Genomic DNA, 144179 nt, shown 5'->3' on the forward strand with positions numbered 1-144179 from the left:
TAAGGTAGGTGATGGTTCCTCCTCCCTTCCCTTTTTAGGCTCTTCCGTGTAGAGTGCAGCCAAAGAAGCCCTGACAAAGGCCCATAACATTAAAGATGTTACTGAGACCCATTGCCCTTTTGCATGATGTTGTTTAAGATCTCTCCCCACTTGTTCCCAGAGTTCTATGTCTAGTGTACCTTCTAACAACAGGTCCCTTAATTGAGCTGGCAAAACCAAGGCTCCACTAGCTTCAAGCAGCTGTCTCAATACTTTTTATGTACTATCTGTTGTGCTGATAACTATTGTCCTATGATGAAACCCTAGCTTTAACAATACCCTTAAACTTGGAAATCCCAAGTGGGCACCAATGACTTACTTACTGACTTACTGACTGCACACTCTCTTGACCTTCATTTTTGAGGGCTCCATTGTGATCTGTTGCAGCATTCTTCATGTGGGGGCACCAGCTGTTGAATCTGTCCCACAGACTCTGGCTGAGTGACAGATGAAACGAGTATGCAGACACAAGTATTTTGCCTGTGAGCATGGCTATGGGACTGCACAGCTTAGCACCACTGATGAGAAAGTGCAGCAACAATAAGCCAGAGATGCTCATATTTATTTTAGTACAGATTTTATGACAAAGGCCTGGAACAAACACAATTTGTGGGTGACTAACATTGCCAATCCCCTGAGTAGGGGGCAGTCCTATGGGCAGATGATCAAAGGTCGGTTTTAGGACAACATGAGTAAACAGGCTATTTAGATAAACTCCCCTACATTCCCTTGTACCTACTCCTCACCCTTTGACTCAGGGTAAGAAGAGCCACCTTCAGCTCATTCTTCCCCAAAGCTTTGCAAAACCTCCCGGCCTTCCAAGAAGGTTTACATCTTTCCTATCATTTCTCCCACCACCCTGGCTGATCTCCCACAGCCCCAAAACCCTCTGAGAGGCCCCAGTGTGTGATGTTCCCCTCCCTGTGTCCATGTGCTCTCATTGTTCAACTCCCACTTATGAGTGAGAACATGGAGTGTTTGGTTTTCTGTTCCTGTATTAGTTTGCTGAGAATGATGGTTTCCAGCTTCATCCATGTCCCTGCAACAAACACATGAGGATGAACATCTTTTTTAGAGGCTTCCTGATTATACATATTTCCTCTTCTGTGAAGTACTTTTTTTTCAGGTCATTTACCTATTTTTCCTTTAAGTTGTTTGTTTTTTAAGTATTGCTTCTTAGGGGTTCTTCACATATTCTGTATCTAATTATTGGTCAGCAATGTATTTTGAAAAAAAGTTTCTTTGAGTCTGTTGCTGGTCTCCTTTTTTAAAATTATACTTTATGTTCTAGAGTACATGTGCAGATCTTGCAGGATTGTTGCTTAGGTACACACATGCCATGGTGGTTTGCTGCTTCCATCCCCCCATCACCTACATTAGGCATTTCTCCCAATGTTATAACTCCCCAACTTCCCCACCCCCTGCTATCCCTCCCCTAACCCCCAACCCCAACACACCCCAGTGTATGATGTTCCACTCCCTGTGTCCATGTGTTCTCATTCTTCAATACCCACCTATGAGTCAGAACACATGGTGTTTGGTTTCCTGTTCTTGTGTTAGTTTGCTGAGAATGGTGGTTTCCAGATTCATCCATCTCCCTGCAAAGGACAAGAACTCATCCCTTTTTATCATTGCATAGTATTCCATGGTGTATATGTGCCACATTTTCTTTATCCAGTCTATCATTTATGGGCATTTGGGTTGGTTCCAAGTCTTTGCTATTGTAAACAGTGGCACAATGAACATACATGTATGTGTGTCTTTATAATAGAATGATTTATAATCCTTTGGGTATATACCCAGTAATAGAATTGCTGGGTCAAATGGTATTTCTATTTCTAGATCCTTGAGGAATCACCACACTGTCTTCCACAATGGTTGAACTAATTTATACTCCCACCAATAATGTAAAAGTGTTCATGTTTCTCTACATCCTCTCCAGCATCTGTTGTCTCCAGATTTTTTAATGATCACGATTCTAACTGGTGTGAGATGGTATCTCAATATGGTTTTGATTTGCATTTCTCTAATGACCAGTGATGATGAGCATTTTTTCATATGTTTGTTGCATGCATAAATGTCTTCTTTTTAGAAGTGTCTGTTCATATCCTTTGCCTACTTTTTGATGAGATTTTTTTCTTTTCTTGTAAATCTGCTTTAGTTCTTTATAGATTCTGGATATTAGCCCTTTGTCAGACGGGTAGCTTGCAAAAATTTTTTCCTATTCTATTGGTAGCTGGTTCATTCTAATGATTGTTCATTTTGCTGTGCAGAAGCTCTCAAGTTTAATTACATCCCATTTGTCTATTTTGGCTTTTGTTGCAATTGCTTTTGGTGTTTTAGTCATGAAGTCCTTGTCTATGCCTATGTCCTGAATGGTTTTGCCTAGGTTTTCTTCTAGGGTTTTTATGGTGTTAGGTCTTATGTTTAAGTCTTTAATCCATCTGGAGTTAATGTTAGTGTAAGGTGTAAGGAAGGGGTCCAGTTTCAGCTTTCTGCACATGGCTAGCCAGTTTTCCCAACATCATTTATTAAACAGCGAATTCTTTCCCCATTACTTGTTTTGGTCAGGTTTGTGAAAGATCAGATGGTTGTAGATGTGTAGTGTTACTTCCAAGGCCTCTGTTCTGTTCCATCAGTCTAAATCTCTGTTTTGGTACCAGTACCATGCTGTTTTGATTACTGTAGCCTTACAGTATAGTTTGAAGTCAGGTAGCATGATGCCTCCAGCTTTGTTCTTTTTCCTTAGGGTTGTCTTGGCTATGCAGGCTCTTTTATGGTTTCATGTGAAGTTTATGGTGTTTTTTCCAGTTCTGTGAAGAAGGTCAATGGTAGCTTGATGGGGATAGTGTTGAATCTATAAATTACTTTGGGAAGCATGGCCATTTTCACAGTATTGATTCTTCCTAACCATGAGCATGGAATGTTTTTCCATCTGTTTGTGTCCTGTCTTATTTCCTTGAGCAGTGGTTTGTAGTTTTCCTTGAAGAGGTCCTTCACTTCCTTTGTTAGTATTGCTAGGTATTTTATTCTCTTTGTAACAGTCGTGAATGGGAGTTTGCTACAAAGTGAATAAAATACCTTTATTGCTAGGTATTTTATTCTCTTTGTAGCAATTGTGAATGGGAGTTCACTCATGATTTGGCTCTTCGTCTGTTATTGGTGTATAGGAATACTTATGATTTTTGCACATTGATTTTGTATTCTGAGACTTTGCTGAAGTTGCTTATCATCTTAAGGAGATTTGGGGATGAAACAATGGGGTCTTCTAAATATACATTCATGTCGTCTGCAAATAATGGCAATTTGACTTCTTCTTTTCCTAATTGAACACCCTTTATTTCTTTTTCTTGCCTGATTGCTCTGGCTAGAACTTCCAATACAATGTTCAATAGGAATGGTGAACTGATCTCCTTTTTTGCATCCATATTATGTTCATTTACAATGAATGTAACTGGAATAAACCTGTTTGTGGAAAAACATGACTTTCAGTATGCATGCAGCTCTACTGGTGAGAAAGTATCCTGTTAGGCAGATTTTCAAAATGTATCCTGTTAGGCAGATAAGAAAGTATCCTGTTAGACAGATTTTCAAAATGTTTTACTTAAGTACAATATACATACATACATATCTTAGGTGTATATCATGATAAATGTTCACAAAGTAAAGACACCCATATAATCAGCTTTCAGTTCAAGACACAGTATGTTACCAGCCCCCTGCCCCCAAACTTCTTTTGTGCCCCTATCCAGTCCCTATGCTCAGGGATGATAACCACTCTCCTGACAATTAGTTTTGCCTCTTTTCTGCTTTAAATAAATGGGATCTTTCAGTATGTACTCCTCTGTTTGGCTTCTTTTGCTCAACATTAGGTTTGTGAGATTCATCCACGTTGTTGTGAATTTGTAGTTAGTTTATTATCCTTTATGTGCTACATTTTAATGTATGAATATACTGCAATTTATTTATTTATTCTCCTGTTGGTGGACACTTGTTTTTTTTTCAGTTTGGGGCTATTTCAAATAATGCTGTTATGAGCATATTTATAATGTCTTTAGTGAATAAACATATGCATTTTTCTTGGGTATATACCAAGAAGTGGAGTTGCTGGTCATGGGAAATGCATAGGTTCAGCTTCAGTGGATAGAGCCAACTAGTTTTCCCAAAAACTTGTACCAATCATTGCTCGTCTTTTAATACTAATGTTAATTCTCATGTCTTTTAATATACAATGTTTGTGGAATCAAATATATCAATCTTTTCCTTTAAAACTTGTGTTTTCTGATGTTGTTTAGGAAGTTCTCTACTCTGAGGACATGATTTTTTATTGGTTTTAAGATTCTGGTTGTGTACTTTGGTCTTTTATACATCTAGACTTTATTTTGTATAAGGCATGGATCTAGATTTTTCTTCAAGAAGGAAACAAGTGTCCCAATCATATTTATTAAATTATTCATTCTTTATTCACTCCTTTGCAATGTCACTTCTTTCATATACCAATTTACTATAGGTGCCTTTTCCAGTTTTGTAATTAAAGTGTCAAATTCCACAAAAAATTGGCCTGTTAATATTTTGATTGAAACAATATTGGATTTATGTATTAATTTGAGAAGAATTACCAATTTTCTGACTTATAGTCTCCCCACATACAAATGAAGTATTGATGGGAAAGACAACCCATCATGGTCCCTAAGCATTCATACATGTTCTTGCTGAGGATGCCAAAACTATAAGGCACTGATGACTCTTTACCTTGGCCATTCTCAGGACCATGTTTGCAGTGAAAAACCCTGAAGGATGAGAAAACATCACAAAGAGCAGGCTTATTTGCATTTTCTATAAAAGCAGTGGATCCTCCAAATGTATTTTTTCTTTCCTGTAATGCAACCCACTGTGCAGCCATCCATCATTGGTCCTTTGCATTGCCCATATGGGATTTGGGGGGTATTGGGAAAAAAACGCAAGCTGACAAAAAGTTCTAGCTACTGCTTTTTCTGAGTAATAAAGTCCTTTGCCTCTCACCTAAGATTCTCATGTTTTCTGACAGAATACATGAAACTGTGTGTATCAGGCTGATTTGAAAATTTGTAAATAGGGTCCAATTCTAGACCTTTGGTAGTTCTTAACAAGTATATTCCTCCACTTTCCAATTTTTATTAAATTTCTTTTAGTTCAATCTTATACCTTTCTATATAATGGTTTATACATCTTTGTTAGCTATCCTCCTAGCTGCCTTAAGATTTTGGGAATATCATGAATGGGCTGTTTTTCCTATTGTGTTTTCTAATTGATTGCTGAATTCCACATGCTTTATACATGTCACTAGTATAGCTCCTCATATAGAATAATGTACTGTTTCCCTTGATAGAATGTTGGCTTCTCTTGAGAGCAAAAAACCATGCCTTATTCATGTCTATATTCTCCCAATGAAACATTTAATTCAACTAACATTTATTGAGCATTGTTATAATTTGAATATGGTTTGTGCCCACCAAAGCTCATATTGAGACTTAGTCCCCAATGTAACAGTGTTGAGAGATGGTGGAACCTTTAAGAGGCTTCTGGGTCACTAAAGATTCACTTTCGTGAAGGAATTAAAGCAGTTTGGTAGGAGTGAGTCAATTCTTACTCTTTGTGGGACTGGATTGGTTATGCAAGTGCAAGTTGTTATAAAGTGAGGTTGCCTCTTGTGTTTTGCGTTTTACTGTCTTTGCAGGGAACTGCTTTCCCTCCATTTCTCTGTCACGTTTTGACGTGGTTCAAGGCACTCATCAGAAGCTACCAGATACAGCTGCCAAATCTTAAACTTCCCAGCCTGTAGAACCATGAGCTAAATAAACCTCTTTTCTTTGTAAATTGTCTAGTTTCAGGTATTCACTTATAGCAACACAAAATGGAGTAAGACAAGCATCTACTATGTATCAGTTGCTAAATAAAAAGAGGTATACAATCATAAATAAAATGCCTACTCTCAAGGAGTTTTCAAAATGTGAAGAAGACAGACATAGCCACAAAATATTTCTGTTAAGAAAGTCATATTGGCCAGGTGCAGCAGCTCACACCTATAGTCCCAGCACTTTGAGAGGCCAAGGTGGGCAGATTGATTGAGCCCAGAAGTTTGAGACCAGGCTGGGCAACATGGTGAAACCCCATCTCTACAAAAAATACAAAAACTAGCCAGGCATGGTGGTGCACCCCTGTAGTCCCAGCTACTTGGAGGTTGAGGCCAGAGAGTTGCTTGAACCCTGGGGGAGGCGAGATCATGCCACTGCACTCCAGCCTAGGTAACAGAGTGAGGCTCTGTCGAAGGAAAGGAAAGGAAAGGAAAGGGGAAAGGGGAAAGGGAAGGGGAAAGGAAAAATGGGGAGGGCGGGAAAGATATATAAAGAAAGAGGAAGGAAGGAAGGATAGATTATGTATTATAACAAAGGTATGAACAAAGTGCTGTGGGAGCAGGGGCAATTAATCATAACTTGGAAGATCCTGGAAGTCTTCAAATAATGAGTGTTTGAGTTGGGCCTTAGATGGTGATCTAGACTGGTGCAGATGGAGAGCTACGGAAAGGAGGTAACTTCTTATACCATGCCTGATATTCAGAGCCTTCCACAATATAGTCCCTAACCTAGCGGCTATGTCCTTCAGTAAATAAAAGTTAGCCTTTCATGCCAAATTCATCCATCAATCATATTCTAAACTCAAAATATTTGAGTTCCCACCTTGTTGTTTTGTACTATAGCTCAATGACTAAGAGGAAAGAATCTGGAGCCAGAGGAATTTGGATTCTGGTCCATATTTGACAACTTACTGGCTATGAATTCTTGGGTAAATAAGGCAAAAAATGGTGCTTATCTCACAGGACTGTGTGATCAGATAATTCTTGTAAAACTTTGGCATGGTACTTTGCACAAAGTATAATACTATCAATGCTACCTCTACTTAAACCATCCCTCTCATCTCAAGTCAATTAAAACATACTTATTGTATTATCCACTATGTGCAATAGATTGTATTAAGTATCATGAAGAACATAAAGAGGAATAAGTCCCTATTTCTTCCCAGCCACATGACAGGTAGAGAATAAAAAATATGTACACAAATAGGCCAGGTGCAGTGGCTCATGCCTGTAATCCCAGCACTTTGGGAGGCTGAGGTGGGCAAATCACTTGAGGTCAAGAGTTCAAGACAAGCCTGGCCAACATGGCAAAACCTCATCTCTACTAAAAAAAAAAAAAAAAAAATTAGCCAGGCATGGTGGCACGCACCAGTAATCCCAGCTACTTGTGAGGCTGAGGCAAGAGAATCACTTGAACCTGGGAGGCGGAGGTTGCAGTGAGCTGAGATGGTTCCACTGTACTCCAGCCTAGGCAACAGAGTGAGACTCTGTCTCAAAAAAATATATATATGTGTGTGTGTGTGTGTGTGTGTGTGTGTGTGTGTGTGTGTGTGTATATTTACAGAAATAATCATGAGGCAAGGCAAATTTAAAGACTTGGATTCTGGGCCGGGCACGGTGGCTCAAGCCTGTAATCCCAGCACTTTGGGAGGCCGAGGCGGGTGGATCACGAGGTTAAGAGATCAAGACCATCTTGGTCAACATGGTGAAACCCCGTCTCTACTAAAAATACAAAAAATTAGCTGGGCATTGTGGCGTGTGCCTGTAATCCCAGCTACTCAGGAGGCTGAGGCAGGAGAATTGCCTGAACCCAGGAGGCGGAGGTTGCAGTGAACCGAGATCGCGCCATTGCACTCCAGCCTGGGTAACAAGAGCGAAACTCCGTCTCAAAAAAAAAAAAAAAAAAAAGACTTGGATTCTTCTAGCTCTGGCCCTCCATAGCATGAAGAAGTCAGACCACATGATGATCAAGACTACTTCTAAGTCTAATATTATAATTCTATGACATCTATGATTTTAAATATTACATCAAGGTTAATAAGTACCAGGGGAAAGTGGAAAAGAGGGAAACCTAATTCTACCTGAGAGAGTCCAAGAAGCCTGAAAAAAAGGAAATGACATTTGAATTGGGCCTTTAAAAATGAATAGCATTTGTTGAAGGAAGATATGGGTGCGATGGAATTCCAGGAAGAGGGGAAAAGAAGAACAAAGAGAAATGTAGGGCACACTTGGGAAACATCCAGTAGTCTTGGGTGGTTGGGACATCAAGATTCATAATATTTAAGTAGAGGAAAGTGAGGTGAAAAAAGTAGGCTGGTGTCAGATTATGGAGGACCTTGAATGTCATGCTGAGTGGTTTGGATTTTATCCTGTAAGCTATTCACATTGGAAGGTGACAAGAAGATCCACTAAAAAGAGTTATAGCGGTTGTTCAGATATAAAATAAGAGATTGAACTAACGCTGTGGTCTAATAACTGAAAAGAAAAGACAAGTTTTTTGGCATTTTTTCATATACTACTCTGTGTATATTGTTGAATGATTTTTAATCAAACATGTTTGGAGGGCAGGGACCATTCTTTCATTCATTCATTCTACAAATATCTATTGAGCACTCACTATGTGCATGACAGTCTGGGCACTGGAAATAGAGTGATGAGTGAGAGTCAAGTTCCCTATATGTTAGTACCCTTTGTGTTGAAAGTACCAGAAAACGATGATACCATTGGAAGTGGGAAGACTAGGAACAGATTGGTAGGGAGAATAAAGAGTTTAATCTTTGGCATATTAAGTTTGGAATGCCTATATGTCAGTGAAAATGTCAACTAGGAAGTTGGATACAGATATCTTGAGTTTTTATGTACTTTATCTCAGAGTTGACCTTTTTTGTACTCCATCTCCATTATCATAATAAAATTGTTAAGGTTTGCTGTTTACCTTTTGAAAACCTAATGAATTACTGGCATCTTTATAGATAATAACATAGTACATTATATTGATCAATATACGTTATATTGAATATGTCAACATGAGGCATCAACACATATAAACTAATTTTTAACAGATGTATATTTTTTCTGTTAAAACAAAATAGAAGGATATTATCTATAAGAAACTCATTATAATCCCATTATGATAACCTGCTTTACTGTTAGTAATTATTTAAAAATTAAGCAACAAATAAAAATACCACAAAAGATATGTTGAACACTATGAAGAATATTATGAAACTTGGAGAAACATTAAAATTAGAATTTCAACCATTATTTTTGTTTACGTTAAAACTCAACAGCTAAGTTTTGCTCAAATTAAAATCTCAACAGTAATTTTGTGAAAAGAAAATCTCAGCATCTATTTCTGTACATATTGATAAGAATAAGAAACTCTTGAAAAATAAAAATGATGTGGGAAGACTTTCCCTATCAGATACCAAGACATTTATTATTATTACAATACAGGCAATGCTGTATTGGCACAGGACTAGATAATAAACTAATGGAATAGAACAGACAGGTCAGAAATAGTCCCAATAATATATGAACACTTGGTATTTGACATAGTTGCCATTCTAACTGAATGGGAGAAGGAAAAACTTTTCAACAAATGATATTGGGACAATTGGATATTCATAAGAAAAAAATGGACCTCTATTCTCATACTCTACACAAAAGTTACTTCCAAGTGTATTACAAACCTATATGTGAAAGTCAAAACCATAAAAATTTTAAATGTTATCATATAAAGGAATATCTTTATGATATTGGGGTATAGAAAGATTTTATTGAAAAGACACAAAAAGCACTTACCACAAGAAAGGATTGATAACTTTGATGTCTATCTTACAATTAGAACTTATGTTAGTCCAAAGAAATCATTACAATGGAAAAATAAGTGACAACGTGGGGAGAGTTGTATGGAACACATATAAAAAAGAAAGAACTAAAATTAAATAACTTCAACAAATTAATTTGAAAAAGTCATACAGCCCAACATAAAAAAACGGTAAATATCTAGAATAAATGCTTCACAGAAGAGGAAATCCAAATGTTCAACCGGCAGTGAAAATATGCTCAACATTATTAGTAATCAGGAAAATCAAATTATGAGATGCCATTTACACCCACTAGAAGGGCAAAAATTAAGAAGTCTGACAATACCATGTGTTGGCCAGCAGGTGGAGCAATGAGAACTATTAAACCTGCCTATTACGGGTGTGAATTGGTACATGCCATGAGGAAGTTAGGCATCATCCAATTAAATTGAAGGTGCTCATATTCCATAAACCAGTAATTCCATTCTTACATAAATGCCTTAGAAATACCTGTGTTTAAAGGACAAGATCAATCATGGTAGCACTGTTTTGTAACAGTCAAAAATTGGATTTCATCTCATCCCAGTTAAAATGACCATTATCAAAAAGACACACACACACAAAACTAACAGATGCTGGCAAAGATGTGGAGAAAGGGGAATTCTCATACACTGTTAGTGGGAATGTAAGTTGGTACAGCCATTATGGAAAATATTATGGGTGTTCCTCAAAAAACTAGAACTAGCACTACCATTATGATTCAGCAATCTCGCAGCTGGGCATATATCAGAAAAAAAATTTTTTAAACAGTATCTGGAAGAGATATCAGCACTCCTATGTTTATTGTGGCACTATTCAGAAGATCCAAGCTATGGAATCAATCTAAGTGTCCATCAATAAATAAATGGATAAATAAAATGTGGTATATGTACACAATTTAGTAGTATTCAGCTATAAAAAAAAAAAAGAATGCAATCCTGCCATTTGTGGCAACATACATGAGCTCCGAGGACATTATGTGAAGTGAAATAAGCTAAGCACAGAAAGAAAATATCTCATGTCTTCACTCATATGTGGGAGCTAAAAAAGTTGATCTCAAGGAGATGGAAAGTAGAACTGTGTTTACCAGAGGCTGGGAAGGGTACTGCAGAGGGGTGAATGAAGAGAGATTGGTTAATGCTTGCAAAAATACAGTTAGAGAGAAGGAATAAGTTCTAGTGTTCAGTAGCACAACAGAGTGATCACAGTATCCAATTTATTGTGTATTTCAAAATAGCTAGAAGATTTGGAATGTTCCGAACGTAAAAAAAAGATAAATGTTTGAGCTGATGGATATCCCAATACCCTGATTTGATCATTACACATAGTACACATGTATCAAAATATCACATGTACCCCATGAACATATACAATTACTATATACCAATAAAACTAATAAACTGTAAAAATAAAACCTGCAAACAATCAGAATGTCCCTCAAAGTTATAATGAATAAATTATGGTATATTTATAAAATGGTAAACTGTGCAACAATACAAATAGATCAACTACAGCTATCTGCAATATCGATGAGTCTCACAAGCAATGAGGAGTGAAACAAGATCATCACAATTCCAAGTTTTACAAAGCATTTAATGTTCAAACATCTGTAAAACAAAACTGTTCTTTAGGGATGCTTATAAGGAAGAAAGCCTATAAACAAAAGCAAAGAAATGATTATCACAAAAGTCAGCATGAAGGCTAGCCCTAAGATGGAGGGAGGGATGTCATCAGTGGTGGGAGGAGAGGATTAGTTTATTAAAGGGTTCTATTTCTTGCCCTGGCTGGTTACTACATGGGTGATGTCTTTGTAATTGTTCTTTAAACTGGCAATTCTCTTCTGAATGTATCTCTTTTCTTAATGAAATATTAAAGGGTTCTATTTCTTGCCCTGGCTGGTTACTACATGGGTGATGTCTTTGTAATTGTTCTTTAAACTGGCAATTCTCTTCTGAATGTATCTCTTTTCTTAATGAAATAGAAAGCAAGGTCACCAGTTGGAAATGATGAGGGAGAGGGTAGTAAAAGATTTGAGGAAAGGAAGACGATATGAAAGAATCAGAGACATTGGCGAGTGAACAAACTAGAGAAATATGGTGTTTTTATCTTATTTTTTATAAAAGCTTTTTATATTGTTTCTGATTTATTATGCTTTTTCTCTCATGCAACGTTATTTTATTAACTTCAATATACCACACATATGTAGTTATCCCAGTAAAATTATAATGCCATTTAATGTTTAAAAATAAATTCTAAAAGTGAAATTAAGTCTAAATAAACCATATAATGATTTGTCATAAAACGTTGGTTACTTACTTATTATTTCACCTTGAGCTTTAGAAAAGTTGCTATAGTTTATATTTAGATAAAAATATGTATCATGAATATATTGTGCTGTATGGTGACTTTTTATTCTTCTTCCTTTAACTTTTTATACCAAGTAGTTTTAGTGTTAAGTTGTATCTTTTATGTCTTTAAACAGATATAGGTATTTATTAACTCCTTATTTTATTGATCTAAATTCCCAAGAGTTATTTTTAATATCAGAAAATATAGCCACATTAACATCACCAAACTAAATATTAATATTGACATTTAAAATTACCAGAAAATGACTACATCCTTAAATTTTGCTCAGAAGATTTAAGTGTAAAAAGTTGACAGGTCTGTATAATTTTACAATATTGCCTATGATTTTATATAAACCAATTTGAAAAACTCAATTATTTAAATTATAACATGCTTTACTTGTAAATCCATGTTTATAATTGTATAGCTTCAAGTTTAAACATACATAAAATAAATTTAATGTTTTTATAAAGGCAAATATAGTAAATTTAAGCAATTATTACCAATTTAGCTTTAAAATACGCTCTGAAGGGAAAACACACAAACATTTTCCTTTGCTCTCACATCACAGCAATCAACACAGAAGATTTCGATGTCCAAATGTGTGGGGTCTTCCTACACACTAAGTGAGCAATCAATTCTGTAGTGAACACCAGCTGAGTGTTCTCCAATTCCATTCTGACACAATCTACCTGGAGATAGCATTATATCCCACAAGCTGAGGACTAGGTCTCACAAGACTGTTCCTCCCAGGCCCTTCAGAACCAGTTGCAAATCCAGGCCTCCAGAACTTCTGACAGACGGGCTTCAAATTTGAGTTCACATGACCTCCCTCTTTGGGTTTAATTTGCCAGAAAGGCTCACAGATGTCAGGAAAATACTTAATGTTTACCAGTTTATTATAAAGGACATATAAAAGGACACAGATGAAGAGATGCATAGGGTGAGGTACTGGGGAAGGGGCTCAGAGCTTCCATGCCCTCCCTGAGGCACCACCCTCCAGGAACCTCCACATGTTCAGCTATCTGGAAGCTCTCCAAACCCAGTTCTTTGGGATTTTTATGGAAGCTTCATTACATAGACGTGATTGATTAAATCATTGGCCACTAGTGATCAACTTAATTTTCCACCCCTCTCTTCTCCCTGGAGATCAGGAATGAGGCTGTTAAGTCCCAACCCCCTAATGGTGCCTTGGTCTTTCTGGTGATCAATTCCCATCCTGAAGCAACCATGGGCTGCCAGCCATCAGTCAATCATCAGCATACAAAAAGAATATCACTTGGGAAACTCTAAGGATTTTAGAAGTTGTATGCCAGGAAACAGGATTGAAGATCAAGTATATATTTCACAGTATCACATATACCATGTAAGTTTTCATTTTAAAATACTGTATAATAATGGTGCCATTGTCATAGAGATAAAACACAGTCTTTTAAAAAAGAATTTGGATCTACAAACATTGAATCTAGTAATATTGAAAATTGATGTATGCATCTCTCAGATAGCTCAGGGAAAAAGTATCCTGTGTATGTATAGACAGAGGGCACAAGTAATAAAGCAAATGGGGAGAAACGTTAATTATAGGTGAATTTGGGTAAAGGGTACATGGGTGTTCTTTAAGCTTTATTTATGCTTGCAACATTTTTATATGTTTGAAATTATTTCTAAATAAGATGTTAAAATGAAGAAAGGGAAATGGATGGACACAGTGACATAAGTAGAAATCAACAGTGTACTTGGGAGATAAATGTATCTTTTCCCCTTCATTATGTAGACTCTGTGTTCATACTTCCTTGAATCCACAAGTCGAGTACTGTCCCAACACATCCAGATCTACAGATGTGGAAATTCATCTTCACCTTTCTTGGACCAGCCATTTTCTGCCAACCTTGGCGGCAAATGCTCTCTGACATCATACCTCCAACAACTGTGTCTTTAATTTCTGTGGCGTTCAGTGAGAAGTTCTCACTGCTAAATCTACAACCAGCTAAGACAAATAAAAGACAAATTTGGTTCAGTAAGGAGATGCAAGTAGAGGGCATTATCAAGATATCTGTAAGGGAAATCTATAACACATGTCATCTTGGAAATCTTCAAAATCCCAGAGTTGAAACAAATGGGACAGTTATACAGTGTGATTCTGTTTACGAAATTTCAGTTTCTGAAATGGTGCTGATAGCAAACATGACATCAGTAACACAAACTCATCAAATATTCCAGTTGAAATTAATTTTTTATTGTTATTATCATCAGCAGCAGCATCATTATCATTAGCACAAAACTAAATCCGCTATTAAAAGAAAACAAAAACACAGCCCAAAGGCATGTGTCTTGCTGACAGTGAGTCAATAACATTATCTTCATGTACAAGGGACAGCACCCTGAGGATATACCATATCACAGCTTGATAATCAATTCAATAATTCAACCAACATTATTGAGCACCCAGGCACAATGGAAGATTTTAAAATGCTTACAAGAATCCCTGCTTTCAATAAGTTTTACAGTCTAGTAGGAGGTATTGAAGAATACAAGAACACAGGTTCGCATGAGATTAGTGACATAATGGAATCAGTACCATGTATGAAGTGCTGTTAGAAAGGGGCATCACAGAGACTAATGTCACATTCATTTGGGGGAAATCAAGAGGCTCCTTAGAGAAGGTGACCTCTGAGCTGAGCTTTGAGGAACTGGAAGGATTTTGGTAGACTGACATGTGAAGAAGGAGCACTGCAGGAGGAAAGAATAGTGTGGGCCAAAGTATGGCCATGGGAAAGTTCATGGAATGTTTGGGGAGAGAAGAATAGTTCACGTTGGCTAGTATTTGGGGTTTATGTAAGTCAAGTGACAATATGTTGTAAGTTATATGAGGACCATATATTGAATGCCTCTGAATGACAGGCTAAGATTTCTCATCTTGATGTCATAGCAACTACATTTACCACATCAATGAAATACGCGATTATTTGTGAAGAGATATGGTCACTTCACTTCCATGTTTCTTAGAGAAATTCAAATAGTTTCTAGGCAATGTTATCACCTTGCTCTCAGAAATATCCTGGCAGATAACACCAAGCAGACAATATTAAATGTTTCTATTTTGCATGTAATTAAATCTCTTCTTTCAAAGTTTTTATTCTTTCCATCCATGGGCCACACCTCTTCTCACTCCCATCTCCAGCCCCACTAGTTCTTGTGGGACATGATGAGTTTAAGCAAGTCTAATTTAGGATTTCCAGCCACAGCTGCTACCCTGAAAGTAGGATCCACAGTCTTGAGAAGTGAGGGGTGGTGATAGAGGAAGTGAACAATATCATAAAAATGTAGCCATCTGAGAAGTTTTATGAAATTCCCATCCTAAGAGTCAAGCATAGTTCTTTGAAGCTGGAGTTCCACTCATTTTGGTCTGGAGGACACCTAGAAGGGTCCCAGAGCTCACAGTGCTAAGTAAGCTCATCTTTTTAAGTTTCCTTTTATTGTCAAGGACTTCCTTAAAGGAATGACACTTAATCTGGGTTACATGGTTATTTAAAGGCCTCCTGGCTCTGAGGCTACTGAAGCTGTGGAGAGACTGAGGCAAACGTTTCTTTTTGACTAAGGAATCCTGTTGGGCTTTGTCCATGCTCAACAGGTTGGTAGTCGGGAACTTCTCCCATGCATTGAGCTTACAGATGCTAAAGAATGGCTGTATTAGGCAACTGAGCCAAAGAAGTAAGCGGTATAGAACCCACCAGGGAAGATTTAGAATACCAAAGCTACCATGGCCACACTTTCTGCAGCTAGTCAGTCTTCACCTCTTTCCTGGAGCGAGACTTCCTCTGCAGGAAGTCATGGATTGCCGTAGTGAGGCCCCATGTCACACTTGACCTTAAGATGACCAGGGAGCCTCCACGGTAGATCAGGAGCAGCTTTCGGCCCCGAGTGTTCCACACATCCTGGGCAGAGGCCCACAGGCTTGGCATGTTCTGCCATCCAATATGGGACTGCATATTAGCAACCAGCACAATCAGAGGATACAGAACTAGGCAGGTGATTGTTCCATTGACACTACCAGACACCAAGGCAGGAACCCAATAGGGAAGGCCTTGTTCTGCCAGGCCATCCTGGATTGGGTCCTTGAAAGAAAAATACAGAGCACTCCCCAAGCTGTTCCTGGCCAGGACAGGCCAGAAACCACGATAGTAGCCCAGTGACAGGCGCCCCCAAAGACCGTAAGAGTTGAATTCCTTGAGAATGCTGAAGGTGCTGGGGAAGCGAGCTTGCTTGCGACCATCCTGGAGCACATTTTGCACCCTTTCAAAGGGACTGAGTGCCACAGCCTCCACCACACCAGACATGAGCCCTGCAGCCCAGCGATGTCCCAGAGTGTGTGGCCCAACAGGAGAGAGAGAGCACAGCAGGCTATCATAAGTCCCAAACAGAAGAGTCCCTTGCAACGTCTTGGAGAGAAGAGGAGGGTAGATTCCCCGGTAGAAATATTGAGGACCTTCGTGCCAAAGCTGTCTCACAGCCTCTGACACTGCCATGGCATGGATCTGTTGCCGGAACACAATCTTATAGATAGGAAAGGTCAGAAAAGTAGACATAAAGTTGGAAACAGCCCCAAGGGCATAGGCCTGGGAGTGCCAGCTTTTCTTTCCGGGAACCTCTGCTCTCGTCCTGTGCTGAAGCTCATTCCCGGGAGAGTGGTTCTGTTCCCCCATGCTGAAGACAAATGGGAGCAGATGGAAGAAACTGGCAAAGGTGGAAAAAAAAGAGATTAGACTGACCATTTAAATTTGTTGGCAAGAATCTTCTTTGCTTAGTTAGAAAAAAAAATCCTAAAAAACTCAGGTCAAAGGAAACAAGCAACTCTTTGAGCCAGTTTCTGATAAATAAGCACACCCTTAAGAAATTAAGAATTCATTAATCTTACATTAAAAGAAAGGCAATCAGTTTTTTTTTTTTTTGGACAGAGCCACCACTACAGTGCTTTGCTGACACAGCAAATATTCCAATATTCAAAGAAGGATTACAACTGAAGAACATGAAACAGAGGAGGGGAAGACTCCAAAACTTAATGCATCAACTTTCACAACATGAAACTGTGCATTTTATAAACTGTGAGAATAATAAGTTACTATTCTGTTTCAAAAAAAAAAACTGGCACTATCTTGTAGAGGTAGAAAGGCATTTAACAGTTGAAGTGCAATGCTTTCTCTAAAAGTTGGTATTAAATTTGGGGAGGAGGAATCTTGCCCTGCCTTTCTCTCCATAGATTCCTGCCCAAGTTGTAGCTGTTTCATGGCAACGCCCAGCCCCCATCTGGCAAGTGAGGAAAGGAAAGAGCAGCTGCTCCTGAAAGTTCAGTGCCTAAAGGCTCAGCACCTGGCAGTTTCCAAGCCTAACCTTGCAGATCTGTAGCTATATAATAGAGCGGGGTTTTTTAACCTCAGTGCTATTGACATTTTGGGCAGGATAATTTTCATCCTTGGCGTCTGTCCTGTGCATTGGAGGATGGTCAGAGGCTCCCTGGCTTCAGCTAAGTGTGTGCCAGTAGCACCAGTGGTGACTAACCCACTGTGATGACCAAAACTATCTCCAGACCTTGACAAAGGTCTCCTGGGAGGCAAAACTGCTCCCAGCTCAGAACCACTGTACTAGATACAATTGGCAGTGCGAGGACTCCAAACTATTGCTCCTTACCCCAGAAAGACCAGGAAGCAGATGACTAGCATGAGAAGCAACTTGGAAGCCAGGACATATGAAGAAACTTTGGGATCAAAAAAAAAAAAAAAAGAATGCTCATGCAGATCTGAGGTAATTTTCTGGGGAGGGAAGAGGGGGTCCCTGGGCTGACAAGACGGGGTGTGCAGCAGCCAGAGCTGTTACTCAGGGAAAGGAGCACAGAGCAGTGTGGGTGTGGGGCAGGACAGGGAAGAGGGGAAGGGGCACGATGATGGCCAGACTGGAGGGCTCCCACCTACAGTGACAGGGACAGGAAGCCTGGCAGGAACTGCAGACCCACAGGTTTCACACAGAACCCTGGACTATGTGGTAGGGGGCATGAAGATTGGGACTTTAATTAAGCTAGCAGGGTGATGGGGGACCAGAGAGTACAGGCCGAAGTCCCCAGGGAAGAGTAGACACCACACACTGCAAGAAGCCCAGTGCAGCCTTCCTGGGGCTGCCAGGCCCAGAAGCTGCCTTGGCATTCTGTCCTTCCAGAATCACTCCCATCAGCTCTGCTCTTCTCTAGCCCCTTCCCCCTGCTCCATCCACATCTCCACAATCCCATTTCTATCCCCGCTCCTCCATCAATCTCCCCACAAACCCATTCCTATCCCCCACCTGCTCCGTCTGTATCCTCAGTTTCATTCCTGTCCCCGCTGCTGCATCTGCATCCCCACAACCCCATTCCTATCACTCCTCCTCCATCCACAATCCCATTCCTATCCCCGCTGCTCCATCCATCTCCCGACAACCCTACCCCATCCCCCCTGCTCCATCTCCCCACAATCCCATCCCTACCCCCCACTCCATCTCCCCACAATCCCATCCCTATACCCCCTGCTCCATCTCCCCACACCTCCATCCCTGTCCCCCCAGCTCCATCCATCTCCCCACAATCCAATCACTTTCCCCCTGCTCCATCCACATCCCCCCAATCTCACTCCTATCCCCTTCTCCATCCACATCCCCACAATTCCATTCCTATCCCCCCTGCTCCATCCATCTCCCACAATCCCATTCCTATCCCCCCTGCTTCATCCATATCCCCACAATCCCATTCCTATCCCCCTCCTCCATCCAACTCCCCACAATCCCATTCCTATCCCCTGCTCCATCCACATCCCCACAATCCCATTCCTATCCCTCCTGCTCCATCCATCTCCCACAATCCCATTCCTATCCCCCCTGCTTCATCCATATCCCCACAATCCCATTCCTATTTCCCCTCTTCCATCCAACTCCCCACAATCCCATTCCTATCCCCTGCTCCATCCACATCCCCACAATCCCATTCCTATCCCCCTCTTCCATCCAACTCCCCACAATCCCATTCCTATCCCCTGCTCCATCCACATCCCCACAATCCCATTCCTATCCCCCTCTTCCATCCAACTCCCCACAATCCCATTCCTATCCCCTGCTCCATCCACATCCCCACAATCCCATTCCTATCCCCCCTGCTTCATCCATATCCCCACAATCCCATTCCTATTTCCCTTCCTCCATCCAACTCCCCACAACCCCATTCCTATCCCCTGCTCCATCCACATCCCCACAATCCCATTCCTATCCCCTGATCCATCCACATCCCCACAATCCCATTCCTATCCCCCCTGCTCCATCCATCTCCCACAATCCCATTCCTATCCCCCCTGCTTCATCCATATCCCCACAATCCCATTCCTATTTCCCCTCTTCCATCCAACTCCCCACAATCCCATTCCTATCCCCTGCTCCATCCACATCCCCACAATCCCATTCCTATCCCCCTCTTCCATCCAACTCCCCACAATCCCATTCCTATCCCCCTCCTCCATCCGACTCCCCACAATCCCATTCCTATCCCCCTCCTCCATCCAACTCCCCACAATCCCATTACTATCGCCTGCCCCGCTCCATCCACATCCCCACAATCTCATTCTATACCCCCTGCTCCATTCCTATCCTCACAGTCACATTCATACCTCACTCCACTCCATACATATCCCCACAGTCTCATTCCTATCCCCCTTGCCCCATCCATATCCCCACAATCTCATTCCTATTCCCCCTTGCTCTATACATTTTCCCACAATCTCACTTTACCGCCACTCCCCTCCCCATGAGCCAACTCACCTCTTGGTGGAGGGAGATGGAGGCTCAGCCTCCTGTGCTCTGCCCATCACCACCTTCCCCTTCCCCCACATTCCATGACGGCCTTAAGCCTCAGCCTTCTTAACGCTCATGGCCAGTATACTGGGAGGGCCCCTCTGCCTTTGAATCTTTAGCTGTGAACTAAGCAGGAATAAAAGCTCAAGAGTCCAACTATTTGCATCCCTGTGGGGCACCTCTATCCCCTGGCAGCCCCACTTCCATTTCTCCAGAGCCAAAGGGGACTCCTCCCAGATACCCAGGTTGTTAAATCCACAGGAGCCCCAACAGTTCTCAGCTCTCCTACCAAAGGTCTTCTTCCCCAAGTCTTACCTGCACCTAAATAAGTACAGGTGGTGAGGTAAATGTTTGTCCCCTCTTCTACCTCACAGTGCAATAATGTTCCACTTCCTCCCTACCATTTATTAACATGTATTCACTGACGCCATGAGGTAGGATGATGTAGCAGAAAGAAAACTGGGCTACGATTTGGCAGTGCGAGGACTCCCGACTATTGCACCTACTGCAGCAAGGCCAGGAATCGGGTGGGGTAGTATGGGATACCAGTATTCTAAGTGAGTTTTGTTATTAACTTGATGTGTGACCCTTAGAAATTCAATGACATCTTGGAGCCTTACCCACCTGAGCTGTAAATGGAGCAGAAAGGGCAAAATAATCTGTAGTCATCTCCAAAATGTATCTGTCAGAGGGTGTTGATATGGGGGCATTCAGGTCAATAATTGATAGAGGAATTGTACTTTTCAATTCCCAACTCCTTCTGCCATTTTTTAAAATCATCTTGGGGGATTAAAAGTAAACAATAATTAAGAAACATCTCACCTTAAATATGTAATCCATTTTATAAATACAATCCTTTCCATTTTATGCAGGGGGAGTTCGTGTTTCTCCCATGTATTTTCTGTTAAGATGCCAGGCTTTGGGAGCAGATAGACCTGAGACTGCATGTTGCCTCTGCCACTTACTTAGTTGTGTGACCTTGGGCAAGACATTTCTTTCAGTCTCAGTTTCTTCAGCTACAAAACAGGGACATTAAGACCCACCTGAAAACGTGTGGCAGAGATTAATAACATAAAATGAGATAAAGTGGTTGAGAATCCATAACATGGTGGCCTCGATAAAAAGTATCAAAAAAAAAAAAAAGCTTCAGGACTCACTATCTGTCTCCTCAGAGCACATACTCCTTCAGGACACTCTCAGAACAGCCAGAAGCAGATAAAGTGACATGTGGGAACGAATCTTGTGTTCCTAAGGGAGGCAGGGAAGCCCTTTCTTCCATGAATGGGAAGGTGCAACATAAACAAACTAGGAGAGCCTGGCCCCTTCACATGAATTCTAAAGTACAGACCACAGAATGGACCTAGAATTGGCCTTGAGCAGATATCACCTTTACCCTATGATGTGCCTCCTATGTTTACAGCCTAGTAAAACGAGCCCAGGGGATTCCAGACTCTCCCAGCCAGTCTAGTCCACATGGGTAGCCTGTGTGACTGCTCCAGGATCCAGCCACAAATGAATGCATCTGTCTGTTCATTTGGGGCATCTCTCAGCCAGTCCTTTGGTCAGCTCACAAACATGTATTGATCATCCACTAAATCATTGTGGGTAAACCACCATGGAGCTACAGTAAATAGAACTTGGTGCCTGCTTTCAAGAGCTTGGGAATCTAGTAAGGGAGACAGGCCAGCAATGAGCTAAACTCTACAGAAAGACAAAATAAAGGGTACGCTAATGAAGGTAGAAGCAAAAAGACAAGAGCAATGTATTCCACCTGAGAAGAGGCATATGACTCAATCCAGTAGCATAGAATAGCCTCTTGTTAGGTAGAGGAGTGAGGGCAAGTATTCTAGGCTGAGGGCCTAAGGCACATGGGCTTAAAAGTGTGAGTTGTGCTTGGGGTTGGCCTACCCCATGTGGTGAGAAAGAGATAGAGCTGTGGCTGACAGACAGGAGCCCATTTAGAATGAAGACCACATTTGTCTTCCCCACTGCATTGTGTTGTAAGGCACAGACATGGGCTCTGGATTCAGCCAGCCCTGGGTTTGAATTTCACTCTGTCACTTCCTAGCTTTATGACCTTAGCCAGGTTTCTTCACCTCTCTGATCCTTAGTATCCTTATACGTAGAAGGATTGTCATGAAGGATGCATGAGGCAAAGTGTGGAAAGTGCTTAGCATAACACCTGTTATTTAAGTTGCTCTATAAGTTATATTATTTCATTTTTTTAAAATGAGATAATAGGAATAAAGGCAAGATAACAACTAAATTGTAAAGGCTGCAATTGGTCTAATGAACTGGGTCATCTGCAGAAGTTTGGAAGGCAGCAAAGAAGAGTTTTCTTGGGCTTTGGAGTTTGACATCCCTGGGCTGAAGTCCCAGTGCCCCCACTTACAAGTTGTGAAGCCTTACACAAGTTACTTAACGTTCCTGAAATTCAGTCTCCCTCTCTGCAAAATGGGATAGACTGTCTGTCTCAACAGGGTTGCTGAGAAGCTTAAATGAGGTAACAGATAGAAAGTTCCTGGCACAAAGGGGTCAGGCAGTCAAAGGCAGCTATTATTGTTTCAACTGAAAGCTTTATCTCCAAACCTTCAAGCTTTTAAGGGTTTATTTGTTGAAATTAGAAAATGTGGTCTCACTAAAGCCATCAGTTGGATCACACTCATACACATGAGGCCAGAGATGGGATGCCTTGTATCCAGCTGGAGCCATGCTGCAAATACTAGCCCCATCCCTGCACAGAGTCCCTCGCTTTGTTCCAGTAGCCCAGCCCTGGCACCTTTACACAATCCATTTCCTGTCATTACTTTTGCCAGAGCTCTGAGATCTGTTCTTGGTCTTATGTGATTCTACGCCTACCAAGTCCAGCAGCAAGTACCTAATTTGGTGATGAAGCCAATTTAAACACTGAACAGGAGTCTTCTAGGAGATGAGAGTCAAATGTCATGGGACAGGGGAGCAGAAGCAAACGTCTGAAGGAAACCTAAGAGATACTGCCAGCATCACCCCTGAGTGTGCGAGGTGAGCAACCTGCCTTCTCCATACATCCACACTTTCCACCCTCCACCACCACTACCCCACTGTTCCATTCACAGGCCATGATCCTGAGATGGAAGGTGATTCATCTCCAAATTTGTATTTTTACTCCAAGGAACTCTAGGTCTTGGTGATGTAAATAAGAGGGCGGAAAAGAGAAGGTGAAGTACCTTGGCAGGCCGAAGAAGAAGCTAACAGCAGCCGAAGGTATCAGAGTGTTTACTTGTTTCTAAGCATCAGAAGTCAAGAACAAGCCCCACAAGAGCCTCCTAGACACACTGTACATAAAGAAAGTAATACCTGCTTTCTAAGCCAGAGAAAAATGGAGCAGTTTTCCAGCCACTGCCTTCATGGTCATTCACTTTGGACAGCCCTGCATGCCGTTTCCATGGAGTTGCTCCCTCTCTGGGGCCAGTGATGCCAAATCCAGCAAAGGAGAAGTCCTCTGAAGAGCTCACAGAAGGGCAACCTAGCAACCTGTCCTTGAGCCAGGAAATGAAAGAGCTATATCAGTGACAGACAGCTGTGGTTTGGGGGTTAGGTTAAATGGGGTTTTATTTCTCACACTTCTTCAAGCATGACTTCAAGAAGGAAGACGTTATGACAAGCCCATTTGAAAATCTACAGAACTGTGGACTCAGAAAAATGTACGGAGGCCAGATTCTTTGCATACAACTCTAGGAAGGACCTCGGGTAGGAACCTGTGCTCTGGAGTTACATGTCATGACAGACATGCCACGGACAAATACACCAACAGCAGGCCCATTTACTTATAACCTTCAACATCACAGGTGGTGTTTAGAACAGTGGTTCACGAATCTCCCTACACCTCAGAATCAACTACAGAACTAGTTAAAACTACAAATCACACTCTTCACCCCTAGTCCTAGTATATCAAAATCCCCCAGGAGGAAGACCCCGGAATCTGCATTTGTTACATGCGCTCCAAAATGACTCTGAGGCAGCCCACCTTGCACTCATACTTTAATTAATAGCATGAGTTCTGGATTCAGAGACTAGGTCCAAATTTTGGCTTCACCTTGTAACTTCAGACAAATCATTTTACCTCTCTGAGCCTTGCCTCCGTTGGGTTTGCAAAGGGCTACAGAAATCATGTTGCTTTTATCAAACAGGCAGCTTGTTGTGTTTAAAACAAAAAAAAGTATTAACAAAAAAACTAAAAGAAAGAAAGTGCCAAGAAGAGTTTCCACTTCCGTGCAACGGGCACCATAAAGGCTGCCTCCATTTGCCCTCAGCCCTCTCCCCACTACCTCCTCCCCTTCTCCCTCACCACTATCGTCACATTGAGACTGCTATTGAGATGGTTTGAGACTACCTGTGCAAAAATGCTCTCCAGGCAGCGCTGCAGGGCAAACAATTAGCATCTAGAGAGCAACACGGGGGTGCTGAGTTGGATGCTTAACTCAGGGCAAGATACAGGGCAAGACTCATAACCTCTCTCTCTCTTTGGCTCAGTTTCTTCATCTGTGAAATGGAAATAACAGTCCTTGCTCACTAATTCTATGCAATCCCAAGTTGGTCCTCCCAACCTGGCTTTGGTTTTTCCCCACTAACCCTTAATCTGACAGAATAGAGGAGTGTTGGCAAGGGGCAGTCTTTGAAGTCAGACATGTTGACTTGGGTGTGAGCTCTTAGCTCTGCACTTCCTAACTGTGCTGCGTGGGTGCTTCAGTCCTTTCCTGTTAAATGGGCACATTGCTACCCTTTCACACGGCTGCTGAGAAGAAGATGTCCTTGCAGGCGCATCTGCACACAGAAAGCACACAGGAAACGCTATTTCCCCACTTCCCGCTATACAAAGGTGAGGAACTCTCATTGTTCACTTGGTTTCTGTCCCACCTCGTGTTTAAGGCATCCGGTCTCAAAGCCCGGATGAGCGCCAAGGTGGAAGGGGATGGGGAGAAGGGAAACGACGGGGTAGCAGCAAACTCACGGGTGAAAGGGAAATGGGCCCGGTCCGTGAGTCCGACCTGCACTTGACGCTGCGCCGGCTCCCGCGCCTGTCTGCAGCAGCCCCCGCCTGCGGGCTCCCAGCTCCCTACTCTAGCCAGCAGCAGCTTCGGGCCGGAGGCTGCGGGAGGAGGCCTTTCCCTTCGCCCCACTGATTGGCCGCGCCGCCCGGCTCGTCACGCTCTCACGCTCTTTGTTTCAATGGGCAGAGACTGAAAGCAACCGCGGCTGCCCGGAGGGCCGAACTGGAGGGTGGGCGCAGCCGTGGCTGCCTTGGGAACCGCGCTGCCTCGACTCAGCTACCCCTCGCTGGGCGGTCCTGCGAAGCACTCGCTGGGTCGGGCAGACCCGGGTCGTTTAGCGGCCGAGGAGGCGCCAGCGATCCTCTGCCCCTGCAGAGCTACGGGAACCGGAAGGCGTTGAAACAGAGCTGTCGACGCGGGAGCACAACAGGCTGCCCACCAGGGAAGCGCAGGTAAAGAAAGAGCGCGCGATTGCCCTGCGCAGAGAGGGGTCGGGGAAGCGCCGCCCCTGTTTGGAGGATCGGTAACTTCGAGGCAGGGGATGGAGCACTCCCATGGCCTGGTTGCGCTGAGGAAGGAGTTGTGGTTCACCTGGGTAGGATTTAGGATTTGCCTGGATTGAGGTGGGCGGCGGTGTTGTTGGGGGTGGAGGGGCTGGTGTTTGGGGAGGTGGCAAGGGGCGGGTGGGGATGATTGGAAGCTGTCTTGAACCCCTTGTGCATCTCCTCATCTCTCCCTGGGAAGGAATATGGGGGGTGGGAGATTGTCCAATTTCTAGTCTCTCTCCCTGTCAGATCATCAAAGCCGAATCTGAGCTTGAATTCTGTGCGGCTGATTGCACAGAGCCGGTAGGCGGACGGTTTCTCCGAGGAAATGTAAGGGGGTGGGGGGCGGGGCAGGAGGCACTTTGGCTTCTGTTCAGAAGATGGGAGAGGGAATTTTCCACCTGGTGAAAGTAGAGGCGGTGGAGGGGAGGTATCAGGTTTTCTGATGAGGCTGCTTCCAATGCTTCCTTTTCTTCTTTTGTGGCCCAGTCTTGAGGCCCTGAGGACTGGGATCTGTGACCCCCAGTGAACAAAAGTCGGCCGTACCCCAGAGGCTAATTTTCTCGTGGCAGGCACCTGTTGAGAGGCTGCAAGTAAAATAAAGGCGAACGCTAGTTTCCGAGCTCACGTAAGAATCTGAGAAATAACAGGGGAAACGTTGACAAGGGGGTGTGATTGAGACCTGAGGCCATGAGGTTAATAGGTTATTATTACCATAAATCTGTGACACACACCATTGAGCTCTGTTTTGAGGGTCCAGTATTAGCTCCAAACACTATGTCATCTCGAATTAGAAGCAACAGTTTTCGCCCCTCCTGGAGTGCAGGCAGGAGGGGACAGATGTGGCTCTGATAAACACCCTACTAGTCCAGGGGCACCTGCTAGCTCTGGAATGTCTTAATTGCCAGTCTCCTGCAGGGTATTTTTAAGGCACTGGGCAGATATAAAATGCACTGCAAGGCTATTCAGGAAGATGGAGAATGCTACTGCAGACTGCTTCCCCACAGCCTTATTAACCGTTTTTATTTTCGTTACAGTCCCTCCTGAAATACAAAGCAGGCAAAGCCCAGGATCGTTGCTCTGGAGAATCCTGCAGATAAGGCTTTTCCAAAAAGTGCGAGCATCTTATATTCAGATACCCTGTTGTCGTCAGTAATGGCTAGCATCATTGCACGTGTGGGTAACAGCCGGAGGCAGAATGCACCTTTGCCACCTTGGGCCCATTCCATGTTGAGGTCTCTGGGGAGGAGTCTCGGTCCTTTAATGGTCAACATGGCAGAGAGAAACATGAAGTTGTTCTCGGGGAGGGTGGTGCCAGCCCACGGGAAAGAAATCTTTGAAAACTGGCTGATCCAAGTCAATGGGGTCCTGCCAGATTGGAGTATGTCTGAGGAGGAAAAACTCAAGCGCTTGATGAAAACCCTTAAGGGCCCTGCCCGGGAGGTCATGCGTTTGCTTCAGGCTGCCAACCCCAACCTAAGTGTAGCAGATTTCTTGCGGGCCATGAAATTGGTGTTTGGGGAGTATGAAAGCAGTGTGACTGCCCATGGTAAATTTTTTAACACCCTGCAGGCACAAGGGGAGAAAGCCTCTCTTTATGTGATCCGTTTAGAGGTGCAGCTCCAGAATGCTATTCAGGCAGGCATCCTAGCTGAGAAAGATGCAAACCACACTCGCTTGAAACGGCTGCTTTTAGGCACTGAGCTGAATAAGGACCTGCGCTTCAGGCTTAAGCATCTTCTTAGGATGTATGCAAATGAGCAGGAGCGGCTTCCCAATTTCCTGGAGTTAATCAAGATGATAAGGGAGGAAGAGGATTGGGATGATGCATTTATTAGACGGAAGCGGCCGAAAAGGTCTGAGCCAATAATGGAGACGGCAGCCAGCCCTGTGACATTTCAGGGCTCCCAGCCAATAGCAATTGGCAGTGCTGACTGTAACTGCAACGTGATTGAAATAGATGATACCCTTGATGACTCCGATGAGGATGTGGTCCTGGTGGAGTCTCCTGACCCTCTACTGACACCCACAAGTGCCCCTCCCTTCAGAGGAAGAGCCAGACCTCTGGATCAAGTGCTGGTCATTGATTTCCCCAACAATTCTGGGGCTCAGTCTCTTTCTACCAGTGGTGGTTCTGGATATAAGGATGGTCCTGGTAATATTCGTAGAGCCAGGAAGCGAAAATACACAATCCGCTGTTCATATTGTGGTGAGGAGGGCCACTCAAAAGAAACCTGTGACAATGAGAGCAACAAGGCCCGGTTTTTGAGAATCTGATCGTCACCCTGAAGGAGCTGACACATACAGAGGAGAGGTCAAAAGAGGTCCCTGGAGAGCACAGTGATGCTTCTGAGCCACAGTAAGGATATAGACCCAGACCTAAATGAATCCTTAACTGTTTTCAGAGTCTGGTGAGGGGAATAATGGGGAGTGTGGGGTGGGTTTCTAACTGCATGAATTAATCCACAAAGCAGTTTTCCTTTGGGAAGAAGAGGTCTTGTTTACCAGCACAGTGGAGGGGAATGATGTGACTTCCGTTCCTGCTCCCTTCTCTGCCAGCTTAAGGGTCTATTCTTCATGTGTCTATTTATTTGGTGACTTTATGCTTTTTATAAAAGGAGCATCTCTTCATTAAATCTTCAAAAATAAAGGAAGATACAAAAACTAAAGTACAAATTACCTGAAACTTTTGTAACCATTGTCAGCCCTTTGGTGAATGTTCTTCCAGACATCTCCCTGTACCTGTGTACCCAGATACATGTATAAGTAAAGGTGATCAAATATAAGTGCTGTTCTATACTGTGTATTTTTTCACCAAATAATATATTTTGTGGACTTCTATGTCCATTAATATATATAAACATTGAATTTCATGTCTCTGTGTAATATTACTTTTAGAAAGATAAAGAAAAATGAAACTAAATATAGAAGCTATAAGGAGGGGTCATACCACGAGGAAAGGTTTTTATCAACCTCATTTATAGGAAAGGAGAAAGGAAGCTTAAATGAACTGAATATCTCCCAAACAGCCCCTTAACACAACTGACTTGTCTCCTAGGTCATAGAACCTATCCCCGCACCCATGGGTTAATAATGTTCCAATGCTTTCTTCTTGAACATGTCATGAAACATCAGATGGGGAACAGGGGTGACAAAAACTGAAAATGGGTATTCCAGAGGCTCCATTCCTGTTTGTATTGGGAAGGGACAACTACTCCTGCCCGATCTCTTGACCTCAGATTGGAGGGTGATAAAAGATAACATGTGACCTCCATCCCTGAGGGTCCCAAGTTTCTTGTAGCTACAGTAGTCCCTATCCTCATGAAGAGATCAAGACTGGCAAGGGACAGGGGAAATGATTTCATTTAAGGCAAGAAGTGGAGTGAAATGAATGCAGACCTGAAGACCTGAGGGAGTTTGCTGGGGAGGGAAGAGGGGATCCCTGGGCTGAGGAGACAGGATGTGTAGCACCCAGAGCTGGCACCTCACAGAAAGGAGCATGGAGCTATGTAGGTGGACAGGAGGACAGGGGAGAAGGGGAGGGGCATGACAGCCAGGCTGGAGGGCTCCCATCTACAGTGACAGGTAGAGGAGGCCTAGCAGGAACTGCAGACCCACTGGTTTTAAACAGAACCCTGGGCTATGTGGTGGAGGGAGTGGAGGTTGGGATCTAATTAGGCTAGCAGGCTGATGGGGGACAAAAAGATCCAGACTGAGGCTCCCAGGGAGGACTAGAAGCCACAAACTGCAAGGATCCTAATGCAGCCTTCCTGGGGCTGCCAGACCCAGATTCTGCCTAGAAGTGCTCTCCTTCCAGAATCACCCCCAGCTCTCTTCTTCCCTGGCAGCTTTCCCTTGCTTCATCCACATCCCCACAATCCCATTCCTACACCCCTGCTCCATCCATATCCCCACAATTTCATTCCTATCCCCTCTGCTCAATCCATATCCCCACAGTTTCATTCTTTATCCCCCTGCTTCATCCATATCCCCACAACCTTATTCAGATCCCCCCTGCTCCATCGGTATCCCCAGTTTCATTCCTATCCCCCCTGCTCCATCCATATCCTTACAATCTCATTCAGATCCCCCTGCTTCATTCATATTCCCAAAATCCCATTTCTATCCCCACCACTCTATCCATATCCCCACAATCTCATTCAGATCCCGCCTGCTTCATCCATATCCCCACAATCTCATTCAGATCCCGCCTGCTTCATCCATATCCCCACAATCTCATTCCTATCCCCCTTGCTCCATTCATTTCCCCACAATCTCACTTTACATCACTCCCCTCCTGTGGAGTCACACTCACCTCTTGGTGGAGGGAGATGGAGGCTCAGCCTCCTGTGCTCTGCCCATCACCACCTCACATTCCATGATGGCCTTGAGCCTCAGCCTCCTTAATGCTTATGCCCAGTAGACTGGGAGGGCCCTCTGCCTCTGACCCTTTAGCTGAGAACTGAGCAGGAGCAAAGGTTCAAGAGGCCCACACTTTGCATCCCTCTGGGACACCTCTGGTCCCTGGTAGCCACCTCCATGTCTCCATAAGCAAAGAGGACCCTACCAGCCAGGCAGCAGGCATATTCAGGCCCCCAAAGCCACAGGGGCCCCTAACACTACCTGGCTCTTACAACCCCTTATTCCTCCCTACCTCTCCCAAAATCTATCCTTGGAGGGGATTTGTCCACTCATCTCTCCCAGATTAGAATCTAGTTCCACTTCCTGCTCACCTTTTCTCAAATTCGCTCTATAAATGCTACTGAATGATTTACCTAGATATGCTGTGAGAATTCAGAAAGAATTCTGAAACCAGGTCAAGTGAAAAGAGGAATAAATGCTACACCTACCACCTTTTCACTGGAGTTAGCTTGGAGGTTCAAAATCATTACTTTGAAATCCTGCTCTGTAATTCATCCCCTTTCCTTCCCCCATCATCCTCTCCTCCACTGTGTAAACCTGAAACTGTCTAAATTTTTATTTCATCAAAATGATGCAAAAGTGATACTTTTAATTTCTTTTGGTGTCACGCTGGCTTACCTTTATTTGAGAAGTATGTATTTTCCTTAATTGGAAGACATAGAAGACCTGGGGTGACTACAGGGTTAAGAGGAAGAAGGCTTTTAGAAAATGTTGTGTTCAATATCCTTCATTTCTAATTATTGCTTTTCCCTTTCCTTTCTCCCTTCATTCTCATTAGTCACTAAGAGATGAAAATTGGCCGGGCGCGGTGGCTCACACCTGTAATCACAGCCCTTTGGAAGGCCAAGGCGGGTGGATCACGAGGTCAAGAGATCGAGACCATCCTGGTCAACATGGTGAAACCCAGTCTCTACTAAAAATACAAAAAATTAGCTGGGCATGGTGGCGCGTGCCTGTAATCCCAGCTATTCAGGAGGCTGAGGCAGGAGAATTGCCTGAACCCTGGAGGCAGAGGTTGCGGTGAGCCGAGATCGCGCCATTGCACTCCAGCCTGGGTAACAAAAGCAAAACTCCGTCTCAAAAAAAAAGAGATGAAAATTGCTCTTTTGTCTTGTCAGAAGAAACCAGACTTCAAATGACCTCCTTTTGCATTATCTCCCTCCTTCTTGATACTATTTTCCCTTGTTTCCATGACACCCATCTCATGGTTTCCTTCTCCCAGATATTTTTGATGCCTACTTCTCAGTCTCTTTTGCTGAATATTCTTTCCCTTCCTGATCCTTCCACAATAGCAATAAAAATTAAAATCACTGCAAGTGTGATTTATTCCAAGCTTATAATTTGCTAGGCACCCAGTGCCAAGCCTTTAAATGCATTATTAGCTTTTCATAGCAACTCCCTTAAGTATTACTTTCTATTTCTAATTTGCTATTAATTTAATTACTATTAACTGACACATATTTCAGATGATGAAACAGGCTGGGAAGTTAGGAAACTTACTTAGGGTCATGTGGCTATTTAGTGGTAGAGTCAAGGATAAGACACTAGACTAACTGATCCCAAAGCCTGTGTTCCTTACTTGAGTTAGCCATCATGTGCACAGCATCATATGAGGTAGGTGTTATTATTATATAGAGTTGATACACGAGGAAAGTGAGGTCAACAGACATAATGAGCCAAACGTCAGAGCAGCAAGTGGCTTGTCCACCACACACAAGCATGCAGGCTTTAAGGAATACTTGTTTGACACAAGCTTTTTCCACCTTTCTTTCACATTGTCTCCTTGTTGCAGCTACCCTCCTGCTGCCTGGCAACCATCCCCTCTCCCTTCAGAGTTGCATTATCACATTCAGTTCAAGTACCAAGTTTCCAGTCTATGCTTTTGTTGCAAATGGTTGTGAATTTAATGTATGCAAGAGGAGACAGCTGCAACAGTGAGTGGAGGAGAGATACATTGTTTAATTCGTGGTACAGGGGGAATTCATTACCTGACTGGAAAAAAGGTCAGTTTCCTTTCTCTCGTGACTCTAAATATGAATCCCAGATAAATTTGAGAATTAAATGTGAATTTTATGCAATTATGTACTAATTTTTCTTTAATCATATACTTTGTTTTTGTAAAAGGAATAAAAAAATCAAATGTTCAAAAGCAACCCCTTTTAAAGCTGCAATATAATACATATCAAATCTCTGGGTTGGAGGGAACCTTCTATGGTTAAGAGTAAGGAAAGAAAGTATAAAGGAAAAGATCGTTAATTCAGAAGACAGAGTTAACAGAAATAAAATGCCAACAGTAATCTGAGAAACTGGCAACAAATATGATGGAAAGGGGGCAGGGCTGACAACAAATAAGAGAAGCAATAATAACAGCAAATCTGTATTGTGTTTAGATAGCTAACATTTCTTAAGGTCTTACAAAGTGCCGGGCATATTCTAAGAGCTCTACATGGCTTTATACTTTATTTCATTCCCACAACTATCCCTGAGATGGATCTTAACATCTCCACATTCTAAAACACTCTAATTGTCGTGGGGGAGATGTGCATAAAATGTAAAAGTACAGCTTAACAACTATTATAAAGCAAATCACCATAAAGATCAGAAACAAAACACACCAGAAATCCAGAAAATCCTCTCTCTCCTAAAAACAAAACAAAAACAGACTCTCATGACAGTTTTGGCTGTTGCTTTCTGACTTTTCTTTATAGAACACTATTGTTTCTTGAGCTTTATATAAATAGAACTATAATGCATATATCCTTCTGTATCCAGCTGATTTCCCTTACAATTATGCTTCTGAGATTCAACCTGGTTGCATGTAGCACTGGTTCCTCATTCTCAGTGTTGCATTACAGCTTTCCATTCTATGACTTTACAAGAAATTATTTATCATTTTACTGTCAATGGACATTTGGGTTGTTTCCAGTTTGGGATGATTATGAAAAATGTTGCTACGAACATGTGTTTAATGTCTCCTGGTACATATGTGCACACACAAGGTATATATGTATAAGAGGAATTGCTGGCTCATAGATTATGTATATTTTCAATTTCACTAGATACCACCGAAGTACATACCACAGTTATACCAATTCCTACTTCTACCATCAGCGTTTGAGAGTTCCTGTTGCTCCACATCCTCACAAACACTCGACACTGTCAACAAAGCTTCATAACTTTTGCTTGAGGTTTTGTACATCTATTATTACATTTAGTTCAAGGTACTTGATTGTATATGCTACTATAAATTAAATATTGGTTTAAATTTCATTTTCTAAGTGCATGTTGATGTTATATAGAAATATAACTGGTCTTTTGATGTTGATATTGTATACTGACTTTGCTAATCTCTCTTAATAATTCTAAATTTTTATCTGTAGCTTCCTTAGAATTTTCTGCAAACACAAGCATATAATCTGCACATTATGGCAGTTTTATTTATTCTTTACCAATCCAAATGCATTTCTTTTTCTTACCTTACTGCATTGACTGGGACCTAGAGTACAAGAAGTGGTGAGAAGAGATATTCTTCTCTTATTCCTATTTTACCAGAAGTTTTTAAAATAATCAATGGATGATGAATTTAATGAAATGCTTTTTTCTGTATCTATTAAGATTATCATATACTTTTCCCCCATTTATTAGTTAAAATGTTAAATTACATTATTTGGTTTTCTAGTAATAAACCAACCAGCCATTCCTGGAATAAACAAGATTTGGTCCTGATTTATTACAATTGTTATATATGGCTGGAATCAATTTGCTAATATTTTGTTTAGGATTTTTAGATCTATGTCTGTAAGAGAGATTCACCTGTAATTTTCCTTTCCGTATAATGACTTTTTGAGAATTTGGTATCAGAGATTTGCTGGCTTCCTAAAAGTAGTTGAGGAAAACAATTCTCCTTTGGCTTTCTTCATGTAAAAACCAGGCAACTGATCAGGCACGGTGGCTCACGCCTGTAATCCCCGCACTTTGGAAGGCCAAAGCAGGCAGATCACCTGAGGTCAGGAGTTCTACACCAGCCTGGCCAACCTGGTGAAACACCATCTCTGCTGTAAATACAAAACATTAGCTGGGCATGGTGGTGGACATCTGTAATCCTAGCTAGTTGGGAGGCTGAGGCAGGAGAATTGCTTGAACCTGAGGGGCAGAGGTTGCAGTGAGCTGAGATCACACCATTGCACTCCAGCCTGGGCAGCAAGAGCAAAACTCTGTCTCAAAAAAAAAAAAAAAAACAGGCAACTGAGGTCCAAGGTGTTTAGATTATTTTTCATAACTGCATTAAATCCAATTATTTACTTGTATCCATGATTTATTAAGCCAGCATCTTTAGAGTCAGTCATTATCTTGTTTCCATTGTTTCATTGTTATAAACTCACTCAGAACAGCATCCTTATTCACACACAGGTTTGCACATGTGAACAATTATTTCCTGAGGATACATTCCTAGAGGTGACATTGCTGAAACAAGCACTATGTTTCACAGAAACAAGAGCAGAAGGAGAGGTGCCCTTGTGGCACATCCTACTTTAGTAGCTCTGGCTCACATTCAGGGCCCTTCCTCAACTCTTAATTTGGTGGGAATACCCTTTAACTCTGAGCTACTAGAGACTTTAATACTTAATAATATTTAAAGGTCAATTCAGCTCTAAGAAAACCCTCAAATTAAGTTTTCAAATGATTTGGCAGGAGGAGGGGGTTGTTTTTAACATTTTCAATGGAACTTTTCAAACTCACACAAAATTATAGAAAATGAAATGAATCCCCATGTAACTATCACCCAGCTTCAAGAATTATCAATATGTTACACAACTTGTCTCATCTATAATCCCCCACATTTTGATGAAGTATTTTAAAACAATTACTAGACATCACATCAAATATTATGATTCTTCTATATTCTTTTGTTTGCTTGTTTGGTAGAAATGGCAATTGCACTCTGTTGCCCAGGGCTGGTCTTGGACTCTTGGCCTCAAGTAATACTACCTCCTTGGTCTCCCAAAGTGCTGAGATTACAGGTGTGAATCACCAGGCCTGGCCTGACTCTTCTGTATTCTATCCATAGTTCTATCTCCCCTTTTTGTTCAAAAATTTTTATTGGGGTAAAAGTTACATAAAATTCACCATTTGCTTTAGGAGGCTAAGGCAGGAGGATCACAAGGTCAGGAGTTCGAGACCAGTCTGGCCAACATAGTAGAACCCTGTATCTACTAAAAATACAAAAAATTAGCTTGGGTATGGTGGTGTGTGCCTGTAATCCCAGTTACTCTGGAGGCTGAGGCAGGAGAATTACATGAACCTGGGAGGCAGAGGTTGCAGTGAGCCTAGAACACACCATTCCACTCCAGCCCAGGTGATAGTGTGAGAATCCGTCTCAAAAAACAAACAAAAAATTCACCATTTGACCATTTTAAAGTGTACAATTCAGTGGCATTTAGCACACATTCCAAATATTTTTATTTGGTGTATTTCTTTATTCTTAGTCCATTTCTCCAGAGGTTTATTAGCTTTTTGTATAAATTTACTTTTAGTTTAGCTGATTTTTCTAATATTTGTTTTCTCTTTCATTAATTTCTATTCTTCATTAGATCCTCCCTTCTACCTTACCTAAACTATATTAGACATTTACTACATACATTTTCAGTCTTCTTTTTTATAAATATATGCACTTTGGCATTAACTTTTGAGTACTGCTTGAGTTGCATTCTACAAGCTTGGCTGAAAAACAGATTTTTCATGATCATTCAGTTCTACATGTTGTATTACCAACTTCTGTGGTATTTCATACTATTTCCCAAATTTACACATTCAACCCTGACCTCTTCTATGAACTCCAGATTCATACAACCCATTTTTTACTCCCCACATCCACTTGGAATTATAATAGGCAACTCGAATTAAATGGAATCACAAAAGCTCATGAAAACCTGTTCCTCCTTTAGTTTCCTCTCTTTCAGTGAATGGCACCATCATTTACCAATTGTTCAATCAAATCTCAAGATGGGTGTTGCCTCTGAACTCTCCTTCACCATCCATGTCAGTAAGTCCCATTGTTCTACCTCCAGAATAGTTCTTGCACTGATCCACCTCTTTGCATTTCCTTTGTCACCACACCTGGACTTTTTTTTTTTTTTGAGACTGAGTCTTGCTCTATTGCCCAGGCTGGAGTGCAGTGGCATGATCTTGGCTCACTGCAATCTCTGCCTCCCGGGTTCAAGCGATTCTCACGCCTCAGCCTCCCAAGTAGCTGAGATTACAGGTGCCCACCACCATGCCCAGACAATTTTTGTATTTTTAGTAGAGACAGCGTTTTACCATATTGGCCAGGCTGGTCTCGAACTTCTGACATCAGGTGATCTGCTCACCTCAGCCTCCCAACATGCTAGGATTACAGGCAAGAGCTACCACTTCTAGCTTTCGCCTGGACTATTAATGCTAACTGATATAGCAAAGCCTATTCTCTTCCATCCCTGACTTTAGGTATGGCTAATCTGCCTGACCACAGGTACTTGAGTACTTCCCCACTGCCTGGAAATAGCTGCAATGCTGAAAGAACAACCTCTCCCTATTAGATGTCTGCTGATTTCCTCTTTCTTCGGTGTCCAGAGAGTGATGCTGGGGAAACATGTATCCTGGCGACCTGAAGATTCTCAGGCATCATTTCTGAAGTGTAGAAATGGGAGAGGTTCTAACTACAATGAGGCCAACTGCCTGGGAAGGTTTGCCCCCAAAACACTGGGCAGAAGTGAGCCCTCCAATCCTGGTACACCTTTGAGAACAGAGGTAAACAATGATCACAGCAATACTTTTTCTTCTCAGTAGATGCAGACACTTCTCTGGCTGAAGACCAACAGCATAATTTAGTCTCAGGATGGATAAAGGCTTCTGTAAACCTCTAATCCACAGCCCCAACAACTTTCCCTTCACCCTGGCTGAACACCACATCTTGAGGCAATCGACTACTAAAAGGCTGCTCACACTTTCTTTTTCTGTAATGAGACCACATTACTCCCCTTTTTATTTGGCTACCCTAAATTCTCCTTTTATAGGGATACAACACCCCTCAATGACTTCTTGATGAAAAAGAAGATAATCACAAATTCAATTGAAACAAGCAGGACATTTTGCTATACTGTACCAACTAAGCCATCTTCCTCAATCCAGCTCCTGGAAGTCTGAGAGGAAATACCTCTCAGAGCAGGGAGTGAAGGAGATATATTTTTATTCCAATCTGAATACTGTACTTTGTATAAAAGTGGCTGGTCAGGTTACCTGTGGAATGATTGGGTGGTTGAGTGAGAAGAGGGATATGATTTGGGCATTGCTGAACCTTTGGCTCCTTTTCCTCAAAGGAGGAAAGGAACTTGGTCAAGGTAGTTAACCTCTCTGCTTCAGCTTCCTCATTGGTAAAATGGAGACAGTAACAGGAAGTCTCTCGCAGGGTTGAGGTTAGAATTAAATGAATGAGCACTTGCAGAGTTTTTTAAGAGTGCCTGGTGCACTGTAAGTACTGTGCTGTAGAATGCCATCATAATGACACCAATTGCTTCTCTCCAAACTCTCTGAACACCCTTGTAGATGAATTACCTAAACCCTCCCTCCCAGACTCTTCACAGAGAATTTCATTAGTCAGTAGACTTTGGCTACTTTCTCCCATGTGAAGGGGAAAAGAATATAATCCCTTTAATTGAGCTAACCAAATTAAATTTTCTCAGAGCAGAAACTGCCCTTGCATTAAGAACATGCCTCCAGGGATGCTTGCTTAGTTGGCGAGGTGAGTGAGGCTCTCTGGACCCACCTTAGATGGCCTGGGTCTAAAGAAAGAGAGTAGCTCAAATTCTCCACAGAAGAATAACTCAGAAACTTTGAAGGATGGTAGCTGGTAAGCCAAAGAAGTGAGGAAGCCCAAGGGACAGGCAGGAAGCTCAATGGAAGAGAAATTGTCCTACTGCTCTTCTGTGCACTTTCCTGATTGGTTAGTTTTTTAAACTCCCCCCTCAAACCGCTTTTTAAATTATACTTTAAGTTCTGAGATACATGTGCAGAATGTGCAGGTTTGTTACGTAGGTATACACATGCCATGGTGGTTTGCTGCACCCATCAACCCATTATCTACATTAGGTATTTCTCCTCATGCTATCCCTCCCCTGGACCCCCAACTCCCAAAAGGCCCCAGTGTGTGATGTTCCCCTCCCTGTGTCCATGAGTTCTCACTGTTCAACTTCCACTTATCAGTGAAAACATGCGGTGTTTGGTTTTCTGTTCCTGTGTTAGTTTAGTTTGCTAGGAATGATGGTTTCCAGATTCATCCATGTTCCTGCAAAGGATATGAACTCATCCTTCTTTATGGCTGCATAATATTCCATTGTGTATATGTGCCACATTTTCTTTATCCAGTCCATCATTGATGGGCACTTGAGTTCGTTCCAAGTCTTTGCTATTGTAAATAGTGCTGCAATAAACATACATGTGCATGTGTCTTTATAGTAGAATGATTTAAAATCCTTTGGGTATATACCCAGTAATGGGATTGCTGGCTCAAGTGGTATTTCTATTTCTAGATCCTTGAGGAATTGCCATACTGTCTTCCAAAATGGTTGAACTAATTTACACTCCCACCAACAGTGTAAAAGTGTTCCTTTTACTCCACATCCTCTCCAACATCTGTTGTCTCCTGACTTTTTAATAATCACCATTCTAACTGGCGTGAGATGATATCTCACTGTGGTTTTGATTTGCAATTCTCTAATGACAAGTGATGATGAGTTTTTTTGGTATGTTTGTTGACCACAAAAATGTCTTCTTTTGAGAAGTGTCTGTTCATATCCTTTGGCCACTTTTTGATGGGGTTGTTTTGTTCTTGTAAATTTGGTTCATTTTTTATTGGTTAGCCTTTCAAAAATATTTTTGGCCAGGCATGGGGGCTCACACCTATGATCCCAACATTTTAGGAGGCTAAGGAGGATTGCTTGAGGCCAAGAGTTTGAGACCAGCCTGGGCAACACAGCAAGACCCCATCTTCACTAAAAATAAAAATGAAAAAATTATCCAGGCTTGGTGGCACATGCCTGTACTCCTAGCTGCTCAGGGAGCTGAGGCAAGAGAATCGCTTGAGCCCAGGAGGTTGAGGCTGCAGTGAGCTATGATCATGCCACTATACTCAAGCCTCCGTGACAAAGTGAGACCCTGTCTCAAAAAAAAAAAAAATTCAATTAATTTTGTGTGTGTGTGTCTGTGTGTGTAAATGAGTTTATTGACGAAGACACAAGGTCATGCTTCCCCCAACCCCCCACCCTCCCCAAAACAGGACCCAACAAGAACAAGAACAGAGGAATGAGAAGCATTCTTGTGGCAACATTCCCCCCTGCCCCCCCGCACCACTTCCCATTTCTTTCCAAAGTCTCAAGCTTCACAACACAGACACACAGAGCAGGCTTGGGTGAGGACAGACACTCAGGGAATCTCTGACCAGCAAAAGAGTTCTGGGTGTTTGCTTCCCCTGCCCTTTGTATGATGCCAGCTGACGTTACAAAGACACACTTAGGCAGAGGAGGGGGGATGCAGGGAAACCTCCACCCACTTCCGCAATTTGGCCAAGCTTGGAATGAGCCAAGAGAGAAGTCGTGGTGGAGGCAACAGTTTCTGCCTCTCAGGAGAGGTCCTTTTATGGGAAGTAGAATTCCTCCCTAACTTTGCTCAGGGGTGTGATGGGAGGCGGCCTCCCCAAGGAGTGAAAAGTTCATGGGCTGGCTCAGTCAGGTCAGCTGAGAATAGGAGCTGCTATCCATCACAGGTGGGGAGGCTGAGAGAAGCCTTGTTTTGGGGGTTGAGGGACAGATTCCGGTAGGAAATTGTGTTGTCTGCTTGCCCTGACACACTCTTCCTTCTGGAATGATTTTGCTTTGAGATGAGAACACTGTATTTGCAGTGTGAATCTTTTTCACTACTTGTATCCACTGACTCCATGAATGAAGTCCCAAGAAGGGAATTTTCCCAACCTGCTTTTCCACCCCACATATCTGACCTATCCACCTCCCACGTACAATCCTATGCAGTTTCCTATTGCCATGTGCTTGAGGGGTAATGTGCAAGGGACATATTTCCTTCTCCCCTCCCCAAACATTCTTCTCTCAGAGACTCTCAAGGTTTATGAAACTGCTTTGGGGGACCCACTCCCCACAAGCTTTGCAACTGGTATGAAGCAGGGTTATTTCAGACATGATAGGTCTGTGGGATAGTTTTGCTCTTGTTTTCCACGATCCCTCTTCTGAGTCCAGTGAGTTAGGTCTCAGTACAACATGAGGCCTGTGGACCCTGAAGTGCCCCTGATTTAAGCAGGGGCATCTAAGAAGAGCAGTTTTGGTCATGGTCCCTGAATACTGGATGCCAGGCAATGCAACAGGTGCCCATAGATCAGTGTAACATTGCTAAACAGGTTGGTATTTGGGGCACGAAGCATTCTTTGAAAAATCATATCCAATGTGTTAAGGGGGGTGGGGGAAAGATTTCATATCCTCCCTGTCTTCAGAGATGACAAGAACTGCCTGAACCTCTAGGATGATCTTAATATACCCTGCAGCCTAAGTATCATGAAGAAAGAGCAGATCAGAGAGCTGAAGGGATAAAGAGCATTTGCAACATCTCTAAGCTCACTTCATCTCTGCACCTATTCTGCTGGCCTCAAGAACTGGGGCTCCAGGGGCATATGGGAAACATCAGCTACTCCTTCATTCTGGCATCTGGATTTACCTTCGAGTAATTCAAAAGATACTCAGCTGCCACCTGATGCCAATAAACAGGGTGTCAAAATTAGTATGGAATATGTGAAGAGCCAAAAAGACGGCAGAGAAAGGCAGGAGAAGGCATTAGGGGAAAAATGACAAGAGATAGTCCTGTGGTGAAAACCACACTGACGGGGACCTAGGAGACTGTCTCAGCAGCAAACTTTTTGCCTTTTATCTTTCTCCTTTGTAGAAAAAGAGGGTTGGATAAGTTATTACTCTGTTTCAACTCTGTTGAAAGTAGGATTTTAGATTTGAACTGGACCTGAGAAATACAGGAAAGGGGTGAGGGGACAGCATCTGGGTTCCTGTTACCCATTTCTACTCAAATTCCTGCATCAGTGTGATTAGCAGGTTTGCACGGGGGAAAAGTAAGTAGTAAGGTGTAACTTCTCTCTTTGCACCCTGAAACATCATTCAAGAAGATCACCATTCCCAATTGCAGAGCAATCAAATGAGATTATAATATGGAAAGGGGGAAGCAGGAAGGCTTGGCCAAGGAAGAGGGTGCCACGGTGGCTCGGGCCAGTTGTCCTGGTGCTTGAGGAGGTGAGGCTATGCATTCAAGGTCAACCTGGGCAACATAAGAACCTCTCATTCATGAAATTTTTTTTCTTTGTACTTTATGTTCTGGGGTACATGTGCAGATCATGCAGGATTGTTGCATAGGTACATACATAGCAATGTGGTTTGCTGCCTCCATCCCCCCTTTACCCACATCTGGCATTTCTCCCCATGTTATCCCTCCCCAATGTCCCCACCACCCCCGCTGTGCCTCCCCTGCCCCCTGCCAACAGACCCCAGTGTGTGATGCTCCCCTCCCTGTGTCCATGTGTCCTCATTGTTCAACACCCACTTATGAGTGAGAACATAAGGTATTTTATCTTCTCTTGTGTCAGTTTGCTGAGAATGACAGTTTACAGATTCAACCATGTCCCTACAAAAGACATGAACTCATCCTTTTTTATGGCTGCATACTATTCCATGGTGTATATGTGCCACATGTTCCTTGTCCAGTCTATCATCGATGGGCATTTGGGTTGGTTCCAGGTCTTTCCTATTGTAAACAATTGCCAAAATGAACATACATGTGCATGTGTCCTTATAATAGAATGATTTATAACCCTTTGGGTATATACCCAGTAATGGGATGGCTGGGTCAAATGGAATTTCTATTTCTAGGTCCTTGAGGAAGCGCCACACTGTCCTCCACAATGGTTGAACTAATTTATACTTTCATCAACAGTGTAAAAGTGTTCCTATTTCTCCACATCCTCTCCAGCATCTGTTGTCTCCATATTTTTTAATGATCGCCATTCTGACTGGCATGAGATGGTATCTCAATGTGGCTTTGATTTGCATTTGTCTAGTGACCAGTGATGATGAGCATTTTTTCTTATGTTTGTTGGCCTCATATATGTCTTCTTTTTAAAAGTGATAAATTTTTGAACATGTTTAGTGTAGCACACACTCAACTAAAAAAAAACAACTTTTGTTTTTTGTGACAAAGTCTCACTGTCGCCCAGGCTGGAGTGCAGTCGCATGATCTTGGCTCACTGCAACCTCCATCTCCTGGGTTCAAGCAATTCTCTTGCCTCAGCCTCCCTATACAGGCACACACCACCATGCCCAGCTAATTTTTGTATTTTTAGTAGAGACGGGGTTTTGCCTTGTTGGCCAGGCTGACCTCAATTGATCTGCCCGCCTCGGCCTCCCAAAGTACTGGGATTACAGACATGATCCACCAGACCTGTACCAAAAAATAACTTTCAAACACAGAAAGGGTAAAAAGTAGAAGTGAAAGTTCCCCAGCTCCCCACAGTCTGGTCTGGGGTGTGTTCTTCCGGGTCTGGTTTTACACAAACACAAGCATAACTATTCTTGTTCTTTTTCTATAAAAGTTGGGTCATAGCATGCACATGGTTCTGAGACTCTCTTTTGTGTTGTCTGATGTGCTAAAATAAACCTGCTCCACTGTCCCAAACCTTCAGCAACATCCTGCTACCTGCCTTGTGCTGCTTATGTTCTTTGGACTAGCTGCTTGATAATTTTCTCTCAGTGAAAGGAAGAAATTACAGTTTCACCTCACGACAATCATAGGGTAATAACAGCTACTGCTTATGGTACCCCTACTGTGTCCAGCAGTCTCTTTGGTGCTTTACTTGAATTCTCATACCCATTCCTCACAACAACCCCTTGGAAATCAGCCCACTATTAGCCTATGTGGGTTCACAGATGAAGACTCAAGATACAACACGTAATGAGTGGGAAGTTAAGGAGAATAGCACATATGTTGGAGGCAGGACTCGGGCATTCAGCATCTCCTTAAATCTTTACCATGAGCTTATGAGAAAGCTGTCACCACAAATGAGAAAACTGAGGCTGCAGAGTTCACAGAGCAAACAGCATTCCTGTTCTCTACCCGGATGAAGCCACTGAGAGTTTGTCAGTACATCCCTTTTCATAAAACTTAATGAAAGAAAGCTTGCAAAGATCTGAAAATGTGGAGATACACGCAGTGCTCAGTGATTGAAAAGCTCAATATAATAAATATGTCAATTTTCCCCAGTTATCTATAGATTTAATGTAATTACTATCAAAATCCCAGAAGATTTTTCATAGATATAGACAAGCTGGCCCAGCATGGTGGCTCATGCCTGTAATCCCAGCATTTTGGGAAGTTGAGGCGAGAGGATCACTTGAGGCTAGGAGTTTGAGACCAGCCTAGGCAACATTACGAGACCCAGTCTCTACAAAAATAAATAAATAAATAAATAAATAGCCAGGTGTGGTGGCACATGCCTGCAGTCTTAGCTACTTGGGAGGCTGAGATGGGAGGATCACTTGATCACTGCAGCCCAGGAGTTCAAGGCTGCAGTGAGCTACAATCACATCACTGCACTCCAGTCTGGGCCAAAGAACTTGCTAGGAGGAGATAGAGAAGGAAAACAAAACTCTCAAAATTGAACAGTAAAAAAAGACTTAAAGATTCCATTAGAAGGCTGGGCACAGTGGCTCACACCTCTATTCCCAGCACTTTGGGAAGCTGAGGTGAGAGCATCACGTGAAGCCAGGAATTTAAGACAAGCATGAGCAAAAGAGTGAGACCCCATCTCTAAAAAAATTTTTTTAAATTAGTAGTCAGGAATGGTGGTGCACATCTGGGGTCCTGGATACTCAGGAGGCTGAGGCAGGAGGATCACTTGAGCCCATTTCAAATCTTCAGCAAGACATAATTGTGCTACTGCACTCCAACCTGGGTGACAGAGTGAGACCCTGTCTCCAAGAAAAAGGAAAAAATAGATTCCATTAGAAAATGAGCAATACATGAACAGAATTGCACCAAAATGAATACACAGATGGCAAAGAACATGAAGAAAAATGTTCAACATCATTAGTCACTAAGGAAATGCAAATTAAAACCACAATAAGCTAAGCTATCATTGTACGCCTATTAGAATGGCTAAAATAAAAACACAGTAATACCAAATGTTCACAAAGATGTGGAAAAAACAGATATCTCATACAATGCTGCTAGGAATATAAAATGGTAAGGCTCTGGAAATCACTCTGGCAATTTCCTATGAAACTAAACATGTACTTATCATATGACCCTGCATGTGCACTCTTAGGCATTTATCCCAGAGAAATGAATACCTACGGCCACACAAAAACCTGCATGCTAATGATCACAGCAGCCTTATCTGTAATTGCAAAGCCAGGAAACAACCTAAATGTTCTTCAACTAGTGACTGGATAAAGAAATTCTGGCCTATCATCCAAGGGAATACCACTCAGCTGAAACAAACTACTGATATACACAACAACCCAGATGTGACTTGAAAGGATTACATTTGGTGAAGAACATCAATCCCAAAAGACTGCATAGTTTTGGACTCTATTTAAGTAACATTCCCGAAATTACAAAATTTTCGAGATAGAGAACAGATTAATCATTGCCAGGGAGCAAAGATGGGGCAGGGTGGCTCTGATTATGAAGGGGAAGCAAAAGGGAGGTCATTGAATAGTTTTATATCATGACTGTGGTGGTTGTTAAATCTATACATGGGATAAGACCACATAGAACAATACACACACACACACACACACACACACACACACAGACAAATGCATGTAAAATGGCAAAAATTTGGTCTATATTCTAGTTAACAATCTTGTATCAATTTCCTGGATTTGACATTGTACTATAATTACGTAAGGCGCCACCATTAGAGGAAGCGTGGTTTCAGCTACATGGGACTCTATGTACTTTTGCAACTTCCTGTGAGTCCATAATTATTTTAAAATAATATATTTTTAAAAACTAGTGTGGGGTCGGGAGCAGTGGCTCACACCTATAATCTCAGAACTTTGGGAGGCCAAGGTGGGCAGATCACTTGAGGTCAGGAGTTCGAGACCAGCCTGGCCAATAATGGCAAAAGCAGTCTCTGCTAAAAATACAAAAATTAGCCAGGTGTGGTGGCACATGCCTGTAATCCCAGCTACTCGGGAGGCTGAGGCACAAGAATGGCTTGAACCAGCAAGGTGGAGGTTGCAGTGAACCGAGATCATGCCACTGCAGTACAGCCTGGGCAACAGAGCTAGACTCTGTCAAAAAAAAAAATTAATGTTGGATTCCAGGGTGGCAGAAAGCAGCCTTGGTGAATTTCTTTGCTAGATTTCTTCTTCCTGTGTTAGCTGTCCTCCATGCACAGCTGGGGTAGTTTAAAAATTCCTCCTCCTTTTGACAAGTTTTACAAATAGTGTTAAAAGGAAGTGCACCAATGCTTCTTTGTAAAAAGGATTGTTTTCTTATGTGGCAGTTATTTTAATAATATATTTACAAATAAAAATTATATACACATGGTAAAAATATTAACATTTTTAGACCCTAAAGAGCTTTTGCTAATGCAGGTTACAGATCCATCAATATTTACTATATTAGAAAGGAAAACTGAAATTTTAAAACATATGTATTAATGGCCAGGCACGGTGGTTCACACCTGTAATCCCAGCACTTTAGGAGGCCAAGGCAGGCAGATCACCTGAGGTCGGGAGTTCAAGAGCAGCCTGACCAAAATGGAGAAACCCCATCTCTACTAAAAAGTACAAAACTAGGCAGACGTGGTGGCACATGTCTGTAATCCCAGCTACTCGGGAGGCTGAGTCAGGAGAATCGCTTGAACCTGGGACATGGAGGTTGCGGTGAGCTGAGATCGCACCATTGCACTCCAGCCTGGGCAACAAGAGTGAAACTGTCTCAAAAAATAAAAGTAAAGAAAGAAGGAAAAAGAAAAGAAGAAAAAAGGGAGAAAAAATATGTATTAATACATTTAAAATAATAAATCCACTGATTATCATAAATAAAATTTTATTAAAATAATTGCATTTTAAAAAACAAAGAATTTAGGAATGTTTTACATTTCTAAAAATCTCTTAAATGTCTGCCTCAGTACAAGACAGCTAGATTCTCATATTTGCTTCTTCACTTAATGTTGTAATATGCTGTTTTGGATAAAGTATATGAAGACAAATCCAACATCATGGAGATATGTGTTAGAAAAAGGATTTCCCAGACACCTGAAAGGGTCTCAGTCTCAGGTGTCACCAGGACTCTTCACCTCAGTCTCAGGTGTCACCAGGACTCTTCACATCACACTTTAAGAACCAATATGTTAGAGAGACATATTGAAACATTTTCAGATAAAATGTTAAGATGTCATCAGTTTGCATTAGAGTACTCCAAAATACACAGAAAGACAGACAGACAGACACACACACACATGTATGTATACTTGATTCATTATTTGTGGTAGTTATATTCTATATAAGGTCACCTCAAGCAATGAATTACCAAATACTGAGCCACTGCTACTAGTGGAAATACAGGTTTAGGTTCCTGGGAGCCTCTGGTTACATCCTTAAAATGATCAATACACAACTTAAAGTATAATAATAATAATATAAGAATAGACATAACTATGGAAGAATAAAAGCCTGAAAACAGTAAAAAAAAAAAAAAAGATCACTACACAACCTTTTTTATGTATGCTTCTGTCTAAAGACACCTTCTTTAATATATGTTTCTTAAAATAATAAATGATATGCAGTATTTTATAGCAAAACACTAGCCAAGAAGTGTTTAACATTTTCCTGATCCTGGGTTAACATCACCATAAATTTCTTTGGTTTTCAAAAGCCCCACAACCATGCTGTCCACTATGCTTTTTCTAATCAGTAGTCATCTCATGAATCCGCAAATTTTGCTGCTTTTCCATTTATTCCATAGCTTCATTATACACTAAAGATGCTATTTTAGCACCATACAGAGTGTCTTCACATATAGATTGGCAAATTTCCTATTCCTTTTTCTGGATGTACTATGTTGCTGATTTATTAACACTGAACTGACAGTGTTATAACTCATGCCTGATGGAAGCCTATTTAAGACATGTATTTTCCCATATAGGGCACATCACTGCCTTCTGGCTTTTAGAAACAGTGGACAGTACTTCAGCACTATGATTGGGGATCATCTTAAACAGCGAAATCACCAAGAAAAGTCACAAAAATATGGCACTAAATCGACTATGAAAGGGACACTTGCTTACAGTATAAGAGCAAAAACAAGAATATTGCCTTTTCTAACCTTAGCTGGGAACATTGAGTGCCTGACAACTAAATTGTTTTGCCACTCTACGCAGGTCCATGAATGACTATTGAAAGCACTGCAAGTATCAACTTGGGGTTACTGATAAGTTTGAACAAGTAAGTAAACTTACAAATATGAAATCTGTGAATAAGAATCAACTATACATATAAAACTACAGACACATATATACCCACACACCTGTGTGTGTGTGCCATTCAAATGATGAGCAGAAATTGTAATTGTTGAAGCTGGATGATAGGTATATGGGGACTTATTTTCCTAGTCTAATTTTGTATATGTTTGCAATTTTCCATAAGAGAAAGCTTTTTAAAGTGGTTCATTTTGGACTGCATTGCATTTATACTTTGTTTGATTCCTTACCAGCATGCTGAAGTCTGCAGCTGTCAAAGGTGAAGTTCAAGTGATGTTTTGGTACAAACAGCCATCCACCACCAACCTACCACATATCCTTCTGGGGGGCACTAATCTAGTACTCGCTCTCTGCTAGAACAGGAACAGTAACAGGCAGAATTGTAACAACAACAGCTCTTTCTCTCGGAGAGAACGCTGGGTCAGAGGCAATGGAATCCTGTATTATTTTGAGAGTCCACTGAGCCCAGACTAGCTGACTCTGTAGAAGTGCAGTTTTAATGTGCATCTATGGCTTTAGCAGACGGTAACTTGGATTCGGTCCAAGGGTGTGGATTCCAATCACTTAACTCCAGCCTGGGTTGAGTCAGCAATCCAGAGAAAGGGCCTCAGTCAAGCAATTCTTAGGAGACCCAGTCTGTCCATCTAACCGTCATATATTCTCTCGACACTAGTACATGGATATACTTGACGTTTTTAAAGAACAAGAGGTGGATAGGCAATTCCTATTTTAGAAGGTGAAGAGTCCCACTATTTTTGTATGCAAGATCAGTCCCTCCAGCAGAGTTTTGCATCTCATCCCTTCCCTTACCTTCTCATAAATCTCATGCATCAGCCATCTTCTCTCTCTTCCCCATTTTCAACATTCTCTTTCTCCTAACTCAACTCTTCCCCATCAGCATAGGCACATTCCCAAGTCTCTGTCATCTTCATAAAAATTATCCCGCAATCTTATGTGACCCTCCCACTCCATCAGAGCTTTCTCTTACCAAGTTTAATAGAAATTTAATGTGCATGTATGTTCCCACTACTTCAATGCCCAATGTTCTAGTTATATACTGCTGTGTAATAAACTACTCCCAAACTTGGGGCTTAAAGCAATAATCATATTATTATATTCATGACTTGACTGTGTGGGTGAGGAATGTGGGCAAAACTCACTAGATAATTCTTCTGTCCCATGTGGCTTCTACTGAGGTCACTCAGTGGTATCCAGCTGGTTGGCTTGGTTATTCTGGAGGGGCTAAGATGACTTCCTTCATATGTGTGGCTCATTGGTGGGGATAACTGAAAAGTTGGTCTCAGTTGGGCTGTGCGCTCTCTCTCTCCATGTCGTCTCTGGATCTCTCTGGACCTCTCCATTTGGTTTCTCCAGCAGGGCGATCAAACTTCTTATATGGTTCCTGACGTATCCAAAAGACCAAGGCAAAAGTTACAGGATTCTTACAACCTTTCCTTGGAAGTCAAGCAGCATTAATTTCTTGCATTCTTTTTGTTAAACCCTTGTACAAGGCCCACCAGATTTAACAATAGCGGCACTCCACAGAGGTAGTTACTTGGAGCTTATTCGATAGGAGCCACATGTTATAGACGACCACCACCAGGCACTTCTCAAACTGCTGCAATCTGGCCACATTCCCCATCACTCCACTGAAACTGTAATCTTTGAGGTAAAGACAGACCATTTAGTTGTTAAATTCAATAGATGCCTTTCAGTACTTGTTTTGCTTGTTTTTTTGGAATTGGACCCTAACAACCACTAAATTCCTTCTTGAAATTCTCCTCCCCTAGCTCCCGTATATCAACGTTCCTGGTCTGTTCCTCATTTTCCTAAAGTGACTTATTTCTTATGCTCTCCCTTATCTACTGGACTTTGCTATCAGCCCTCTTCTCACTCTGCATATGCTACCTGGTTACATCAACTATACCTATAGCCTCATCTACCACTTATCTATTGGTGATTCCTCAATATAAATCACCATCCCAGACTTCTCTCCAGTGATCCAGAATCTTATGTACTCACCTAGATGTTCAGCAGGTACTTCAAACAGCCAAAGCTTAATTCATCTTCCTTATGCTTGCTCTCTTCCTTCTCTTTTTTCTCCTGTATTTACTACCCACCTAGATGCCCAAGGCTGAAACTTGGAAGTCATCCTTAACTCTACCCTCTCTTCTGTTCTCCTGAATACACTTTGTCACAGATCCCTGACCATTCAACCTGCTGAAAAGCTTTTCAATTTATCTACTCCTCTCCATCCTAAATACTAGGTCTCTGGCAGAAAACTAGACCGGGGTCTCAGTTCATCATTCTCATCTGTAAACCATATAGAAATTAACATTTACTACAATAAACTCAAACACTTTTTCTGTAAAGCAGAGGTGATCCAGAGATATCAAGATAGGAGACATTTAATGAGTTAAACTCATGGGGAGAGGCACTCAAGTTGGTAGCAGTGGGATGTTGTTTCTAGGGTAAGGTTACTTCAGTTCCTGGAAACCCCCAAGTGGGGGCTTACTGGCTAATCAAGTTCCTTATACCACTGAACATGCTGTCCTGAAACATCACTGAATTTAGTGTATGTGATTATAAAAACTGCCTTTATCAAGCTTATCATCTGGATCTCACATCCAGATCGTGCGTACAATTTCTTAATACATTACCAGCACATTCTAACTACACACACCACAGGTTATACAACTGTGACCAGAGAGGTTTTGGCTTCTAGTAAATGACCAAATAGCTCCTATTAAACCCATCCTCCTTCAAATGTAACAGCTATATAGCCTGGACATAATATTTTTTAAAATTACCTCTAAGTATTCACAAGCAACCCAAGGCAGGCAGAAACTGGAAGAGAATCTACATTTAAAAGAAGAGATCAGAACTAGATGAGATTCCCATTTTTAAGACTGAACCACAGGATAGGCCCCAATCAATTCCCTGATAAGTGAACCTTACTAACTTGAAGACAAGAGGATGGAGTTCAGTGTTTCCATAGCAGCTGAAAACTGGGGGTGGGGGAAGTAGAGTGGGGGTGAAATTTTGTAATGCAGAGAGCCAGATAGGCAGAGCCCTGAATTCTGCATAACAACTCTACGCAAATTTCTGGCTGACCTCTGAATTATGCATTCATGGGACAGTCTCCAAACAATCTGTATAAGGCTAAAAGAACTGACTGGAGACTTCAGCTGCTGCTATCCTGAGGGAGACAGACCATGGAATTTGAGTTTAGTCAAGTTAAACGCTGCTAAAACAAAAATGTCAATACTCTGATTCGGAGGAATACAATGGATCCAGATTCTCTAGAACATGTCCTATGCAATGGCCAGGAGATAAGTCAAAATGACTGAACATTGTTTGAGACCAGTCAAAATGATTGAACATGTTTCCTGTGGGAAACAGAAAAATGTGACCTATACCAAAGAAAAAAGGTAATCAATCAAGACTGACCCCAAGATGACTGACACGTTAGGATTAGCTGACAAGAATTTTTAAGCAGCTATTACAATGATTCCCAAGGACACAGAGGAAAATATGCTCATAATGAATAGTGACCAGCTGTACTGCAACCATGTAAAGATGAGCAGCCTATAGAGGTGCGTGACTGGTTCACAGTCTAGAAGATAGTAAGAGACTGAGCATGGCAAGCCTGGCCAGGACCTACAGCACCCACCGACACTGTCCTAGTTCAGATTCTCATTGTTTTTCATGTAGACCATTAAAACAGGCTCGAAAATTCCCTCCCTGCTTCGGGTTACTATTTACTATGACCCCCAACATACACACAGACCCTAAACACATCTACAGTGATTCCAGAATTACCTATTTGAACACAGATTTAATTAGGACTTTACTGATTACAAGTAATAGAAACACCATTTGGGCCAAAGAGTGAATTTACTGGAAGTTTCACATAATCATAAGCAGATAAGCCTCAAGGACAAGTACAAGCAGAGACTTGAACATGAACAGGAATCTTTCAATTGCTCATCCTGCAAGTTCACTTCATTCTCTGAAACAAATTTCCTCCCCGTGGCTATAAAAAAGTGCTGTCAGCAGTTTCTGGCCACATATCTCCTAGCTGTGCTACAAAAGCAAGAGGCAATATTTCCCCTCAATTAAATTTTTAAAAATTTAAGAAAGAAATTCTGATTGTCCTGACCTAGACCACATGCTCACACCTCAACCAATGGAATCAACTGTGGCCAGAAAGACAGGTACTATGATTGGAAGCCCTCATGAGCACTGAATGGCTGAACAGCAGAGTCACAGAAGGGTTCATATCCAGGGCAAAGGAGGGATGCTGGGAAAAGAAATTATCAAATGGTAAAGTTCTAACAGGTTTCCTGTGGTCTCCAATTTGTGGCAATATCATCCTCTATGCAAATGTCAGCAACTGGGATTTATTTTATAGCAGAGACTTCTGTTGCCCCCTCCCAACATCTATTCTCCCCTTCCCCCTTCCCAGTATTTTACTGCTTGAAACATAAATGCAATGATCAAAGGACAAGTGTCACATGGTGAAGACGATGGGAGAGTAAGCCCAACTCACAGCTGAACCTAATACTAACTACAACCCCCTCACTCCCCACCTCAAATCAAGGCAAAACAACACTGAAGTTAAGAGTGCAGGTTAGAGCCAAACCACCTGAGTTTGAATCCAGGCTCTGCCACTTACTGGTTCTGTTCAGCACATTACTTTCTCTCTCTATTCCTGTTTCCTTGGACATAAAATGACCTTAATGTACCTCATAGTTGGTTGTGAGAATTAAGATCATTCATGTAAGCACTTAGAACAGTGCTCAATGAGTGTTAACTACCATTTCAAGGCGTCTCCATTTTACCCACTAAAGATCTTGGAAGATGGACCTTCTTTCACAGCCCAAAAGCCACTTTACGTTACTTCAATGAGTCACTGCCTCCTCCACAGCGTCCTCCACACTGCCTCAGCCTGACCTTTCTGAAACACCTTGACCTGACCATGTTACTCCTACTGGAAACCCCTCAATGATTCTTCCTTTCCTACAAAATGAAATCTTTTCTCTAGCCTAGTGACCAAAGTTCCTTGCATAAGAGCCCAACTGGGCTTTCTGGGCTCATCTCCTGCCACTCCTCTATGATGGCCCAAAGCCCAGCCACACTGAACTATTCTCTACCATCACCTTCCTACCTGCCTTTAAAGTACTAACCACTTCTGTGTTCCCTCCTTCCTGAACTCCTTCCTCTGTTGGCTGCCGTCGCACCACACACCCTCCTGGTTTTCTTCCAATATCCCTGGCTATTCCATTTCCATCTTTCTCATGGGTTTCTCATTATTCAGCTGATCTGTGTCAAGGTTAGTGGGCTCCATCCTTAGTCCACTTCCTGTTTTACTGCATATCCTGCCCCACAGTGATGGCATCCCCTGGCAAGCCTCTAAGCTCCGCCGATAGGCTCATGATTCCCAGATTTTCACTCCTGACCTCTTTCCTGAGCTTTGGTTTCACACATCCTAATAGATCACACCCCCTGAATAGACACCTCAACCTCAGCATGTCCAAAACTGAACTCATGCTCCCCATCCAAACCCACTTCTTCTCTTTATTCTGAACCTGTTGTTGGCACCACCATCACCCAAGCCTGGAACTCTTTGATTTCCACATCTAAGAAATGACCAGATCCTGCTAATTCATGTCCTCAATAACTCTCCAACCTGTCTTCTCTCCACACTCACTGCCATGGCCCTCATTCTGGCCCAAATCCCCTCTGGCACAGATTCTGCAATAGTCTCCTTCCTGCCTGCCTCCAGTCACTCCTCCAATCCAATGGGCAACCTGTTACCCACCTCCAGCAAAAACCTCATCATGTCACTGCCCTGCTTGAAACCCTTCACTCATTCCCACTGCCCAGTCAGACACTATTATCCTGTGTCTCATAGTAACTAAATATCTACCATGTACTGGAACCTGTGCTAAGTATGAGGAATGCAATGTTGAATGTGAAATGGCTGCTGCCTTTTAAGGAATTTACCATCTATCTGAAAAGACAGATACATAAATAACCACTAATAACATGATGTAATAAGAGTATTACAGGAGCACAAGACTTAGGGGCAGGGACCACATCTTCCTAATCTTCTATCCCCAATATCTGATACCAAGTTTGATTCACTAGAGAATTTTATTTGCATACTGAAAAGATGCCTTCCTCTGAGCCTCGGCTTCCCACTATATAAAATGGCTCACACCTCACATATCATATATATATATATGTTTATGTTACATATAACATAAATATTATATATACATATAATATGCCTACACATTATATATGCATATATGTCTGATATAGTGCCAGAAGTCTCAAAAGACATCAGTTTTGCTTCTCTTCTTACCCCTTTAACTCCCTCCATGGGAGGCATAGCAGAGGAAACATCAGGTCAGTGATGTCAGAATTAGAAGTCCAACAACTGAACTGGAAACAGCATCATTTCTCTCCTCTGTCTAGAGTGGCTGGAGCACCAGGCAGCTCCCAAAGCAGCCTTGGGCAGGAACAGCAGTGCTCCAAGACCATCAGAACAAAGGGAAAGAAATCACGGCTTGAACTTTTGTGGACAGGAGAAAAAACCTGACGTGGACATAAACACCGACTCCCGGCTTGAAGTGAGCTGCTCTTTTCCTCTGCTACTTAAAATCCTTCTGCAATATCGCCACCTGGTGGCTATCTAGCATCCCGTCACTTAATTCCCCAGTGCAGTTTGCTCTGAGAGCAAACTGAACTGTCAAAGTTCTGGAAGAGACCAGCCTCGCTGAACTATTCTCTGAACTGCTCAAAGTTAATCATATCCTTCTCCACGTCCCAGAAAGTCTCTTGTACTTAAGCTCTGTTATAGCACCTCTCATTGCATTATAATTGTTTACCTGTAAGCATTCATTCATACACCCAACAAACTTACTTCGTAAGTGTCATGTGTAGAACAGACAGGCAGAGGAGACACAATGATGAACAAAACCAGCTGAGCATGTAAACACAGAATTAAACATGTACACAGAGAATTAAAATAGCCAGAGTTCCACCTACTATAAAATAATTATTATATTTAACATTTGTTGAGTACTGAATACTATATCTGTATTATCCCATTTAATGCTCACAACTCAATGAGGTCGATAATATGATTATCTTCATGTTACAGATGAAGCAAAAGAAGAACAGAAAGGTTGGGTAAACTGTCCAGAGTCACACAGCCAGGAAATGCTAGAGCTCAGATTTAAGCCTATCCTGGGTCCAGAACCCATGCCCTAGTTTGAAAACAAAACAAAAAACTACTGTCACTATAACCCTGCCCCAATGCATGTTTGATAATTCAATAAATAAAAACCTTGTACCTCTCAAACTGAAGGAGGGAAAAATTGAGGTAATAGAATCTCCTAGTAGGAGGTTAAGCTAATCAAGAACTTGACTCCATCCCTATGAGTCTCACCTAGCCCCTGGAGACACACTCTGCTTGATCCCTGCCCCTACTGTAACCCCGCACCCCCCAAGCCCCAAAGTGAGTGCTCTTCCTTTCATATGTGAATAAACATAAACCTGAAAAAAGCCAATCCTTCAAGATAGATCTTGAGCAGCTAACTGGGCCTAAATGTAAAATAGAACCAACCAGCCATTTGATGACTAGGGGTCACACACATACTCTGAGTTCCCTGAAAACCGGCCCTCTTTTATCTTTCAGACTTTCAGCCCTTCCCTAAAACAACCAATCAGAGCTCATCTGCCTCAGCCAATCGGAGCTCAGCTGTGTTGACCAATCAGGGCTCAGCTATATGGACCAATCAGAACTCAGCTGCATTGACCAATCAGAACTCAGCTGCATTGACCAATCAGAACTAAACATATTTCAATCCTTCCTTATAAATGCACTCTCGTTTTACACCAGAGGCTGACTACTGAGTTTGCAAACTGTTCACTGGAATAGTCTCTTTCCTCCAGTTTCCTTTTCAGAGACCTTTTGTTCACAGATGTCCTGTCTCAAATATAGACCAAAAAAAAAAAAACCATATGATTCTTCCTAACAGGACGGAGACAGTTGGCATTTTCAAGATGCTACCAAATTCTAAAAGTGAACAGAACAGAAATAAATTTCGTAAAACGTTCAAAAAGTTTCTATTTTCACCACACTTACACGGTTTTTAGGCTTTGTGCATTTGATATTTGGATTTATGGCTAGACTCAGAGATTTAAAATGTGGCTGCTCACCAGCCAGCACAGTGGTTCACGCCTGTAATCCCAGCACTTTGGGAGGCTGAGGCAGGAGGATTGCTTGAGGACAGGAGTTTGAGACCAGCCTGATAGGGAGACACATAGGGAGACCCAGTATCTACAAAAAATACACAATTTAGCCAGGCATGGTGGTGTGCCTATACTTACAGTTACTGGGGAGACTGATGAGGTGTGAGGATCACTTGAGCCCAGGAGGCACAGGTTGTGAAACAGGAAAAGTTCCCTTGTCCCCCTCGCAGGGTGTGCAATAGGGCTGTGGCTCACTTCTTCAGTGCCCCACGGCTCAAACCTCTATGGAAGCATACAGATGGGCAGGGAGCCCCATGGCAGTGTCTAGGGATGAATGTTTATAGCTGAAGCCCCAGTGGGCATGTGTTACAGGGTGTTCTTTTGGTTTAGCTGCCCATAGGCAGCTTGTGTTAACTCAATTAGACCCCTGCCTTATCACAAGGACAGAGATTTCTGTATCCCGAGTTCTTGCTTTGGTGTACTGGAGGAATCAGATCACGTGCGGGCTTGGAGAATGAGTGCAAGGTTTCACTGAATGGAAGTAATTCTCAGTAGACAGGGGAACCAGAAGGGAGATGGTTTTCCTCTAGAGTCGGGCCATTCGGCAGCCCAGGCTCTTTACTTACTGTCCTAGTCAAACTCCATGTTGTTCTGCTGGTCGGTGGTCTGTCGGTGCGTTCCTCTCAACATCCAGCCACCTGTGTTTTCCTCCACTGATGTGCTCCTCTCAGTGTCTAGCCACATGTGTCTCTGCCTACCAGGGTCTCTGGGTTTTTATAGGCACAGGATGGGGGCATGGCAGGCCAGGGTGGTCTTGGGAAATGCAACATTTGGCAGAAAAACAAAAATGCCTGTCCCTCACCTACGTCCATGGGCACAGGCCTGAGGGTAGAGCCCCAGCCAGGGACCAGGCCCTTCCCTTCTTCCATATCATTTAAAGGTATCACCCTTCCCTTCCCAGTAGTTCCCTTCACCCTTCCGTATCAGTTGCAGTGAGCTGTGATGGCATGACGACACTCCAAACTGGGTGAGAGAGAAAGACCATGTCTCAAAAATAAAAATCAGCTGGGTGCAGTGGCTCATGCCTGTAATCCCAGCACTGTGAGAGGCTGAAGCCAGTGGATCACTGGAGGCCAGGAGTTCAAGACCAGCCTGGCCAACATGGTGAAATCCTGTCTCTACTAAAAATACAAAATTAGTGGTCATGGTGGTGCATGCCTGTGATCCCAGCTACTTGGGAGGTTGAGACAGGAGAATCACTTGAACCTGGGAGTTGGAACTTGCAGTGAGCCAAGATTGCACCATTGCACTCCAGCCTAGGCAAAAGAGTGAGAATCAATATCAAAAAAACAAAAATAAAAATAAAATGAGGATTTTAGTAAACAATCTGTGCAAGACATTGTGCTTTGCACTAGTGATGCATTACCTCATTTAAACTTCTCACCAAACCTGTGAAGCAGGTAGATATTTCCATTTTACAAAGATAGTAGGACCAAAGAGGTAAAGTAAGTTTCCCAGGGTCACACAGCCAATAAGCAGAAGATCTGGCATTTGAACTTAAGTTGTCTGACAACAGATCTTTAGTTTTTTATGACTATGATACACAGCCTGCCCTCCTTATTTATTTACTTATTTAGAGACAAAATCTCACTCTGTTGCCCAGGCTGGAGTACAGTAGTGGGATCACAACTCACTGTAGCCTGGACCTCCGAAGCTTGAGAAGCAATCTTCCCACCTCAGCCTCCCAAGCAGCTGGTACTACAGGCATGTGCCACCACATCCTGATAATTTCTATCTTTTTTGTTGAGACAGGATTCTGCCTCTTTCTCAGTGGGTGGGGATCACTGCATAGTTTCTGGCTTTCTCCCAGGGATAAGCCTGGATTTTATTCTTGCATTGGCTCGTTGAGGGAAATTAATTATATATATTTCCATGGCTTGTGTTAAATTGAACTACTTCTTACCACCCATTTTCTTCAACTAATCAGCTCTCACTCACTCTGTAGGACTAGGTCAAAACTCATGCCTCCTGCAGAAAGCCTTCCCTGGTCTCTCCAATTACCCCCTTTAACATTGGTGTCTCCCAAATTCATTCTAAAGGAGAGGTTCAAGTATAATCAACTTTCTGGGGAATACTATCAACAGTAGAAGGATTGGCAGTCCATCTCTGGGGAAATTTTATCTCAAACATATCTCCAGATATTTTCACATGTCTACGAGCAAAGAAACAGGCTGGCAGGGACAAGAACATCATGGTCTCACTGGCTGCATATAGTTCTCACCCACTGGCCTGCTCATGAATACAGCACAGCCTCCACCCAGGACAGTCTTTTAGAGTCCTGAAGAGACAGGAGAAGAACACCTTAAGCATTTTGTGGGTCAGTCCAAATCTTGCCCACTGCTAAGAAGTTCTGACCTAAGTATCCACATATATCAAAATTATTATTTCATATGGAGATCCGATGCCCCAGGCAAAATAGAAACCTATGAGTAGGGACTTTCAGAATGGCAGAGTGAAAACCTCCAAAAATCTGCTCCTCAAATACAGCAATGAGAATATTGGCAAAAATTGTTAAATCAAGTTTTTCAATATTCTGGAAATTATCCAAAAGCTTGCAGCAATCTAAGGGGCAGTTATTTAAGAAAGCAAGTGAATCTTGGCAAGAACACTGATCTTTGTGGCCTTTTAACTTGTTCTATTCACATACCCCTCTCTTTGGCTCAGTGGCAGCCTTGAAAACCGGAAGCCTCACAATCACAGTAAGCTGTGAAATCCAGCTGCTGGGACAACTAGATATGCACCTGGAAAACAAAGCTGGGCTCCAACTTCACACTACATGCCAAACTTACCCCAAAACAAAGGCACAGGAAAGAAAAATATAACACTCCTGGAAAACATAGGTGTAAATCTTCAAAACCTCAGATATTCACATGAATTTTTACAATGAAACAAGTGACTTGAGACATTTTGTACCTTGGCCCATAACCATGTGGTCACTTGGTAGCTGTACTCAACGTTTATAACCAATATCTTTGAAAGCTCACTGATTAAGCAATTCCAACAGTACAAGGACTTCCACTTCTCTTTTTTTCGAGGGTCTCACTCTGTCACCCAGGCTGGAGTGCAGGGGCATAATCACAGTTCACTCCACCTCCTTGGCTCAAACAATACTCCCACCTCCAGAGTAGCTGGGACCACAGGCATGCACCACCACATCTGGCTAATTTTTGTATTTTTTGTAGACACGGGATTTTACCATGTTGCCCAGGCTGGTCTCAAATTACTGGGCTCAAGCAGTCTACCCCTCGACCTCCCAAAGTGCTGGGGTTACAGGTGTGAGCCACCACACCCAGCCCTACGACTTCTATTCTTACCTACGAATAGAATAGGTTACCCAGCAAAAACTATTGATGTAGATAAAATATAAAATGTGGACACATATGGAGACTTTAAAAGTGAGCCAGCCTTCTCACTACTATGCTTGACTAGTCTTTTTTTTTTCTTTTTAAAGTGCTCATGATAAGCCTGGGCAATGTGGTTAAACCCTGTCTGTACAAAAAAAACATAAAAATTAGCTGGGCATGGTGGCACTGTCCTGTAGTCCCAGCTATTTGGGAGGCTGAGGTGGGAGGATTGTTTGAGCCTGGGAGTCGAGGCTGCAGTGAGCCATGATCTTACCGTTGCACTCCAACTGGCAACACAGTGAGACTGTTTCCAAAAAACTGAACCAGATTCTGCCAGATTAAAAGAATGAAACGTCCACACATATCATTGGAAATAACATTGTGCTTTCCTCTTATACAGTGAGACAGAGGTGAGCAAATGTCCTTTCAGTCTCTGTTAACTAAGTACTTATTACCAAGGAAGATTGAAGAGCTAAACATCTTCACAGTTTCAACACTAATGCTAGCCAAGTGTCATATGTTAAACACCTCAAATAAGGTATACTGTGGCAAACATTCACATAACCACAGCAAAGCAGAAATCGTTTTTTATGAACAACTCAAGATAACTGACTGAAAATGATTAGTGGGACTTCCTCAAAGGCTTGTCAGCACAGGCAACTACAATATTAAATCTTGTCACTCACTGAACAGTTTGCCAATGTTAATATTATTACAATTTTTACTTACAAAATACTCCACACGCTTCTGTTGTTTTTAATCAAGATGTTCAGGTAAAAAATAAATAGTTCAAGATCTTATTTTAAAAGGAGGCACAATTATCTAGAGATGTTTCATTTATCCAGAGCAGTTTCATTTAGCATGATGGATAAATTCTCTTTACATTTTTCCCCTCTACTGTCTACTTCTGTCCACTCTGAAGTCTCTGGGATCAAAGAGCCCCTCATCAGCAGCAAAGCGAAATGCTTTGTCTACCAGCCTGTTTCTCCTCTACCAACTATTTGCCTTCCTTGCTCCTTTTACTTCAATCCTTTTCTGTTAACCAAGCTCCCCACCTCTGTTTGAATTACTATTGCTTCATAATAAACCAATCCAAATTTTAGTGGCAATAAACAATCATTTTACTTTGTTCTCGGGTTCTGTGGTTTAAGAATTGAGACATCATGGAGCAGAGATAGTTTGTTTCTGCTTCATGATGTCTGGGGCCTCAGCTGGGAAAACCAGAAGGCTGGGGGCTATAATCATTTAGCAGCTTTCATTCACAGGCTACCGGTTAATGCTGGCTATTAGCTGGAACCTCAGCTAGGGCTGTTGATCAGAGGACCTATAGGTGGCCTTACCATAGGCCTGGGCCTTCTCACAGTTTGGCAGCCTCAGGGTAATCAGACTTTGTAATGGCAGCTCAGGAGTCTAAAGGTGAATGTCCCTGCAGGTGAGCCAGAAGCTACATTGCCTCTTATAGCCTAGCCTTAGAAGTCACAGTCTCACTGCGTCCTATTCTATTAGTTAATATAATCAAAGTCTGCCCAGATTCAAAGGAGAGGAGACATTTGACCCTACTTCTCAATGGAAGGGTGGCAAGGTCACATTACAGGAGAGAGTGTGGGATGAGAGGTACTATTGTGGTCATCTCTGAAAAATACAATCTGCCACTTTCTCCCATGTACTTCTCATGTTTAACTATACTTTGATCTGATTTTTTAAGGAAAAATCACCTCAGGAAACTAATATTTTAACTGAGGCTCCTAAGCTCTGTTAGAAGGCAACCAGAAGGCCAGGCACAGTGGCTCATGCCTATAATCTCAGCACTTTGGGAGGCCGAGGCAGGTGAATCACTTGAGATCAGGAGTTCAAGACCAGCCTGGCCAACATGGTGAAACCCCATCTTTACTAAAAATACAAAAATTAGCTGGGCATGATGGTGCACACCTATAGTCCCAGCAAGTTGGGAGGCTGAGGCAGGAGGATCTCTTGAACCCAGGAGGCAGTGGCCGCAGTGAGCCAAGACTGCACCACTGCACTCCAGTCTGGGCGATAGAGCAAGACTCTGTCTCAAAAAAAAAAAAAAAAAAAAAAAAAAAAAGGAAGGTAACCAGATGCTTTCATCCACATCCAGTCCCAAGCTTTCCTGTTCAGCACATCTCTTTATCTGCTATAAACGACTCTTGGCAGAAAGGAAATCTGGCCTCCAATAGGCTGCTGGACCCAGCACTGGTCACTCAGGAGGAGAAAAGCAGCCACTGACATGTGGCAACTGACCTGGCTCTTGCAGCTGGGCCTTGGTGTTCTCCTGATGAACACAAACGATTTCATAAACCGCCACTATCAGACAAGGCTACTATGTGACCACAGTGGCCAAGAAAAAAATACCACCTCATAATTGTATCTGAAGAAACAAAACATGAACTTTGACCAAGCCACAAAAATGACCACTCTGCTATCCTGGCTAACAGTAACTGTTGCTACTTTACCAATTAGCCTCCTTGTGGATAAGATTCACTAAGACACCCAATCACAGAATTATTCCCATTTCCTAACAGAGTCCAATCCAGAGCAAAGCCACGCTTCTCTAAATCTTCCTCAAATTAACCTAACACAGGTTCAAATCCCACAGTAAGTCCTTTCTGACACCTTCCAACAGAGAAGCACCACAGTGCCCATGGTATACGCTCTCCCTCCATTGATGCACTGAGCAATCAACCCAACCTGTTCAACCACAGGTGTGTTTCCGGTGGTCTTGGGCTAGAGGACACTGACAACTCCTCTAAGGACCTTGCATAAGAGAACTCATTTCTGGCAGAGGTCACTTCCTGTCCCCTGAATTCTAGCTTTCAGTCAGACTTTCAACTTGGCTCTTTTACATTGCAGTTTTGGCAGACAATTATATAAACTCCTTAGACTGCCAGAGCTATTAAAATACCCCTAAAGTGATATATACATATACATATACATATACATATACATATACATATACATATACATATACATATACATATATATATCTTAAATATATGTGTATATGAGGTCTGGTCACCCAGTTTTCCTCCTCATCACCTTATCAATTGCAGAAAAGTTATTCCAATAACAGTGGCAATAGCTACCCTGTTCCCAGCACGGTCACAGGACCTACAGGAAACCAGGCTTCACACACACAGGGTGCTTAAGCCTTTGCTTTGGGAAAAGCAATAGGTAGGCACAGGATATCTCAGTTGCAGATCCCAGATTCACAATCCTATTTCTGCCACCTCCTCCTCCTCCTCCTAGAGGGTTATTCATTTTTCTCCTAATCTTATTTTGTAAAGAAAAAATGTGACATTATGATAATTACCCTTTTCCTCCTCCCCTTAACAGTTCTCACTTGCTTGATGCAATGACTCTTACCCTCAGAAAAACAGCTCCAAAGAAAACACTGACCTCCATAGCCTAGTAGTTCAGTGCCAGACCAGAAACCCCACCCCACTTCAGGTAAGACACACAAACTGATTTAAAGTTTAGTTTAAAAAATCAGCTGTAGCACACAGAATATATGGACTGGAAACAATTCCATCTGAACTTGGACTCTGGAGTAATTGTGTTTGGTGCTCTGACACCCATGGCCCAAAATTCTTCTTCACAACCATCTATTTACTCTCAGGGTCCCTGAGATACTGGATGTTCGTGCAACAAAATTAAATCATTCCTACTCAGGCATCATTTAGGAAATGGAGCTGCAGAGTTCAAACTTACATAGGCTTCTTTTATCTCCTCACATTTCACGGAAAATAACACTGTCTGTAAGACTAGGTGTGGATTTAGGCAGAGATGAGAACTAGAGTGGAGGAGAAGAAAGTGCACAAACATAAGTGAGAAGCTCACCAATTACATGCAAAATTTGATTAATTTTCAAGACTCATGTGTGATTGTCCTGCTAACTCCTTTGGAATATTGGTATGATAGAGAAGAGATTTCTTTTTTTTTTTTTTTTTTTTTTGAGACCAAGCTGGAGTGCAATGGCACAATCTTGGTTCACCACACCCTCTACCTCCCGGGTTCAAGAGATTCTCCTGCCTCAGCCTCCTGAGTAGCTGGGATTACAGGTGCCTGCCACCATGCCCAGCTATTTTTTGTATTTTTAGTAGAGATGGGGTTTCACAATGTTGACCAGGCTGGTCTCGAACTCCTGACCTCAGGTGACCATCCGCCTCAGCCTCCCATAGTGTTGAGATTACAGGCATGAGCCACTGCACCCGGCCCGAGAACAGATTTCTGAAACATCCAAGGCACTGGCCATCTTAGCACCTTGCTGGCCCCTACAAAGATTCAAACAGACTCAGGCCAGTTCATATGTACTTTTTGGTTGTCTTTTTATGTGTGTCTGAGTATTTGGTTTCAGTTTTCATTTATTTTCTTTTGTAACTGGCCTAGAGAGATTTGGGATGAAGCATTGACAAGAGTCTAGAAGGATCAGTGACATTTCTGAAAATGTGTCCTAGCTTTTTTCAGGTGCATGGGAGGTGGTTTGAAGGGGAAATATAACTGTGGACTGCCACCCTCCAGGAGACTGTTTAGGGCCAACCCCTAAAGGAAGGCTTCAAATTAAGCTCTAACACAATGAGATTTCTGATTCTGTGTTCTAGAAAAAATAAAATGATTACAGTCACAACTTGCATAGCAACAGGAATATATTCTGAGAAATGCATCATTAGGCAATTTCATCATGAGAACATCATAGACTGTACTTACACAAACCGAGCTAGAATATGTGTGTGTGTGTGTGTGTGTGTGTGTATGTATGTGTATTACTTCTCATATGGAAAACCAAATGCCCCAGCACCAATAATGAATATCAATCATTACCCCAATCAATCTGCAATGTCAATATCAAGTGCTATATATCAGGTTTCTATATATACTCCATTATAATCTAATGGTATTACCATCATATATGTGGTCCATCATTGATCAAAATGTCACTATGCAGTGCGTGACTGCATTCCTTCTAAGGGGAGGGTTTTATTGGTGGGGGGAACTACCTACCAATTCCGACTTCTTATACTAATCTTTCTCTGTCAATTAGATTGTCACATGGTCTTTTAAATTTTTAACCTCAAACATAATTTGTTACCAGAAATTAGGAATGCTTCATTTTTTGTTGTTGATGACACAGTCGGGGTATGAGTTCCACTGTAAATAACTACTTGAATATAAATCAGCAAGGGATTTGAATAGAAAACAGCTACTTTGTGTCTTTAAACAATTTATGATATAAGTCACTGTGACAAATACAATGGAAAAAAACAGATTTGCTTTGTTTAGTTCAGGAAGATGATCTTTGCTCGACCATCCAGGACATACAAACATAAAAACAAATCCATTTTATTAAAGATTTAAACATATGACCTGAGACCATAATGCTACAAGAAGCAAACCTAGGGAAGAAACTACAGGACACTGGTCTGGGCAATGAATTTTGGGATTTGACCCCAAAAGCTCATGTAACAAAAGCAAAACTAGACAAATGGGATGACATCAAACGAAAATGCTTCCACACAGCAAAAAAAACAATTAACAGAGTGGAGAGACAGCCTACAGATTGGGAGAAAATATTTGCAAGCCATACTTCTAATAAGGGGTTAATGTCCAAAATATATAAGGAACTCAAACAACTCAATAGCAAGAAGACAAATAATCTGATTAACAAATTGACAAAGGACCTGAATGGACATTTCTTAAATGAAGACACACAAATGGCCAACAGGCATCAGAAAAAATGCTCAACATCACTAATCGCTAGGGACATGCATATTAAAATCACAATGATATATTACTTCACACCTTTCAGAATGTCTATTATCAAAAAGATGAAAGATGTCAGGCCAGGATATGGAGAAAAGGCAACCCTATACATTGTTGGTGGGAATATAAATTAGTACAGCCATTATGGAAAACTGTATGGAGGTCCCTCAGAAAACTAAAAATAGAATTACCATATGATCCAACAATCCCACTTCTGGGTATATATCCAAAGAATTTGAAATCAGTATGTCAAAGAGAAATCTGAACTCTCATTTTCATTGCAGGATTTATCACAATAGCCAAGTTATGGGATCAACCTAAGTGACCATGGATGAATAGATAAAGAAAATGTGTGGGGAGATCCAAAATAGCCAAATAGGAACAGCTCTGGAGTGCAGTTCCCAGGGAGAACAATGCAGAGGGTGAGTGATCACCGCATTTCCAAATGAGTTTTTACTGCCCACAGACCAGGAGATTCCCAGGCCAAAAAGAGCCATGAGTTTCCAGCATGGCTGTTTGAGCCAGGGCCACAGGTTTCCACACCAAAACTCACACAAAATCTGGGCAGCCATTTCAACTGGTGCCTGGAAGACCTGGGAGACAGAGTGGTCCATTTAACTGAAAAAGAGGGGGCTGAAACAGGGAGCCAGGTGATCTGGCTTGGCAGGTACCACCCCCACAAAGACCAGCAATCGGAAGCACTCTGGATTCAGAGTTTTGCAGCAAGTGCAGCTGGATCTGGGACAGGCCAGCTCAGTGGGGGGAAGGGCGCCTGCCATTACCAAGGCAGTCCACCACTACCAAGGCAATCCACCATTACCAAGGCAGTCCATCATTACCGAGGAAGTCCTCCATTACCAAGGCAATCCAACATTACTGAGGCAGTCCACCATTACCGAGGCAGTCCAGCATTACCAAGGCAGTCCACCATTACCGAGGCAGTCTGCCATTACTAAGGCACACCACCATACCAAGGCAGTTCTAACTGTACCTCTGTAAACAAAACCACAAGGAAGTTTACACAGCAGCTAGGTAGAACCCGTGGCGGCTCAGCAATGCCTCTGCTGGCAGAATGTGACTAGACTACCTCCTTGCTGGGCAGAGCATCTCTGAAAAAGGGCAGCAACACGTCAGGAACTTATAAATAAAGCCGCACCTTCCCAGGACAGAGCACCTGGGAAAAGAGGCGGTTATGAGTTCCACTGCAGCAGACTTAAAAGTACCTGCCCAGCAGCTCTAAATGGAACAGTGGAGCTCCCAGCACAGCACTTGAGCTCCTATAATGAACAGACTGTCTCCTCAAGCAGCTCCCCGACCCCCATATATCCAAAGAGACACCTCATAAAGGAGAACTCAGGCTGACATCTGGTGGGTACCCTTCTGGGATGAAGAGAACAGAAGAAGAAACTGGCAGCAACACTTACTGTTCTGCAGCCCCTGTGGGTGATCCCCAGGCAAGCAGGGTCTGGAGTGGACCTCCAGCAGTCCTGCAGCAGAAGGGCCTGATTGTTAGAAGGAAAACTAAAAAACAGAAAGGAATAGCTTCAACATCAACAAAAAGGATCAGCTCAGAGACCCCATCCGAAAGTCACCAACTATAAAGACCACAGGTAGAAAAATACATGAAGATGGGAAGAAACCAGCGCAAAAAGGATGAAAACACCCAAAACCAGAACTCCTCTCCTCCTGCAAGGGATAACAACTTCTCACCAGCAAGGGAACAAAGCTGGATTGAGAAAGAGTCTGATAAATTGACAGAAACAGGCTTCAGAAGGTGGGTAATAACCAACTTCTCTAAGCTAAAAGAACATGTTGTAACCCAATGCAAAGAAACTAAGAACCTTGAAAAAAGGTTAGATGAAATGCTAACCGAATAAACAGCTTAGAGAAGAATATAAATGACTTGATGGAGCTGAAAAACACAACACAAGAACTTTGCAAAACATACACAAGTTTCAATAGCTGAATCAACCAAGCAGAAGAAAGGATATCAGAGATTGAAGATCAACTCAATGAAATAAAACAAGATGACAAATTAGAGAAAAAAAGAGTGAAAAGAAATGAACAAAGCCTCCAAGAAATGTGGGATTATGTGAAAAGACTTAATCTGCGTTTGATAGGTGTACCTGAATGTGGCAGAGAGAATAAATCTGAGCTAGAAAACACTCTTCAGGATATTATCCAGGAGAACTTCCCCAACTTAGCAAGGCAGGCCAACATTCAAAAATCCAGGAAATACAGAGAACACCACAAAGACCTTCCTCAAGAAGAGCAATCCCAAGGCATATAATTGTCAGATTCACCAGGGCTGAAATGAAGGAAAAAATGCTAAGGGCGGCCAGAGAGAAAGGTCGGGTTACCAACAAAGGGAAGCCCATCAGACTCACAGTGGATCTCTCAGCAGAAACCTGACAAGCCAGAAGAGAGTGGGGGCCAATATTCAACATCCTTAAAGAAAAGAACTTTCAATCCAGAATTTCACATCCAGCCGAACTGAGTTTCATAAGCAAAGGAGAAATTAAAATCCTTTAGAAACAAGCAATTGCTGAGAGATCTGTCACCACCAGGCCTGCTTTACAAGAGCTCCTGAAAGAAGCAATAAACATGGAAAGAAACAACCAGTAACAGCCACTCCAAAAACGTACCAAATGTTAAAGACCATCAACACAGTGAAGAAACTGCATCAACTAATGGGTAAAACAACCATCCAGCATCAAAATGGCAAGATCAAATTCACACATAACAATATTAAACTTAAATGTAAATGGGCTAAATGCCCCAATCAAAAGACACAGACTGGCATATTGGAAAAAAAGCAGAAGTTGCAATCCTAGTCTCTGATAAAATAGACTTTAAACCACAAAGGTCAAAATAGACAAAGAAGAGTATTACATAATGGTAAAAGGATCAATGCAACAACAAGAGCTAATGATCCTAAATATATGCACACCCAATACAGGAGCACCCAGACACATAAAGCAAGTTCTTAATAACTTACAAAGAGACCTAGACTCCCACACAATAATAGTGGGAGACTTTAACAATCCACTGTCAATATTAGACAGATCAACGAGACAGAAAATTAACAAGGATATCCAGGACTTAGACTCAGATCTGGACCAAGCAGATCTAATAGACATCTACAGAACTCTCCACCCCAAATCCACAGAATATACATTCTTTTCAGCACCACATTGCACCTACTCTAAAATTGACCACACAATTGGAAGTAAATCACTCATCAGCAAATGCAGAAGAATGGAAATCATAACGAGCAGTCTCTCAGACCACAGTGCAATCAAATTAGAACTCAGGATTAAGAAACTAACTCAGAACCGCACAACTACATGGAAACTGAATGGGCTCCTGAATGTTGACTGGATAAAAAATGAAATGAAGGCAGAAATAAAGATGTTCTTCGAAACCAATGAGAACAAAGACACAATGTACTAGAATCTCTGGGACACACTTAAAGCAGTGTCTAGAGAAAAATTTATAGCAATAAATGTCCACGTGAGAAGTGAGGGAAGATCTAAAATCGACACCCTATCATCAAAATTGAAAGAGCTAGAGGAGCAAGATCAACAAAACTCAAAAGCTAGCAGAAGACAAGAAATAACTAAGATCAGAGCAGAACTGAAGGAGACAGACATACAAAAAAAAACCTTCAAAAAATCAGTAAATCCAGGAGCTGGTTTTTTTTTAAAGATCAACCAAGTAGACAGCCTACTAGCCAGATTAATAAAAAAGAAGAGAGAAGAATCAAATAGATGCAATAAAAAATGATAAAGGGGATCTCATCACCCATTCCACAGAATATATATAAACTACCAACAGGGACTACTACAAACAACTCTATGCACATAAACCAGTAAACCTGGAAGAAATGGATAAATTGCTGGACATTTGCACCCTCCCAAGCCTAAACCAGGAAGAAGTTGAAACCCTGAATAGACCAATAGCAAGGGCTGAAGTTGAGGCAGCAATTAACAGACTACCAAAGTAAAAAAGCCCAGGTACAGATGGGTTCGCAGACGAATTCTACCAGACATACAAAGAGGAGCTGGTACCATTCCTTCTGAAACTATTCCAAATAACCCAAAAAGAGGGAATCCTTCCCAAATCATTTTATGAGACCAACAGCATCCTGATACCAAAACCCGGCAGAGACTCAACAAAAAAGGAAAACTTCAGGCCAATATCCATGATGAACACAGATGCAAAAATCTTCAATAAAATACTGGTAAATCAATTGCAACAGCACATCAAAAAGCTTATCCATCACGATCAAGTAGGCTTCATCCTGGGGATGCAAGGCTGGTTCAATATACGCAAGTCTATAAACGTAATCCACCACATAAACAGAACCAAAGACAAAAACCACACAATTATCTCAATAGATGCAGAAAAGGCCTTCAACAGAATTCAACAGTGCTTTATGCTAAAAACTCTCAACAAACTAGGTATTGATGGAACATATCTGAAAATAATAAAAGCTATTTATGGCAAACCCACAGCCAATATCTCACCACTCCTATTCAATATACTATTGGAAGCTCTAGCCAGGGCAATCAGGCAAGAAAAAGAAATAAAGAGTATTCAATTAGGAAAGGAGGAAGTCAAATTGTCTCTATTTGCATACTAAATGATTGTATATTTAGAAGACCCCATCGTCTCAGCCAAAAATCTCCTTAAACTGATAAGCAACTTCAGCAGTCTCAAGATACAAAATCAATGTGCAGAAATCACACTCATTTCTATACACCAATAACAGACCAACAGAGAGCCAAATCAAGAACAAACTCCCATTCACGATTGCTACAAAGAGAATAAAATACTAGGAATACAACTAACAAAGGATGTAAAGGACCTCTTCAAGGAGAACTGCTAACCACTGCTCAAGGAAATAAGAGAGGACACAAACAGATGGAAAAACATTCCATGCTCATGGTTAGGAAGAATCAATATTGTGAAAATTACCATATTGCCCAAAGTAATTTATAGATTCAATGCTAAACTCATCAAGCCACCAATGACCCTCTTCACAGAACTGGAAAAAAAATCACCTTAAACTTCATATAGAACCAAAAGAGAGCCCGCATAGCCATGACAATCCTAAGCAAAAAGAACAAAGCAAGAGGCATCACGCTACCTGACTTCAAACTATACTACAAGGCTACAGTAATCAAAACAACATGGTACTGGTACCAAAACAGAGATATAGACCAAGGAAACAGAACACAGCCCTTAGAGGCAATACCACACATCTACAGTCATCTTATCTTTGACAAACCTGACAAAAACAAGCAATGGGGAAAGGATTCGCTGTTTAAACAAGCATGGGAAAACTGGCTAGCCATGTGCAGAAAACAGAAACGGGACCCTTCCTGACACCTTACACTAAAATTAACTCCAGATGGATTAAAGACTTAAACATAAGACCTAACACCATAAAAACCCTAGAAGAAAACCTAGGTAAAACCATTCAGGACATAGACATAGGCAAGGACTTCATGACCAAAACACCAAAAGCATTACCAGCAAAAGCCTAAATAGACAAATAGGATCTAATTGAACTCCAGAGCTTCTGTACAGCAAAAAAAAAAAAAAAAAACCAAAATCATTAGAGTGAACCAGCAACCAACAGAATGGGGAAAAAAAATTTGCAATCTACCCATCTGACCAAGGGCTAATATCCAGAATCTACAAAGAACTAAAGCAGATTTAAAAGAAATAAATAAACCAACCCATTCAAAAGTGGACAAAGGATATGACCAGACACTTTTCAAAAGAAGACATATATGAGGCCAAACAAACATATGAGAAAATGCTCATCATCACTGGTCACTAGAGAAATGCAAATCAAAACCACATTGAGATACCATCTCGCACCAGTTAGAATGGCAGTCATTAAAAAATCTGGAGACAACAGATGCTGGAGAAGATGTGGAGAAATAGGAACACTCTTACACTGCTGGTGGGAGTGTAAATTAGTTCAACCATTGTGGAAGACAGTGTGGCAATTCCTCAAGGACCTAGAAATAGAAATTCCAGTTGACCCAGCAATCCTATTACTGGGTATACAGCCAAAGAATTATATATCATTCTGTTATAAAGACACATGCAGATGTATGTTCATTGCAGCACTGTTTACAATAGTGAAGACCTGGAACCAAGCCAAATGCCCATCGATGATAGACTGGACAAGGAAAATGTGGCACATAGACACCATGGAATACTATGCAGCCATAAAAAATGATGAGTTTGTGTCCTTTGTAGGGACATGGATGAATCTGGAAACCATCATTCTCAGCAAACTTTCACAAGAACTGAAAATCAAACACCACATGATCTCACTCATAGGCGGGTGTTGAACAATGAGAACACATGGACACAGGGAGGGAAGCATCACACACTGGGGTATGTTGAGGGGGCTGGGTAGGGACAGCGGAAGATGAAGAGTTTGGGGAGGGATAACATGGGGAGAAATGCCAGATGTGGATGATGAGGGGATGGAGGCAGGAAACCACATTGCCATGGTATGTACCTATGCAACAATCCTGCATGATTTGCACATGTACCCCAGAACCTAAAGTACAATAATTTAAAAAAAGAAAATGTGCTATACATACACAATGAAATATTATTCAATCTTCAAAAATAAGGAAAATCTGTCCATTGATGAGCCTGGAGGACATTACGCTAAGTGAAATAAGCCAGGCACAGAAAGACATACTTCATGTTCTCATTTGTATGTGCAATCTAAAACAATGGAACGCACAGAAGCAGAGAGCAGAATGGTAGTGATATTTCAAAAATTCATATTCTAAAATAGAGAGTACATTTCAAATATTATCACTACAAAAAATGATAAGCTCCATTTTGAGTCATTTTGTGTAAAAAATAATATTTTAGGTGATGAGTTATTTAGCTTGATTTAATTAGTCCATATTATATACATATAGCACCACTTTGAACTTGACAAATGTATACAATTTGTTAATATACAATATTAAACAAATATAAAAAGATTTTCTAAGCAATGTCAAAAAAAATCAATTTTATTTCATATCTACTATGTTTGAATTCAGACATACATGCCTGACCTTTAGGAGTGTGCCTAGCCTTCCCTACAGAAGATATTCTTTTTTTTTCTTTTTTTGAGACAGAGTCTTGCTTGAGTGCAAGTCGCCCAGGCTTGAGTGCAATGGCACAATCTCAGCTCACTGCAACCTCTGCCTCCCGGGTTCTAAGGGATTCCAGGCGATGTTATTTGATTTATTGTCAACTCTGTTTAGACCTGCAGTTCTCCAAGTATGGCTCCATATCCAGGAGTATCAGCATCTCCTGGGAACTAGTTAGAAATATAAATTCGGGGGTCCAACCCTGACCAAATGTAGTGGCAACTTTGTGGATGGGACCTGGCAATCTGTGTTTTAAGAAACCCTCTGACTCTGATTCACGTGAAAGTTTGAGAGCCACTGACTTAGACTGCTATACTGTTGTTTCTTCGGTAAACAAAGAGGCTGCTTTTCTTGTTCAGAAGCTTTAAAATATTGCTTAGGATTTCTGGTGGGTGCACAATTCCCTGCTGTGAACTGAGCTTGCTGGAAAACTGGCACTGCATTGTAGTCCTACCCAGAGCTTGCAGGCTTCGCTCTCATATAAGACTGATTCTTCCAGAGGGGCCTGGAAATACCACTGTGATGGGCAAACGCTCTTACCAAAAATAAACTAGTTGTGGGGACCCGGCACGGTGGCTCATACCAGTAATGCTAGCACTTTGGGAGGCCAAGGCAGGTGGATCACTTGAGGTCAGGAGTTCGAGATCAGCCTGGCCAACATGGTGATAACCCATCTCTACTAAAAACATAAAAATTAGCCAGGCATGGTGGCGGTTACCTGAAATCCCAGAACGTGGGAAGCTGAGGCAGGAGAATCACTTGAAACTGGGAGGCAGAGGTTGCAGTGAGCCGAGATCATGCCAGTACACTCCAGCCTGGGAGACAGAAGGAGACTCCCTCTCAAAAGAGAAAAGAAAAGGATAAAAAAACCAGTTTGGGGCCTTAAGTGTTACTCAGTTCTCCAAGTAGCTGAACTTGACCTCAACAGAGAGGAAAAGTGCCTGGAGAAAAATTGTGCTTCATTTTTGCCCTGCTTATTTTGTCTTCAAAACATATGTTAAATCACCACATCAAACAGCCGTCCCAGATCTCAACTCCCAGGTGAGTTCGGTCGCCCCCGGTAGGTTTTCATAACACAGGATCTATCTCTGTCTCCTTGTATTGGAATTGCCTGTCCCCAAATGCAGATAGCAACCGGCAGGCTGTAAATGTCGAGGAAAAAGCCTAATTCCTTTCCTCGTCCGGGGCCTCGAATGTAGTACCCAGCACAGAGCAGGTACTTGGTATTTTGGTAAAGGAAATCAATCAACGCATCAATAGCAGAATCTGAAACCAGGGACCTAGATCTTTCCAATAAAATAATCTTGCCGAGATGTGACTCAGATGTATTGGTGTCCGGCAGACAACACGTTTTCGCCCTGATTTTATCCTCCATTCATCCATTTGCCGCCTCCCCCTTAGACCCCGCCTGTTACCGACTACAAATAACCAGTAGATTCACACATCTCAGTATCAACACACATCACAGTTGACACGCCCCTTAATCCTACAACTACGCCATCAATTGTCGCCGCCGGGTCCGTCTGCTTGTCAGTTCCCCCTACTCCTCATTCCCTCGCAACTTCCGATCCCCTATCACTTCCGTTCTCATTTGCCCGCTCTGCTGGAAGTGGGATGTGTCTACTCCCTCAGCCCATAAGAAGTGCTACAAACCTCCGCCTCACTCGCTGTCCTGGCGGCGGCCGATGGCCCCTGTCCTGTGGCCTCGAAAAGCAGCGGCAGTCGCAGTGACAGGACCGTCACCCATCCGCTGCCCTCACTGAGGCGACGCACAACGACACTCCCACAATCCTCTTCGCTTCCGCTCCCTCCATTCCTACCCACCCACCCCCGCCGGCCAGGCCCCCACATTAACCCCTTCGCGACCACGTGGTTGGCCTGTCTGGTTGGGAGAGCCAGGCGACTAATCTGGTAAAGAGACCAAAAAAACAGGTTAAAAAGACTTAAAAGACTTAGTCATCTATTGGAACATTTCCTCCGTTTGTAAGTTGTCTTGCAAGCTTATCAATCATTCTCAAATAGGAGCTTAACTTGTTTGGTGAACAGTTCATGATGATGCCTTCAAGCTGCTAGACCAACACAAACTCCGAATTTACAGTTTCTGACCTTTCACCTTAAACGTGTGCCCTTTCTACCCTCCATTCCCCATCTCCTTTGGTTCTTGTCTGACTTAACTGCATGTGTAAAGAGCACAGACTTTAAAACCTTAGCTCCGACGTTCAAATCCCCACTGTACCAATGTCTAACCACGGCATCTTGGGCAAGTGATTCAAGCATGCTATTCCTTGGCTTTCTCATCTGTAGAATGGGTATGATAATAGTACTTACCTCCAAGGTTGCAGTAAAAATATTAAAATTTCACATGTGAGGAGCACCTAGAACATTGCCTGGCACAGAGTTAAGCAGTATTTTGAAACGGAAATTATAATGATTGAATTTAATCTCACCTAAGACCTTCTGGCTAATAATAAGAAATGATAATAATCATTTCGCCTGGAACAGAGGGGACTGCCCTTTTCTCTCCAGGCTGAGACAGTAATACCTGACTCAAGGGACTGCTGATATGGAAATTACTACCACTCTGGCTGGAGTCAGAAGAGTATATTAAAGAGTCTCTTTGTACTGCTCTAAAATAAGCAAAATCCAGTGTTTGCGATTCTGTGGACAAGGCACTTATGATAAGTGCTTTAAACCCATTTTGTTGTTATTGCTTCATCCTCACAAGAACCCATTGCTGGTAGTTAAGTGTATAACCCTTTCCTGTCCCCTTTGTTTGCTTAAAGCAGCTAAGAAAACTCAGATTAGTCAGATTGCATATAAATCAATAGCTTGCCCATGGTCACAGAGCTAATAACAAATGCAGCCAAGACTTAAACTCAGACACATTCAGATATATCCTGGTGTCTCTCAAATATCACTGAGAAAAAGGCCACCTTAAATTCTTTTTAAGTGCTCTGTCTCCCCCAATTACCCACCCCAAGAGTTGCCTCAGTGCCCATACAGGAAGATGAGGTTCTCTTCAGAAGCAGAAGGGCAGCCCCTAGTAAGGCAAAGATGTCTCCCTTGAAGGCTGCCAGCCAAGGAGGTGACTATTGTAGGAATTGGCATAACCAGCTCACTCATTGCCCTCAACTGTGCCACACAGGCCCCATTACTGCCTATAGTACTAAAGGCCACAGGGGATAAAGATACAGGGCCTTCACCTTACCCCACCATTCTGTAAAGCTTGGATATTAGCAAAGATCTTGCTTATTTTAGGACAGTACAAAGAGACTGGTTAATATACTAATCTGACTCCATCCAGAGTGGTAGTAATTTCCATATCAGCAGTCCCCAGAGTCAGGAATTACTGCCTCAGCCTGGAAAGAACAGGGCAATCCCCTCTGTCCCAGGTTAAAACAAAACAGGAATTTCCTCTATTCCTTCAGAGTGTATAGTACCCAAGATGTTGTTATGCTTGCTCCACACCCACCTACTCTCACTTCCCAACTTATTATCAGGTGGTCCACAGTGGTTTTTTCAGGGGAAGGATTGGGATGGTGAAGGGACTAGGGACGAAGGAGAAGGTAAATCCCCAAGTTTGCTGAAGGTAAATGAAGCACTGCCTTCTCCCTACCTCTGTACCTCTTTTGTAGCTCCCTGACCTTCTTTTTCACTTGGCATTTCAGAAGTCATCACTGCAAACCTAGGAAAGCCTCTCAGACTTGAATTGCAGACGAATCAGCTTGTCTTTTATTTTTTTCCTGAACACCCAATGACAGTGCACATGTCTGGGCTTGGCTAAATTTGAAAACAAAAAGGACAGAGATTGTATGGGAAGACATTTTACATAATTTTCTTCATTGTTTCTAACTGTCAAACTATTAGAAAATGTCAGTGTAAGGGGTAGAGCTGTGAGAAGTCGAGTTTCAGAGGCCAGGAAAGAGAAAAATCCTGGTGCAAAGTAAAAGTGTGGGCAGAGGAAAGACAAGATGACGAGAGTGTCTCTAGGGCTAGTAGAAATAAACAAATGGTGGAGATTGGTGAGTGGGTCTCATACACAAAGAAACCTTGCCCTTTTAGCTCCTTTCACCATACACACCATATCCCCATTCCACAGACTTCATCTGCCCTAAATTCTCCTAACCGATCCAGTTCTTTCATTGCTGGGCATCTTGCCCTAATGGCAGAATTCAACACCAGCTACTACTGCTAAGCAAACCAGGTAGTTGAGGGGAGAGGATGTTCGTAAACCCAATGTTAGAAAGGGAGATGTGTTCATAGCATCCCTAGTTGTACTCATAGCATATTTTTAGAAGCCATGTTCTACACATATAATTTAAGTATTCAGGATCTGCAGTGCTTTCTTCAGTATGTTTCAGTTATTTGTTTCTTAAGAGCTGTTCCGGAGTCCTCAGAAGCTGTGAGTATTAGCTGATAACTACAGCTGCTTCCTTCTCTGGAGAATTACACTCTGCAGAAGAGATTCATTGCCTGGGGGATTGCAGTCTAATACCCTCAATCCCTACACACATACCCCTGCACCCTACAAGCAATGACCGACTGATGATAAGGGTACAAGAGTATCTTGTCTCAAGGTTGACCAATTCCGTCATGCAAATCCTACCCCAGAGCTCCTCCTGGCATTAGGATAGACTTGTTTCCAGCTGACTTCTCCAACCTTATCCTGCTTCTTTCACTCCTCTACTGTTGAGAGCACTCACTCTAAATCACTTGCCCAAGAATCATGCCCCCCTCAGGCTTTGCTTCTAGGGAACCCTAATCCTCATGCTTAGCTCATGTTTGTAAAGGATTGTGTCCCTCTGTTGGCCCCCTGTTGCAGGCAGAGCCATCATACCCATCTCTGGGGAAGTCAGGAGTGAGTTACGGTGTAACTGGATAAGATCCCTCAAGTCAAACTTGAACATGTATCATAACTCAGATTAAAATGAGATCTAGCCTATTCCTGAAATCTACTGTCTTGGTGACACCAGCAGACTACATTCTATCAAATTAGAAATGAAGATATATTTGTTTTTGCTTCATTGTAGAAAAATTCTTATATTTTTATTAAAAAGAATTATGTGGCATTTGTTTAAATTTTAGTTAGATTACAATTATTTTGTGATAGACACTGCTGTAATAGCATGAATCTCTATCAGCTGTTGGTTGTTATATGTCTGTTAACTGTAAACTCTGTGTTATCAAAGATGATTAAAGAACGAGCCCAATGTTAGATACATGATAAGGATGCTCCAATTAATCTAGAAGTATTAAATAAAAGAAACAACAACAGACCGGATTATCAGTTTGGAAATAATAAAAACATATCCTAATTTAATAATTATATGATTCAGAAAACATATTGAATCATCGTTACAAACCTCAGTTACAATATTGTAAAAGCGTACAAGTACTAGTTAAGAGTAATGTTCAGATTGAAAAAACGTTCAGGATGAAAATGACCATATTGTTAAAACATACATTTGTAAGGATGAAAATTTCAAAACGTCTAGCATCTCATTCAAATTCTTCCTCCAAAATATATATCCTATTATTTATACTTTTATAGTCAGTCATTCTAATTTCAGTTAACTAAATCCATTCTTCTAGCTACAATAAAAAACCAAGATAATAATTTTCACTGGGATTAAATAACTTCTGTTGTTGAGGGGAGAGGATGTTCGTAAACCCAATGTTAGAAAGGGAGATGTGTTCATAGCATCCCTAGTTGTACTTATAGCATATTTTTAGAAGCCATGTTCTACACACATAATTTAAGTATTCAGGTTCTGCAATGCTCTCTTCTTAAATGTAACTTCTTTATTGTGACTTCCAGCTACAATAAAAGAACCAAAAGAACCAAGATAATAATTTTCACTGGGATTAAATAACTTCCACCTAAATAAAGACCCAATCATATTTGAAAACCCATTTCTGAATATATTTTAATACATTACTTTTGCTATAACCTTTTGTAATTGGTTCCTTTTATTATTTTTACACACATATATTTATTATAGATAATTTATTTTTATTCCTTTTATGCTATTTAGCAAAATATATGATCATCTTCCTCTCTACAAAAAATCAGATTGTGGAGGGTCTTTTAAGTGGTTACTTTTGATTTGGTAACAAAAACAAACATTTTCATAAGAACACATCATTAAACTTAAAAATTCATACTGATCTGAAAAATGTTGGTTGTTTCTGAAAAGCCCTTTCTACATTAATCAAATAAATTACAATATTTATAAGTCTCATGGAGTGTTTAGTTGTGTACAAGATTTTCATGCATATGAAAGAATATACCTACTTGCTTAACACACGTGTACATCAAAGAGGAGATATGACTTTATCTGTAACAATGGTTAAAAAAGGGTTTGGTAAGAGCAATTGAAGAATGGTGAGTTACCCCATTCATTAAAACTTTTAAAGTACTTAAACATTATACTGAATAGAATTTTACAGGGGAATGTATCTTATGTTCTTTTTAAAAGAAAAAGAAAATTATACAAGGACAAATATAAAAATGTTTTGATAGTTTCCTCGGTTGATATTTCTCAAAAATTTTTTTTGTCATCAACCCTTAAGGGTGTGAACAAAAGTTCTTTGAAAAGGAATTTGGAGGAAAGAGACTTTATTTCATTGAACAGTTTGCAAACAGGTTTAAAATGAAGGTGTGTTCCAGAGAACAAAAAGAGGGTTTGGGTTTTATTGCAAAAGTTCACACCCAGGTTCCCAATTACATCCATTTATGCAAATGAAGGATACAAACTGCCATTTATGCAAATGAAGGATACAAACTTGCTCAGTTCTAATTGGTGGAAGCAGCTGAGCCCCCAATTAGTTGATATGGCTGAGCTCTGATTGGTTGATACAGCTGAGTTCTAAGAGTCCCAGAGTTAAAAAGGTGAAGTGTTTTTAGGAGCTCAGAGTAGGTAGGTGTATGACCTCTAGTCAGCAAATGGCTGTTTGGCTCTTTTTCTCAAATTTAGGCCATTAGCATTTCAAGATCCATCTTGAATGATTGGCTTTTTCTGGTTCACATTTGTTCGCAATGGTTTCTATGATGTATATGATTAATATCACACCATTTATAATCAAAAGTATTTTCTAAGTCCATCATCTATCTTTGAAATTCACCAGTTTCACCATAGGAACAATCCATAATTTCAGTGTCACAATGTTTTATCTAAAATGCCCATCTTTTGTTGGCCTACTCTTCTAAAAGCCCAGGCCAAATGTCACTCACTGTAAAGCCCTCAATAATCTTTCTCCCAAGCCAAGCTCATCCTTTCCTTAAATGTGCACTGATCTTTGACAAAGGAGCAAGGGCAATACAATGGAGGAAAGATAATCTTCAATAAATGATGTAGGAACATCTGGACATCCACATACAAAAAGAATGGATCTAATTCCTACATCCTTCACAGTACGTCCTGAAAGACCTACCACCTCTTCAATGGAAAGCATCAACAGTTTACACCCTACAATTCTCTGAATTCCTCCCCTCAAAATCCTCACCTTGCTGCTTCCACCAATCCTGGATTATTGTAAAATAATTCTTACCCAATCTTAATCAAGACCCCACATTGAAATATCCACCTTAAATCAAACTTCCAGTTCTTAATAAATTCTAGCCAGAAATTACCCTCTGAAACATTGCCAAAGCTTTGTGTAAGTGGAGGTTTTCCTTGCCAAAATAAGTAAGAACCTCAAGCTTTGTTTTATCAGCAGGTTTTGTTGGTGATACTTGACTTAGCTAAATACACACACACAGACACACACACACACACACCTTAAGCTCATTAATCACATGAAAAAAATATAAGGGTTAGACCACCAATTATGGGGTCAAGTGCAGTATATTTCTATCCAGTGGTAAACAAAATGATAAAAGTTAGTTGACAAATCTCAATACTACTCAGTCTCTCCTGCAGCCATCAGCTCTCTGTTAGGTAAATTATACATCTGAAATTTTCAAGGCAGATTGCCCCAGGTTTTGCTCTCATGCTCAGATCTTCAGAGAAAATAAGGAACTGCCATATCCACCCACATTTTCAGAGAAACAGAAAGTAGAAAGGATCTTGCAGAATGGAAGGGAGAGATGAATTGGGTAAATCCATTGAGGTGAACTACACCCAAGGGACAAACCAAGCAAATCAAGGTGAGACAAGTAGGCAGGATGCCCAACAGTCATGAACTCTAATGATTAAGAACTTGGTTAAGATGTATTAGTCCGTTATTACCACATATTTAAGTAAACATTATATATACAGTGCACAAACTCTATGTATCAAGAGTATCTATGTATCCATATCTATGTCAGTATTTCTTACTGAGAAATATATGGAGGGACCTCTTTTTTTTTGAGACAGAGTCTCACTCTGTGGCCCAGACTCACTGCCTCCACCTCCCAGGTTCAAGCAATTCTCCTGCCTCGGCTTCCCAAGTGGCTGGGACTACAGGCATGTTCCACCATACCCAGCTAATTTTTGTATTTTTAGTAGAGACGGAGTTTCACCATGTTGGCCAGGCTGGTCTCGAACTCCTGACCTCAGGCAATCCACCTGCCTCGGCCTCCCAGAGTGCTGCGATTACAGGCATGAGCCACTGCGCCTGGCTTGGGACTTCTTCTTTTTTTTTTTTTTTTAATTCTCTCAGACCCAAGCATTTGTGTAAATTCTTTTTATACTATTTCTTAAATGTAAACAAACATAAAACGAAATATAAACTCTGCATGTTCGTAAAGCTCTTGTACAAACTTTACACCAAACAAATTTACAAATTGTGCACAAACTTTTTTACAAAGTCAATGTTATGTGGTATATATAATGAAACAAAACTGCCCTAGAAACGTGAACATGCTGCTGACTGGCAAGCATATGCTCTTGGCCTTCAGCATGCTTGTAAGTATGTCTTGGGGTTGACTCCACTTTCCCATCACTTTCTTCTTTTTAGATTACTGCAACCCTTCATTTGTATAGGAAGATGCCAAGTATGAAGTTCACCTCATTTGTCTTTTTACTAGATTGTGACAATTAAAGTAGTATTACCTTGTGTTAATTCATTGTGAAAATAAACTCAAAAACGTGTCTTAATTATGTGGCACCAGTTAGTTATCATGTGGTCATACAGATACTTCAGAATATGCTTAAAATTAAACACAAAAGTAAAACACATACTTGTAGAAACCTCACAGACTCTATCATTAGACTGCAGTTTAAAAAACACTCACCTTTTATAGTATGTGTAAAAAGCATATATATTTAAATTACACTGCCAGGTGTGGTGGCTCACACCTGTAATCCTAGCACTTTGTGAGGCTGAGGCAGGTGGATCACTTGAGGTTAGGAGCTCAAGTCCAGCCTGGCCCACATAGCAAAACCCCGTTTCTACTAAAAATACAAAAATTAGCCAGACATCATGACACATGTCTGTAATCCCAGTTACTCGGGAGGCTGAGGCAGAAGAATGGCTTGAACCCAGGAGGTGGAGGTTGCAATTAGCCAAAATCGCCCCGTTGCACTCCAGCCTGGGTGACAGAGCAAGACTCCGTCTCAAAATAAATAAATTAGACTATTTTGTTACCTTTCTATTAACAGTTCCTGGTGCTATTACCTGAGTACCTGCATTATCATGCAGCATTTGACTCCTGTTTCTTTTGGATAATCAAGTCTCCTGTTTGTGGGGACTAAGCCATGGCTCATTCAGCCTCACTGGCCTCAGACCCCTGGGGATTGATGAATTAGGGACCATAGGCCAAACCATCATCAGCCTCACTTCCACAATTTTTAAATTGGTCAGCCCCATTGTATATTAATGAATGATTCATTTTGAAAGTACACAATGCAACATACCTTCTTGCAATGCCAAGGAAAGAAAGCAGGCATGAGCAACAGTCAAACAACCAAGTAACTGAAGCAAGATAATGAATACATTTTAAAGGCACGGTTAAGGAGCTGTTTTCACTGTAAGGTGCATTGGTAGGCCATGGCACAGAGTTTAACACTGAATGGGCTTGTTTCAGTGACAGTCCCCCACTTCTCCTGCTCTCTTTCTCTTTTTCCTCCTTCCTTCTTTCACCTTTCCTCTCATTTCCACCTATCTTGGTTCTCTGCTTTCCTGAAGGATGAATGTAATTAGTTTTTCAATAAAGGTAAATATAGTTAATGCAAATAATTACTTTTATGGAAAAATTATGCTCACATGAAAATGTGTTTCCTTTTATAAATTAGTATTAGGTAGTTTTAAACATTGACTTCTTCGGGCAAAGCAACAAATTAGCAATCTTGGGTTTTCCTCTGAATATATATTTTTTAATTTTATGCATCCAAGAACAGGAACCACTTGTCCAGAATACAGAGAAGAGAGATGAGATAAACAGGAAAGAACAGTATATGACACCTAACAAGTTGATTTAAGTTGAACAAGTTAAGCTCCATAATATATTTTCTACCGGAGAGAGGGGGCATATTAGCAGGAGTGCCTAAGTCTCCTTGGGGAGTCAGGGAAGGCTTCACAGAGGAGATAACGTTTGAGCTGGAGTTTGAAGGATTAGCAGGGGAGAAATGGCAGGGCATTCTAAGCAGAGTGCCTAATACGAGCAAAAGGCGCAGAGCACAAAAGAGTACTACGTGTCCAGCAGCTCTGAGTAGGCGAGTGGCCACAGCGCAGGGTTTTTGTTGTTAGGTGATCAAGGGTGAGGCAGGGACTATTTTTTCCTACTTGGACGATTTCTCCTACAACTCATTGCACGGTTCTGGGCACACACACTGCTGGAGCTCAATAAATACTTGTTGAATTTGTACAGGGTGATCGAGTGCGCTGGGAACCAGGGCATCTGGATACTTTCTCACGCACCCGCAGTGTGACCCTGGCCAAGTCCCTTTTCTGGGTCTGCGGTTCCTTCTTAGTTATCAAGTGCGATAGAGAAAGCGGAGGAGGAGGTTGGCCAGAGACGCCGAGCCCTTCCAGCGGCCTGAATCCCTGATTCGAGGCATAGAGGGCGGGGCGAGCCGCTTTGGGCTGCGGCGGGCGGAGGTTCAGTTCCTCCTCCAGTCCAGTAGGGGGCAAGGGAGCGGCTTCTCGCTGCCCTTCTCCTGGCCGGCGCCGGGCGGACTGCTGCAGTCGCGAGGTGCGAGCGCAGTGGGCGGGGCACGCCTGGCCGGGACGGGCGGCGGCGCTGCGCTGACGGGTTGAGTCGGGCGGCGGCGGCGGCGGCGGCGGCGGCGGCTGAGGCTGAGGCTGCAGAGGCCACCGAGGCGCTAACTGGGTGGCCGGAGGGCCGCTGTGGCCTCGAGCAGACTCTTCGCGCGGCCCCGCACCACCCCAGCAGCAGCGGGCCGCGTCGCCCAGCCTGCCAGTGAGCTGCCGCGGGCACACCCCGGAGCGGCGGCGACTGCGGACAGGTTAGAGTGGGGGCAGGGGCGGGCGCGGGAGCAGCCCAGGGCCAGAGAGGGAGCCCAAGCCAGGCTATCTCCAACCATGTCCGACGAAGCCTCGGCCATCACTTCCTACGAGAAGTTTCTAACCCCCGAGGAACCCTTCCCGCTCCTGGGACCCCCTCGCGGGGTGGGCACCTGCCCGAGCGAGGAGCCAGGCTGCCTGGATATCAGCGACTTCGGCTGCCAGCTGTCCTCCTGCCATCGCACCGACCCGCTCCACCGCTTCCACACCAACAGGTACGAACCGCAGCTGAGGGCAGGGGTGGATTTTCCACCGCTGGTCGCCCCCCGGCTCCTGGTCCTTCTTCGCGGGCTGCGCTTCCAGTCTCCCCCTCCCCCACCTGCCTTTGACCAGCGCTCATTCCCGGGCTCCTTCCCTGTCCCCCATCCGTATTTTCTCCCCTGACCTCTGATTTTTCTTTTGACCGGTGTTTCACTCTCTTTTCCTCATTCATCTTCTGGCCATAGCGACTCCTCCCTTCCCTACCTTCTTCCTCCCTCACTTCCCTTCCCCCACCTGTATCCTACGAACTCCAAGCCCCCACCCTTGATTGTTAAATACGCCCCGGTTTCCATCCATCTGCAAAAGTTTAACCCCTTCCATTTCCGGTACGCTGTAGAGGAATTTGGATGGCCCCAAATAAATCCATAGATCTTTTGAAAAGTGGAGTTGAAAGGTGGCACGTTTAAAGCTAGAAGCTTTATTTTCCCAATGTTTAACCTGTCTCGTCTTTTCTCCCCCTCCCCTCCTCCACCACCCCTACCCCATTTTTTTAGTTGAGCGCTAGGAAACTAGTGGATTCTCTCTCTTTTTTTTTTTCTCCTTTATTAACTGTTTGCCTTAGCGCTTTAGGCTCTGCCAAAATGGGTAAGCTTAAATCTGGAAGATTCCTTCATATGACGTATCCTTTAATTTGCTTCCCCTTTGAAGGGAGAGAGGCTTAGGCTGGACTGCCTTACACAAATTTATTCAGAGAGTGTATCTCCTGACTGATTTCAGTAGAAGGTAGTGTTCTGGAGACTTCTCTCATGCGTGCATTTACGTGTTAGATCAAATGTTGTGGGGGGTTTGAAGACGTTCTAGATATAGCCTCAACTTTTAATATAGGTGGATATTTGAGATATGTATACAAAGGGCTGGGAGGTTGTGTTGATAAGGCACTGGGAGAGGAGTTCAGCTATGGAAAATACTAGAGATAAGAAATCTACTTCTGATTTCTGATCCAAGTTTATGATGTGAGTTTGATCAAATTCTTCTATATCTTAATGTCTTCAGCATATTTTTCCCCTCCCTTGCCTTAAATCGCTCTATAGATTGAATGAGCTTCTACCAGGTACAAGGAATGTATAAGATGATTCTTACATAAATGAAAATTACGGTCTATTGGAACAAGGTATTATGTTAAAGAGACAGAATATCAGTATAACACATCTCAAAAGGAAGTGGCAGTAAATTTATGGCTACTCTAAATCATCTTTGCAAAAAATGAAGAAGCAGGCCCAGAAAGAAAAGATTGAGTTCAAGGTCATAAAACCTAGTCAAGCAAATCCAAGACTATTCCTTTGAAGTTAGTGATTAAACTTGGACCAGAACTAATGAATCCAGCGTTACAAATAGAACTTATGGTTTCTTAGACTAACTCACAGAAGCCTATTTAACCCCTAATGCCACTGTAATGTGAATGTAATGTATTCATGAAATCAAGTGTGCTTAGGGTTATTTATGTTGGAAAATAATATAAAAGAATACCTTTGTACATATTTGGCATTTAAGTTTTTCAGCCATGGAGCAAGTCACATACCCAGGAAAGTTAAATGACTTCAGAATGATCCTACTGTGATGATGAGGGCAAGGGAGTGAGGGTAGAGGCTGAGGGTAAGGACTGCCAAAACTGGGTGGAGGTGATGGGGAGGGAAGTGATGAGAATAGTATGTTTCTTACCACTTGTTCTGTTGTTCTCCTCCTCCTCCCTATTTTTTCCCTGTGTTTTCTTCCCCTTAAAGACTGTGGTGAGGTCAAGGCTGTTTTTCAGTGGGTCAGTGAGGAGGGGAGTAGGAGGTTTTTCACAAGCCCCAGATTTTCCAAGTCAAACATTTTTCCTAGTTAACTGCCTGCTTTTTTTTTTTTTAACTTCCCTCTCCTACCCTTCTTTTCACAAGGCTTGGCGTGGTGGCAGAGGTTCTAATGCTCTGTATCCTTTTCAGCAGATAGTATGGGAAGCAAAATTAGCAATATTCACAGCAGATGATGTTTCTGCCGTAGGCTACCTTGCCTTTTAAATCTGTTGTCCTTCTGGAATGTTCTGTCTTCTTACCCCTCCTCAAGATGGTGCTTGAGAGGACCATAGGCTTCCAGCCATTTCTCTTCAGGGAGAAGCACACAGCTAAATCATATATTAGGCAAAGTATAGTTTAGGGAGTTCTTTTATTTTGGAGTTGTATGTGTCACTTTTTTCCACATCATTTGCCGATTCAGACAACCCCAAAATTAGATTTCAAATAAAGAAGAGTGCTGAAATTCTGACTTCGATCTAGTCATTGTAAAACAAATTTCATTGAAAGTAGAAAGCTTGTTAATGGGTAGATATTTGACTTAACCTTTTGCTTCCTTCTTGTTACCTGATAAGAAAAATGTGGAGATTTTAAAACTAATGCCCTTGATAAGGACCTTATGATTATGACAGTTTTGTGCCTACTCATTTACTGGATTCTGGGCTATATTTGCAATTTTCATTAACCAAGACAGTCACTCACAGCACTAACAGTCCCTGAGGTTGAATGCATGCAGTATTCAGATTTTTTTTTCTTAAGGCGGAGTCTCCCTCCATCACCCAGGCTGGAGTGCCGTTGCACAATCTCAGCTTAGGGCAACCTCTGCCTTCTGGGTTCAAGCAATTCTCCTGCCTCAGCCTCCTGAGTAGCTGGGACTACAGGTGCATACCACTGTGCCTGGTTAATTTTTATATTTTTAGAGGAGACAGGTTTTCACCATGTTGACCAGGCTGGTCTTGAACTTCTGACCTCAGGTGGGCCACCCACCTCAGCTTCCCAAAGTGCTGGGATTACAGGTGTGAGCCACCATGCCCGGCCCAATAATCAAATTAAAGTCATTTGTGACAGGTGGGTATGTCACTGGTCTAGGTTCAATAGAAAATACATCACATGGATACAGCCAGTTTCCTAAGAATTCATACTTTCCGAAGAGTGTCTTTTAGAATCTTAAGACCTTCCTGGATTGGTCTAGAATTTTAGGAAAATAGAACAAATTTCAGTAAGCCAAAAAAGTGAATGAATTTTTTAAAAATGTGAAATGTCAGTGTGGAACATATGTAGTGTTTAAGACATTTTCTTTAGTTTGAAAGACAGGGATTTTCTGATGTAAATGGGGGTTTTCTCTTAGCACTTCTGAGCTATTACATAAATCAGTTACTCATATGATTTTAGAGCTCCATTTTCAATCACCTTTAACCAGAAAAACCTGAAGACTATTGTGTGCCTTTGGTACCACCCATAGTTTTCCTGTCTAGAGATGGAATTAGAGGTGCAGAAGAGCTGTGGGTTGCAGGTGGGAGAACCATGTTGGAGGAATTTGGTTTGGGGATTTGCTGAGACAAGTTGAGAATGGGGGTTAGGATTTGGAAAAATATCCAGACTAGAAATACAGATTTGGGAGTAATCAGTAGAAATCTGTGACATGATAGAAGTGAAACTACAGGAACTACAGGTTACAAAGGTTGAGAAAGTGGAAGCTTTTCAATAAATTGAGCAGGGAAAGAAGGAGGAGATGTTGTGAGAATTTGAAAGGGAAGTAAAGGTTTTTTGATGTTTTTCTTTAGTTTTTCATTTCCGAGAATGGAGATGTTAGCTTCTTAGAAGCAGGCCACAAGAAATAAATTGAAAATATAAAAGAAGGTGGGATGAGAGATAGAGATGATGAACTCAGAAGTCCAAATGGGATAATTAGCCTTAGAAAAGACACAGTGTTTTTTACTTCTAAGGCAATAAAGAGGGTAGAAAAGATGAGTAATGAACCCAACACAATTGAGGTAGGTAGGAGGAAAGTAAGGAACTTAAGTTGGTAGAAGTAGGGGTTGTATCTTCTCTAACTGGGAACCTTGGTGGCCTGTTGGACTCCAGAATAGCAGCAGAGGTCAGGTTAGCTCTATGGGGATTCTGGCAGTCAGTGGTGATTGCAAGTACTGATGGGGGACTATCCCCTAAGAATGAATATGTAGCATAGACTTCAAATGACCTTCATCAGCTTGACAGTTAGGACTTTATTCAACAGTGCTCATTGGCTGGATTCTCATCCTCAGAGGTGGCGGTCAGCTATACCTGAGAAAAACGGGCAGCAGAGGAATGTGTACATGGTGCACGTGCTTTTCTTAATTTTTTTTTTTTTTTTTTGAGACAGAGTCTCGCTCTGTCACCAGGCTGGAGTGCAGTGGTGCAATCTCAGTTCACTGCAACCTCTATCTCCCGGGTTCAAGTGATTCTCCTGCCTCAGCTTCCCGAGTAGCTGGGACTACAGGTGCGCACCACCACGCCCAGCTAATTTTTGTGTTTTTAGTAGAGATAAGGTTTTACCATGTTGGCCAGGATGGTCTCAATCTCTTGACCTCGTGATCTACCCACCTCAGCCTTCCAAAGTGCTAAGATTACAGGCATGAGCCACTGCGTCTGGCTGCTTTTCTTAATTTTAACATTTAAATGTCTATTTACCAAAATACCATTGAAAGTCCTTAGTCTGTATATTCTTGCTAAAATATCTTGCAGAGAAATGTTCTTGGCTTTATTTTTTTAATTAAAATTAGGGCAGCAAGCCTAGTTATTGAGTCAAACATCCTTTCACTGGAATTCTTTTCAACATCTTTCAAGATTTTGGAGAAAGTCTCCTTTGAGAGTAATACTATGATTATAGCTGGAATCTAAGTGTTAGGTAGCTTTCTCTTAGTGGAATAAAATGTAAGAGCTTGTAATTTTGAATACTTTGGTGATGAGCACACAATAGACATTCATTACAAGTTTGAAACTGACAAAACAGTCTAAAAGAATCCCACTTAAATTTTTATTTAAAGACTTATTATAGAAAACTGAGGGCATCTAACAAATATGAAGACCACTCATGATCCTTTTCCCCAAACGTAACAACTGTCAACATTTTAATGATGTTTCTTTTAATGTTTCTATGTACATACATAATTTTTAAAAATCAAGATCAGACTGTATATACAATTTGTGATCTGCATATTTGCACTTAAATTGTTGGGTGTTTTCCTTTAGAATAAATAGTCTGAAAATATGATTATTAGTGATTATAAAAATGCCATTCAGATATATCATTTAATTCACCATATTTTAAGGGCATTTGTTTTCCCTTTTGGGGTGTTACTAATATTGTCGGGACATATTTGTACACACATCTTTTTTCCAAATTTCTGTTTGGGGAAGGGAACACAATCCTAGAAGGGAAATTACTGATTCCAAAGGAATGAACTTTTTAAAACTCTAGATGTATGTAATATTGCCATACTGCTTTTAAGAAAGATTACATCAACTTACAATGTCACTAGCAACAGATGAAAGTACTTCCTATTTTTTAAAATCTATATTGCCTTAAAATTATAATTTAAAAAATTTGCAACTTAGAAGATACAAACATTTTCCCAGGCACAGTGTTTCACGCTGGTAATCCCAGTGCTTTGGGAGGTCAAGGTGGGAGGATTGCTTGAGCCCAGGCATTTGAAACCAGCCCAGACAACATGATGAAATCCTTTCTCTACAAAAAAATTGCAAAAATTAGCCAGGCTGATGGTATGTGCTTATAGTCCCAGCTGCTCGGAGGCCAAGGTGAGAAGATGAGTCAAACCCAGGAGGTCGAGGCTGCAGTGGGCCATGATCATGCCGTTGCACTCCAGCTTGGTTAACAGAGCGAGACCCTGACTCAAAAAAAGAAAAAGGCCAGGTGCCATGGCTCAAACCTATAATCCCAGCATTTAGGCAGGCCAAGGTAGGTGGATCATGAGGTCAGGAGTTGAAGACCAACCTGGCCAAGATGGTGAAACCCCGTCTCTACTACTAAAAATACAAAAAAAAAAAAAATTAGCCAGGTGTGGTTGTGCATACCTGTAATCCCAGATACTTGAGAGGCAGAGTTAGAGAATTGCTTGAACCCAGGAAGCAAAGGTTGCAGTGAGCCGAGATCACACTGCATTCCAGCCTGGGAAACAGAGCAAGACTGTATCTCAAAAAAAAAAAGGAAATGAAGCTATAAAGAAGTTACCATCTTTGCTACTAAAAAACACTATTATTCTATTTTATACATGATTTGTTTCAACTATGAGCCCAGTTTACTTGCCACTGATAATTAAAAACAAAAGACAAAGACTTCTAAGAACATTCAGAATCTTGTTATGATTACACATCTGGAAAACTGAGGAATACAGTGACTTTAACCCATGATAAGAACACAAAATGAAGCAAATTCCTGACTCCTTGGGCAGTGATCTAATGGTTAAATTACTAAATATGGCATTTTTTTTTTAAGGAATGCCATTATCAGTCATGGAGAGAAACACATTTTTACAGAATTTTTATAAGCTGAAAAATTCTAATTTAAAACAAGTATCTAACAGTTTTTCCTAGCACTGAACCTAGTATTTGGTACATAGAAGATACTGACTAAATGTTGAATGAGTGAGTGAATAAAGGGAAAACAAGTCACATGTAATTTGAAGACACAAGAGAAGAATAGTTTGCTCAGAATACAATGTGGATAGGGTTTACTGTGTCCAGAACGTATTTTTTATTTATTTATTTTATTATTTTTTTTGAGACGGAGTTTCGCCCTTGTTACCCAGGCTGGAGTGCAATGGCGTGATCTCGGCTCACCGCAACCTCCGCCTCCTGGGTTCAGGCAATTCTCCTGCCTCAGCCTCCTGAGTAGCTGGGATCACAGGCACGCACCACCATGCCCAGCTAATTTTTTGTATTTTTTTTTTTAATAGAGATGGGGTTTCACCACGTTGACCAGGATGGTCTCGATCTCTTGTCCTCGTTCGTGATCCACCTGCTTCGGCTTCCCAAAGTGCTGGGATTACAGGAGTGAGCCACCGTGCCTGGCCCCAGAACGTATTTTTGTTTTGTTTTGAGACAGGGTCTCTCTCTGTCACTCAGGTTGGAATACAGTGGCAGAATCAGCTTGCTGTGACCACAGACTCCTGGGCTCCAGGGATCCTCTTGCCTTGGTGTCCTGAGAGTAGCTGGGCATACAGAAACATAACACCATGCTCAGCTCATTTTATAATTTTTTTGTAGAGACATTGTCTCCCTTCGTTACCCAGACTGGTCTTAAACCAGGACATGATTCCTGTTCATGACTTTTACTGCAAGGTCTGGGATAATTTGGTTAATTAAAAATTTTTCTAAAATGAGAATACTGTCCATCTACCAAGCATGTGATGGAACTAAGTAATACTACAAGGTATTCTAGGACTCTTAGATGAATTTTAGTTTTTTGCCTATTTATAAAAATTTATTGACATCTTTTTATTTACTGAACTATAATAGTTTGTGTGTGTTTCAGTGTTTTAAAATGCTCTACCTTCAATTAAAAAAAAAGGTATCATAAAGTTTTTCAAGTTGTCCAAATTTTGTATGTAAATCAAGAACTTCTAAATTAGAGATTAGCCATATAAAATGGAGGAAGTTAAAAAAATGAAGTACATAATTTAAGAAAAAGTAAATTTAATGAAGGATGAGGCACAACCTAACAATAGGTAAATAACAGACTTTGCATCAGGAAGTCATTATTTCCGGAGCTTGTTAGTACTGAAATACTAAATCATTATCTTAAGGATTAATTCCCTATGCTACTGGCAAACCAGTGAAGGTTGTCTTATTAATAGTATAAAACTAGTGGAAATTTACAAAAGAAAACAGATTGATAGACTTTAGGAGCAAAAAAAAAAAAAAACCCACCAAAAAAACCTGCAACAAATAGTGATAATATCCTTAATGGGTAAAGAACTCTTACGAAATCAATAATGAAAACATTAACACATAGTAAAATACCGTAGCAAAATAGCTAATAAATATTTAAAATTTTGATCTTGTTAGTAATTAAATAAATAAAACTTGATATAAAAATATTTCTGTGCAGTGGCTCACGCCTGTAATTCCAGCACTCTGGGAGGCTGACACAGACGGATGGCTTGAGCTCAGGGGTTTGAGACCAGCCTGGGCAACATGGCGAAACCCCATTTGTACAAAAAAATCAAAAATTAGACAGGCATGTTGCACCTGTGGTCCCAGCTACTTAGGAGGCTGAGATGGGAGAATTGCTTGAACCCGGGAGTTAAAGGCTGCAGTGAACTGTGTTTGTGCCACTGCACTCCAGCCTGGGTGACAAAAGTGAGTCCCTATCTCAAAAAACAATTTCTATCCTATAAGATAGGTCAAAAAAATTTTTAGCAGTTTTAGTGCGGTTAAGATTGTGGTGAAATGAGCACTTTTATATACTGCCTTGGGGAGTGTAAATTGATGCAGCCTTTCAGAAAGGTGTTTACTAAATTGATCCTTAGAAATGTTCATATTCTTTGACTTAGTACCTACCTTTCAAGCAACTGTATCCTGAGAAAATACATTTTGATAAATAATTATAAACAATGCTCATCTCAGTATTATTTCTAATATTAAAAAATTAGAAACAGACTATGTATCTATTATTGGAGTAATAATGTTAAATAAATTATGCATTCAGTCAATGGAATATTATATAAGTAGTAAAAGTTTTCAAGTAGTAAACTTAAGAAAATGTTTAGCATATTGATGTTAAGTGAAAAAAGCAGTATACTAAAATATATATACACAGAATGGTTGCCGATTCTGTAAAAAATATGTATGCATGTAAAAATAAAATACCAAAATATTATAGATTAGTTACTGCTAGATAATGGAATTGTTGATCATTTTATTCTTCATTCTTTTCTTTACAACATCTTTGCAATGAGCCTGTACAACATTAAAATGGAAACGTTACTTAAATATAACAATCACTTCTTGAACCTCTACCTGTGTAGATGCTTGTTGGTGCTTTTTCTGCCCTGCAATGGCACCCCTCTTCCTTTAACAATAATAATAGCTGTCATTTATTGGGCACTTTTTATGTGTGCTACAAGTGCTCTGTATGCATTCTTATGTGATCATCACAATAGCTCCATTGGGACACAGACTTGGAGAGGCTGTTATTTGCTTGAAATCAATTAGCTGGGAAGTGACAGAGCAAGAATTTGAACTGCCTGATTTCAGAGCTTACTCATAGCCTATATGTTTTTGTTTATGGATGAAGATTTTACTTTAGTCCTAATTTAAATACTTCTTTCTTTTAAAATAGTGTACTACAAAAATTTTCAGACAGCTACAAAAGTAGAAAAGTGTAATCCTGTCACCCAACTTCAATATTTATTCACCTATGGCATCATGCCTCATCTGTACCCCATCTACTTCCCAACCCATTCCTTATTTTGAGGCAAATCCTAGACATATTTCATTCATAAATATTTTGGTATGTTTTCTTAAAAGGTAAGGGCTCTTTTAAAAATACTAAACAACCCTCACATTCTTTATAAATGTTACAAATATGTCCTGTAAAGTAAGCCTTAAAATTGTGTGGATTTTGTAGTTCTTGTGATTTTTGTGTTGTGTTTTTGAAGGTGGAACCTAACTTCTTGTGGAACAAGCGTTGCCAGCTCAGAAGGCAGTGAGGAGCTGTTTTCATCTGTGTCTGTTGGAGATCAAGATGATTGTTATTCCCTGTTAGATGATCAGGACTTCACTTCTTTTGATTTATTTCCTGAGGGGAGTGTCTGCAGTGATGTCTCTTCTTCTATTAGCACTTACTGGGATTGGTCAGATAGCGAGTTTGAATGGCAGGTAAGTTTTTTTTCCCTTTTATTGGCATTATTACTACAGAAGTAGAAGTATAAACTTCTCTTTTGATATTTTCATCTCTACTTCAAAGTAAATTTCTCTAATGTTTATCCAGTCCTGGAGATTCTCTGACAACATATTTTATGGTTAAGAATTGAATGGGATATCTTTATTTTTGCTAATGTACCTTTTAGGCCCCTGATGCTATAGATATCCTTTTGTAGATTTTTATGTAATTTAATACTTGTGTAATATTACCATTATTATATGTTATCAGTACTTTTCTATGCATGAGTCCAAGCAAAATTACTCTTCCTACCTTATAATAAATAGCTTTTGTGTTTTTATAGGGCACATATCAGTCGCATTATGTATCTAATATCATAAACCATTATTTTTGGTTCTGTCATCAGAAATACATAATTTCCCATTTTGTATTCTGTTTGCATGTAGAGATGTTTTTCACCTGACACTTTTCTTGTGGCATATATACCATGTAAAATAGCTTTTTGGTAAATTATTTCAAAATGCTGCCTTATAATGAGTGCAGTTTGTCAGAAAATTTAGATTGTGTAATATCCATGTTCTGACTGTAAAAACAATAAAACATTTAAAGACATTTCCCCTGCATACAGCAAAGATTTTATTCACTAGATAAACTTGAATGCCTACTATGTTTGAAAGCCATCTGAATACTTGAAGTTTTATTCCAAAAGTGGAATTGAGTATTATAATTTCAAACAACTTTCAAATAATACAGAATGACATCAAATTAAAAAAAGTCTCCAAGTCCCGCTCTACTGTGGTTACAACTGTTAGGAGCTTATGCAGATACAAGTGTGTTTGTACACTGTTAAAAACACACATGGAATCTTACTTCATCCACTGTTTGGCCCTATCCTTTTTTTAACTAACACATCTCATTCTTTTCCATAACTAGATCATAATGTACTTAATCCATTTTCTAATAATGGCTATTTAGGTTCTTTTCAGTTTGTTGTTGTTATAAACGATGCTACACTGAATATATGAGATTTTTTAAAGAAAGTAAGTAATTCACAACCCTTCCATTTTTGTTTTTCATATTATTTGGATTAAAAATTTATAAAATTCCTAAAACTTTTTAGAAATTCACCATTTTCATCACTTTGAAATGTATAATTCAGTAGTTATAAATATACTCACAGTATTGTGCAGCCGTCACTGCTATCTAATTCCAGGACATTTCTCTCACCTCCAAAAGAAATCCTATACCCATTAGCACATAGTCCCAATTCTCCCCTCCCCCTTATCACCTGGCAGCTGCTAATCTAATTTCTCTATGGATTTACTTTTGTGAATATTTCTTATAAATGGACTAATATGTGGCCTTTTGTATCTGGCTTCTTTCACTTGGCATAATGTTTTCAAGGTTCATCCATGTTGTACCATATAACAGTACTTCATTCCTTTCTATGGCTAATATTCCACTGTATGGATGTACCGTACCATTTTATTCATCTGTTCATTAGCTGATGAACTTTTGGGTTGTTTCTACTTTTTGGCTGTTACAAATAATACTGCTGTGAACATTCAGATACAAGTTTCTATGTGGATTTATATTTTTAATTCTCTTGGATATATACCGCTAGGAGTGCAATCGCTGGATTATATGATAACTTGATATTTAACTTTTTGAGGAACTGCCAACATGTTTTCCAGAGTGACTATACCATTTTACTTTTCCACCAGCAATTTATGAATTTTCCCATTTCATCACATTCTTGTCCACAGTTGGCATTGTCTTTTTGTTTATAGCCATCCTACTGGGTATAAATTGGTATTTCATTATGGTTTTGATCACCATTTCATGTGTTTATTGGCTATTTGTATGTCCTCTTTGGAGAAATATCTATTCAAATACTTTGCCCCTTTTAAAATTGTGTTATTTTACTTTTTATGGTTGCGCTGTGAGTGTTCTTTCTATATTCTGGCTATTAGACCCTTATCAGATATATGATTTGAAAAAATGTATTTCCATTCCGTGGGTTGTCTTTTCACTTGATAGCATTTGTTCATTTGATAGTGTCCTTTGACACCAAAGTTTTTAATTTTGATGAAGTCTAATTTATCTTTTTTTTTTTTGGCTGTACTTACGATGTTGTATTTTAAAAACCATTACCTAATCCAAGATGAGGAAGGTTTTCACCTGTTTCCTTCCCGGACTTTTAGAGTTTTAGTTCTTACATGTAGGTCTTTAATCCATTTTGAGTTACTTTTTGTATATTGTGTAAGATAGGAGTCCAGACTCAATCTTTCTTTTTTTAAGAACAGAGTCTCGCTGTATTGTCCATGCTGGTCTCGAATTCCTGGTTTCGAGCAATTCTCCCACCTCAGCCTCCTGAGTATCTGGGACTGCAGGCATGTACCACTGCATCTGGCTCCCAAATTTATTCTTTTGCATGTGGGTATCCAGTTGTCCCAGCACTATTTGTTGAAAAGATTATTCTTTCTTCATTGAATCATCTTGGCACCCTTTCAAAAATGAATTAATCATAGATGTGTGGGTTTATTTTTGGACTCTCAGTTCTACTCCATAGCTTTTCAGTAAATTTTGAAATCAAGATGTGTTAGTTCTCCCAAATTTGTTGTTCTTTATAAAGATTGTTTAGGCTCATATCTGTAACCCCAGCACTTTGATAAGCTGAGGTGGATGGATAGCTTGAGCCCAGGAGTTCGAAATGAGCCTGGGCAACATGGCAACACTCCATGCCTATAAAAAATGCAAAAATTTGCCAGGCATGGTGGCATGCACCTGTGGTCTCAGCTACTCAGGAGACTGAGGTTGGAGGATTGCCTGAGCCCTGAAGGTGAAGGTTACAGTGAGCCAGGATCATACCATTGCACTCTAGCCTGGGCAACAGAGCTATTTGGAGTCCTTGCAATTCCATATGAGTTTTAGGATCAGGTTGCCCATTTTGCAAAAAGGTTAGTTGGAATTTTGATGGTGATCACATTGAATCTGTAGATTGCTTTGGGGAGTATTGCCATGTTAATAATGTTAAATATTCCAACTCATTAATATGGGATGGAATATCTTATTTATTTAGGGCTTCCTTATTTCAAAGATGTTTTGTAGTTTTCAGTCTTCAAGTCTTTCACTCTCTTGGTTAAATTTATTCCTAAATATTGTATTCTTTTTGATGCTGTTGTAAGTGGTGTTTTTTTTTGAGATGGAGTCTTACTCTGTTGCCCAGGCAGGAGTGCAGTGGCGTGATCTCGGCCCACTGCAACTTTTGCCTAACAGATTCAAGCATTCCTCCTGCCTCAGCAACCCCTAGTAGCTGAGATTACAGGCATGCGCCACCATGCATGGCTAATTTTTGTATTTTTAGTGTAGACGGGGTTTTGCCATGTTGTGTTGACCAGGCTGGTCTCGAACTCCAGACCTCAGGTGATCTGCCCGCCTCAGCCTCCCAAAGTTCTGGTATTACAGGCGTGAGCCACCATGCCTGGCCGGTATTGTTTTCTTAATTTTATTTTCATATTGTTAATTGCTAGTGTATGTATAGAAATACGATTGCTGTTTGCATATTGATTTTGTATCATGACAACTTTGCTGAAATCATTTGTTAAAAAATATTCCTCTGTGTGAATTATTTATCATTTTCTATATAATCATGTCATCTGTGAATAGAGATAGTTTTCCCTCTTTTTTTCTAATAATGGATGCCTTTTAATTCTTGCTTAATTGCCCTAACTAGATCTCCAGTACACTGTTGAATAGAAGTGGTGAAAGTAAGCATCCTTGTCTTTTTCCTAATCTTAGGGGAGAAGTTCAGTCTGCTTCTGGATGTGGTTTTTTAGTATTTTGTTAAAGATTTTGCATCTATATTTCTAAGGGATATTGGTCTGCAGTTTTCTTTCTTGGTTGTGTCTTTGTCTAGCTTTGGTGTCCAGGTAATACTGGCCTCATGAGGTAGGAAGTATTTCCTCTTCTGGTTAAAAAATTTTAATAAGATTTTCTCATTTAAGATCTTATAAACTTTTTCATGATATTCATAATGAATTTTTCAGTGTCTCTTTTTGTTTGAGATAAGACCTCACTCTGTCACCCAGGCTGGAGTGCAGTGGTGCAAAAATGGCTCAATGCAGCCTTGACCTCCTGGGCTCAAGCAATCCTCCTGCCTTAGCCTTCTAAGTAGTTGGGACCACAGGTGGGAACCACCACAACCGGCTAATACTTTATTTTTTGTAGAGACGGGGGTCTCACTTTGGTGCCCAGGCTGGTCTTGAATTCCTGAGCTGAAGCGATCCTTCTACTTCGGCCTCTCAAAGTAGTGGGAATACAGGCGTGAGCCACCATGATCAGCCAGTGTCTGTCTGTCTCTCCCTCTGTCTGTGTCTCTGTCTCTCTGTCTCTCTCTCTCTCTCTCTCTCTCTCTGTGTGTGTGTGCATACTTTGTATTTAAAATCAGACTATAAGGATTCTTAGTAAAGCATAATCAGATGGAGTCCTGGTAATTCTAAGAAATATTTTTTCTGCTTATTTTATATGATTTATTTAGAGTTATCCATAATGTTACAAGGTGGCAGGCATTTTAAAATTTTAATTGCTGGCTTCTTCACTCATTTTATGAGTAGAGTAGAAAACCATCCCCAGCCGCTCACCATTAATGTACACGAGTGACTATGATGTTGGAACAAACATCAGACCTGCCTTAGTATGTGTTTTCTGACTTGTGAAATTGGAGTATGGGTACTCTGTTACCATGGATATCTGCTATTTAAATATGCTGAAAGATTTAAAGTGCTATCTTGTCTTTGTGGGATTTCATAATGATGAGCAGTAAATTATCCAAGAAGATAATTAAAATTATATGTTAGGATTAATATGGACTAAAAATCATTTACTGTAGTTTAATAATTTGTATTACTTCTGTTATGAATAAAAACTACATCTGTTTAAATCTTTCTTTTTAACAGATGTTTCAGTTACTAGTAAAGTAAATATAAATGATTTATAGATTCTCTGGGAAGAAAAATGCTTACTTTAATAAGATGAGATTTTAACCTTAGAATTAATTAGCATCTTTGCATTTTGCTTTGCTGATAATTTTCTTTGCTTACAGTCGTTTTATTATTAAGGATATATTTGACTAGTCTTAAGAGTCTGAGAGATTATTTCTGTTGTTGAACAGGGAAGCTTAGATAATTTAAAGAGTGAGTAATCAGCTGTCACACTTGAAGCCTAGAGGTGCAATCTGAAATTACACATCAGCTATTACAGAAACGAGCTTACTCATAAAATTCTGCTGCATTCTGCAGAAAATATGGCAGAGATTTAAGTCTCCCTATGTTTCACAATTACTGACTGTAATACAAATATGCCAAATATTGCCCATGAAAAATATGGGCCGGGGGTCATTAAGTATTTATTCTGAAATATAGTATCAGTTATAAAATGGGAAATTGCTAGTCTAATAAATATACAGGGGCCCATACAATTCTGTTGTACAACCACTAGTCTAATTTCATATCTCCAATTGACTACTTGACATTTCCACTTCGATGACCTTAATATTTAATACTAACCCATTATTTGATGCTGAGTCCTTGATCCAGTGTTGCAACTTCCAATTACAGTGTTTACATGGAAAAAATAGACTGTGCTTTGTGACATGTCTTTTGTTTTGTTTTGTTTTTGAGACAGAGTCTTGCTCTATCGCCAGGCTGGAGTACATTGGCGCGATCCCAGCTCACTGCAACTTCCGTTTTCGGGTTTCAAACAATTCTCCTGCCTCAGCCTCCCGAGTAGCTGGGACTACAGGCATGCACCACCACACCTGGCTAATTTTTTTTTTTTTTTTTTTTTTGAGACGGAGTTTTGCTCTTGTTACCCAGGCTGGAGTGCAATGGCGCGATCTCGGCTCCCCGCAACCTCCGCCTCCTGGGTTCAGGCAGTTCTCCTGCCTCAGCCTCCTGAGTAGCTGGGATTACAGGCACGCACTACCATGCCCAGCTAATTTTTTGTATTTTTAGTAGAGACAGGGTTTCACCATGTTGACCAGGATGGTCTCGATCTCTCGTGATCCACCTGCCTTGGCCTCCCAAAGTGCTGGGATTACAGGCTTGAGCCACCGCGCCTGGCCTCCTGGCTAATTTTTTGTACTTTTTTTTTTTTTTTTTTTTTTTTTTAGTAGAGAGGGGGTTTCACCATGTTGGCCAGGGTGGTCTTGATCTCTTGGCCTTGTGATCTGCCAGCCTCGGCCTCGCAAAGTGCTGGGATTACAGGCATGAGCCACCACACCTGGCCGACATGTCTTCAAACTTAGTGAAAAATTACTATTGTCCGTCCAAAGGACACTTGTGCTTGCTTCTCCTGATATCACTACAAACCCTCTGTATCCCAAATTGCATTCCTCTCTTATTACAAACTTGCCAGACAGGCAAAACTATCTGGCATAGTTGAAAACATTAGATTTTTGTCCTACTTCGGATTCTGCCACTATTTGTATGACCCTCCCCAGACATCATTTTTTCTTATATGTAAAATGAGGGTGTTGAATAGAAGATCTGTAACATCTTTTCAGTTACCTTGCTGTGAAAATTGAGGTCTTTAAGTATATCACTCTTGGTGGGTTGTATGACCTGAAATGTCACCAGTTTTTTTTCTGGTCTCAAAACGAGACTCTTTTTTACCTTATCCATTCAGTTATCAAACAGCTTCATAAATTTTCTTTCTTTTTTTTTTTTGAGATGTAGTCTCACTCTGTCACCCAGGCTGGAATGCCAATCTTGGTTCACTGCAACCTCTGCCTCCTGGGTTCAAGCGCTTCTCCTGCCCCAGCCTCCCAAGTAGCTGGGACTACAGGTGCATGCCACCATGCCCAGCTAATTTTTGTATTTTTGGTAGAGACAGGGTTTCACCATATTGGCCAGGCTGGTCTTGAACTACTGACCTTGTGATCCGCCTGCCTCTGCCTCCCAAAGTGCTGGGATTACAGGTGTGAGTCACTGCACTGCACCCAGAGTGATACACTTAAAGACCTCAATAACTGTAAATTGTTTTCATGTGACATTTTTCCTATGCCCATTTTTCTTTCCAGTTTTGCTTATTTTGATCCAGGCCTCGATTACAAGAGCTTCCTATCTAATTTCAGTCGTCCCTCACTCTATTTTTTCCCCATGGTGCTTTTTAACTAATCTTCCCAAAGACCAGTTTCATCAAGTTACTTCTTAGAAAATGTTATCTATTCACTTCTACATATCATATGACAGTTTCTGGTTCTTCTGTTGAACTTTCAAATCCCTAGCATGATTTTCTGTGTTAATTAAATTTGGCATGATTAAATGATAATGATATATGATTTCTAGGATATATGTCACCTCACACTATGTTTTCCCCATTTTTGACTTTACTAAATTATACACCTTACCTGAATGCCTTTTCCTTTTTCCCCTATCATTCTTAAACACTATCTTGTGAAACAACCCAGGCACTTGAGCAACATGTGACATTCTCTTAGGGATTGTGCTACTTTTTTTAAAGGGTCCAAAACCATGGCAAAGGATGGAAAAAGAAAAGTACATCTCTTTATTGAGTGTTGCCTGTGTGCCAGGCATGTTACCACATTTAAACCACTCAACAGTGCTTTGAGATTGATGGTACTAACCACATTTTACTCCAAACTCTGAGGCTCAAAGAAACTAGCCTACACAAGGTCACACTGCTAGTGAGCAGTGGAGCCGGCATTTGAACTCTGGGATCTTTTTACTTCTCCCTGAAAAAAATGGCCAAGGTTCCATTAATTATCTTTTTTACACCCCTCCATCCCCATCAGACACATAAATAGAAGTAAAGGTACTGATTTAAGTGCCTAGCAGATACTCTAGGAAGATTTAGGTGAATTTTTTTCTTATATTTTGAAAGTATAGATATTTCAAGAGTTCCTACTTTTGCCTCATTTATTGAAGGAGCATGATGTAGGGAAGGCCTTTTATCTGATAAGAAGTATCTCATTTTGTTTTAGGGGCCACAGGGAGATTTCTGATGTGATTTGAAGTCAAAGGGGAAATAGCAAAGCATTTTCTTTTTTGCCATTAAAGGCTGAAAAAAAAGATGGCATTCGTATGTGCATTCAGCAATCATCCTTTCATAACACCAACTAGATAACATTATGGTCAAGGATGAACAGTTACAAGCAGTGTTAGTTAATGAGATTTTATGTTTTGTTTTGTTTTGTTTTTTTTGAGATAGTCCCTCTGTCTCCCAGGCTGAAGTGCAGTGGCACAATCTCTGCTCACTGCAACCTCGGCCTCTTGGGTTCAAGTGATTCTCCTACTTCAGCCTCCTGAGTAGCTGGAATTACAGGCACGCACCACCACACCCAGCTAATTTTTGTGTTTTTGGTAGAGATGGGGTTTTGTCATGTTGGCCAGGATGGTCTTGAACTCCTGACCTCAGGTGATACTCCCACTTCTGCCTCCCAAAGTGCTGAGATTACAGGTATGAGCCACTGTACCTGTCCCTTACTGAGATTTTAAAAGAAGTAATACAGATTGTTGGTAGTCACTTATGTATTTGGATTTGTCAAAAACTTTCATAGTGAAAATGTGGTTTTTAAGAGTAGTAGCTACTTAAGGGGACATAGAAAGAATGGCCTCTGTCTTTGACAATTTCATTGTAAACATCATAGTCATCTTTTGCATAGTGATTGACTCCTGTCTTTGTGGTTTCATTTATTACTTTGTGATTGATTCCCCAGTGCCTGCCTGCAGTCTGTTGCAGCTCTCCCAAAAGTTAATCCTGCAGCTTCAACCCACTGCTAGATATTTCCATTGGTGACCTGTCATCTCAAACCCAGCATTCATCATGTGCTGTGTTGTATAATTATATGTTTGTGTTGTTGTATTACTTTCCCAAGTAAAGTTTTTGTGTAAGAACTTAACACTCATTTGAATCCCCTGTACCTATTATACTGCTGTGTACACAGTAGGAGTTCTAATACATGGGATCAAAATCATCTTCATGACTAATGTAGCTCTTCTTTTTTGGGTAATCGCAAAAGCCAAGAAATCATCCAGAGTTCAGATGCAATTGCAAACTATATAGAACCAAAAAACAACAAAAGGTGCTGTTTTATACCTTGTAAAAATGAAGTCAGTATATATGAAAATTGTCATGTGTTCCTTATAGAAGAAAAGATTTTATCTTTTTGATGAATGACTTAAATACATTTATTTAAAATTAAATCCATTCTAACTTTTGGAGGTAATGGATATATTTATTACCTTGGTCCTGGTGATGACTATATGAGTATATGCCTAAGTGCAAAAATACACATAAGTATGTATAAAATTATAGCACATATTTTTGCTGTTTATCTCACTTTAAGTTGATTTTCTGTATGTTAGACTTGCTTTTATTTCTCCTTCTCTTGTCTACACTTTGTCTTATATGATGTTTTTATAATTTTTCTCTTATAATGCTTCTGGTCCTTAAAGTGTTTTGCTTTATATTAACAACATATTTAAAATTATTTTATTATTTATTTATTTTTTGAGACCAAGTCTCACTCTGTTGTCCAGGCTGGCATGCAGTGGCACAAACATGTCTCACTGTAGCCTAAACCTACCAGGTTCAAGCGATCTTCCCACCTCAGCCTCCTGAGTAGCTGAGACCACAGGCATGCACCACCACACCCAGCTATTTTTTTTTTTTTAATAGAGATGAGGTCTCGCTATGTTGGCCAGACTGCTCTCGAACTCCTGGGCCCAAGTGATTCTCCCACCTCAGCCTTACAAAGTTGTGCGATTACAGTCATGAATTTTTTTTTTTTTAATAGAGATGGGTCTTGCCACATTGCCTAGACTGGTCTTGAATTCCTGGGCTCAAGCAGTCCTCCTGCTTCAGCCTCACAAAAGTGCTAGGATTACAGGCGTGAGCTACTTTACCTGGCTTTAATTTATTTTAATTGTCTTGAGGTCACTAATACAGACTTGAGAACAAGGACCAAGATGTATTTGTCTTTATATTGACAGTATGTTTAGCACAGTCTCTGGCAAAAAGCCAGTTAGTGGCATATCATTTGGGTCTTCCCAGATGGAGACCAGTGCTGCTTATTCATTACAGTATGGAGGCCCTCCTCAGATTATCATTATACATTAAAAACTTTAGTGATGATCAACTCTTCAGTTGCCATTTTAATAAGTCTTGATTACGAGTCTAAGCTTTTCAAAAACATCTTTCATTGAATAAATATATGCAAAGAATATATATTATATTGCTGCTTTGTATAAATAGGCATGGATCGGAGTTAATATCCTCTGATTCTATATTTGCCATTAGTGTTTTTTTGTTTTGTTTTGTTTTCTGAGATGTAGTCTCACTCTGTTGTCCAAGCTGGAGTGGAGTGGCACAGTCTCCCTCACTGCAACCTCCACCTCCTGGGTTCAAGTGATTCTCCTGCCTCAGCCTTCCAAGTAGCTGGGACTATAGGCACACGCCACCACGCCCAGCTATTTTTTGTGTTTTTAGTAGAGACAGGGTTTCACCGTGTTGGCTGGGCTGGTCTCGAACTCCTGACCTCAGGTGATGCGCCCGCCTCCGGCCTCCCAAAGTGCTGGAATTACAGGAGTGAACCACTGTGCCCAGCTGCCATTAGTCTTATGTTAAAAGTTTAAGGAAGCCCTCTTAGCACAGCTGGCAGCAGTCAGTCTCATTACAAGTAACTTTAAATGTTGAAAATATATTCTGGTATTTCAAATGTAGTCTGAAAAAATTTTGCTTTCTCTCCCCCTACCCTCCTTATTTTTATAAAGTTACCAGGGAGTGATATTGCCAGTGGGAGTGATGTACTTTCTGATGTCATACCCAGTATTCCAAGTTCACCTTGCCTGCTTCCTAAAAAGAAAAACAAGCACCGGAATTTAGATGAACTCCCTTGGAGTGCAATGACAAATGATGAGCAGGTAAAGATCTTGACATTCTTAATTAAAAGCTCATGTGGAGACAAGGTGAAGCTCAGTTTATTGCCTGTTTAAAGCTACTGGGGAAATGTGGATTGCTTAGTAAATCTGAATTTGAGCTTTAACTGTTTTTCAGGGAACAAATATAACCTTCAGTGCTTCTGATATGTAAATACATTATAATTGACATAAAGGATCAGAAGTTTTAGCAATGATCTTGTTTGTTGTAATTTTTCATCACATAGGTGGAATATATTGAGTATCTGAGTCGGAAAGTGAGTACTGAGATGGGTCTTCGGGAGCAACTTGATATTATTAAGATCATTGATCCTTCTGCCCAAATCTCCCCCACAGACAGTGAGTTTATTATTGAACTTAACTGTCTCACAGATGAAAAACTGAAGCAGGTATGTAAAGAAAATATACATTATTTACCTATTTAAAATACCACTGTCTTATAAAATGTAGACTTGAATAATCATATTTAAATACATAGATAATTAAGGCCAAATCACTGCTGTGAAAGGTAATATTAGAAAAAATGATGTTCCATAGTTTTGAGAGGTTTTATGTACATCTCACCTGCTAGTACCTTTCTGGGATCAGTGTAAATCTAGAACCTAATCTTCAGTTGTCTAGGCTTTGAAATTTAATGTCACCACTTATGGGGTGGTTAGGTTAAGGGGTGGTTAGGTTAAGATATAGATTTATTCTGACTCAGTTTACAGGTGACTAATTGACAATCAAAATACTAATTAATGAGAGCTATTCTTTGGTAAACATCTGAACTGAGGGATTTCAGAAGGTTTATAGAGTAATAATTGAGCCAGGCTAGGGTGAAACCTAGTGAATTTTCCCTCTGCTGTTCAGAAATATGTATCTCTGGTATCTTCTCTCTTTCGCTCTCTCTCTCTCTCTCTCTCTCTTTTTTTTTTGGGGGTGGGGGGAGATGGAGTCTCACTCTGTCGCTCAGGCTGGAGTGCAGTGCACTGGCGCAATGAGCTGACTCATTGCAACCTCTGCTACCCAGGTTCAAGTGATTCCCCTGCCTCAGCCTCCTGAGTAGCTGGGATTACAGGCACCTGCCACCACACCCAGCTAATTTTTGTATTTTTAGTAGAGACAGGGTTTCACCATCTTGGCCAGGCTGGTCTTGAACTCCTGACCTCATGATCCACCCACCTTGGCTTCCCAAAGTGCAGGAATTAATGGGTGTGAATCACCACACCCAGCCTCTGGTATCTTCTAAATACAATTTTTGCTGTTCTTTTTCTCTGGTACATAGCTGAATGAATACTTAGGTTCTTATGTTCTACTTTTGATTTGTTTCTTGTTTTGCCTTTATGATTATTTATGAAAAATTTCTCTCATTTCAGTATTTCTCCCAGCAGTCATACTGTAATTTTCTACATTCCAGCAAATTTTTCATTAATATGGTAAATTGATGTCTTGCATTTGAAGACAGGTACCATTGGCCCCTAGCTAAGATGGAAATACCTTAATCTTAGATAAAATCAGCAACTTACTTAAATTTTCTTAAGTGGATACCTTTAACAAATGCCTCATCTCATCTATTTTCTTTTATTGTTAATTTCTATTTTGAGTGCTATTTTTTTTATAGTCTTAAATTATGAATGCCAGTAGCCTTCCATTTACTGATTATATTTTATGTGCTTTTAAAATCCAGCTCTATAACATGTTTTCTAGAATTTTGAACATTGTCCATGTTTTCTTGTACTTGTTTCTAAATTTAGCCTTTCTGTTCTACCTTATATATGCATCTGCAGCACTTTTGACAATCTATTAGATCAAGTGCAGTATGATTTTTTCCCCAGGATTTTGAAGGTAGAACCATCAAGGTTCAACACTAACCAGTTTCTGTTTGTGCGTCCCAAGGTCAGAAACTATATCAAGGAGCATAGCCCTCGCCAACGGCCTGCAAGAGAGGCCTGGAAGAGAAGCAACTTTAGTTGTGCAAGCACCAGTGGAGTGAGCGGTGCCAGTGCCAGCGCCAGCAGCAGCAGTGCCAGCATGGTCAGTTCTGCAAGCAGCAGTGGGTCCAGTGTTGGAAACTCTGCTTCAAACTCCAGTGCCAACATGAGTCGAGCACACAGTGACAGCAACCTGTCTGCAAGTGCAGCAGAGCGGATTCGGGATTCAAAAGTAAAACGTCTAATCAATACAGAACTTTACCTTTCAATATTAACATTAGCACTCCTTCATATAAATTTCTTGAAGAGTTTAAATGATCCTGCTATCTAGATGCCTGTGGGTTTTGGTCTTAATTGAACAAGCAGGATGCTCTGCTGTTGAACCAAGCACTCTAGGCTGAGTGCTGTGAAATGCTGTTTTGACCGAAAACCATATTGCATTCAATTTTATCTGATTTTTGTGTCTGTTTTAAGTAAGATAAATTGGTGGAAATAATGAGTTATTCTCAAGATTGCAATATTGACTGCAACTCACTACTGAGCGAATCTCACTATGTTGCTGATGTTGCTGTCTATTAGCTCCTAAGAATGTTTTGTATGTCTTGTGTGTGTTAAATGTTTTCTTAATGTTTTAATCTTGAATGTTTCTTCTTAGCTAGTTTAAAAATATAATATTTTCTCTAATTTCTACTCTTTTCACAATTGAGAAAATTCTGTATAATAATGTCGGGCACTTAAAAAAAAGAAGGTGTAAGTATATTTAGAATGGCCCTGTGGCTTAGCAGGGGAGTTCGAGTCCTTGCAATGGCAAGAATCTGGAGCCAGTTTAAAGATGATAAGACAATCTCTTTAACTCTTTAGTGAACCAGTGGTGACTCGGAAGTAGCAGAAACATAGCTAGCTTTGTTGGTTGCTAAGGAATTTTTCTAGATAAGTGGTCATTTCTTTTTAGTATCAGTTCACCAGTGACAAGGATGGGAGTACCCACTGAGCTTCTGGTGGGGTTTTTTTTTTTTTTTTTTTTTGGAGACAGAGTCTCGCACTGTCGCCCAGGCTGTAATGCAGTAGGGCGATCTCGGCTCACTGCAATCTCCGCCTCCTTGGTTCAAGCAATTCTCCTGCCTCAGCCTCCGGAGTAGCTGGGACTACAAGCGTGTGCTGCCATGCCCAGCTAATTTTTTGTATTTTTAGTAGAGACGGGGTTCTACCGTGTTGGCCAGGATGGTCTGGAACTCCTGACCTCATGATCTGCCTGCCTCAACCTCCCAAAGTGCTGGGATTACAGGTATGAAACACCGCCCCCAGCCTCTGATGGGTTTTAAAGATGATATTTGCCTAATACGAAAAAGGCATGATTTTTTTTCGCTGCCATTGTAAGATTGCTAGTGTTTTTGGATGAAAGGCACCTGAGACTCATAAGCATTAGAGATTTAGGCAATGCTTTCTACATTTATATTCAGGATTGTCCCCTAATATTAATTGTGTGTTCACTCTGCATTTACACCAACGTACTTTAATTGAATTTAAAAGAGAAGTCTTTGAAGTGACTTGTTACACATCACTAGCCAAAATGATTGCCTCAACCTTTCCTAACCAAAGAGTCACTGTCAAATAGCACAAAATTAGAATCTTAAAGAATCATTTTTAAGCCTAAGCCAGTGGCTCACTTATTGGAACAAGGTTCATACTACAGAAGGATTTGAACAGCTCTTAAAGTTAGAAAATAGAGAATTTGATCCATAAAACATTTTGGGGTAGATATGCAAAAAACTAAACCTTACTGATTTAGAAATTTTTATTTTGACAGAAGCGATCCAAGCAGCGGAAGTTACAGCAGAAGGCCTTCCGCAAGAGGCAGCTGAAGGAGCAGAGGCAGGCCCGGAAGGAGAGGCTCAGTGGGCTCTTCCTTAATGAAGAGGTGCTGTCCTTGAAAGTGACTGAGGAAGACCATGAAGCAGATGTTGATGTTTTGATGTAATAAGGGTGAATTTATCAGCGTTCTTTGTGAGCATTAACATACTCCATCCTTATTGGTTTACATGCTTCCTGACCAAAATTTTGGTTAGGGCTGTGCTGATATACCATTAATAATTTAGGCCAGTGGTTCTTGGCAGGTGGTCCCAGGACCTGCAGCTTTAGCATCACCTGAGAAGTTGGTATGAATGCATACTAGTGGGCCCCACACTCAGACTTAGTGAATCAGAAACCAACAGGGAGGTGCCTAGCATTGTTTCTTAACAAGTGCAGGGTTATTCTGATGCACACTCTAGTTTAAGAACCACGACTTGAGTAAATGTTTTGACTGTTTAAAGTTTATGGTGGTGAAGTGGGCTTCTTCAAAGACTAGTACATATACTGTTTAGAAGATTTCAAGGTACTGCTGACAGTTTATTATGTCAGTATAAATACATGCGTAGAGATCGCAATTTAGTTCCCTTCTTAATGTTATGATTTCTTAGTTTACTTTTCCTAAAGGACCATAGCATAATTCTTGATTCCTGGTGGAAATCTTATTCTGAGGTGTGGGGGTGGGCAAGGTGTGGATTGCTGTTTACTGTAGTGCCTTCATTAGGTTTAGTTCTGTCTGTTTTCATTCGTTATTGACTCAAAGGTATAAGAACAGGCCCTAGTCTTTTTCCCATTAGATTTGTTTTTGTTTTTTACTTTATATAAGTTCAGAATCCTTTTTTGTTAAGTGATGACTACTAATGAAACAGTGTTACTAGTAGCCAAATTTTAGACTTGATACTATGTTGATTAATATTTAAATGGTGAAAGTAATTAGGCAAAATAAGCAATTCTGCTTTTCTGTTGCTTTCAGAAATTTTAGGCTGTAAAATTGTCTCAGGCAGGAAATCAGTCTATATCTCTCTCATGTTCTTATTGTAGTAATTTTTTTTTCAGCACAGCTCTAATTTTTAAATATTTGGTGTAACATCTTCTGGCATGTGACCTAGTTAAAAATGTTGAAAATTAACTGATGAAAACCCTTATAGTTCTGCTAAACTTCTCTATAAATTGCTAGAAACATACAGAGCAATGAGATACAGAAAACACCTTAGCTTGTTGGTTATTAATAGAGCTCTAATTTTAACTGTGAAATCATAGAGTTTCTTTAAATGTTTTCATAGAGAGTTTGTTATGAACATTAGAAATAGAGTGATTCCTTTTCTTCTACCACATGTCTTGAACATTCACATGGGTTGAAGATGGAAACTGATACTACTGACAATCAAGCTGCTTTCTGGCTTTCATAATTTTCATATTGTGGATAGCGTTTTGAAGGTGATCGTGATTCTGTAGGAAGAGCTGTAATCAATATTTTTCAAACTCTAGAGTACAGAGGTTAATTAGATTTCTACTTTTTTTTTACTTTTTGTTATGTCAAGTAGCTTATTAAGAAAAAGATTCATGACTTAAATTCTTAATTCTCAGTTGATACAAAGGCTTGTAATCATGTTTTAAAATTTTGATTTCATTTTGGTTCCTAAAGGTTAAAGAATGAAAACTGAGGATAAAAATTAATACATTGCAGCTTTGCCAAGGTCTGTGGTACGGCCATAACCCTCATTTGAAATTTTTACTAAAATAAAACATATATGTGCCTATGGCTTTCAATTGGAGTAGTCCTTACTTTCCCCCTCCCCTTCTTTGGTTCTCCTAACCAGCTTAGAGGACCCAAAGAGAGCTTGGGGATAGACACCAGAATATTCTGTGGAGATGGAACAACTTAACCTCATTGTTTTCCCTTCCAAGTGTAGAAAGAGAGCAGAGTAACTGTATCTAAGTTCTCTACCTGCTCTCAGCAAAAGCAAAATCCCACAAAATGATTGCCTGCCATCTATACCTATTTATTCTTCAAGGGAAACAGACCACTTTTGGAGACCATAGAGCAGCATTATCTGTTCAAATGGTTAGAAACGATTTACTTTACAGTGACCAGTAAAATGAAATCTTAAACAAGGTCATGATGTAATTTAAGATAAACTCCTCTACTCTCCCAATAATCACAGAGTCTTATTACTTTCAGTTTAACTTGAGTCACTAGTAAACAAGTTTACCAAAGTGCCCCAAAGTCAATTTTTAAAGTTTCTAAAGTTTTGAATGTTTATAGAAGTGCATCATGAAATTTTGTGTAAATCCAGATTTACACAGTGTCATTATAGTACTATAAATTAGAGATCGTCCATAAAGTTGGGTTGAAGGCGATTGAAAATATTTCCTTTGATTAAAAGAAAATAATTAAATAAGTTGGGCTTGCTTATGATCCAAGAGGGAGATTAAATAGTCTTCTGTCCCCCCAAAAAAGAAACTAGCAGAAAAAGACATAGAAAGCTCTTTTGTCTCTGTTCATGTGCTATACTTCTTTTCTGTTTTAATATCTCATATAGATAATACAAAGTTTGAACTGCTTTTTTTCTTGGAGCAAGTAATAATTTATTCAATATGGTATATCTCTGAGTTCAATTTAAAATAATTCAGTAGATTATTTCAATTTAAAACAATCTAACCTAGTAAATTATTATATTAATTTAAATACAAATGCTAACTAACCAGTTAATAAAGCTAGACTTACTTGCTCTAGTATTGGTTCTCATCTGTAGAGAACTGACATTGGAGCACATTTTAAGTCTCCCTTTTGAAAATAAATCTTGTTAACTGAGGGCGTAATAAATTTCCCACAGATTTATCCAGAAACATTTTATTAGCGATCTTATAGTGTATCTCAGTTCCTACCACAGCTTTTTTAAAGGATGAGACTTGCATTTAACAAAACAACATATATAATATTTTTCTATAGTTTTGCAACTGAATTAAAGGAAGGTGGTGTGTTATAATGTGTAGTGAGGCATAAAGGGCCTCATTCTGTCCCAACAAGAACTTAGAATTAAAATAACATTTTTTTTTTCGTGAGACTTACCTCATTTTTGTTAGACTATGGAAGATTTGTCCAGTTCCTCTATCCCTTGGATAAATTAGATATTGCTGAATTAATCTCAGAAACTGACTTATAAAATAATGACTCTTTATAGATTGGGTGAACTTCTCATTTTATTTAGCTTTTAAAAGTGCTAAATCCTCTCATAAAGGAAAAATTACAGGAAACTACTATGTAAAGGTATCCGGATTCCGATGATCTTTAAAAATTATGAAATATAGCAAGTGTCTTCATATTTTAGCCAGGAATTTAATATACAACCAATATGGAAGTCTTGTTTGTTTCTGGGTTCTCCAGCAGAGACTTTTTGTTTGTGGCTTACTCTGTGTAGCCTCATGTGCCTTAAAGGGGTGAACTCTGTACTTTTTGTCAATATCAGGCTTTTCAAAACTCAAAAACAATCCAAGTGTTGTAACTTGTTTTGCATAATGCCCATGGAATTAGATATCAGTAAGCAAAGCCATTAAATTGAACCAATCGATGGTAATAGAGTATAAAACCAAAAACCTTCAAATCTTAAATTTCATTTGCGTAATGGTATTTTTGGCCTAGCAAGATCATTGAAGAGCCTTGAAAGTTATCTAAAGTGTGGCTTAATGTATTTTTTTTATCTCTGAAAAAGATCATATGCCATGATACTTCTTCAAACCAGATCACTTTTAATATCTGGAAAGATAATTTTCAGGGTACAGACAAAAGCACTTAAGGACAGAGATTACATAGCAAGTTGATTCTCTAGGAATTCTTCAAATTCATTTGTGTAATAGCTGGAACACACTCCTTTAGTTTAACAAATGACCTTTTAGCACTTCTGTCTTCAAGGAAAACATTTGTTTGGAATTGGTGGAGGGTACTCACAGTTTGTTTATAGTTTGGGACGATTAATAGGAAAATCCCCAGTTGCATTTAAGTGATAGTGTTGATGTTGAGTGTTACTGACTCATTCAACATGTCTGAACTAGAAGTAAATTTAATCATGAAAAGTACTATTAGGAAATAAGTATTTGTATACACATGTACTGTGGTAACTTTGGATTCATTTTAAGTCTGATAAAGTAAGATAAACTTTGTCTTAAAGATAAAATTATGCTAAGTGAATAAAAATAATCTGAGATATTTTAAGCTAGGCATCTTTGTTAGCATAGTATCTGGAACATAGCTACTTATAATGCTTAGGTCTTATTTCTTTGGAAAATAATTTACTTATTCCAAAAGGCTTAGAAGGAACTCTGAAAATTCTTCTAAATGGCCATTAAAAATAAGGAAGTTGCATGGTACAGCTGAAGATCTGAGTTGACTCACTAAAATTTTATTTTCCTGTTTTTTAACACAAAATTATTTATTTTTGGCTTTCCCTCCAGTTATTTTTTTAAATAAAGGTAGTGTTTTAACCTAGATCATATATAACAGCAAATTAAATTTTAATTTGACACCCCTACCAAACTCAGAAAAACTTATTTTGTCTTCTCTACATTCAATATATAGTACTTTTCTTAATTGTCAGATTTCTTTGTTACATCTTTGTGGCCAAGAAAACCTGTGGAAATTTGTGTTCATTTTTGTGGTGAGGGATGGAGGAGAAAAAGAGACTTGCTCTAATTATGCATATACATTTTAACTACGTAAAGGTAGTTGTAGACTATATTTATAAAAAACAAGTTAACACTTACTATTCTGAATTGTTCTAAAGAACAGTGGTCTGAAGCCATGACTTGTTTTGTGGAGCTGCTGGCTTTTAACAGTAGCTGACCTGTTGGATTTAAATTGAGACTGAATTTGAGGTTTGTGGTTAGGTTATCTACCTGAGGCTTTTAGCAATGGAGCGGTAATGTCTTTTCCTGTAGTGGATCCATTTAATTTCCTATTTGAGTACTCTAACCAAGTATTATCTATTCTGAATCTTTGCATTGGGAATTTAAGGACTGTTATCAAAAACTATTAATAATAAACACAAGTAAATGCAAAACAATTCACAGATGGGTAAAAATTTCAAATTGTGGGTTTGTTTTTGTTCTTTTGCTTTTTAGTTTCAAAGATTAGTTATGTAGCAGCAATATCATAACCAAAGCAAGTAGGAAGTTGACTGGTTTGGAGAATCTTCAAGTAGTCATAAATGCTGTAATGTATCAGATTGTTAACCAGGATTTTTTTTCCTGTATTCCTGCTAAAGGTATTACTACATTAATGCACTTTTGTATATATACCTGTCTTCTGTACATTCTGTACTTACTACAGTGTATATAAAGCCTGTTTTCCCTGAAGCTGTGAGGGAATAACAATAGCTGTATCACAAGTCGTTTCTATTTTGAGTTCCTTCTTGTACTTAAAAGTAGTTCAATAGTGAAATCCAAATGAGTGTGTATGGTTGCAATTAAAACTGGCGATGTGGCAGAGCTGTCTTTTGAAACTGAATACCAGAATGAAAAGTGTTGTTTTGGTTAAGAACTCTTATAATATCATACTGTTTCTTTTGATGTACCCTGAGTTGTTTCAAACCCCACTCACTGCTGCTTACAACTTTATATTCTGAATAAGCTCCTTTCATGCTCTATCCCAGAGTATTTACCAACAGAGAAGAACTGCTTCCATTTCTTATGCTCACAGTTTGGTTATGGCTTTATAAACCTTTATTTGGTGAAAGCCCCAGATACCCAAATATCATTGGCAAAATACTTTTTTCTGGAGAGATCAGATTTCTAGAGAGGTTAGCATTCATAGTAGGTGAAAATTATGTCTAATTTTTAAAAATCCATACTATTACTGGGAAGCAGGTCTTATTTTTGTTGACAAAAAATAGATTTTCCTTATATATTGATTTAGAATCTTAAGTTAGAATTTTTTTTTGTTTTTTTTTTTTGAGACGGAGTTTCGCTCTTGTTACCCAGGCTAGAGTGCATTGGCGCGATCTCGGCTCACCGCAACCTCCGCCTCCTGGGTTCAGGCAATTCTCCTGCCTCAGCCTCCTGAGTAGCTGGTATTACAGGCACGCACCACCATGCCCAGCTGATTTTTTGTATTTTTAGTAGATACGGGGTTTCATCATGTTGACCAGGATGATCTTGATCTCTTGACCTCGTGATCCACCCGCCTCGGCCTCCCAAAGTGCTGGGATTACAGGCTTGAGCCACTGCGCCGGCCCCAAGTTAGAATTTTATAAAAGAAAATGTCTGAGCAGTTTTATGTATAGAGGAGCAATTGAGCTTTTCAGCAGCAACTTTATCTTTTGCCACTAGAGGGAGATCTGTGGTTGCTTTCTCCTTTGAAGAATAGCTGCTTTGCTTTTGTTTTTAATTTGTAAGGTTGAAATAGACCTTATTCTCAAAAATCCTTTAGTGTTATTAAATACTTTCATTTATTAGTCAAAAGGTAAGTTAAGCTTGCTTAATGATGCCAATCTTATTCATGCTTTTCTGTAATCTTCAATTTTTAATAAATGTGAGTTAGATATTAGGTGAAATGTACGTGTGTGTGTTTCTTTTCTTAGGTACTCTAGAGCTCCAATTTGGCTAGGGACTACCATAATGGGCAGTATGTTAGGTACTAGCCACATATGGATATTTAAATGAATTAAAATTTAAGTAAAATTTAAAATGTAGTTCCTTAGTCTCATTAGCAATACTTCAAGTATCCAATAGCTACCATGTGGCTACAAGGTATTTACTGTATTTAAAAGCATGGAATATAGAACATTTCCATCATCACAGAAAGTTCTGTTGGACAGTGCTGCTCTAGAGATTTGCTGGTTTATGTAGTGACCATTATCACTATTTTATCAGTGAACAGTAATTAGTGGCTAAAAACTGCTTCCCATAGTTAACTGTTGTAGGTCATTGGTGTGAGAGGGAAAGCAAACTATTTTTTTCTTTTTTTTAAGACTCACTCTGTCACTCAGGCTGGTGTGCAATGGTGCCTTCATAACCCATAGCAGCTTTAACCTCCTAGGGTCCAGCAACCCTCCCACCTTAGCCTCCCAAGTAGCTAGGACCATGGGTACATGCCACCATACTCAGCTGATTTTTAAATTTTTTTGTAGAGATGAGGTCTCTACAAAAAGTTTTTTTGCCTAGGCTAGTCTCGAACTCCTGGGCTCAAGCAGTCCTCCTGCCTTGGCCTCCCAAAGTACTGGGGTTATAGGTGTGAGCCACTGTACCCAGCTTGTATTTCATTTTCTGCTTCATAAAAGCCACTATCAAATTTGAGAACTTGGTGGTTTAATAGAGAAAGTTCTCAGAATTACCATTTTATTTGACTGTAAGATTCAATGTTTGAATAATGTGAGAAGTTTGGGCCAGTTTCACAGTTTTTATTGTTGCAGGATGCTGCCATGCAGCTTTCTCTATGAGTTGGTTCTTTGATGCAAAAAAATAAAAATAAAACACTTGTAAATGACAGTGCTGGGACACAGAACTGAATACATTTTAAAAGACTCCAGTTGTTTAAAACTATGCTTACAAATACGTACAAACGTGATTTTTGGAAACATCCCTCAGAGTGTTTTTTTTTTTTTTTTTTTTTGAGATAGTGTCTCACTCTGCCACTTAGGCTGGAGTGCAGTGGTATGAGGACTGCACATCTCTGTAACCTCTGCCTCCTGGATTCAAGCGATTCTTCTGTCTCAGCCTCCAGGGTAGCTGGGACTACAGGTACCTGCCATCCCACCTGGCTATTTTTTGTATTTTTAGTAGAGATGGGGTTTCACCATGTTGGCTAGGCTGTTCTTGAGCTCTTGACCTCAGGTGATCCACCAACCTCGGCCTCCCAAAGTGCTGGATTATAGGCATGAGCCACCACGCCTGGCCCAGAGTGTTTTTTCTTTATTAATTCTTGTGAGAGCCTTCATAGTCACTGTTACTTGGGTTGGACAATCCTTTGCCCTCTCACCATGAGTTTGGATCTCATGGGAAGTGGGATGTTTGTATTATGGTATCCTTGTTTCTTAGTAATTGGTTAGTAGATACTAGATTTAGGTACAGTGTTGCGTCTCTTTGGAATGAGCTAACATTTTTAACATTCCAGTTTATTCCTTTGTTACCAGGATCCTTTATATGCTTTTTTTTAATCTTAAAAATATATATTTGAATTGGATTTATGTATTTTCAACTTTGTATTACAAAGAATTTTGGCTGAGCGTGATGGCTCACACCTGTAATCCCAGTACTTTGGGAGGCCAAGATGAGTGGATCACTTGAGGTCAGGAGTTCAAGACCAGTCTGCCAACACGGCAAAACCCTGTCTCTACTACTAAAAATACAAAAAAATAAAATTAGCAAGACATGGTGGTGTGCACCTGTAACCTCAGCTACTCAGGAGGCTGAGGCAGAATAATCACTTGAACCTGGGAGGTGGAGGTTGTAGTGAGCCAAGATCGTGCCACTGCACTCCAGGGTGAGACCCTGTCTCCAAAAACAAACATACAAACAAACAATTTCAAGTAGAGAGAACAGTAAGATGAATCCACACATACTCGTATCCACTTCAACTCTTTTCTCACAATCTTGTTTCTTTTACTCCCACCTACCCACTCACCTTACCTCAACTCCCAGTGATGATACTAAAGCAAACCCCAGGTGACATACTTCATTTTTTAATATGTGAACATATGATTTTTAAAAGGTAAAGACACTCTTTTTTTTTTTGAGATAGGGTTTCACTCTGTCACTCAGGCTGGAGTACAGTGGTGCAGTCATAGTTCACTGTAGCCTCAACCCAGGCCCAAACAGTCTTCCTTCCTCAGTCACCCAAGGTTTTGGGACCACTGATGTGCACAACCATGCCTGACTAATTGTTTTGTTTTATTTAGAGATGGAGTCTCTGTGTCGCCCAAGCTGATCTTGAACTCCTGAGCTCAAATGATCCACTTACCTTGGCCTCCCAAAGTCCTGGGATTACAAGTGTTAGCCACCACACCCCAGGCTTCCTGTTTTGTATATTTTGTATATAATTACGATACCATTATCATACCTCCTTAATATTTATTTAAATATACCTTGCTTATTTATAAAAATTGTTCCATGTCAGATATCTGGTCTACTTATTTGAAATCACAGTCATAACCATTTGTGTTAATTTCAGAATCATTCTGCATTTTGCTAGCACCAGGGTAGAACAGTTATTTTGGTGTCTTGAGCACGTTTTAATTGAAAGTGAAGTATCTATTGTTCTTAGATAAAAATAAATTCTAGTTGTTTTCCTCACTACTTTGTTATTAAAAGCCACAGGATAATTTGAGTACCAGGCAGGAAAGTAACTGTTCAAAATAAGCTGAGCCAGGTATTTTCTGTCCCACCTTACCTCTGGGCTTAAGAATTTTCTCTCTTTTTTTTTTTTAGCTAAAATTGGCCCACATGGCACAGATTTGACTACCTAGTATTTTTTTTTTTAATTAAGGATCGTATGGGGGATATAAGGAAAGATAGTCATTTTTAACCTTTTATTTATTAGAAATTAAATCTTTGTTTAACATATAACTGAGACTAATGGTTTTTATTTTGCATTTTAACTTGCCGGAGTATGCTTTCCAAATAAATTGTAGAATTTGAGAACTTGAAAGGACTTTGGAGATCATCTGTCTTGGTATTCAAACTTGAGCAGTGGATCAGAATCCTCAGGAGGGTTTGTTAAAACATCGATGGTCAAGCTCCACCCCCAGAGATTCTGATTGAGTAGGTCTGGGGTGGGACTTGGGAATTTTCATTTTTTGAAGAGGTCCTCCTATGTGATGCTGCTCATCCAGTGAACACACAGAATTATTGATGCAGCTCAGTCCCTTTTTCTCCCTCCCTGCAAATGAAAAAATTACACTAGGAGGAAAGTTACTTCTTTGTCCAAAACTGGTTAGTGACACAGCCAAATCTAAATCTAAATCTTGAGGTGACTTACCCTAAATCCAGTGCTTTTTCTGTTATATGTTTTTTCCCTTCTGAGTAGTTGGCTCCCAAAGCTTTCTTTCAAGTCTCCTCTACATATGTGAATTTTCTTGGTAGTAGTAAATCTTCAGTCTTTCTAGGGCAGCAGTTTCTAACCTGGAGTCTAGCGATCAAAATTTGTTTGCTGATAGTTTTTCTATGGAGGGTTTCACATCTTTTATCAAGTTCTCAAGTGAATTTTCTTCTCACTAATGACTAACAGTGTGTTTTTAGGACGGTTTTGTTTTTTGCAAATAACCAAGGGTCATTTGGAAGCTGTCTGGTGGTTGATGGGAGTGAGAAAACTGGATATTTCTGGATTTGGTCAATGAAGTATAATTGTTTAAATAATGACCCTGGTTTTTTGTGTATGTGGCCTTAAAACTGGTGTTGATATATATTAAAGAGTTCCAGAAATATCTTGGGAAAGACAACATTATTAGACTAGGTGTATCAGGGTAACATAGAATGAAGATGATATTAATTTGGATGTATTAGCTCTGGCTTATTGATTAAAAATAGTTTGTATTGCTTTATAATCATTAAATGTACTCTAGAGAAATCTTCCACTAATGTTTTAGAAATATTGGGTTAGATTTCACATAATCACTTATCAAATCTGAGATAACAGAGCTAGTTGATACTCTGAAAACTTGAATGAGATATAGACTTTTTGATTTAATGGTCATTAAATCAGTCTCTCTATTTTGCGGATGAGAAGCTTGAGGTCCAGATTACATGGCTGGTTGATGACAAATTAAGGGCTAGAATCTTAATTTGTCATCCAAGTGATACACTTGGATGTAGTGTATCACGCTGTATCATGCTGCTACTTTTTACACTGATTTGCACACTTGTACAACTCACACCAAGAAATCGGGAGAAACCACCTTAAGATTTTGGTATAGAACAGTGGTCCCAGTGTGTGGATCAGCAAAATCAGCATCACTTGGCAATTTGTAGGCAGTACAAACTCTCAGGATCTACCCTAGACCTACTGAGTAAGACATTCCAGGGGAGGGGCCCAGCAATCTGTATTTTTTTGGTTTGTTTTTTGAGACAGGGTCTCACTTTGTCATCCAGGCTGGAGTGCAGTGGGGCGACCACCACTCACTGCAGCCTCGACCTCCTGAGCTCAAACAATCCTCCCACCTCAGCCCCTTAACTAGCTGGGACTACAGGCATGCGCCACCATGCCCTGCTAATTTTTGTACTTTTTATAGAGACAGGGTTTCCCCATGCTGCCCAGACTTGTCTGGAACTCCTGAGCTCAAGCCATCTGCCCGCCTCAGCCTCCCAAAGTGCTGGGACTACAAGCATGAGCCACTGCGCCCAAACAACAATTCGTGTTTCAACAAGCCTGCCAGAGGATTCTGATGGACATTCAAGTTTGAGAACCACTGGTATAGAGTACTGTATTTTTGGCTGAACATCAGAATCATCTGGGAACTTTTAGAAAATACTGGTGCCAGGCCAGGCGCAGTGGCTCGTTCGTGGAATCCCAGCACTTTGGGAGGCTGAGGCAAGCAGATCACCTCTAATTTTAATGCCAAGAAGTAGGAAGGAAATAATCTAAAGAAGCTATATGAAAACTTTTCCACAATTCCACATTGTTATATTGATCATTTTGGTACCAGTGAAAAGTTCATTATGTGGCACAGGCCGCATGTAGACTGCTGCTTCTAGGCACTACTCAAATGTTTATTGTATCTTTGGCTTGTATGTCATTCTGCCTTAAATTAAGGTTGATTTGTCTGTCTTTCCCACTAGTCCATGTTTTCATTGTTACATCCTTGTGGTTCCTTGTGCCTGTGTAAAGAACTGTGTTAATTTGATAGCTTTGTCAATCTAAGATTAATGGAGATTTCAGTTCAAATAGGTTACATTAAAAACCCTAACACCATCACTCTTCATTTTCTCCTGTTTTTAAGGGAGTACTTACTGAAAGCTTTGTAAATCCCTGTTCCTTTCCAAATGATTTAGGTCATGATAATGATGCTTATTAAGGTTACAAGTTCTAGTCATTGCAAAACAAAGCAAAGCTATTTAAAGGCTGATGAAATGATAATTTGTGATTCTTAAATATCTTATTGACATGTATTAAAATCTAGACTGTTTCTCTTAGTATTATATTATCCAAAATTTATCTGTAATATATGTCATTTTATATATCTGCACAACACCCATATGATAAAAATGTGCCAAAATATATATAGGGGGATCATCATTTGAGCTTAATTTTTGCCCACAAATTTTCTGCATACTCGAATATTTATGTCTGCTTATAGCTAGAATAAACTCATTAGCTTATAAATTTAGAGCTTCTCACTGCCTTACAAGGGAGAAATAGTCTTTCAGTGAGCCTGGCAACACTGATGTGTGATTAATCATTTTACTTAGTTGATTCATCTGTGATCACAGTACAACAAAAATGTCACGTTTGCTTAGCAGTGTTAACTCCATTTATCTCATTTGCATTTAGAAAACTGCCTTGTCATCAGTATAGTATGAATATGTCTAAATAAGATAGTTATTAAAAGATTTATTTCCAGCCAGGAGTGGTGGCTCATACCTGTAATTCCAGCACTTTAGGAGGCCAAGGTGGGAGGATCACTTGAGGTCAGGAGTTCAAGAGCAGCCTGCCCAACATGGTGAAACCCTGTCTACTAAAAATACAAAAAAAATTAGCCTGGTGTGGTGGCAGGTGCCAGTAATCCCAGCTCCTTGAGAGGCTGAGGCAGGAGAACTGCTTGAACCTGGGAGTCAGAGGTTGCAGTGAGCTGAGATCATGCCACTGCACTCAGGCCTGGGTGACAGTGAGACTCCATCTCAGAAGATAATAAAAATTAAAGATTTATTTCCACTGGGAGTAGGGCCATTTAAAAATATCCTAAGGGTTGGACACAGTGGCTCACACCTGTAATCCCAGCACTTTGGGAGGACGAGGCAGTCGGATCACTTGAGGTCAGAAGTTCAAGACCAGCCTGGCCAACAGGGTGAAACCCCATCTCTACTAAAAATAAAAAAAACCGGGCATGGTGGTGGGCACCTGTAGTCCCAGCTACTCAGGGAGGCTGAGGCAGGAGCCTCAGGAATTGGAGGTTGCAGTGAGCCAGGGTTGCACCACTGCACTTCAGCTTGGGTGACAGTGAGACTCTGTCTCAAATAAATAAATAAATCCTAAGAAAATTCAGATTGAGTAAATATTTTATCGTTTATAAAGCCACTATTTGTAGCAGAGTGGTTTAACACATTGCTTTTCCTTAATTTCTAAAAGAAATCTTTTTCAATTAAAATGTTCATATTCATCATCTACCATTCCCCACGTTAATACATAATTTATTGAAATATTTAATGTTATCACTTTTTAATTAAATTGTCTACCAGTTCTATCTGATATCTGATTTTTTGGTTGTAAACTTTGTTAAGTCAATATTTGGTATATATATAAAACATATAAAAACATTAAGTCATCATGGAGGACACCCGATTACCTAGCACTTCGCATTGGATAGAGATAATACCATCTTTGTTAACGTACCTCTGAAAGAAAAAAACATAAATTTCAATGGCCTATTATATGTGTGTTCCTTGGTTCAGGATTATATATAACTAGTTGGTTTGAGTCAGAATGAACTCAAATGAAACCAAACAGACATAATTTATAAAATCCATACTCCATGAAACTCAACAGGACAAACAACTCCATTTCCTCAACTAAAAAACTGCAAGGGAGAGGAAGTTAGAGGGGGAGGCCTATCAATTAAAAGACACATTAGAACCATATTAACTAATTTCAATATATGGGCCTTACTGGAGTCCTGATTCAAACAAACTTTTTAAAAAAGTCAAGGAAAATGTGAACACCGAATATTCAGTGATCTTAAATATTAAGGAATCATTTTTTCCTGGTGTGATTATGGTTATCTTTAATTTTTTAATAGTTTAGATATGTATTTAAATATTTACGTAAGAAATCATATAAAAAACAAGCCAGGTTGGAGTAAAGTGTGAGGTAAAGATGAAAGAAGATTGGCATGAATGGATAATTGTTGAAGCTGGGTGAGAGGTACATGGGAGTTAGTTAAACTTATTCCTTTGGCTTTTAAATGCTTGAAAAGTTTAGACCAGGTATGATGGCTCATGCCTGTAATCCCAGCATTTTGGGAGGCCCACGCAGGCAGATCCCTTAAGCCTAGGAGTTCGAGACCAGCCTGGGTAACATGGCAAAACCCTATCTCTACAAAAAATACAAAAATTAGCCTGGCATGGTAGTGAACGTCTGGGCACTGAGGTGTGAGGATCACTTGAGCCTGGGAGGTTGAGGCTGCAGTGAGCAGAGATGGCACCACTGCTCTCTAGCCTGGGAGCCAGAGTGAGACCCTGTCTCAAAAAAAAAAAAAAAAAAAAGGTGGAAAAAAGTAGTAGTAAGACCCAAAAAGGAAAACATATGGATAAATCTAAAACATAAGCAGTATGTGATAATGTACTAGAAAGTAGATTATTCTAGGGGTGTAAAAAAAGCAAGAATTGAAATAAGATAAAAATAGCACATGCCCAAGTGGGAGCAAGGGTGCAAAAGAACCAGAACTTGGTGAAACTTTAGCAGTATCTACTACAGCTGAGCATATGCATACTTTAATATGCCAGCAATTCTACCCCTAGATAAATACCCAAAGGAAATTATGTACAACACATACACCCCAAAAACTAGGGCTTAGCCTGGGAGGTCTCATTGGCTTTGCCCAGGAAAGAATTTAAGGGTAAGCCAGTGATGTTAAATAGCAATCTTCTGCTTCTTGTGGAGCAGGGTTAACTTGTAGGCAGTGCTCCTGGAGTTGACAAGTATTGGCTGTTGGCAACTGTATTTATAATCACCCATACCCACTTTCAATCACGCAAATTAAGAGGCAGGTTAATGCAAATTGAGAGGTGGGTTATTTTGAACTCTCTAGAAAAGGGATGGTGACTTCTGGATCATTGCCATGAAAAGGGGTAGTAATTTCCAGGTTGTTGCTGTGGCATTTGTAAACTGTCATACTGCTGTAGGAGTGTCTTATGCAAATAAGCAATGAGGGCAGCTAGGGATCACTTGTCGCCATCTGCTGGTTTCCACCGGTTTTGTTTGTCGTTTTTTGCTTCATCCTGTTTGGACTAAGAATTAAGTCCTGCCAGTCTCCTACCCCATTCTCCCTTCAGAGGTTATTTTTCCTTAATCTTAGGGCTGCAGAAGAGCAGTTTTGTAACTTTTTGCTGATTTTATGGTGTAGGCCCTGCCTAGCATTGGAGCAGTAAAAATCTATGGATACCTGATTTAAAGGGGCCAACAGCAGGATGCTTTTATTCTCTAGGTGAGAAGACAGGATGGGTTGGAAGCCTTGTGTCAGTATCCTCTTTACATGCAGTTGTTGTAGTCTAGAAGACACAAAACTTTCGTTAAGAGATTAAACAAGCAAGGACCAAAAATTAATAATAATAAAATAGCTATTAGATATCTTTAGGAAAGGTAAAAACCAGGTGAGAATAATAGGTGTGTTTCATTACTGCACCATACTTCTCTTTGTCATGCTTTGTGTTTGCAAAACAATAGTTTTAAGTCTTTCAGAATTTTGTAAGTGTAGGTCATGTTGCATTCTTTTTATGCCTGTGGGGACTCATAAAAAAGGTTTAATCATGGATGGTGTATCCAATTAGTGACTCCCTGAAGTTTAACAGTAGTGGGGGTATTTAACAATACTTGATAAGGGCCCTTTCATTTTCATTGTAATTGATTCTCAAGGGATTTTAAAAAGTTTTTAGTAAGACTAAGTCTTCACTTTGAACAGAGGAGGTATTTTTTCTTTCCTTTGTGGGACAGGGCAATACTTTATTTTTATAATTTTGAAAGGTCTTTTGAATCTGGCCTAAATTTTGGTAGTGATTCCACATAAAGAGCTATCGAGTTGCCCTACACGTGCCATTCACAAAAGAAGCCCTTTTTTTGGCCTAAATTTTAAGGGGGAGCGTACTGAGGCATGTCCAGCCCTTTGTTTCCCATCATGGCCTGAGTTATTTTTTAGGGGACTCCTTTTGGCCAAGGGACTTAAAGTCAAAACACTTATAGCCAATTAATGTTTTAGGCCATGGCTGGGCGTGGTGGCTCATGCCTGTAATCCCAGCACTTTGGGAGGCCGAGGCGGGCAGATCACCTGAGATCAGTTCAAGACCAGCCTGGCCATCATGGCAAAACCCCATCTCTACTAAAAATACAAAAATTAGCCAGGCAAGGTGGCACACACCTGTAATCCTAGCTACTTGGGAGGCTGAGACAGGAGAATCACTTGAACCTGGAGGGTGGAGGTTGCGGTGAGCCAAGATTGTGCCACTGCACTCCAGCCTAGGTGACAAGATCAAACCTCCATCTCAAAAATAAATAAATAAATAAATGTTTGGGCCAAATGGGAATGGAGGTAGGCAGGCACTTATTAGCCCTTAAACGACTTTTAAGAAATATGAGGCCGGGCGTGGTGGCTCATGCCTATAATCCCAGCACTTTGGGAGGCCGAGGTGGGTGGATCACAAGGTCAGGAGATTGAGACCATTCTGGTCAATGTGGTGAAACCCTGTCTCTACTAAAAATACAAAAATTGGCTGGGCATGGTGGCGCGCGCCTGTGGTCCCAGCTGCTCAGGAGGCTGAGGCAGGAGAATTGCCTGAACCCAGGAGTCGGAGTTTGTGGTGAGCCAAGATTGTGCCATTGCACTCCAGCCTGGGTAACAAGAGTGAAACTCTGTCTCAAAAAAAAAAAAAAAAAGAAAGAAAGAAATATGAGTCAAAATTTACAAGCTAAAACTAAGATTATATGTTAGAAAAAATTAAAAGCATACAACCAAGCAATACTGAGGGAAACCACTGCTCTCACAGACCTTTAGGACAAAGCACTTTAGTATCATATCAGGCCACAACAAAAGTCAGAACAGGAAGAGAACAAGTCACAGGAGTAGACAAAAAACCTAAAAAAGAGAGCCATCATCCCCAGCATTTTTAAAGGGAGAGAACAGAGAACAGTGAGACAACAGATTCTGAGACAGGAATCCAAGAAGCTCTAAAAGACACTGGTTATACCATTAAAAGCAAAATTTCCCATAACTCACCAAATTAATACCTTAAGATAACCCAGTTTATTAGAGAGCAATGTTTTATTAAGCAGCACGGCTCCTCATGGAGCAGTGGTAAATTGTAGGCACTGCACCCACAGTCAGCAATCTGGGCTTTTGGCAAATTTATACTCATTCCCACTTTCAGTTACATGCAAATTAAGGGGTGGGTTAATGCAAATTGAAGGGTGGCTTATTAAGAACTTTCTAAAAAGAGACAGTAACTTCTGGGTTGTTACCATGGCGATTGTACACTGTCATGGTGCTGGTGAGATTGGTTTATGCTAATGAGCAATGAGGGCAGCTCGGGATCACTTTAGCTACCATCTGCTGGTTTCTAATGGTTTTTTCATTTCATCCTGTAGGACCAGGAAATAAGGCCTGCCAGTCTCCTACCTCAGAAAGGTGTATGTTTGCCAAAAGACATGTGCTAGAATATTTATAGCAACAATATAATATCCACAAACTGGAAATGAATCAAATGACCAACAGGTGCATAATCAGGATATATTCACACAATGAAATACTATACAATCTTGATCATGAATTATCTACAACTATACCCAATAATGTAAATCTGTCTAACCAACATAATGTTAAGCAAAATAAGCCAAATACAAAAGAGTACATACTACATGGTGTTTAAAAAAAAAAAAGTAAAACTATGTTGCTAGAACTAGGATAGTGGTTACCTTTATGGGTCTGGGATACCCGTGATGACTATAAGGGTATTTGAAGGGACCTTCTGGGGAACTGGTAATTTTCTGCTTCTTGAGATGGCTGTTGGTTAGTTAAATAATGTCGTCTGCTTGTAGAAAGTCAGTAAGCTGTACACTAATGTGCAATATTCTCTATGTATATTTCAATAAAATGCTTCAAAATGAGCATTTAAGCTAGAAGGCAATGATTGGAGTCAACATATTCTAAGGGCTTATCCTAGTCCTCAATTACATTATATTTTAATTTTATTTCAATAAGTATTTAACATTTTTATTTTAAATTTGAATTTCAAGGATTTTTTGCTGAAAATAAAAAGAGTAAATAACTTTCAAGTCTGTAAAGGGAAGAAATGGAGCAAGAAAAAAGAATCTTTAAAAGAAGGCAAGAAAATTTAAAAAAATCAAATATAGTTTTAAAAATCACAATAAATGTGAAACAACTAATGTTAAAAGATTATATGATGATGTTAAGGGGGAAGAAAAGCAAATGCTCTTTGTAATAGACACATCTAAAACATGAGGAACCATAAAAGGTGAAGGTCAAAGAATGGGGAAACGTCTATCAGGCAAATAATAACCAAAAGAAAGGTGGTGAATCTGCATTCACAACAAACAAAATAGACCTGAAAGCAAAAAGTATTACAGTAAAGAAGGTTGTCACTGTGTGATGATAAAAGGTTCAAGTCACTAGAGGAATATAGCAGTTCTAACCTTGAATTTACATAACAAATAATTTCAAAAATATACAGAGCAAATTTACAGAACTACCAGGAGAAATGGACAAATCTACATTATAGTGGGAGTTTTAAGCACTTTTCTTTATTTTTAGATTGGACAGATAAAAATTCAATAAGGATATAGATTTAAATAACACAATTACCAAGCCTAATTTAATGGAATTTATAGAACACATTTCCAGTTATTACAGAAGTCTCAGCAAGCCCACACAGCATTTTTACAAAATTTGACTACAGACCAGGCCTTAAAACATGTCTGAACATTTTTTTTAAAAAAAAAAATCTTAATCAGAGCACATTTTCTGACCACAGTGCAGATAAATCGGAATCAACAGAAAATATTAATTAGCAAAAAACATATATTTGAAAGTTTGAAAATGTACTTATGAATAACTCATGGGTCAATGAAGAAGAAACAAATTTAAAAATACAGCTGAATAAAGCGAAGTACTATGCAACAAAAGTGGTATGCAGCTAAATTATCTTGTGGGAAATTTATAGTCTTACATAGTTATAAAATGAGAAAAGTCTTCAAAACTGATTCATTAAGTGTACAAGTGAAGAATTCAGAGACAGAGCAACAAAAATAACACTAAAGAATATACAAGGCAGGTAATAAGAAAAATAGGAGCAGAGATGAGTGAACCAAAAAACACTAGATAGAGTCCTCTTTGGCAACTCCTTTTTTTTTTTTTTGAGACAGGGTCTTGCTCTGTCGCCCAGGCTGGAGTGCAGTGGCCTGATCTCAACTCACTGCAACCTCTGTCTTCAAGGCCCAAGTAATCCTCCCACCTCAGACTTCCAGGTAGCTGGGAAGGGACTACAGATGCACGCCACCATGTCCAGCCCGACTCCTTTCTTTAACTCATACTGAAAACCCATTCTGTCAGCAAATCCTGTTGGCTCTACCTATAGAGTTTGTCCAGCATCTGACTACTTCTTACCACTGTTGTTGTTACCACTGAAGTCCAGGCCACCAACACATTACTTGCCTTTAGATTGTGATGCATGTTTGATCCCTGCCAAAGGAAAGTGGGAAGAAAGGAGGATTGGGAAGGAACAGCCTCACATTGCAGTATAGCTCTGAAAAAAATCTCAGCCAGCCAAGTAGGGAGCTCTGGTGCAAAGCTCGCTTATGTGTAAAGATTGTCCTGTGCTGGCCAGAAATGGTGAACCATTGTATCACCACTATGACCACTATGTTCAGTCATAGGCTGAGAACTACCTGGGAAGCACATGGCTTTGACTCAAAAACTGAACAGACCCTAAAGCAACCTGCAAGAGGCTGTCAGATAATTGCACTCCTTGACTAGTTTCTCTCTTTACAGGAAATCTGAATGGTGCACCTTCATGTCTGCCATGGTAGCCATTTTTCTTTGATATAATCACATAAGACTCGGGACACTGAGAACAGGGCTTGACAAATTATGGCCTGTTAGCCAAATCCAGCCTGCTGCCTGTTTTTGTAAAGTTTTGTGGGAACACAGCCATGCCTCTCTTCATTTATTGTGCATGGCTGCTTTTGTGCGACAATGACAAAGTCAAGTAGTTGTGAGAGAGTCCGTATAGCCCACAAAGCCTAAAATATCACCCTTTATAGAAAAAGATTTCAGATTCCTAATGCGTAAGGTACTATTGAATCTATGAAGCTAGACATTTGTTAGGAAGAGTAAAACATATGCACAAATCCTTAACAATGCTAGGACTATCATAATTTTTATTCCTACTACATGTAAGCCCTTTCTGTGTATAGAAGGAAGTATTTAAGATGGCTCACGCCTATAATCCCAGCACTTTGGGAGGCCAAGGTGGGTGGATCACGAGGTCAAGAGATCGAGACCATCCTGGTCAACGAGGTGAAACCCCATCTCTACTAAAAATACAAAAATTAGCTGGGCATGGTGGCGTGTGCCTGTAATCCCAGCTACTCAGGAGGGTGAGGCAGGAGAATTGCCTGAACCCAGGAGGCGGAGGTTGCGGTGAGCCGAGGTCGTGCCATTGCACTCTAGCCTGGGTAACAACAGCGAAACTCCGTCTCAAAAAAAAAAAGAAGGGTAGTTCTATGTTCCGATTTAGGCTTTAAGGCTTATTATGACTGCTCTCTATGGAGAAAGTATTATAGGAAGGCAAAGATAAAAGCAGGGAGACCCACTAAAAAGCCATTGGTGTAGTCTAAGCAAGAAATGATGATAGTTTGGACCAGCATAATGGTAGAAATGGAAAGATGACATCTTCTGAGATGAGGAAAACTGGAAGAGAAATTGGGTAGTATGGGAATCAAAGTTTCATTTTTGACATGTTGAATTTGAGGTATGCAAGTGAAAATATCAAACACGTCATCAGATACAGGAGACTGAAGCTCAGAAATGATCTAGCTGAAGATGTAAATTTGGGAGACAGCATATAGGTAGTATTTCAAGGCAGAACTGGATGGGATCATATAAGGAGAGAACGCAGATGGAGAAGTGTTTCTCACGACAAAGACTTGTGACACCAACTATCAGATGTCGGAGAGAGGAAGAGAAGTCAGAAAAATACCAGACTAGTGTTTCTAGAGAGAGGGAGTGTGGAATGCTGTTGAGAGTAAGATGAAGTAGGAAAAGGGCCCACTGCATTTGATAATATGAAGATGTGGTGACCGCAAAATTAAAAAAAAAAAAGAAGTTTTTGTGGAATGCTGAGGGACAGAGGCCAGAATCTGGTGGGTTTAAGATAAAATGGGAAGCAGGGAAGTGAAGATAGCCAGTATAGAGACAACTCTCTTGAGAAACTTTACTATGATGGTGAGCAAAGAAATAAGGTGGTAGCTGGAGTGGGCTGTGAGGTCAAGGGGAATCCTAGAGTCTTCTCGAAGGCTTTGAATTAGAGTGGTGACCCTGTTATCACTTGAAGGAGACTGAGCATCTTTACCTTCTTTTGCAGAATAGAACTTAACAGAGAGAGAGATCCGGAAGAGACATGATTAGGGTCTCAATTAAGGCAATGGCAATGAGGGGGAACAAATGCATTCTTCACTTACCACAACTTATTTTTGCTGAGATTTATTTATGTTAGTCATCCTTATCTGAGGTGTTTCTTTCTCAAATACATAACTCAGAGTTTTTTTCTTTTCTTTAATACTTAAATTAGCATTTAATGTTAGAGATGGAATGAAACTAATAAAAACTAATTCACCAGCTTTAGCCACACACCACACAGGCTGCTGCATCGCCCTTGTTTGTTTTGTTACTCAGACTTTGGAATCAGAGAGACTGGGCTACCATATCTGTCTCTGCCCCTTTTCTTCTGTGTACTGCTGAGCACATTTGTATTATGTGAGGTAATGTTTTAAAAACATTTCTAGCAACATTTCCACTCTAGTATTGGTGCACTAGGGATTTGGGCAACCCTCTCATTGAAGACAACTGTGAAAATTGTGTGTGTGTGTGTGTGTGTGTGTGTCAAAGCAATGTAAATTCTGGGGACTGAGATCCAAAAGCCTAAGAAAACGCAGAAACTCGTAGAAGTGAGTCCGGCATTTGGACAACTTTTCCTCTAAGGCCTCTCTTGATTCCAGAGGAAACATCTGAATGACTGAGAATCCAAGCAGTGCTGTGATAGCTTCAAGGGAGAAGGAGGTACAAAATCTGCAGTCCAGAGCTCAGCAAGGACAGGAGGGCCTGGCAACTCCACTCCTGCACCAACTCTTGGTTGGGGCTTCAAAACACTGTACCCTAGGAATAATGGGAAACCAGAAATAGATTGACCCTTGCAGGAATTAAAGACAAGTTTCTGATAATCTCAGTCATTGAAATGGATCAAGATAATTCCAGATTGCTGGAGACTCTAGCCACTTGCAAGAAGGCTCTCTGAGCAGGGCAATTTCATTCTAGGCCTCAAATGATCTTTTGCATTATTCATATATAGTGTTCATTACTCACTCAAAATTATGTACAAGAGAAAACAAAATTTTGTGAACAGAAACCTAGAAAAGCAACGGAGGCATTTAGAAAGTATTTGCGCCTAGCACCACAGACATTTAAAAAGTATTTGTTGGGCCAGGTGCGGTGGCTTATGCCTACAATCCCAGCACTTTGGGAGGCTGAGGTGGCAGGATCACTTGAGTCCAAGAGTTCAAGGCTGCAGTAACTTATGATCAGATTGCATCCCAGCCTGAGTGACAGCCCTGTCTCTAAATTATATGTGTATGTATATATATGTTTGTGTGTGTGTATATATATATATATATTTACATGTGTATTATATATTTTTACATATATATGTTTGTTGAAAGAATGAGTTGTAAGTACTATTTTTTTCATTTTGCATATAAGGAAATCAGTACACAGAAAGGTAAGGTAAAATATCATGCCCAAGGCTACACAGCTACTAAATTATTGATCTAGGATTTTATCTAGATTTGTATAATTCTAAAGCTGATGATTCTGTTCTCTGCAGTGACAGATTACATATGTTAGCTTATTTCTTCATGACCTCAGTATTAGTATCATCTCCATTTTATAGATGAGGCAGCTGAGGCTCAGAGAGGTTCAAGATCACACCTCAAGAAACTAGTTGAGCTGTGAGTCAAATTCAGGTTGATCTCATTTTCAAAGCCTTTGCTCTTTTTTTTTTTTTTTTTTTTTTGAGACGGAGTCTCACTCTATCACCAGGCTGGAGTGCAGTGGCATGATCACAGGTCACTGCAACCTCTGCTTCCTGGGTTTTAAGCAATTCTCTCTGCTTCAGCCTCTCGAGTAGCTGGGATTACAGGCACTTGCTGTCACGACCGGCTAATTTTTGTATTTTTAGTAGAGATGGGGTTTCACCTTGTTGGCCAGGCTGGTCTTGAACTCCTGACTTCAGGTGATCCACCTGCCTAGGCCTCCCAAAGTGCTAGGATTACAGGTGTGAGCCACCGCGCCTGACTAAGCCTTTGCTCTTAACACCACATCATAGGGCTGCATAATACACTTAGAATACCTTCTGTCAGAGAAGAGCACAAACTACAGTGTTTTCGTCTCAGGTTTTAGCATCCAGAAATCTCCTATTCTAACATTATGTACTTTGCCTCCTTTAAGGTGGCGTCTTCTCCCAATAAATTTACAAATGGGATTTTATCTTTGAAACTTCCATGTTATAGATGGTGGTTAATAAAACTCTGGACTAGATTGGGATTTGATTTAGGTAATCTCTTCCCTGAGGCTCTGTTTCTTGATCTGCAAAATAGAGCTAATAACACCACCTAACTCATAAAGATGTTGTATGAATAAGTGCCTCACAATAGAACTGTTAGCATGTCATTATTGTTAATGATGCTTCTGTTCTTGCTTTACAGAAGGAAAAAGAGAAGAATGAGAGGGTTAAGGCACTTACCTGTTTTATTTTGTGTTCTCCATGGTTTTACTTGAGGAACAATTGTGCTTCAGGAACAAGAATGGATTTTACTCTTGTTCTTATGTTAGGATAAACTCTAAATACAGGTTTTCTCATTATTTTCCTACTCAATAACCGATTATCTCTTTTTTTTTTTTTTTTGAGATGAAGTCTGGCTCTGTCTCCCAGAGTGGAGTGCAGTGGTGCAGTCTCGGCTCACTGCAACCTCTGTCTCCCAGGTTCAAGCGATTCTCCTGCCTTAGCCTCCCAAGTAACTGGGACTACAGGCGCCCACCATCACACCCACCTAATTTTTTTGTATTTTTAGTAGAGATGGGGTTTCATCATTTTGGCCAGGCTGGTCTTGAACTCCTGACCTTAAGTGATCCTTCTGCCTTGGCCTCCCAAAGTACTGTGATTACAGGTGTGAGCCACCACACCTGGCCCCATTGATTTTTTTCACTGCTTTTTGGATCATGTACATCCTCATCTTGGCTTTCTATGCTTTACAGTCCCCTCCATACTTTCCCTGTGCCTCTAATGACAGCACTTCTTGCTCCCTGACCTAGCCCCTGGGATATGCAATGGCTGCTCCCCTCAGACCCTCAGAAAACTGAGGTCATTAAGTCTTCTACCCTACTCTCCTTATCTGCAAAGCTGATTTATCTTCTGACCCATGGCCATATCCTTTAAGACCTGGCTGGAGATTCCTATCTTCCGAGTGTCTCATTCATTTATTTAATGAATATTTATTGAGTGGCTACTCATTGAGGATATAGAAATGAGCAAGGCAGATAACACCAGCTTTCTTTCCTGGAGCTTACATTCTAGGAAGTGGGAGAGAGAGGGTGAGGGAGGGAGGAAAAGAGTGAGACACAAAGAAAACAAATAGAATAATTTCGGATAAAATCGGATAATGTGATGGAGAATGGGTCACTTAAGACTGGGGAATACTGAGGGAAAATTTAAGATTTGACTTGAAACACAACATTAGGAGGCAGCCATCCATTCCTGGCAAAGGGACCTGCTAGGGCAAAGAGACAGCACAGAGCACAGCACTGCATACAAAACAGGCACTTTGTAGATTCCTGTTGAACTCATAAGGATGGCTGTCTATTACCATTGCTTTTCAAGTCACAATCTGATTATTCTTCCTGTAGGCAATACCATTCATGATTAAAAAATATATTTCTTATCCAAACACTGTCATTAATCACACTAAATTTACGTAATATCCACAGAGACAAGAGAAGGGAGAACCTCTAAAGTGACCAAATAGATCTGTCCAGCCACCAGCCACTTCCATTGGATTGGCTGACTAAGACTTGTGGCCTTGCCGAGGTCCAGCTGGGCTCATGGAAGCAGTCATATCCACAGAGCACTTTACAAGGGTATCCACTTCCCAGAAACAAGGTGGTCCTAGGCTGGGCATGGTGGCTCACGCCTGTACTCCCAGCACTTTGGGAAGCTGTGGTGGACGGATCACTTGAGATCAGGAGTTCGAGAGCAGCCTGGCCAACATGGTGAAACCTCATCTCTACTAAAAATACAAAAATTAGCTGGGTGTGGTGGCATGTACCTGTAATTTCAGCTACTCAGGAGGCTGAGGCAGGAGAATCGCTTGAACCCAGGAGGCAGAGGTTGCAGTGAGCCTAGATCACCCCATTGCACTCCAGCCTGGGCAACAAGAGCAAAACTCCATCTCAAAAAAAGAAAAAAAGTGCAGGCAATAAAAGCAGACAGACAAATGGAGCTATACCAAACTAAAAAGCTCTGCACAGCAAAGGAAACAGAGTGAAGTGACAACCTGCGGAATAGGAGGAAATATTTGCAAACTATGCGGCTAACGGGATGGAATTAATATCCAGAATATACAATGAACTCAATAGCAAAAACCAAATAACTGAAAATGGACAAGTGAGCTGAACAGACATCTCTCGAAAGAAGACATACGGATGGCCAACAGATACATGAAAAAATGCTCGACATCCCTATTCATCAGGGAAATGTAAACCAAAACCATAATGAGATATCTCATTCCAGTTAGAACGACCTAAGCAAATTTACCCAAGAACAGAAAACCAAATAACAAATGTTCTCACGTATAAGTGGGAGCTAAACATAGGGAACTCATGGACAAAAGATGCAACAATAGACACTGGGGACTACTAGAAGGGGGAGGGAGGGGGACAAGGGTTCAATAACTGTTGGGTGGTGCTGTGTTTACTACCTGGATTTCAGGATCATTCACACCCCAAACCTCAGCATCATGTAATATAACCAGGTACTAAATCTGCACATACACCCCTGAATCTAAAGTAAAATTATTTTTTAAAAGACAAAAATAATACTGGCATGTATGCAGAGAAAGGGATATTTTTTTTTTCGAGACAAAGAGTCTCGCTCTGTAGCCCGGGCTAGAATGCAATGGCAGGATCTTGGCTCACTGCAACGTCCACCTTCTGGTTCAAGATAGTCTCTTGCCTCAGCCTCCCGAGTAGCTGGGACTGCAGGTGCACACCACCATGCCTGGCTAATTTTGTATTAGTAGAGATAGGGTTTTGCCATGTTGGAAAGGCTGGTCTCGAACTCCTGGCCTCAAGTGGTCCACCCATCTTGGCCTCCCAAAGTGCCAGGATTACAGGCGTGAGCCACCACACACAGTTCGAGAAAGGGAAATTCTTATACACTGTTGGTGGGAATGGAAATTAGTGCAACCATTGTATAAAACAATATGATTATTCCTCAAAAAACTAAAAGTAGAAGTATTATGTAATCTAGCAATCCTACTACTGGCTATGTGTCCAAGGAGAGGAAATCGGTGTGTCAAGGAGGTATCTGCACCCATCTGTTTATTGCAGCATTAGCCAAGTAATGTAATCTTGACTAAGTGTCCATCAACAGATGAATATATGAAGTAAATGTGGTATAAATACACAATAGAATACTACTCATCCAAAAAAAAGAATAAAATCCTGTCATTTGCAGCAACATAGATGGACCTGGAGGCCATTATGTTAAGTGAAATAAGCTAGGCACAGAAAAGTAAATACCACATGTCCTCACTCATATGTGGACGTTTAAGAAGTTGATACCATAGAAGCAGAGGGTAGAATAGTGGTTACTAAATGCTGGGAAGGGTAGGGAGGGAAAGGGGATGAGAGGGTTGGCTGACAGATACAAAAATTACAGCTAGATAAGAGGACATTCAAGTGTCCTATAGCACCATAGCTCAACTATAATTTAAAACAACTTGTATTTTATTTTATATATTTTTATATATTTTCAAATAGCTACAGAGTGGACTTTGAATGTTCCCAATACAAAGAAATAATAAATGTTTGAGGTGATGGATATGCTAATTAGCCTGATTTGATCATTATACATTATATACATGTATCAAAATATCATACTGCACCCTATAAATATGTATAAGCATTACCTGTCAATTAAAAATAACAATAGGGGGAGGAGAGAGAAAGAGACAGAGAGAGAGAGGAATTCTCTGGAGAGCTTTTAAAACTAACAATGTCTGGCCAGGCGCAGTGGCTCATACTTATAATCCCAGCACTTTGGGAAGCCGAGGTGAGCAGATCACTTGAGGTCAGGAGTTCGAGACCAGCCTGGCCAATATGGTGAAACCCCATCTCTACCAAAAAATACAAAAATTAGCCAGGCATCGTGGTGCACACCTATAGTCCCAGCTACTCAGAAGGCTGAAGCAGAATAACTTGAACCGGGGAGGTGGAGGCAATAAGCCAAGATTGCGCCACTGGACCTCAGCCTGGGAGACAGAGTGAGTGAGACTCCGTCTCAAAAAACAAAACAAACTAACAATGTCCAGGCCTCATCGAGACCAATTAAACCAGAATGGTGAGGGAGTAGATCTGGGCAGCAATAGCTTAAAAAACTTCCCAGATGAATCCAATATGCAGTCAAGGTTGAGAACCGGTGATCTGAGTGGTAGCAAATCCTTTCCCCTGGGATCACAGAGAAATGGAGAGGATCTGAGAGTCTGCAAAAGAAATTCAGTACATTGAAAAGACAAGTATATTTCATTGTGATTTTATACTTTAATATGCCTCACACTTTTAGGCTAATTTTTCATAAATATCACTAACTCCTCCACTGTTTGAGGAACTCTAAGCAGCACTCAGCTCAATTCAATAAACATGCCACCTATACATGTTGTCTAGACCTTTTGATGCCTTCAAAAATAATATTAAAAATAGTGGGCTACAATTCCTTGTGGGCTAACCACATGCAAAGCTCTCTGTTCCCATTTTTTCTATCTCTCTTTTTTTGGGGGTGCAGGTATCATCGCTCTGTCATCACTCTGTCATGATGGAGTGCATCATGGCTCACTGCAGCCTCGAACTCCCAGGCTCAAGCAATCCCCCCACCTCAGGCAACCAAACAGCTGAGACAACAGGTGTGTGCCACCACATCCAGCTAATTTTGAAAATTGTTGTAGAGACAGGGTGTCCCTATGTTGCCCAGGCTGGTCTCGAACTTCTAGGCTCAGGTGATCCTCCTGCCTGGGCTTCCCAAAATGTTGGGATTACAGGTATGAGCCACTGCACCTGGCCACATTTTCTTACTTAATCTTCACTATAACCCTATGAGGTAGGTACTATTATTGTTGCCATTTTAAAGACATTCACGCTAAAGCACAGAGGGGTTAAGCAATTAGTCCAGATCACACAGCTCTAAGTTACAGAGCTGGGATTTGAGCCCTGGCAGAAAGACTCCTGACCTTCACTGTCTAATGTGGTAGCCACCAACCACATGGGGTTATTGAGCACTTGAAATTTGGCTCGTCCAAGTGGATGTGTGCTGTCAACTTAAAAAACACACCTGGGTTTCGAAGACTGTATGAAAGAATATAAAATATTTCAATAATATTTTAATATTATTACAAGTTGGTATGATATTTTAATATGTCAAAATATAGGCTACATTTAATTTTCCCTGACTCTTTTGATTTTTAAAATGTGGCTACTAGAAAACTTAAAAGTACATATTTGACTCACATTATTTTTCCACTGTACAACTGCTCCAGTGGCTGCATAGTAACCATGACTTTTGCTTGAATCAGAGATTAAGCAGATGATTCATGCTGGCAAGAAGCTTATAGTTTGAGTAGCAAGAATGTAAGAATCAAATATTTCTCTCCAAAATTATAATGAAGTGCTAAGAAGGAGGAAGGAGAGATAATTTCTAATGTGGCAGGGGAATCTTTAAGCTGAGTATTGGATTAATCATGAAGGTAAGGATAAGGGGATGTATGGGGTCCATTTGGAAATAGGCTAGAAGTCTAGTTTGGGGAATATGATAAAGCAAGAACAGTAGAAGATGAGGCTGTATAAATAAGTGAGGACCAATTCCTAGGAGGTCTTGAATACCAGATCAAGGAGTTGGGACTTTTGTTTTCCATTGTAGGGAGCCATTGACGGGTTTCCAGCAAGAGAGTCATAAGATGACTTGGCTTTATGGATGTTAGTCTTCCAGCTCTATGGTGGGTGGTAGTGGAGATGGGACTGGGGACAAAGAAACTGGTGGTAAGGAACAGTTAGAAGTCTGTACCAATAACTCAGAGGACAGGCAATGAGTGCCTGAACTTGGTTGTTGGCTGTAGAAATTAGGAAGGCATGGATTGATTTGGAAAGTCCTACCAAAGGAGAATCACTAGACTTGGCAGTAGATTGGGACAGGCCCCAGTAAGGAACTCGGGTACAATTTAGTAAATGCAAACGGTATTTCCACAGGTATGGGGACTGACAAAGCAGGTCAAGAGGGTCAGAGTCTCCTGTTTTTTTTTTTTTTTTTTTTTTTTTTTTTCAGATGGAGTTTTGCTCTTGTTGCTCAGGCTGGAGTGCAGTGGCAAGATCTTGGCTCACTGCAATTTCCACCTCCCGGTTCAAGTGATTTTCCTGCCTCAGGATCCCAAGTAGCTGGGTTTACAGGCATTTGCCACACACCCAGCTAAATTTTTGTATTTTTAGTAGAAATGGGGTTTCACCATGTTGGTTAGGCTGGTCTTGAACTCCTGACCTCAGGTGATCCACCTGCCTCGGCCTCCCAAAGTGCTAGGATTACAGGCATGAGCCACCACACCCGGCCCAGTCTCCTGGGTTCTAGACATAACATGGTTAACCTTAGACTCCAGGCTGTCTCCAAGGGATGTGAAGGATAGAGGGAAGGAGGAAGAGAGGAAAGAAGAAAAGCAAAGCTTGACTCTCTGGGAACTAGGGACATCATTTCCCTCTTTGGCCTGAATTTGCCTGTCTTGAAAGGGGGAGATAGCAGTAGATGATCCTTAAGTGTCTACCCAACCCCACCATGAGGCCACTATTTTGTTCTCAAAAATGTGTCTTTATTAGCTACATTTCCCTTCTTGTGCCTGTGATCAATTGTCTCCAAAGAAAAATTTCTATTACAGCAAATTTATAGGTGAAAATTTGGTGAAGTGGGAGTGGGTGGGGAGAACATGTAAAGTATTTAAAGATCATTAAAGATACTTTGCTGCCCAAGAAACTTCAAGACACAAAGGAAAAAAAATATATAACTGCAAGGAATTATGGAACCAAAAGTGATAAGCATCAGCCTAAAACTTTCAGGGCTTTGCTTCTTACTGATTCTAAACAGAATAAATCCAAAACCATAATAGTGCTCCATTTAAGTTACTTATAGCAAGTGCTGCTTTTCAGAGCCTGTCAGACATCATGGTAGCACACACCTGTAGTTCCAGTTACTCGGGAGCCTGAGGCTCGAGAATTGCTTGAACCCAGCAGGAGGACGTTGCAGTGAGCTGACATCCCACCACTGTACTCCAGCCTGGGTAACAGAGCAGGACTCCATCTTAAAAAAAAAAAAATCATCCATGTAAATTGTTCAGTACATCACCTGGCACAGAGTAAAGGCTCAGTAAATGTAAGCTAACAAAAAAGGTGGAGGTGGGGGGGCGGTGAGGTCATAAAATGTCTCCACCAATGTGTCCCAGCAAAGGAAATTTATCTCTTCTCTGACCAGCCTCTTAAACTAGTTATCCCAGCAATATGTGATTCATGATCAGTGTTTCTCTACATTTTTATAGGTGAAATAAAATGAAAGTGTATTTTATACTTTAAAATTACAGATCATTTTAATTCTAAAGATTTTAATTCTCAAAAGTACAACAGGTTTGCCGTGGGAATTCCAAATCTAGTCTGTGGCAAGCTGCATGGACTCTTGCTTTTCATCTTATCAAACATTTGAAACCTAGTACCAAGTGATTCTGGGAAACCTTTTCTGTAGTTGAAGGAACAGTTGTATAGTTGAGAAAGTCCTTGGATAATGTGGAAATTGTACAGATCTCATAAACGTGGCGGTGGGGTGAGGAGGGTAAAAGAAGTGCGATCTCCAGTGACCCCTATTGCCCCTATCTCTGAGCACCTGCAGATTCCCAAGTACTTTAGGGAGGAAAGTAGAAGTATAAAAGTGGTTGGGCAGGACTGAACAAAAGTGGTACAGCATGTACCAAGCAGAAGCAATTAATTTTCAGAAAAATTGTTCCTACATTCCGAGAGCCAAGAGCCAGAAGAGGCAGGGGCCATGGCCAGGTGTGTTAACTATTTTGTTTGTTTGTGACAGAGTCTTACTCTGTCACCAAGGCTGCAGAGCAGTGGCATGATCATGCTCACTATAGCCTCAACCTTCTGTGCTCAAGCAATCCTCCCACCTCAGCCTCCTGAGTAGCTGGGACCACAGGTGCTGCCACCATGCCCAACTAATTTTTATACATCTATTTTTTCTTTTTTTGAGACGGAGTTTCGCTCTTGTTACCCAGGCTGGAGTGCAATGGTGCGATCTCAGCTCACCACAACCTCCGCCTCCTGGGTCCAGGCAATTCTCCTGCCTCAGCCTCCTGAGTAGCTGGGATTATAGGCACGCGCCACCGTGCCCAGCTAATTTTTTTGTATTTTTAGTAGATACGGGGTTTCACCATGTTGACCAGGGTGGTCTCGATCTCTTGACCTCGTGATCCACCCACCTTGGCCTCCCAAAGTGCTGGGATTACAGGCGTGAGCCACTGCGCCAAGCCTAATTTTTATATTTTTTTGTAGAGATGGGATCTCTCTCCTGTTGCCCAGGCTGGTCTCAAGCTACTGGGCTGAATCGACCCTCCCACCTTGGCCTCCCAAAGTGCTGGGATTAGAGGGATGAGCCACTGTGCCTGGCTTCCTGCTAACTTTTATTGGCCTCAGAGATTAGCAGATCACTTGAGGTCAGGAGTTCAAGACCAGTCTGGCCAACGTCTCTACTAAAAATACAAAAATTTGCCAGGCATGGTAGCACATGCCTATAGTTTCAGTTACTCAGGAGACTGAGGCCTGATAATCGCTTGAAGCCAGCAGGTGGAGGTTGCAGTGAGCTGAGATGGTGCCACTGTACTTCAGCCTGGGTGACAAGGCAAGACTCCATAAAAAAAATCATTCATGTAAATTATTGTAAATTATTTAGTACATCACCTGGCACAGAGTAAAGGCACAATAAATGTAAGCTACTGAAAAAGTGGGAGGGAGGTTATAAAAGCACTATCTTCACCAATGTGTTCAGGCCGAAGGAAATTTATCTCCTCTCTGACCAGCCCCTTAACCTAGTCCCATCTCGTGTTATCCCAACAATATATAATTCATGATCAGTGTTTCGCTACATTTTTATACATGAAATAAAATGAATGTGTATTTTATTCTTTAAAATTAAAGATCATTTTAATTCTAAAGATTTTGATTCTCAAAAGCACAACAGGTTTACTGTGGAAATTCCAAATCCAGTCTGTGGCAAGCTGCATGGATTCTTGCTTTTCCTCTTATCAAACATTTGAAACCTAGTACCAAGTGATTCTGGGAAACCTTTTCTGTAATTGAAGGAAAAGTTGTGTAGTTGAGAAAGTCCTTGGATGGTGTGAAAATTGTACAAACTCATAAACGTAGTGGGGATGAAGGGGTAAAAGAAGTGCGATCTCCAGCGCCCCGTATTGCCCCTATCTCTGAGCACCTGCAGATTCCCAAGTATTTTAGGGAGGAAAGCAGAAGTACAAAAGTGGCTGGGCAGGACTGAACAAAAGTGGTACAGCATGTACCAAGCAGAAGCAATTAATTTTCAGAAAAATGGTTCCTACATTCCGAGAGCCAAGAGCCAGAAGAGGCAGGGGCCATGGCCAGGTGTGTTAACTTTTTTTTGTTTGTTTGCGACAGTCTTACTCTGTCACCAAGGCTGGAGAGCAGTGGCATGATCATGCTCACTATAGCCTCAACCCTCTGTGCTCAAGCAATCCTCCCACCTCAGCCTCCTGAGTAGCTGGGACCACAGGTGCTGCCACCATGTCTAACTAATTTTTATATTTTTTTGTAGAGATGGGATCTCTCTCCTGTTGCTCAGTCTGGTCTCAAGCTACTGGGCTGAATCGACCCTCCCACCTTGGCCTCCCAAAGTGCTGGGATTCGAGGGATGAGCCACTGTGCCTGGCTTCCTGCTAACTTTTATTGGCCTCAGAGATTAGCAGATCACTTGAGGTCAGGAGTTCAAGACCAGTCTGGCCAATGTCTCTACTAAAAATACAAAAATTTGCCAGGCATGGTAGTATGTGCCTGTGGTCCCAGTTACTCAGGAGACTGAGGCTTGATAATCGCTTGAAGCCAGCAGGTGGAGGTTGCAATGAGCTGAGATGGTGCCACTGTACTTCAGCTTGGGTGACAAGGCAAGACTCCATTAAAAAAAAAATCATTCATATATATTATTGTAAATTATTTAGTACATCACCTGACACAGAGTAAAGGCACAATAAATGTAAGCTACTGAAGAAGTGGGAGGGAGGTTATAAAAGCACTATCTTCACCAATGTGTTCAGGCCGAAGGAAATTTATCTCCTCTCTGACCAGCACCTTAACCTAGTCCCATCTCGTGTTATCCCAACAATATATAATTCATGATCAGTGTTTCGCTATATTTTTATACATGAAATAAAATGAAAGTGTATTTTATACTTTAAAATTAAAGATCATTTTAATTCTAAAGATTTTGATTCTGAAAAGCACAATAGGTTTACTGTGGAAATTCCAAACCCAGTCTGTGGCAAGCTGCATGGATTCTTGCTTTTCCTCTTATCAAACATTTGAAACCTAGTACCAAATGATTCTGGGAAACCTTTTCTGTAATTGAAGGAAAAGTTGTATAGTTGAGAAAGTCCTTGGATGATGTGGAAATTGTACGGATCTCATAAACGTGGCGGTGGGGTGAGGAGGGTAAAAGAAGTGCGATCTCCAGCGCCCCCTATTGCCCCTATCTCTGAGCACCTGCAGATTCCCAAGTACTTTAGGGAGGAAAGCAGAAGTACAAAAGTGGCTGGGCAAGACTGAACAAAAGTGGTACAGCATGTACCAAGCAGAAGCAATTAATTTTCAGAAAAATGGTTCCTACATTCCGAGAGCCAAGAGCCAGAAGAGGCAGGGGCCATGGCCAGGTGTGTTAACTTTTTTTTGTTTGTTTGCGACATCTTACTCTGTCACCAAGGCTGGAGAGCAGTGGCATGATCATGCTCACTATAGCCTCAACCCTCTGTGCTCAAGCAATCCTCCCACCTCAGCCTCCTGAGTAGCTGGGACCACAGGTGCTGCCACCATGTCCAACTAATTTTTATATTTTTTTGTAGAGACGGGATCTCTCTCCTGTTGCCCAGGCTGGTCTCAAGCTACTGGGCTGAATCGACCCTCCCACCTTGGCCTCCCAAAGTGCTGGGATTCGAGGGATGAGCCACTGTGCCTGGCTTCCTGCTAACTTTTATTGGCCTCAGAGATTAGCAGATCACTTGAGGTCAGGAGTTCAAGACCAGTCTGGCCAACGTCTCTACTAAAAATACAAAAATTTGCCAGGCATGGTAGTATGTGCCTGTGGTCCCAGTTACTCAGGAGACTGAGGCTTGATAATCGCTTGAAGCCAGCAGGTGGAGGTTGCAGTGAGCTGAGATGGTGCCACTGTACTTCAGCCTGGGTGACAAGGCAAGACTCCATAAAAAATATTCATGTAAATTATTGTAAATTATTTAGTACATCACCTGGCACAGAGTAAAGGCACAATAAATGTAAGCTACTGAAAAAGTGGGAGGGAGGTTATAAAAGCACAATCTTCACCAATGTGTTCAGGCCGAAGGAAATTTATCTCCTTTCTGACCAGCCCCTTAACCTAGTCCCATCTCGTGTTATCCCAACAATATATAATTCATGATCAGTGTTTCACTACATTTTTATACATGAAATAAAATGAAAGTGTATTTTATTCTTTAAAATTAAAGATCATTTTAATTCTAAAGATTTTGATTCTCAAAAGCACAACAGGTTTACTGTGGAAATTCCAAATCCAGTCTGTGGCAAGCTGCATGGATTCTTGCTTTGCCTCTTTTCAAACATTTGAAACCTAGTACCAAGTGATTCTGGGAAACCTTTTCTGTAATTGAAGGAAAAGTTGTGTAGTTGAGAAAGTCCTTGGATGGTGTGAAAATTGTACAAACTCATAAACGTAGTGGGGATGAAGGGGTAAAAGAAGTGCGATCTCCAGCGCCCCGTATTGCCCCTATCTCTGAGCACCTGCAGATTCCCAAGTATTTTAGGGAGGAAAGCAGAAGTACAAAAGCGGTTGGGCAGGACTGAACAAAAGTGGTACAGCACGTACCAAGCAGAATCAATTAATTTTCCGAAAAATGGTTCCTGCATTCCAAGAGCCAAAAGCCGGAAGACGCGGAGGTCATGGCAAGGTCTGTTAGCTTTTTTTTTGTTTGTTTGTGACAGAGTATTACTCTGTCACCAAGGCTGGAGAGCAGTGGCATGATCATGCTCACTATAGCCTCAACCTTCTGGGCTCAAGCAATTCTCCCACCTCAGCCTCCTGAGTAGAATAGCTGGGACCA

At 40.7% G+C, this 144179-nt stretch overlaps 3 protein-coding genes across 20 annotated transcripts; 2 read left to right on the forward strand and 1 right to left on the reverse strand.

Annotated features, from left to right (window-relative positions):
• Positions 1-14343: 14343 nt before the first annotated feature.
• SLC25A53 (solute carrier family 25 member 53) lies at positions 14344-73989 on the reverse strand. Of its 10 annotated transcripts, XM_054251552.2 has the most exons (5): positions 73858-73989; positions 72923-73019; positions 48734-48975; positions 23326-23507; positions 14344-16863 (listed from the first exon to the last, which is right to left on the reverse strand). In XM_054251552.2, the coding sequence occupies exons 3-5, from the start codon at positions 48932-48934 to the stop codon at positions 15909-15911; spliced, it is 1338 nt and encodes a 445-aa protein (XP_054107527.1). In that variant the 5' UTR covers positions 48935-48975; positions 72923-73019; positions 73858-73989; the 3' UTR covers positions 14344-15908. The 10 variants fall into 10 exon arrangements, with proteins under 10 accessions (XP_054107527.1, XP_035143641.1, XP_054107526.1 ...); XM_035287750.3 differs by lacking the exon at positions 72923-73019; XM_054251551.2 differs by lacking the exons at positions 72923-73019; positions 73858-73989 and adding an exon at positions 53947-54216.
• On the forward strand, positions 25192-33696 carry ZCCHC18 (zinc finger CCHC-type containing 18). Of its 8 annotated transcripts, XM_078363363.1 has the most exons (4): positions 25221-25471; positions 25814-25867; positions 26054-26192; positions 26602-28350. In XM_078363363.1, exon 4 carries the CDS (start codon positions 26720-26722, stop codon positions 27839-27841), a length of 1122 nt encoding a protein of 373 aa, XP_078219489.1. In that variant the 5' UTR covers positions 25221-25471; positions 25814-25867; positions 26054-26192; positions 26602-26719; the 3' UTR covers positions 27842-28350. The 8 variants fall into 8 exon arrangements, 7 of the variants coding, with proteins under 7 accessions (XP_078219487.1, XP_017824128.1, XP_078219489.1 ...); XM_078363361.1 differs by lacking the exon at positions 25814-25867 and having other exon boundaries at positions 25192-25471; XM_078363364.1 differs by lacking the exons at positions 25221-25471; positions 25814-25867 and adding an exon at positions 25524-25614.
• Positions 73990-83395: 9406 nt separating the features above from the next.
• On the forward strand, positions 83396-114840 carry FAM199X (family with sequence similarity 199, X-linked). Of its 2 annotated transcripts, none has more exons than XM_002763140.6 (6): positions 83396-83870; positions 93347-93566; positions 104367-104516; positions 104759-104920; positions 106410-106676; positions 108252-114840. In XM_002763140.6, exons 1-6 carry the CDS (start codon positions 83674-83676, stop codon positions 108420-108422), a joined length of 1167 nt encoding a protein of 388 aa, XP_002763186.1. In that variant the 5' UTR covers positions 83396-83673; the 3' UTR covers positions 108423-114840. The 2 variants fall into 2 exon arrangements, with proteins under 2 accessions (XP_002763186.1, XP_008987959.1); XM_008989711.5 differs by having other exon boundaries at positions 106410-106547.
• The last annotated feature ends 29339 nt before the right edge of the window (positions 114841-144179 follow it).

Source organism: Callithrix jacchus, chromosome X (genome assembly GCF_049354715.1).
Source record: "Callithrix jacchus isolate 240 chromosome X, calJac240_pri, whole genome shotgun sequence".
Classification (NCBI taxonomy): Eukaryota; Metazoa; Chordata; class Mammalia; order Primates; family Cebidae; genus Callithrix; species Callithrix jacchus.

Coding starts and splice junctions, on each gene's coding strand:
- ZCCHC18 (XM_078363361.1), top strand. CDS start 26,720: ATGGCTAGCATCATTGCACGTGTGGGTAACAGCCGGAGGCAGAATGCA.
- SLC25A53 (XM_035287750.3), bottom strand. CDS start 48,934: ATGGAGAGGTCCAGAGAGATCCAGAGACGACATGGAGAGAGAGAGCGC. Junction 23,508..48,733: donor TGGGACAGAAGAATTATCTA/GTGAGTTTTGCC, acceptor TCCTGGCTCAAG/GACAGGTTGCTAGGTTGCCC. Junction 16,864..23,325: donor TTCTCTGGCTTAGAAAGCAG/GTATTACTTTCT, acceptor CACCTTTGCCAG/TTTCTTCCATCTGCTCCCAT.
- FAM199X (XM_002763140.6), top strand. CDS start 83,674: ATGTCCGACGAAGCCTCGGCCATCACTTCCTACGAGAAGTTTCTAACC. Junction 83,871..93,346: donor CACCGCTTCCACACCAACAG/GTACGAACCGCA, acceptor GTGTTTTTGAAG/GTGGAACCTAACTTCTTGTG. Junction 104,921..106,409: donor CAGATGAAAAACTGAAGCAG/GTATGTAAAGAA, acceptor GTGCGTCCCAAG/GTCAGAAACTATATCAAGGA.